Consider the following 144179-nt stretch of genomic DNA (forward strand, 5'->3'; position numbering starts at 1 on the left):
AAAGAAGGGTTACCATTGAGTATCATTGGAATGCAGTGGTTATGGTACTAGACTAGGAGCAGACAGACCTACTGTCCATCCATCCTTATCCATTCTCTAGAGATCTTTGGACCAGTCACTGTCTTTTTCTCTCAGCCTCACTGATTAATTGAGAACTGTGAGAGATTGCTTAGGAGGCCAGTTTGAGTTCCTGAGTAAAAGCTGGGAGATAAATCTAATAAGTGAGAAATGCGTGGACATGTGATGGGCAACCTGTGGCTTCAGGTTTGCAAACAGGGAGCCCCTTTCTTGGTCCTTTTCGAAGTTGCCTTCAACATTCAATGGTTCCATTTTTAAAGGTAGCAGTTCTGCTCCTATGAGTCTGAGGTGCAAAACAACTACAATCTGTAAATCTCCAAGCAGGTTTGCATAGTTCTGAAAGACAAAGAACCATCTGCTGAGCAAATCGCTCAGAAAGAGATAATAATTGCAAAAGGCAGTTTTAGTTGTACATCCTACGAAGATACCTTTAACACCATCAAGCAGCATCTGCCTGTACCAGGAAAGGACTCAATAGGTGGATAACAAAGTCAAATCCAGTCTAAACATCTGGTTGACTCATGACCGCCCATAATAAGTCTGGATAGTGGATGTTACAGTACCTGGAGACAGTAGAATACAGTAGAAGAAAAAGAACTGGGGAAAAAATCACAACACATAAAACCCTGCAAATAGAATTTGTTCTGTACCAGCCTGCTACCGGCCCTGCAGCAAAAGCAGGGACAACCCCTTTACAAACGGCAAGAGGCTGGAATAAAGCCTGCCAAATTTATTCACATAAAACAGAGCAAGACAAGACACCAACCATAAAACACGAGCTAAGAAGCAGGAACAATCCAAGCGGTTGCCTTCAGCAAACCAGCCCTCCCACACATTCCCCTTAAATACAGTTCAGGGCGTGGCCTCTCTGTGCCTCCTTCCAAGGTGCCCCATTGCCTTCCTCTGTTTACTCGTGACTGACTGCCTCCTGCATCGGGCGTCCTTGAACAGGGCCAGCTGTGGGTCATCTTCATCCACGCTGTCAGGCTCACACAGCTGGGTCTGCATCATGACCAGATGAGAGGGGCCTTGCTGGGGGCTCTCATCAAGCTGTCCAATCCCCTCAGCAAGCTCTTCAACACCCCCCTCCTCCTCCTCTGAGTCGTCCGACCCAACTCCCGAACCCACAGGCTGACCCTGAATCACAACAGAAGTAGAATGACTGTAGCAAAAGAAAGCAAAAAGTAGTACCGATTGTAACAGGTGCCTTAGATGCAATTCCAAAACTTGTGGGGAACTAATTTAACCTGTCAGCATTAACAAAATCACTATCAGTCAATTGCAAAAGGCAGCTTTACTTGGAATGGCTTCTATCCTGGGATAATGGTCTTTAAAGCCCTACATGGCTTAGGTCCGGAGTACCTTAGGGAACACCTGCTGCCGGCATCAACTTCCCTCCGCCCTGTGCGTTCCCACAGAGAGGGTCTCCTCAGTGTGCCACTGGTCAGAGAATGTCGATTGGTGGCCCCCAGGGGGAGATCCTTCTCTGTGGGCGCCCCGGAGCTATGGAATCAGTTACCGGTTGAGCTCCGGACGGCGCCCGACCTTCGCTCCTTTTGCCGCGAGCTAAAAACATACTTTTTTGAACAAGCTGGCCTGGCCTGATGGGGGACTGGGGGGGGGTTGTTATTGTTATTTTATTGGGGTTTTAAGATGTATTTTTAGTATATGGGCATGTATTTAATTATTTTTCAACTTTTGTAATCCTGTATTTTTATTCTTGCCCTGTTCACCGCCCTGAGTCCTTCGGGAGAAGGGCAGTATAGAAATATTATTAAATTAAATTAAATTAAATTAATATTTGTTGTTTTGTTTTGATAGCTGTTCTTTCTCTTATGCAGGGGTGACAAACTGCCAGTCCACAGGCCGATTGCATCGTGCGAAGGCCGGGCCCACCCCAGCTCTGGCAATGTAAAAAAAGTTGCGATACATCGTGACACATCACATGATGCGGTGAGTTTGACACCCATGCTCTTATGTAAGAAGAAATCTAAGGAAGATCTTAAATCTTACACAAGTTTAAATAAAAAGTGTCATCGCCCACATTTTACAGATAATATATTATGGATGCATGCCTACCAAAAAATTATTGTTATGGAAAGTTGAAAGATAGCTCAGATTTGACATACCCTATTGTCCCCCATTGATGAACAAGAGGGAAGAAATCAAATATGGCTCTAAGTTCTTTGCTTGTTAATAGAAGGGTTGAAATGCTATCAGAATAGAATTTTATGTTTGAGCAGAAAGTCGCAGTCTAAGTTGACTAAAAAATAATTAATAATGGAGGAGCCAAATATGCCCAGAAACAAGAGGATTTACAAGCTTTGAGAGGGTAAATGAGGAATCCTCCCCACTGTTTTATGACGGCCAACAACTACAGTATTAACAAAGAGTGCCACTTGGAGGTGCCACGTCATATGGTTATAGAAAAGTGGGTGTGGGGATTATAAAACCTATCTCTTTTAGATTGTGTTCTTTTAAAAAAAAACCAATCCAAAGTTTTCTTTTTATCATTTTAATGATTGATGTAGCCATTGATTATGTACCATCAAGTTGGTGTTGACTCTTAGTGACCTCATAAACACACATTATCCAAGACAATTTGTTCCTTCAGATTTTCTAAGGTATACTCATCACTGCTAAATTGAGTCTATTGATTGCTGCTTGTCACGGTCTTCTTTCTTCCATTTTTCCCAGCACTGTGGACTTTTCAAAGATGCCAGGTTTTAGAATAAAAGGACCAAAATTTGATCATTTGAGTCTGATCATTTGTGCTTGGAATAAGAACTTTGAATTGATTTGTTCTAGGATTCAGTTTTTGCTTTCTTGGCTATCCTAATTATTCTCAAGAATTTCTCCAACATCAAATTCCAAAATGTCAATACTCTTTCTAGTCTGCTTTTTCAAAACCCATGATTGTGGCATAGTTACCTCATTTTTCAGGTTAAAAATAAATAAATACAGGATTCTGTATCCATCCCCCCAAAACACTACAGCTGAGTTCACTAAAAATGCTACAATAAAAGTACACAACCTGAAGAATCCCCTAATATCTGAAAGAGGCTATCAGAATTCTCAAGAGTTGTTACTGGTTTGCAATATTTAATGAATCACATTAATTATTTTTAGTGTTCTTAGTGCTTTAAGTAGGCCAGGTCAGGAAACAGACTTCTCAGGGATTCCATCAATGCTACTCTATTTATTTGGAAACCTGTCCAAATTTCTGGTCACATTTTATATTAAGCAAAATTAAAGCAGGGAAATTTTAAATTTCTTTCTCATGTTTCCTTCAGTCTCTGGACTATGTAATCACCATAGTGAAGTCCATCCTTAAAAGCTCACTCCTTTCATCCCCAAGGTCAGCTCTAAATTCTTTCATAAGTGTTAATTAAGTATAAGTCAGAATGAAATGAAATGTAGTTCTTCTTCTGATTCCATACATTGCTTTTTGAGATAATAAAATTTGCTTATGCTAATCCAAGATAAAATGTGAGCCTCAGCTTAATTCATAATTAGGTCTTTTTGCATGAGGGTATAAGCACAATGAAGGAATCCCCTCAGGCCATTTTTGTCTGCAGCATTCTAAAGTATCAAATCACACATTAGAAATAGCGATGGTTCCAGTTCTGTTCCACTAATTTTCAAAGATTCCCCTTTTACATCACAGCATCATAGAATAGAAGCATCCACAGAGGTTGTTAATGATGACACAATGGCAAATGCGACCAGGCATTAAAAAGAGGTGGGGCTTCAGTGGCCTAACTGCACCTGCCATTTTGATATTATTGAACAAATAATATTGATATTAACATTAACATTAACAATTGATATTAAAAACCATCTCATCCAACCAGATCTTACATTAAATGTACAGTAAATAATAGCCCTGACGAGAGTCCCTTTTCTTTATGAGGTTCATGGGACTTGTGTAAGGTGTCAGACTTTCTCTCACAGTTATAAAAGAAGCTTCACATCATCCTTATTTCTCAGAAAATTGGTAAAACCTACTATTTTATGTGGCCTATGGCTTCACTTGGGTTGTCATCTGTGTATCTGCTTGTGTACTTTATTTTACATTGTGCTGGTATCTTTTAATATTATTAATATTTTGTTTTTTATACTATGGTATAAAGCCAAGAGTTGTGTGATTGGGGCAATTAACAAAAACGGTAAATAGATAATGGTATGAAATCATGATTTAATCAATTCTTTCATCACTACTCACAACACAAACCTCTTGAGATTGCAGTTTAGGTATATGACTTATTACAGAAATCAGAGCAATGTATCAAAGCAGAGCATTGGACTAAATCTGGGAAAATGGGATTCAATTCCCTGTTGAATTATGAAAGCCAGAAGCACCTTGGGCTAATCTGTTTATTTCAGCCTAGCCCACCTTATTTGGATAACCATGATAGTAAAAGAGATGATCATCTAGTCTCATTTTGGAGAAAAGGATATGCCAATAGGAATTTCAATGGGAAAATAGATTGCAGTACATTTAAAGCACAAAACTAAATTAGATTATTTTTTCCCCCATTATCTTGTGCTGGATGTATTTTTAAATGTACATACTAGCATTCCATCTGACAAGAATAGGCTCTGAATTTGCATTACCAAGAGTTGTACTTTTTACTTTATTGATTTGAAAGCTAATAGACATACAGTAATAAAAATTCTAAAAACAATGTTCCAATAACAACTTTTGTATTTAGCAAGGTAAGCAAATTGAGGAGATTGGCCTATTATGAAATGCAAAAAGGATAGCTTTTCCCCACATTGAACAATTAATAACTATTTTGGTATACTCCAACACTTCCCTTCTTGTACTGTATATGACAATTTTTCCATTAAACAGAGTGGAGTTTTCATTTCAGAGGTCTAGTGATGATGCTTCTGGTTTGTGTTGCTGCAAGCAACTATCATGAATTAATCAGCTATCTTAGTTTAAGTAAATGTAGACCTTGTATAGACAAGTATAATGAAAGATGGCACACATTTATATTGAATATGCAGCTTTGGGAAAAAATAGTTTTATATTAGAAATATATGTGTATTGGAATAATTTTTATTTTTTATTTATTTTATTAGACTTATATACCGCCCTTATATACCGCCTTAGGTATGTATATATAGAATTATAATGTTTGCAATGTAATTACCATGCCCAGAGATCAAACCAACAGCCCATAGAATTATAATATACAGTATAGAGAGAATGTATATCCATCACTATTATCCCCATTTATAAATCCAATGAAGAAAAAATATCCAGGCTTCTCTTGGTTTTCATTATTAAGATATGTTTATTCATTATTCAATTATTTATTAACCATCTTGGTCCCAAGAGATTGAAGATCAGGGTCCCTGAAGCCTGGTCCGTGGCCCATTACAGTGCACAATATTAACAATTTACAATAGTAAAACCAATTCATTTAACTTTATACAAAATTTTTGTGTTTAGGATCTGGGGTCAGAATGTATGGTAGGATGTGTGGATGTGTGTTTATGTGTCTCTCCTCTCCTCTCCAACACAAGCTGGCTTGATAAACTATAGAAGTATGCTAGCTTCTTTAAAGACATGGATTGCAAACCCATGCACAGAATAACCTTTTTAGTTACACTGTATTGAAAATACTTTTCTGTACTGACACCAGTGGTGGGATTCAGCCAGTTCGCACCACTTCGGCAGAACCAGTAGCTAATTTTTTGTTGCTCAGGCCCAGAACAGACTTCCAGAAGCGGCATCCACACAGAGAACAGGTTGTTCACATATTTGAATCCCTCCACTGATTCACACAATGTCCAGACAGAAGTGCAGGTTCCTTTTGAAATAAAGAACATTTGACAGATTCTTCAGCCTGCAAAGGCCTTCTGAAATTAGCTTTCAGCAAGCCATAATCAGATCCCCATTGCTCAGGAGAGCAAGCATTTCCAAAGGAAAAGTCCTGCCATGCTCCCTCTTATGTATTGGGCTTGTGGTATTACACCCCGTGTGTTGCTGGAAGAGCTAATGGCTCTCCAGCAACCCAGACAGGCCGTCTCCGGTCCTGCTATTGGTCAGCCCCAGGCAGCAAGCGTGGGTTCAAACCTATTGGCTGCCACCTAGGGGCTAGGCTATATATTGTGGCTGGGTGCGGCCCAAGCTCCTGTACAGTTCCAGCAAGAATAAAAGAATAAGTTCCCTGTACTCAGTCTTGTGTCATCATTTTTGCTCACCAGAGCCCACAACTTAACACTCCCATCAGAACCTGTGATAGAAGGACTTTAAGCAGGCTCTTTCTGATCCTGAGAAAGACATTATTTATTGTTGTGTTGTAGGTAGGCCCTTCAACTACAGTTGGGAACTTTCTGTTTTTTTCCTTTGGGTATTAAAAAAAAACCCCAACACTTTCCAGCTTACAATTCCAGACAACCCTTGGCCCTAGTAACTTTATCTTAGTGGTTTTTCATCCAAGCATGAATTAGCTCCAAATCTGTGTAGCTTCACAATCCAGATAATGTTGGTTGGCTGTTGTCACCTGTATTCCTTAGTTAAAACAAAAGAAATGTATGAAAAGCTTTCCCATTTCTACATTAGGACAGGAAGTAGAAAGCAAACCATAGCCAAGGATTCTACTAATTGGTATCTCTGGGGCTAAAGGTGGGCAGAAAAATGAGGATGCACTACATAAGTGGGTGAGAAGATTTTCTCAATTTATTTTTAATTGTTATAAGGCATTTTAGGTTATATCTATCCTTCCAAATTTACAATTCTCTGAAAAAAAACAACAACAACCAGTCTGCCATTATTAGCAGCCTGAGGGCTGTAAAGGGGCTTTGGGGGGCTGCCAATTCCAGGTTGGCCAATCCAGGGCAGAGAATCACTAGAAGTGTTGGATTGGGAATTCTCGGAATTGAAGTCCATTCATCTTAAACTTGCCAAGTTTGAAAAGCACTGTTTTAAGAGATCAGAGAATGTTGCCTCAGTTTTTTTTTAACCTGCCAATTTTTTTCCCATCTAGATAGGATGTGGAGTTTACACTGGCAGCTAGCAAATAAATTTTACCACCATTTAAATTTTATGTCCAGGCTTCCCCCTTTGCTTTTCCATAACAATCATTTTTAAGGAGATTATAATAAATAGCACTACTAAGCATTCTGCTTTTGGAAAATGTGTCTCGTCAAAGATTTTCTGCACTTCCTGGTACAAAATCAGTGCTCTGGGGACATCTACTCGCAGACAGCTCTTCCCCAGTTTTAAGCTGGGCTCTTTCATACATTTTCTTGGTTAATTTCACTTTATAGCTTTACATCCCTTTTTACAACGGTGCCTTTGTTGAAGTTACTGTTCCCTCTTACATTTGCTGTTTCCCTTAGGCTGTTCTGATGTCTTATTAGCCCAGGTTTTCATCTTTCCTCCTCCGCCATCTTTTATCTCTCTGAAGATTAAAGCTCATTTTCAAACTTGTTTGATACATGATATGAAAAACACAGGCATTAAAAAAAAGAAACAGGGCAAGAAAGCATCTTTTTTTTTGTTTTTGAAGGAGGCCCTGTATAATCATTCCTGCTTGATTCCAAGACAGAGAAGACAGAGCACACTCTTTAGGTCAGTGGTCCCCAATGTTAAGTTGTGGGCTCTTGGGTACAGGAATGATGACACGAGGCTGAGTACAGGATAACTCATACTTTATTCTTGCTGGAACTGTACTGAAACTTGGGCTGCAACCAGCCACAATATATAGGCTAGCCCCTAGGCAGCAGCCAATGGGTTTGAACCCACTCTTGCTGCCTGGGGATAGCCAATTGCAGGACTGGAGGCAGCCAGTCTGGGTTGCTGGAGAGCCCTTGGCTGCTCCAGCAATGCACGTGGTGTATCACCACAAGCCCAGTACATAACACCCAACCTTTGTGGCTTGGCAGCCTGGCTGGTGAGGGAAAGGGAAAGTGGCCCACACAAATAGTTCCTAATAGGGCTATTGGGGTTCCCTGCTCTAGGGTAATGAAATTCAGACAATTTCAGGGAAGCAAGGATTATCCGTTTAGTGATTACTTTGCTTCAGTAAGGTCCCTGGCGTTCCCAGGTGATTATGGCTGAGGTGAAGCATGATCTAGAATAACATCAGTACTGGAACCAAGTCAGGAGGCCAAAAGCCCTGGATTAGAAGCAGCAAAATGGCACAGAGGTGCTTTCTCGCAGAAGGTAAAAGGTAAAGGTTTCCCTCTCAGTCGTGTCCCATTCTAGGGCATCTCCATTTTTTGGCTGAGGGAGCCAGCTTTGTCCAAAGACAATTTCTGTGGTCATCTGACCAGCATAGCTATATGACAAAGGCACACAGAATGCTGTTACCTCCCCCCCCCAAAGTGGTACCTATTCATCTACTCGTATTTGCCTGCTTTTGAACTGCTAGGTAGGCAGGAGCTGGAGCTTACCCCGCCACACAGAGCTCAGGTCTTGAACCTGGGCTGCCAGCTATCCTACTGACAAGCTTTAAACACTGAGCCATTTTGTAGAAGGCCCCAACTATTTTTTACCTGCTTTGAAGGAGTGCATGGATTCACTCATTTCTTCTTTTCGCAATTCTGTACTGCCAATGAATATTAAAACAAATTCAATCAGTGCAAACAATAGATAAAAAGCGTGGTGTTTAAAATGTAAAATAGCAAAACAATAACCAGTAAAATGGAAAAGAAATAACAAAAGAGAAAGCTAAATCAAGAGGGAAGAAGGAATGGAGTTAGCTACTGCAGCAGCCATCATTTTCCTCCCTCCCGCTATTCTTTTTTCGTCAAACAAAATTCAGCATGGTTTTATTGACATATAAGCCTGATGGATCGATTTCGGCCTTGACCATTGATACCCAACATTCCTGGAAGGTTTCATGCATGCTATAGACTCATTGTGCAGCCTGAGACAAAATACTATGAATATAATTGACACATTCCATATGAAATGTCCTGATATCTCATTTATTGTTCCTACTAAAACATGTTAGTGTATGAGTAATCCTCATTTAATGACTGGTCATTTTACAACTATTTGAAGTTATGACAGCCATAGAACCAGTGCTTTAGAGCCCATAAAGGACCCCGGCCATTGTGAATTGTCATGCCCCCCCCCAAACTTACAGTCACATGATGGCATTTGGGCAGGTCAGCTTTACAGCTGGTCATCATGGTATTCTGTGGTCACAGGACTGCACTTTGCAATGTTGTTTTTTGGTTTCCATCAAAAAAGTGCCCATTCAAATGAATGGGTTTGCTTTACAACCATGGCATTCACTTAATGACCACTGTGAAAAAGGCCAGGAAATTACTTCTGGCAAGTGAATTATGACTGCAGTGACTTGTGACTATAATTCTGGATTCAATTACGGTGGTAAGTCAAGGACTACCTCTAAAATATTCTGGTCAACAATTCTTTCTGTCATCACTGTAATGCTCCTTTTAGCTTAGTGAAATTATTATGGTGCCTCTTGAAATTCTTGATATTTTGCTTAAGGAATCAGTTACAAATTGGCCTCCAGTTGTGCTGTGAGGAAAATGGATGACAAGCAAGAATATCCTCCTTCCCTCAAGATTTGTTTTCAGTCTTTTCAAAACTCTTTTGCTTTTCATTTATGTTTGTCAGAATTCCACCTGAGAATCAGTGTCAACATTTACTTTCAAGAGAGCTTCTGGAGAATTCTAAGAGCAAGACTTAATCATAACCATAGAGGATAAGTAGGATCAGTGGCATTACTTATCTATTTCTCCTTGCACTAAATATTTTGCATTTTATTGTTCCACATCTCACTGTTGATTGATACTTCAGAAGAACTCACTTGATCATAAACAGCAGAAAGCCCAGTAGACAATATGGCATTCACCATGATTCAGTGTAAAAGATATAGCTACATCTCAAAACCTAGCAACATGTTTCTAAAAGCCATTTTTTGACAAGCACTAGAGGGAGGGGAGGGATGAAAATATATAGAAGTAGTTTTTTATTCAGATGTTTCATCTGGTTGTTTATCAAAATACGATGATACTCAAAAGAAAGGACGTCAAATCTGTTTTTGAACAACCTTTCCTGTGAATTAATTTGACTTGTATATTTATGCTCTGCATTCTATGAATGGGAGAAATTCAATCAATCACTTTATGTGCATAAACAAATCAAAACTTACTGACTAAGAGAGAGATCAAAAGAAAGCCATCCTTTGAATCAGGCAGCATCCAAAATGTTTTGATGCAGTTGTTAGCTTTAGTAGTGTCAGTTCACCCCTCCCCCCCAAAAAAAGAAATCATAACAACATAAAAATATGAAAGTATGAATAAAAGAGTATTTGTTGTTGTTAGTTGCAAAGTCGTGTCCGACCTATCGCGACCCTATGGACAACATTCCTCCAGGCCTTCCTGTCCTCTACCATCTTCTGGAGTCCATTTAAGCTCATGCCTACTGCTTCAGTGACTCCATCCAGCCACCTCCTTCTCTGTCGTCCCCTTCTTCTATTGCCCTCAATCTTTCCCAGCATTAGGCTCTTCTCCAGTGAGTCCTTCCTTCTCATTAGGTGGCCAAAGTATTTGACTTTTAGCTTCAGGATCTGGCCTTCTAAAGAGCAGTCAGGGTTGAGCTCCTCTAGAACTGACCGGTTTGATCGCCTTGCAGTCCAAGGGACTCGCAGGAGTCTTCTCCAGCACCATAGTTCAAAGGCTTCAATTCTTTGGTGCTCAGCCTTTCTTATGGTCCAACTTTCACAGCCATACATTGCAACTAGGAAGACCATAGCCTTGACTATACGCACTTTTGTTGACAGGGTGATGTCTCTGCTTTTTAGTGTGCTGTCTAGATTTGCCATGGCTTTCCTCCCCAGGAGCAAGCGTCTTTTAATTTCTTGGCTACAGTCCCCATCTGCAGTGATCTTGGAGCCCAGGAAAATAAAATCTGTCACTACCTCCATTTCTTCCCCATCTATTTGCCAGGAATTAAGAGGGCAAGTTGCCATGATCTTGGTTTTCTTAATGTTTAGTTTCAACCCAGGTTTTGCACTCTCCTTCTTCACTCGCAACAAGAGGCTCTTTAGTTCCTCTTCACTTTCTGCCATTAGAGTGGTATCATCTGCATATCTTAAGTTGTTGATGTTTCTTCCAGCAATCTTAATTCCAACTTTTGATTCATCTAGCCCTGCCTTTCTCATGATGTGCTCTGCATATAAGTTAAATAGGCAAGGCGACAGTACACAGCCTTGCTGGACTCCTTTCCAAATTTTGAACCAATCAGTGGTTCCGTGTCCAGTTCTCACTGTTGCTTCTTGGCCCGCATATAGGTTTCTCAAGAGACAAATAAGATGGTCTGGTACGCCCATCTCTTTAAGGACTTGCCACAGTTTGTTATGATCCACACAATCAAAGGCTTTAGCATAGTCAATGAAGCAGAAGTAGATGTTTTTCTGGAACTCTCTAGCTTTCTCCATGATCCAGTGTATGTTAGCAATTTGATCTGTAGTTCCTCTGCCTCTTCGAAATCCTGCCTGTACTTCTGGTAGTTCTCAATCCACATACTGCTGGAGTCTAGCTTGTAGGATTTTAAGCATAACTTTACTAGCGTGAGAAATGAGTGCAATGGTGCGATAGTTTAAACATTCTTTGGCACTGCCTTTCTTTGGAATTGGAATGTAAACTGATCTTTTCCAATCCTGTGGCCACTGTTGAGTTTTCCAAATTTGCTGGCAAATTGAGTGTAGCACTTTTACTGCATTGTCTTTTAAGATTTTGAATAGCTCAGCTGGAATACTGTCACCTCCACTAGCTTTGTTGTTGCTCAGCTTTTCTAAGGCCCACTTCACTTCCCATTCTAGGATGTCTGGCTCGAGGTCAGTGACCACCTCATTGTGGTTATCAGGGACGTTAAGCTCATTCTTGTATAGTTCTTCTGTGTAATTTTTCCACCTCTTCTTAATCTCTTCTGCCTCTGTTAGGTCCCTGCCATTTTGGTCCTTTATCATGCCCATTTTTGCATTAAACGTTCCCTTCATCTCTCCAATTTCCTTGAAGAGATCTCTGGTCCTCCCTATTCTATTGTTTTCTTCTATTTCTTTGCACTGTTCATTTAAGAAGGCATTCTTTTTTTTATTGAAAAGTTTTAAAATACATTTTATCTTTCACAATCCCCCCTCCCCCCACCCCTACCTATCCCTCCCTACCCCTCCCCCCATTGCCCCCTCCCCCCGACTTCCCAGAGCTAAGTACAAGGTATAAAAACAAAGAACAATCATGAACATCCCTATGCTAACAACAATAAACTCTTAAATCTATCGCTCTCTAGCTCATATAAGATAACTACAAGCAATATTAATATTACATATAAAAAGAAAGAAAACAGAAAAAAGAAAGGAAGACTTATTCAAATGATAAATGAAACTTTTTAGTCCCATATTTGTTCTGGATATAATCAATCCACTTTTTCCACTCCATAATATATCGTTCTTGCGAATGTTCTTTCAAGTAAGCCGAGATCTTTCCCATTTCCGCCAGGTCAGAAACCTTTAGAGTCCAAAGAAGGCATTCTTATCTCTTCTAGCTATTCTCTGGAATTCTGCATTTAATTGGGCATATCTTTCTTTTTCTCCCTTGCCTTTCACTTCCCTCCTTTCCTCAGCTATTTGCAAAGCTTCCTCAGACAGCCAATTTGCTTTCTTGCATTTCTTTTTCTTTGGGATGATTTTGGTTGCTACCTGTTGTGCAATGTTGCGAACCACTGTCCATAGTTCTTCAGGCACTCTGTCTATCAGATCTAATTCCTTAATTTGTCACCTCTACTGTATATTGAACAGGGATATGATTTAATTCATACCTGAGTGGCCTAGCACTTTTCCCTACTTTCTTTAATTTAAGCCTAAACTTTGCAACAAGAAGCTCATGGTCTGAGCCACAGTCAGCTCCTGGTCTTGTTTTTACTGACTGTATAGAGCTTCTCCATCTTTGGCTGCAGAGCATATAGTCAATCTGATTTCTGTGTTGACCGTCTGGTGATGTCCATGTGTAAAGCCGTCTCTTGGGTTGTTGGAAAGGTGTTTGGTATGACCATCATATTCTCTTGACAAAATTCTATCAGCCTGTGCCCTGCTTCATTTTGTACTCCAAGGCCAAACTTGCCTGTTATTCCAGTTATCTTTTGGCTTCCTACTTTAGCATTCCAATCCCCCATTATGATAAGGACATCATTTTTTGGTGTTAGTTCTATAAGGTGCTGTAGGGCTTCATAGAACCGGTTAATTTCATCCTCTTCAGCACCGGTGGTTGGGGCATAGACTTGGACTACTGTGATATTGAATGGTTTGCCTTGGATTCGAACTGAGATCATTCTGTCATTTTGAGGATTGTATCCCAGTATTGCTTTTCCTACTCTTTTATTGACTATGAAGGCTACTCTATTTCTTCTGAGGGATTCTTGCCTGCAGTAGTATACCTGATGGTCATCTGAATTAAATTCACCCATTCCTGTCCATTTTAGTTCGCTGATACCTAAGATGTCGATGTTTAGTCTTGTCATCTCTTGTTTGACCACGTCCAGCTTTCCTCGATTCATGGATCTTACATTCCAGGTTCCTATGGAGAAAAAATCTTTACAGCATCGGACTTTGTAACTCCATAACGCATTCAAAAAGATAGTCTATAAAGTCATAATTGAACTGTAGGCTAAGATGAATCTTTAAACCTCTTTGAAGGCTATTAATAAGCAGATGTTACTTAAAATAGAGCATGGGGGCTTGTGTGGTTCAATCTCTCGGATGGTGATCAGCCCACATTCTAAACCCAACTTCTACTGTTTGACGGGCTGAGTTCCTGTCATTTGCTCCAGTTTCTGCCTACTTAGCAGTTCAAAATAGTCTGTTTTCCCACCAGTGGTACCTAGCTGTATACCTAGTTAGTGGTACCTAGCAAGTAGATAGCTAGGTACCACTGGTAGGAAAATTTACAAGGAAGGACCCCTCAACCAGGAATCCCCCAGACAATGATGGTGTCATGGTTTATCTTTTCAACATGGAGGTGACTTGTTGAGGTGCTTCCAACTTGAATATAGTAGTAGGAGTTAAAATAAAGTTCCATAACTGTGGCCTATCATGTCTGTAGGAATGCGCCTTGAGCCTGCCTTTTTAATTGCTTTGACTTTGGGACATGTGAATATGTTCCCCAGTTCTGAAGCCCAGTCAAAAGAGTCCTTCAAGAATTTCGATTCACTTCCTAGTTCCCATGGAGAGGGAAAGACTACTGAGGTCAGAGTCTACATTACTGCTTTGTGCAGGAATCCAAATTGAATCAAACAGACAAGCAGACAGCTTCAACACATTCAATGAAGGTGAAATGATTACATTATTAATAGGTTCTGCTACTGAATAGCTGTTACCTTTTTACCCGTCAGAGTTAGGAGTAGCCAAATTCTAAAGATCTCAAAAAAGAACATCTTCCAACTTTCATCCATGTTCAATCATATATTAAAGGACTAGCTAGGATTTGTGTTACTTTCCCCCAAGTTGACAATTCTTGTGCAACACGAATTCTTCTTTATGTTTCCACTGGTTACAGCTAAGCAACCATCAAACAACCTTGTACCTGGCATTTTTAGAATGCTTTAGAGAATATAAAATATTGATATCAAACATACCTCTGCACATTTTATTTTACCAAGCCTACATGGTAGGATAGGCTCACTATTCCCCTTACTGCAGGTGGACAACAGTGATGAAATGAAGAGGTGGCTTGCTTAAGACCTAAGTGATTTCATGGCAAAGGTAAAGTTTTAACTGGAGAGGTTACAGCTCAGTTTATAAGCTCCTTTGTAGAAAATAGGGTTTATGGGTAGAAAACATTCCCTTCTTGTGGAGTTTGAGGCATCACAGATTAATTAACAGAGCTGACTTGCTTTGGCAATAGAACAAAACACAACCATTTCCCATTCACTCGCTAAAGCTGTTGGCAGGATTTGTGTGCAGCAATATGGAATGACTCTACAAAATATAATTAAACCCCACTGGCTATTTTTGGCAGCCTTTTCCTCTGTAGAACATACTTATTGATCTCTTGTTAGGAAACAAGGGAGGAGATTCATGGCATTATAAGACTGTTAGCCTGAACAATTCCTTCTTTTCTGTCACACCAAGAAAGCTCTACAACCAATACAGCCACTCCTTGTTTAGTGACTATTCAAAGTTACAACAACACTGAAAAAAGGGACTTATGATCACTTCTCACACTGACGCTGGTTGCAACATCCCCATGGTAACTTGATCAAAATTCAGATGCTTGGCAACTAACCCCTATTTATGACAGTTGCAGTGTCCCTGGGTCATGTGATCACTTTTTGTCACCTTCTGACAAGCAAAGTCAATGGGGAAGCAAGATTCACATAACAATGGTGTAACTAACTTAACAACTGCAGTGATTCACTTAAACAACTGTGGCAAGAAAGGTCGTAAAATGGGCCAAAATTCACTTAACAATTGTCTTGCTTAGCAATGGAAATTTTGGGCTCAGTTGTAGTTGTAGGTCAAGGACTACCTGTATTAAATGTAGCTCTTTTTAAGTGAACAAGAAATTCAGCATCACCACAATGACACCAAATCTTACTGAATAAATATGCCTTCAAATTTTAGAACCAAGAAAGTTACACTGATTAGCTGGAGGCTGTTTTATTCCCCCTCTCTCTAGCTCCTTCTCCTTCCCCAAAGCATCTTATCTGTATTTTTTGAGGATTATTTTATTTATTTTTCCTATTACAATATCAGGTAACTACAATAACATAATTTTAAGTTCCAATACCGGATAAGTATAGAAACTGTAAAAAAATAATAATCTACTATGTAAATAAAAAGACAGGTACATGGGAAAACTTTTCATACAGTATATAAGGAGTACACCAGATTGCAATCTCTTGCTATTAAGGTAAATCATAAACTCCAACCAAGTTTGATCAAACTGTGGTTCCTGCTTGTGAAATCTAATTATGTTAACTGTGATTATTTTTTTTCTTTTGTGGCAAAGGCTTTTCTAATCCACAACTCAGTTGTTATACTGTGATATATTATCTAAAATTTTCCATTGTTGCACAATTATTGTTTTGGCTGTATAAACCCTAAACTTTTTTTTATTGCCTAACTGGAGTAAGGGATGTAAAAGAATGTAGCCAAGGATTTTGTCTGGTACAGGATCAGCACTCTGTCCCCCCTGGAAAAACAATGAAAAGCAGAAGCATATATCTGAAAAGAAAGCACTGTTAAAAAATCAGCACAAAGAGGAATAGTTAGGTTTTTGGAAAAAAACTCATATCGGGGGAAAAAATATGCTAAGAGGCACTAAGCAATGGATAAAAACCAAACTTTATGCGTTCATTTTAAGTAAATATTTTATGCACACTGGATGCAGACTTTCACTTACATGCACATCGGTGGTGTTTCTGCTCTTGCATTAATGATACCTAAGGAATCTGTATTGTTCCCACTGCACAGTTTTGCCTTCTAACTGAAATACAGAATAGGAAACTCCTACTTGTGACAACCACTTTGTAGCAATTCACTTACCTGTCTGCTGTTGATGAAAGTAACACCTCCTTTCTCCTCCTTCTGTTTGAGACTGAAGAAGAGTTTTGGCTGTTTAATGAGTTCTAACGTTCAATGAATGCCCTCTTTATGGCAGTCTTAACCTTCTTCTCAGACTTGCACAGAAGCCTGAACAAAAAAGGAGCTGCTATAATAAAGAAGAAGTGCCGTGCTCAAACTGAGCTGAAGCATTTCTTCAAAATCATTCTGGAAACGCACTTGGGCCTGCTAGCTTGCATGAGCCTGTGAGAAATGGAAATAGGCATAAACAATAGGAGTTGATCATTCTGTGGTAGAATGTAGTCTGGATTCCCAGGATAGATGGGCTGCATTCCAAAGGGCAAAGGGACTGCAAAGTTTGGTCAACGGGAAGAAGGTTAAGACAGTTCCTCTCTAGCAATTCACAGAAGATACCTACAGTAATGGTGGAAGCTTGTTAAAGACATATTCTTCCAGGAAGGAGACATTTTCTGACAAGGAGAACAATTAATCAGTGGAATAGCTTGCCTCCTGGAGTTGTGACATTTCCCTCCCTGGATGCTTTTAAAAAAGAAGACTGGACAATTATTTGACTGGGATGGTATAAGATCTCCTACCTTGAGTAGGGGGTTGGACTAGACCTCTGAGGTCTCTTCCAACAGTATGTTTTTATGTTGCTTTAGTCTGGCAAGATTCTGTCTATAGGTGGAAAACAATAAAGGAATTAAAGGTAAAGGTAAAGGTTCCCCTGCACATGTGTGCTAGTCGTTTCTGACTCTAGGGGCCGGTGCTCATCTTCATTTCAAAGCCGAAGAGCCAGTGCTTGTCCGAGGATGTCTCTGTGGTCATGTGGCCAGCATGACTAGATGCCAAAGGCACACAGAACACTGTTCCCTTCCCAGCGGAGTGGTCCCTATTTTTCTACTTGCATTTTTACGTGCTTTCGAACTGCTAGGTTGTCAGAAGCTGGGATGAGTAACAGGTGCTGACTCTGTTACGCGGCACTCGGGATTCGACCCGCTAAACTGCCGACCTTCTGATCGACAAGCTCAGTGTCCTAACCCACTGAGCCACCGCGTCCCTAATAAAGGAAATACTCAGATGTAATTCTATATGTCATTCTTGGGGCATGACAATTGGTTAGGTTTAGGGGTATCCACAGATTGTAGGGTGAAAAATGTCAAAGGGGAAGCCACAGCCATGCAGTTGAAGCCCTGGCTTTTTTTTTTGTAGGTGGGTCACAGTAGACATAAAAAAAGGGATGAGCGGCTGTGGCTGCCCTCTTGATATCCTTCATTCTTTTGAGGGGAGTGCCTTTGGCCAGTCTGACAATCACCCCTTTATCTTAGCCTGCAACACTTTAGAATTGACTAATATTCAGCTTTTGAAATTTAACCCTTTAGAAGTTCCAGTACTGTTATCTGTATCTGGCTCCATCCAATTAGCTTTAACATGCCAGAGAAAAAATTTGCTGTCTAAAACAAGACTGAGGGCAGAACATTCAGGAGATATAATTAAACATGCTAGCAGCTTCTTTACCAAAGTAAAATGTATTTAATTAGAGCACACACTGCATTATTCAGAGCAATGCTGTTTGTAGCAAGCACAAACCTATGGTTTCTGTGGAAACAGGGTCAGAAAGCTATAGGGAAATGTCAGCTATGGGGAGGGCTCTGGCATGGGGGCTTCACCTTGAGGGTCCCTCAGGTTCATCTTTCTAACAAATCACATTAGAAGTATTCTAATGTGGTAGAAAGGAACAGAAGACCTATTACAAGAAATAAGCACAGCTCTGAGACACAGCTTCCCTTACATTAAAATTTAAGGAAATTTAAGTATTCCTCCCCTTGAGGAATATATCAGATCATCAGTTGGGGTGCTATAAAACAGTGATTTTTAGAACCTGACTTGGTGAAGTCCTGAGATTCCTAAGAGATTATTTCCCCCCCCCAAAAGGAAGACAATTCTATCCCAATTTCTCAGGGCAATTCTATCCCAATTTCTCTGAGTCCTTCGGGAGATAGGGTGGCATATAAGTCCCAATAATAAATAAATAAATAAATAAATAAATAAATAAATAAATAAATAAATAAATAAATAAATAAATAACCCCCCTTTCCCCTTAAAGCAGCAGTAGTAGTTCAGAAACATTTCCTCCTGATCTTCCCATGGAATGGGGTGGAAATCAGGGAGACTGCTGTAGTAATAATAACACCACTAGAAAGTGTATATAAGTAGTATTAACTTCACTGGCAAATGTAAGCACAATAATTGCACGAATATCACACATATTCTTCTTCTTAAGCTAGCTACAGGACTGGAACTTTCTGGTGTTGTTCCAGCCAAGTACTAACCAGGTCTCACCCTGTTTAGCTTTTCAAATTCATTCAATGTTGGCTATGAATTGCCAAAACTGTAGGCTATGTCTACAAAGTCACTACAAGCTAAGATTTCTACCAAGCTTTAGTTTTAAATGAGTGCCTTCAAGTCAGTCTTGACTCCTAATACCTAAGTAGAGAAGGCCCTGAAGTTTTCATTTTTCAGATATGGTTTGCCATTGCTTCCTTCCTAGAGCTGAGAATGACTGTCACAAAATCTTTCATCTCCCTTTCAGCCTCAGGCAGGACTAGAACTCATGTTCTTCCAGCATCTAGCCCCGTGCCTTTAACCACTAAATCAACTGATACTCTATTAAGTGGGTATAGAAGTTCATAATTAACTGATCTTAAATAGAGTGCCACACAGCGTAGTGCAGTGTAGTGGTGAGGGTGAGGGTGATGGACTAAACACAGGAAGACCCAGGTTCAAATCTCCCTCAACCAAAGAAGCTCCATGAATACCTATCCTTGGCTAGTTTCTTTCTTTCTTTCTTTCTTTCTTTCTTTCTTTCTTTCTTTCTTTCTTTCTTTCTTTCTTTCTTTCTTCCTTCCTTCCTTCCTTCCTTCCTTCCTTCCTTCCTTCCTTCTTTCTTTCTTTCTTTCTTTCTTTCTTTCTTTCTTTCTTTCTTTCTTTCTTTCTTTCTGCACAGCTTGTCTTACAGGATTTTTGTTAGCAAGATAAAATGAAGACAGTTATGTAAGTTGCTTTGAGCTTCTGGGGGGGGGAAAGAAGTTTTTAAATCTACTTAATAAATAGTAATAATGAACCGCATTTTCAAAAAACTAGCCTTTCTACAATAGTCAAGAATAATGAGCCGGGACACAGGACCTTCGGTGTTCATGCTGATGAAATATTATGTTTTAATCCATTGTTAATAAAGCAACTATGGAATCAATATGTGTATAATCTGTGCATGTTTTTAAAGAGGTCCATCTGTTCTGAGTCAGCCAGACTTCCCTTCAAGGGATTGTGCATTCAGGATGGATATATTCAACATGATGCTGCTCTGTTCATATTTTTATCCTAATGGTGGTAAGAATTTTGCTTGGACGCAAAGCATCTGTTTGCCTTTACCCAACATATGTTGGGGAGCTCTTGTTAAATCTGCTCTAGAAATAACCTTTCAGGTTTTCCTGTCTCACTTAGAATTGAAAGCTCTCACGGGCTGGTGGTTAAGATGCTACAGAAAACACATTAAAGAATCTCTTGGGATTACATAATGAGCTTCAATTGGCCAAGCACCTCCGAACTGAGACTTTACGGTTGATAGAAAAAATGAAATGAGGAAATGTAAGTCTCTTTTTCTGTAGGCAGGACAAGAAGCAATGGATGGAAACTAATCAGGGAGAAAACCAAACTAGAACCAAGGAAAAATGTCCTCGCAGTGAGAACAATTAATCGTGGAATGACTTGCCTCTAGAAGTTGTGGGTGCTCCAAATGCTGGAGGTTTTCCAGAAGAGATTCAACAACCATTTGCCTGAAATGGTATAGGGCTTCCTGCTTGAGCAGGGGGTTGGACTGGAAGAATAACTCTGTTATTCTGCTATTCCATGAAGATCATTGGGGACTCTTTCCCAGTTGCTTCTTCACACAAAAAATGAGAAATGGTTTAAGAAAATAAATTATTATTTGCTTGTTGTTTCAATCAGTGCTTTTTTGTAAAAAAAACAAAACAAAAAAAACCCTGCCAGAACTCACGCACAGCTCCGGCTCCAGTCAAAAGCTCTTTATGGAATGGGGGTCAGGGGTGGGGGGATAGAAGAAACCGCTTTAGGGAGCTTCCAAGGAGCAGATCATGTGAGCAGCGTCAGCTGATGGACGCCATTGCTGCAGCTTTTGAGAGGGCGCTTGTTCAGAGCTGGCATGTCTTCTGCCACCTCATCCTCCCCCGCCTCTGATAACGCAGAGGCTTCCTCCGGAGCCAGAGTGACCAAGGTGGCAGCTGCGCTGCTGCTTTGGGAGTGCATCTGGTCCCTCAAGAGATTCACTCCAGGAGTCAGTCCTGGTCCCCGGTGGCCAACCCCGGGGTGAGGACAAGTGGTGGTGGTGTGGGGAGCCCCATGAACCAAGGCAGAGAAGAGGGCCTGCTTTCAGGGCCCTGGAAGTGTTTTGGGGTCAAACTTCAATGCCCCTGATTTCCCTGGGCAGTTTCCTTTCACTGAGCCAGAGCTTTACAGGTAGTCCTTGAGTTACGAGTGTAATTGAGCCTGTGTCAAGTTTCCGACGTATGGACTTTTCAAGTGACTCTGAGGCATTGTTTACCTTAAAAAGTCCTTTATTAGCCTAATACACCGGCAAATGCTTGCTCGAAAGAAGCTGGAATCTGAAATCTCCGCCCCTTGCACAATATATTAATACATAATTCTCCACCTTTCTAATTTCGTCATTAATCATATTCTCCAATTAATTTAAAGAATCCGTTTCCCTTCCGTTAGAAGACCACCAAAGCCTTATCTTCTTTAGGGAGAAAAATGGCCTTGAAAAGTGCAATCCTACTCATTCCCTCTCCTAACCTTAAACTAAAACAATACACAAGTCTTAAAGCAATACACAAGTTTAACATATGAAACGGCTACTTCTTCATCTCTTGTCAAGCAATAACATTCGATGTTAGCAGCGTTGACAGCCTGCTCATTCCATTTGTAACTCAAAAACTCACAGAGTGAATTTTGTTCCTTTAATGAGATCACTCTCTGCCTCATTGAAACGCTTGCAGCTTGTTAAGTAAACATGAGGTATCTCAGGGTGGGGAGCCACAGAATTGTTCTGCAGCCATAGATCTGGCTCTGGAGGTCTTTTCCAGGTGTCCGGAGCCCATATTGGGCCACAGGGGGCTATGGACGCATCCCCTGGCCTCAGATCAGAGCAGCAGCAGGAACTGTGCCAGAGAGGAGACAGATCTTTTTTAGGTGAGTCCCGCATGGCAGGAAGGGACGGAGAAGCATGAGAGCATTAAGTGAACGCTTGGGGATTACCTGTACTCTCACTGGCAGCTTAAAAGGAACTGGTTCTTCCGTTCAAAAAAAGGTGCCGGAACACCGTTTGGTGCATTCTATGACAAAAAAAGCACTGGTTTTGATTAGCCTTTCTCATATTTGGCAGTTTAAAGATTCATGGACCTCAACTTCTGGAATTCCCCAGCCAGAATGATGGGAATTGAAGTCCATACATTTGAATGTTGCCAAGGTTAGACTATCCTGAACTTAGAATACTGAGGCAGGAGAGGGATATGGATTTGGATTTAGGAATCCAATATCATGGAGTTAAGTTCTACTTTTATTGTAAAGCTGTAGTAACAGAATCTGAAAGCAATCCCCACTCCCTCCCTCTCTTCCTCCCTCTCTCTCTTTCCACACCAATGGGAGGCACATAGATTTTGAGCTGAGGGAGGAGCTCAGTCAAAAACTCTTTTGAAAGAAATTATTTTCAACTGGTGCCAAAAGAATCATAGTACAAGGCTGGCTGGAGAGGATAAATCCCTGCAATGGTGGGATTCAAATACGTGAGCAAATGGTTCTCTGTGTGGATGCCACTTCCAGAAGTCCATTCTGGGCCTGGGCAACAAAAAAATTAGCTACCGGTTCTGCTGAACTGGTGTGAACTGGCTGAATCAATCCCTGTCTGTTTATCTTGTGATTATTTAACTTATTTGGCCAAGAATCTGAAAACTGAAACTTTACAGGAGACAAAAAACAAAATGGGGAAATTTCTCAGTGACAATCAGCTAGTTTTTCTCATATATATATATATATATATATATATATATATATATATATATATATATATATATATATATATATGTTTAAGTATTTGTCAAGGTTTTTTGAATGGACCTTGCTAATTAACTCTTTCATTCCTGTTTTGGCCCGGCTCAGGGCTTATCCACAGGAACTAGTCAACTTATGACAGCTCATTATTTGTGCAAATTATTCAAATTGCTAATAAAGAATTTGGGAGGCTAAGATGATCATTTCGAACTATTTATGTTCTCATCAGTTAGTCATACCCTTTATCTGAGATTCGAACCCGGGTTCGAATCTCAGATAAAGGGTATGACTAACTGATGAGAACATAAATAGTTCGAAATGATCATCTTAGCCTCCCAAATTCTTTATTAGCAATTTGAATAATTTGCATATATATATATATATATATATTTCAGGTCAACTCTACAACAATATGCATTTTTACTTCATATATACAGTATATCAATTTAACAATTCCTTTTGAGGAATTATGTTATGGAAAGTGCAAGAAAAAGAGGACAAGAAAGGAAAGGGGAAAGGAAAAGGAAAGATGTAGGAGATGACAAGGTTGAGCCTGAGGGAGGAGTCAAATACATCATCAATGTTGAGTCTCTTCATGCTCATAAGAGATCTAGGTTCAGTCCATTTTGAATTCCATTGACTCTTATCAACCACCAATTTGCTTTGACCAATTGTCAGAATCCATTTATATCACATTTCATAAATGTATGGTTAGAATACTGGGCCTATCTTAGGGATTCTGCCATCTCTACGGGGGGGGGGGGAGAGAGAGGATGTTTATTCAGATTGCCATAGGCTGTTTTCAAAGACCAGGAAAACTTTTGATCTGGGGGAAACAGGGGGAGAGAGAGATCTGGTTCGTATCTCCATTTGAAACTGAAAGGAAGAAGAAAATAACAGTAAAACGCAAGAAGTTTTCCCTTTCCCACGAAAGGGCCTGACACCTAAGTAACTGATGTGAGCCTGACCAAATGGACTCGAGGGGGGGGGTTTGAAACGGGAATGCTTTATATAGTATTGAAATGTAACTCAATGTCAGATCCCGTCTTGTATTGCCACAACCGATCTCATCCTAGTAAACTTTTCCTTTTGGACAAACTTGGATCCAGGAGTTCTTATTTCCTAAGATGTGAATTGGGGTGGGTCCTGACAGATTCTTGTAGATTCTTGCAATAAACCTTTATGTTCATTTGAACTGCATGGATTTCTTGATTTCCCTTGCTTGACAAAAGGGAAGGGAATTAGATACATCATATCTCTTCATACCTTGGCCTCCCTGCAAATGTACTTGCTTCTGTCAGCCCCTCTCAGTAGTCTAAACCAGAAAATCAATTCCACGTGAAGGTTTAAACTACTTTTATTCAGATTGGCTATAATAACAAGACCTTGCAAGACTGATATGCTGGACTTCTTCCTCCTTCTTATCATTTAGTGAAATAGGGAGACATCTATTTAAGTCAGTTCAGAATGTTATCTAGTTCAGGGGTGTCAAGCTGCCAGCCCAGCAATGCAAAAAAAGTTGCGATACGTCGCGACACATCACGTGATGCGGCGAGTTTGACACCCGTGATCTAGTTGTTCTAGACTTTAAAAATGCTTCTGTCCCTTTTACCTAGACAATTTTTTTCCTCTACAATTGTTTCTCCACCAAGGCCATTTTTCTACTCTCTACAGTTTTCACCATATCCATATATCACTTGCCCTTTGGAACCAGTTACCTGTAGAGCTTAGGACTGCCCCTGATTTTTGTTCGTTCCGCCAGGACCTGAAGACCTGGCTCTTTGAGCTTTCTGGCCAGGACTGAGAATTTTTAATTTTTAACTTATTGTAATTGGGTTTTTTAATCAGAGTTATAGGGGTTTTAGATTTTCAATCAAGGATAATTTAATCTATTTTAATTGCTATTAACTTTTGTATTGTAATATTGTTTTAATTGCCTTGTGAACCGCCCTGGGTCCTACGGGAGAAGGGCGGTATATAAGTTATAATAATAATAATAATAATAATAATAATAATAATAATAATAATAATAATAATAATAATAATAATAAAAATAAAAAATTCATTTTATTTTATTAAATTTATATACCGCCCTTTCCCGAAGGACTCAGGGCAGTTTACAGGGCATTTAAAACAACCAGTACAAAAGTTAAAAACAAATTAAAAAAAGATTAAATCATCCCTAAAGTTAAAAACCCCAGTTAAAAATTCTCAGCCTGAGATAATAATAATAATAATAATAATAATAATAATAATAATAATAATAATAATAATAATAATAATAACAACACGATTACCTTTCTCCCATTATCTCTGCTAGTTCTACCAGATCTAGCAGGAATGTTTCCTTGCAGATGTTTCATTACCTGATCAAATAACATCATCAGAACTAGAAGCCAGTGGAGTTTGCTCTCTGTTAATGGTCAGTACATTGTCCGATCAGTGTTGCTGAATATCTGTTTTTTTCCCCCCTTGGGTAATTTCTTGATTAGGTTAGTGCTATTTCCTTTCATTCTTTAAACTCCCCACCTCCCATGTTTTGCTTTATAAACTTTACAGAATAAAAGAGTTGGAAGGGAACTTGGAGGTCTTCTAACCCAATGCCCTGCTTGAGCAGGAGACACTATATCATTCCAGACAGGTGGTTGTCCAATCTCTTCTTAAAGGCTCCAGGCACCACAACTTCTTAAGGCAAGGTGTTCCATTAGTTGATTGTTCTCACTGTCAGGAAATTTCTCCTTAGTTCTAGGTTGCTTCTTTCCTTGGTTAGTTTCCATCCACTGCTTCTTGCCCTGTGTTCAGGTGCTTTGGAAAATAAGTTGACCCCTTAGCAGTCCCTTGATTATAGGAACACTGATATCATGTTACCCCTTGTCCTTTTTTTCATTAAACTAGACATACCCAATTCCTTCAACCATTCTTCATAAGTTTTACTTCCAGCCCCCTTATTTGTTGCTCTTTTCTGCACTAATGAACTTCATGAATTCTACCCTACCACATATTTCTCAGTCTTCTTCCTCTTGATCTTCATATATTTGTTTTGTGATTCAGTCCTCACTGATTCTCCCTCAATGTATTAAACCACGTCAACGTATTTCTTTTGCACTGATGCCGCACTTTTGTATTCAGTCCACGTCCATATCCATCATTCTGTAGTTCATCTCTTAAAAAGTAATAATAATAATAATAATGTAAGTTAATCAGAAAACTGTAAAAGACAGAAGATTCATTCTAACTCAACTTTATAAACCAAATTAATTTACTTAATAAAAAAGTATGTGTTTTGTCTGTGTGTGAGAAAAAAACAGTCAGGGACAGAAAAGGTTATTATCGGTTGATGATATTGCACCTCTGCAAAGTTTCAGAACATAAAATCAGAACATCCTGGTCTAGCTGAGTCCCCAAGTTCACCATTCTGCAGCTGTTGTTCAAAGATCGAGAGACTCCAGACCTACCACTGCCCCCTGATGTGTAATTTCAGCCAGATGGTCTGATGACTAACTTGAAAAATGATTAGGTGGGAGAAAAAGGTTCCAAAACAAAACCCTGAGTACCTACACTCCAGAAATGAATACAAAAGTGCTGATGGTTGATACATGTGTACATTTTAAAAAAGAATAGAACAGCCTCTTCTTTCGAAATGTGGACCAATGGTTTGAAGAAACAAGACCCCGAAAGATGAGATAGTGTGGCCATTAGGTCCATGGTAGTCTTAACTAAAGTGCTTCATAAAAGGTTGGGTAATTGAATAGACTGCCCACTTGACTTGAGGAAAACTCTAATGTCTTTATTTGGGAAACAACTGGGAGAAACAATATCTGTACTGATAAGCTGTGTACCGACAGGTAATTGACAGAGATAAGCACTAATTTGGCTTGGAAATGTGATAAAATACAGACTAGAGCGGGGTGTCAAAATCAATTTCATTGAGGGCCACATCAGCATTGCGGTTGCCCTCAGGGGGCTGGGTGGGTATGGCCAGGGTGGGCATGGCCTACTGCGTGGGCGTGGCTAGAGTGCGTATGGCCTACTGGGTGGGCGTGGCCAGCTCTACATCGTTCGCATCAAGGGTGCCTATGGGGGCCTGGGCAGGAGTGGGACAGATCTGAGGGTCTCTGGCAGAATGAGGGTCTCTGGGCCAGGGCCAAGGCAGTAGGGGCCATTCCCTCACTGTTTCCAGGATGGCTTCGCGGGCCACATGAAACCACTTCACGGGCCGGATCTGGCTCCTGGGCCTTGTGTTTGACATGTCTGGTCTAGAGGGAGGGGCTCTTTCTCAGATGATAAAAAGACCCCTAGGTTTTGTAGACTGAAAGAGGGTTAAAATGGCTCCTCCCTAGCGATTCTCAGAGTACATCTGAAATTTTTGTAGATAGTTGCTTTGCTGGTGGTGTTGTCCAGTTTGGTAATGAAACATCTGCAAGAAAATATCCAGGCTGAGAGAGCCCCAAGGACTCCACAAATATTTTTTTTCCCCATGTATAATGCATATCGTTGGACTTTCCTGGTAGGGTCTACCTAGTGGATACTAAGCATTGTTATTACTGGAGTATATTTCTTGTAAACATGCAGTATATCCTTTTGTGTTCAGTTATAAAACCTGCTTCACAAACTCTTGCTCAGTTTAGAGTGCTTCAACCTCCAATAGTCAGTGGGTGATAAATCCGATTTTAGCTTTGCCTTAAGGACTCTGCTTGCAGACACTTTTTTAAAAAAATCCCAGTTCTTGACTACAAACGATATTTTATCTGAAGTCACTTTGAATGCACATTACAATAATTGCCAGCATTTGTCACTTGCAAAAAAAAGCCACTCATTATAATTCGTGGGTTATGTGCACATGAAATGCATTTATATTTCAAGGACTCATGGGAAAGAGGAATCAGCCTTATATCCAGTCAGACCATTGATCCAATTACTCCAGCCTTGTACACTGTTGGAAACACAGTCATAGATTTTTAAGCATAAGAGAGGAAGTCAGGATAATCAAAAATTAATTTGAAATCAAATATTAAAAGTAGAGTGAGTATAAAAGGAAGCCATATCCTGCAATTTTACTACTGTAATCAAGCTTGATTGATTGAATGAATGATTTGTGCTACAAATTTCATTGTTGACTCTCAGCAACTAGACAGATAGATGTCCCAAAGGTGCTTTTTTCAAAAGGCAACTAGACTTTCTTCTATTATTTTTTTTTCCTTTGAAAATGTTTTGCTTCTCATCTAAGGACCTTCTTCACTTCTAACATTCTTTGGGACAACCATGACATGGATGATTGAGAATCTCCATAGACATTTAGACAGATAGATGTTCTCCAGGATGATCTTTCCAATGCTGAAGAATAAAGGGTTGAGCAGAATTCTCTGGCACTGCATGTGAAGCATCTTGTCATTTGTAGACAGTTGCATTCATGCATCTATGAATTTTAATGTTCTAGCCAGGGTGCACTCAAACATCAAAGCACAAAACAGGAAGTTGGATCAACCAATCAGTCCATAGGGTACTCACCTCTGCACAACACACAATTGGGATTTAGGACAGTGGTGGGATTCATCTGGTTCGTACCCCTTTGGGAGAACTGGTAGCTAATTTTTTGTTACCCAGGCCGAGAATGGTCTTCTGGAAGAGGCATCCCCACAGAGAACTGATTGTTCACCTATTTGAATCCCACCACTGATTTAGGATGTGTTTGCACCAGTTCATCTGTGACCATCTGCAACTTACACTTACCTATCAACCCTTTCTCAGTCTAGATATGTGGCAATAGCTACTGACAATTGCAGCAACTCTACATCAGCCATAAAGCTTTTGGCTATAGAACATCCTCTTTGGTTGTCCAGACAACATTCTACTAGTTCAAAATATAGATGAAAAGAAAATGGATATTTGAGAACTTGGTATTGGTCTTATATCAATACATGTAATAACTGCTACCCAAGTTGAAACAATGACAGGAGAAGGTGCATGTGTATATATAAATGAAGCATTAATCTCATGGCATCTCCAGTGCACTCCCCCTCTTTTTCCCCCAAACAAGTTTACTGTTCTGACTTACACCAGTCATGTTCAGTTGCACACACTACATTTGGCTAGATGAGACTAGCATGCAAACATAGCGATGTATAAATAGCAGAAAGAAATATTAAGATTCGGAAAGGAGCTTTGATGGGGTGGGGGTCACTTCGCTCTGAAGAAATCATAGCAATTTTGGTGTTCATTTAAAATGTTTAATTGTTCTGACTGGAATGATAATGTTCTGATTGTGAGTTCCTAAGGATTTGTATGGTTTAATAGGTTTATGTTGTTGGCACTATGCAAATTTAGTAATAAAAATTACATGCACGTTTTAGAAAGCTACAGTATATTGGCTGTTCCTTCCACCCTTGAATACTAACTGCTTTAACTAAGTCTTGGAAGCCTACACTGTACATTTTCATTTGCTTGATTGTCAGTCAACAACCTCTCATTATTCTCAGACATTAGGACTGCGTAGAGCCTAACCTTGTTAGGGACATCCTTCCTTCCCTATGTAGTTCTACAATCCTGGTAGAGACATAATTTTGGCATCGAGTCAGCTTTTCCCTCTCTTGTAGTGAGAAAAATTGCTGTAGTAATTTCCCTAATGAGCAAATCAGGAAACTTAGCCCACAATTTTGACCATATTTGATTTTCAGAAAGATATTGCCTGGCTTTAGCTTTTTCATTTTTATAGACCACGATAGTTTGTCAATGTTTTGTGTTTGGGAATCAAGATAACCATGATAGAGTCTAGATCTATCTTGTACCAGCCTCTTAGTGGCCACTTCTCATATATTAACCCAGGGGAGTCAATTATTTTTTTTTCAGACCACAGGACCATTAATTAAAAGAAATAACTACATTCTCAGACAAAACTTGAGAGCAGGGGTGTCAAGCTGCTGGCTCATGGGCCGGTTGCATCATGTGGAGGCTGCACCCACCCCAGCTCTGGCAATGCAAAAAAAGTCACAATATGAATGAATGAACCTTTATTGTCAAAGTACAACCATGTATACATTGAGATTGGCTGAGCCTCCCTTCGTACCCCAACCCCCCAACTTACAGTGACACAAACCCTCCATCTTATTACACCATGTGAACTAATTGCACAACGCACCAGCCTCACAAGTCAATTATGCATAAAGTTTATAAAATTATATCCCATTCAAAAGCCTAACAGCCCACGGATAAAAGCTGTTTTTCAGCCTGTTGGTACGGCTCGCTATATTCCTATATCTCCTACCCGATGGAGATAGCATGTTCATAGTAATAAACACAACTTTTGATTAATTATCAGCCATAACATTGCTTTCAATTCCTAGCAACCACATATATAGAACTTCTCCATGAACATCTACCCATGTTCTGTTCTTTTAAGTCTTCCAAGGGTGCACTCATTGCCACTGTAACTGTGAGGTAGTATTATATGAGAAGGAATCATTTAGCAATTGTAACATAATGCTTAAATGCATTTAATCTCTTCTGCTGAGCCCAGACCAGTTGTTTGGCCAGCTCATGGTCAATACTTATTTGTTGCACCATCCTCACAGTTCTGTTTCTCCTGGCCTTATACTTTGTTGAAGGAGCTTCCTAGTGCCTCTCTGGAAGCCCCTTTGCAAAGATGCTTATTTTTTTGTGATCCTTAAACTGGCAATCTTTTCATTCTAAACTGGATATAAATCATATGGGCTTTTGTTTTGTTGTAGTGTATTCTATCAATACAGATAGAACTTTAGGAAGAAGAAAAAAACCCACATGATGCAGTTTCCAGATGTGATACAATGAAGTCAGCACTGAGAACTAATAAACACAAACTCTATGTCAACTCTACAAACGAATTTAGCTGAAGTCATTTTCCCTTCGTTTTTGTTTGCCGTAGAATTGGGAGGCGGGATGAGTGTTTTTTAGCTTAGTCAAAACAATAAATTGTTCTGTGGGAACAAAAATGCTGGTTGCATTTTGGCAGGCTAAAGCTTCCGCTAGAAAGCCCAAGCAAGTAGTTAATTGGGGATTGTGATTTATGACACATTACTGGGGTGGGAAGTTCAACTTTGTAACATTGTAACTTTTGGGGGGAAAAAATCAGTCTTGGGTTCACCTTTGATCATGCCGATGCCATGTAGCCAAATAAATATGTTCTTTAAGGAAACATGTTTGCCTTGGAGTTCTTTTTACTGATCTCATCTATTGGAACCATGACACCCTATTTTTATTTTATGAGTTTATCAGATAGATATCCCCAGTGGTGGGATTCAAATATGTGAACAACCGATTCTCTGTGTGGATGCCACTTCCAGAAGACCATTGTGGGCCTGGGCAACAAAAAATTAGCTACTGGTTTTGCCAAAGTGGTGCGAACTGGCTGAATCCCACACTGAATATCCCATTTTCCCTCCAACAGCTCAAAGTAATATTCATAAAATTCCTATCTCCTATTTTTCCCATAAGAACATCCCTGTGGGGTCATTTGAACAGATAGACAATGATTGGGCCCAAATCAATTGAGTTTTCATGGTTTGAAGTAGATTTGAATTCGGCCTCCACGTAAGTCATGTGGAACTTTTTCTTTTGAGTCCCAGTTGGAATATTGATCTCATGGAAGACCTGCATCTGACAAAATAATATTCCCATGTCAAGACTTCCAAATAATCCAAAGAAAAAGGCAGCAGTGGTAGATAACTTGTTTTTTCCACATCTATGGACAGTGATTGATATTTGTATGTGTTATATGTAAGGATGTATATAGCATGTTTTATATGTATGTTGTGTATGTCTGTACTTTTGAGAGCAGGCAATATAATTTCCTTTTTAATGTGTGCCAGTGTGCCCACAGTGAAAAATGACAATAAATGTTATCTTATCTTATCTTAAATGACTGTGAAGGCTCTAGACAGACACATGTGGGATTTCTGAATACAGATTTTCTCTTTGTATTTTGCTTCATAGGTTTCTGCAAGTAATTTAGCTATGTGTTTGAGCGTCTATGATAAGCTAGTTCCTGAATGCAATATAAAGTACTGGAGAATTAAGAGTTATTGATATATCTGGCCTGAAGTATGGCAATGATATATCTTTTGAACTAGATAATGTATTTCCAAATATGATAGCTCCAGAGCCCAAGTGGTTAAGGTCTGGAATAGCACTGGAAAGGCCAGATTCAATCTACTTTAAACCATAAGAACTCACGTGATTTAAAGGCAATTCCTGTTCAACTGACCCCATGGGAATGTTCTTATGTGAAAAATAGGAGATGGGAATTTTATGAAGATTACCTTGAGTTGTTGGAGGGGAAGTAGGATATCTATCCGATAAACTAATAAAATAAAAGTAGGGTTTGTGTTCATTAGTCCCTGTGCTTATTATCCTAATACTTCCTAAAGCTAGTTTTTTGTCTCTTTTCTTTTTGCATGGTGCTACTACATGCCAGTGAGTCGATTAGCATGCAGTTAGGTACTTAAATCCCATTGATCTCAATGGCATTTTAAGTTCATTTAATTTTATCTGGACTGAGGCTATTCCATTCACTCAGTGTATGCCGATCCAATATCTGTGGAAGCATTTGTGTGTATCTCCCCTTACTGAGTGTCTTTTTTTTAGGTAATGGGGTAATTTTAATTAGCCTCTCATCAGTTTAATATTTTTACCTATCCATTTAGATACTGCGTAATAAGCACATCTGTGAATCACTTTGCTCTCCTGCCCCAATACATTCTTATTCAGTGAATGATTGGTTATGTACTATAATAGTCTCTCTGGCAAATTAATGTATTTGCATAAGGATAGTGTTTAAATGCTGTCTCAGACTTCCTCAACTTTTCCATTGTTGCTCCCATTAAATGGACACCTCCATGCCCATTAATAAATTTAAGTTCTGCATAAGAAAGGCCATAAAAACCAAGCAACATGCGGGTGCTCTGATTTTTTGCTCTAAAATAGCTCATTTCCACTAACATATTGACATTCAGAGAGGCATTTGCAAGTCACCTAGTCTTGTTAAGGAACATCTACATATCTGCCAAAGAACTTTGAAGATGCCATTTAAGGAAGCAGTCAGATCCTATGAATAATGGATCCATTCATCACTTTACATTCCAGGTGTACAATCGGCAACCCACCCAGAACATCCCGGGCCCCACTTTATTCCTCCACATGCGAAACACCCGAGTGGTTGATGTATCTCTTATCATATGCTGCCACTCTTCAATAGTTGAGTTTTGTGTGAATTTGCATTTGGCTTTGCCAAATATTTTACATCTGGGAATCAACTGAACAGTGAGCATGCGCTTCACTACAAATGTATGTTCAAATTTAATTGTTGATTAGAATATTTATTTATCAAAATATGTATTTATTAAAAGACAGAATAAAAGTCAGAACAATTAAAATGGTGACTAAAAATGCAAAGCTAAAAGTTATATCATAAAAAAATAAAATAAATCCAAAAACGACTTCTAGAAAAATTGATTTCACCTGCCTCTGGAAGGCCAGGATATAGTGGAAGCTATATATACATTGGGAGTTGCTACAGAGAAATTTCACTGCCTCTTCTCACTGTATGCCTTGGTATGTGGGAACCTTCAGAAGGTCTTCCCTAGTTGTCCAGATGGGATGGGCAGGATCTATTGAGGAAAGGATATCCCTAAGATACTGGAACCTGAGCCATATTGTTTCTATGGGTAGCAACCAAAATTTTGAATTGCACATAGAAATCTACTGGAAATGTAGCCACACCGAAGCAGCTGGATGGTTAGTTTCCTTAAATATCAAATTATAACATCTATCCTATTGTGTTTCTATGATGCCATATATTTATTTTATTTATTTATTTTAATTCCATTTATATCCCGCCCTTCTCCGAAGACTCAGGGTGGCTTACAAGCTTAGCAGTAGCCTTCATTCTATGTATATGCCTGCTTATTAGGGCTTTCACACACACCCCAAGCGGCATTATTACAAAGTCAGCTTAATTGCCCCCAACAATCTGGGTCCTCATTTTACCTACCTCGGAAGGATGGAAGGCTGAGTCAACCTTGAGCCTGGTGGGATGTGAACCTGCACTAATTGCAGGCAGCTGGTGTTACTTAAGGAGGCATTAGCCCACTGCTAATATGTTGGTTTTATCATGCTTTTACCTTAAAATAATATTTTATCTTGCATATTGTATTGCCCAGTGCTTTTTTTGTAAAAGAAAAAGGTGCCGGAACTCACACATGTCATACAACCCGCCTTGCCTACCCTACAAGGTTCCATCCAAAAAAGGTGCCGGAACTCTGTTCTGAGCGTGCTATGAAAAAAAAGCCTTGGTATTGCCCATATACACATACACTTAACTGATGTTTTATTTAAATTTATATTTGTATTTGTATGTATAATGTGTTTTATTAGTGTTACACAGTATATCACAATCATGATTGCTTACCCTCTCTAGATGCCACATGCTAAATAAAATAAATTTATAAAATCTACTGGGACCCAAAAAAGTAGAATCATATTTCATAATCATACTCAGATCACAGTTGTTCCAGTTGTTGTATCCTTCCCACAGAGAGGCAAGATAATGACTGACTTAATTCAACCAGAACAGGGATTACAGAAATGAGCACATTACTCACAGTATGATTTTTATGCAGAGAAGTTTTCTGCATTACAAAAGGGAAGGCTTTGATCTGGTGATGAATCTCACAAAGTTGACTTTTGATAATTTGTCCTTAATGCCAGAGCAAGGGTAAAGCAGGCATTTCTGGAAGGCTGGCAGGTATTACACTATAGGAAACCAATTAGCCTGTAGCATTGCAGAAGTAAAGGCAGATAGAGCTACCACCTTCAATTGGGAGAAGATAGAGTGGGAGAAGATAAGATTGTAAGATATACTGTATATATTTCACTGATCATAAGGAATCTTCATGGAACTTTTGAATGTCAGTTTTGAATCATGACCAATGGTAAGAAGATGATCAGTTACATGACCCAATGTATGTGTACAGATAAGTTATAGGCTCTTCCGTATTTGTGTTTTATGGTGACATACATGGAGTAGGACAAAAAAAATTCAGTATTAAATGTTTCTGTTCATCTTTTGGGCAGTGGGATATTCCTTTACATTCATCATTGTCCCATTTTCCCCCATTTCTCCCTTTTAATGGCCAAGAACTGGCCTTCAGTTCTGCATCTTTCTCAAACAGGAAAAGAGAGTCAAAATCACAGTTTATGACCCCAGGCTGGAAGACTTTGAAAACAAATTAGAATAGCTCATGAAGCCATTCCAACAAGGGTGTTAATGATGGTAGCTAAACAGAAAGTTCAAATTACTAAGGAAAAAGTAGTAGAAGAGAAGAAAGGACACTTTGATGGTCTCCACATAGACTTTCTGGAAGGATTTATTTAGCCCGGGTAGAAAATTAGGATAGACTGTTTACTGTGATCCAAAAAGGTTGGTATGAACTCTGGAATATGATTATGTTGTCCTTTTATCATAAAACAAGGTACTGCTAACTCAAGCATTACTTCCATTTAGACAGGGGAATGACTCCCACGGCTTTAGAAGGCTGATCTGTCAAATGACCCTCAACATGGCACAAGAAATTAAAATTCATTTATAAGCTCCAATAGTTTTGTCAACCAATGGACTATTAATTCATGTAACTGTATCATTAAGAACAGAAGACACCTGTTTTGACCCCAATTACCACTGCTTGGCAGCCTGACGTATGCTTACTTTTTTCAATTTATAGCATGGAATAAAAAGATGTAATTAAGATTGTATTATTTGAACAGAATATAGGACAAACTTGCTTTGGAGAAAATAATGGCTGCCCCTCCAAACACCTTCTTGAAATAATTTTGTCACCTTTCCTAATCTATGATAATTTATTTTTCATATAATCTCCTTTTCATATAATCTTTTGCGATTTTAGGCTTTGGGGCATTTTAAAGGCAAACACGTGCATAGTATATACAATTGTTGTTTTGAAATTTGTTTAAATAAATTTTACTACCTTTGAGCTAGTCGATCAGAAGGTTGGCAGTTTGGCGGGTTGAATCCCGAGTGCCGCGTAGCAGAGTGAGTGCCTGTTACTCGTCCCAGCTTCTGCCAAACTAGCAGTTTGAAAGCATGTAAAAATGCAAGTAGAAAAATAGGGACCACTATGGTGGGAAGGTAACAGCATTCTGTGCTCCTTTGGCGTCTAGTCATGCCGGCCACATGACCATGGAGACGTCCTCGGACAAGCGCTGGCTCTTCGGCTTTGAAACGGAGATGAGCACTGGTCCCTAGAGTCGGAAACGACTAGCACGCATGTTCGGGGGAAACTTTACCTTTACCTTTTTACAGGATGGCTAGACATTAATACAATGGACCTTGTCTGTTTTCTTGAATCTAAAGTAAGACTGGAAACATGGATTAAAAACAATTATTTGACCCTCCAAAATTTACTGTGGTTCATATATTATGTGCAATGATTTCTCCTCATAGTTCAGTCAGTTAGAGAGGCATTTATCTAATTCACTTTGAAATATTATTTGACTGTTTTTGATTATTATTTTTAAAAAAAATATTTTGGATCTTTTTGCCTGTTATGTTTCAGTCAAGGGCATTTTCCTTATTCCCTACAGGTAAAGCTGTAGATGGTGAGGAGAAGCTCCCTTATGTGAGGAGAAATCTGTTCCTATAAAAATTAAGTTTAATCATTTGATTTCATTAGTTAATTTAACATATTGATTGCTAGGGAATCTATTTTGCAATTTCATGCTGCTTTAAGGTATTGAGAAAATCAAATACTCCAAAGTCTTGATGGAGTATAATGTCAGAACCCAGTCATGGTAGTTATACAATTGAGGGGAAAAATAAAGTTTCTTGACTATCATAAAAGATTGTAGTCTTTGGGATTGTTGTTGTTGTTGTTGTTTTCTGATGGTTTTGTACCATCAGAACAAGTCTGATTAAGGTTAGTTTGTTTCTTTGTTTTAGCCAAGATCAGCTAAGGTACAGTATGTCATGTCATAACAAAGACACACAATAGTTATTTGTTTATTTATTAAATTTATATGCTGCCCATTTCACAGTTTGAATTTACTCATATTTTCTCTGTAAGGGGCCATTTTCAGAGTTCAGAGCTGCAAGAAGGAGCTGGGCTGAATTTTGGAATTTTGCCTAGTATTTAGGAGATGTATTTGACTGTAAAATATTGTATTGAGCCTTGAGGAGCTTACAATTTTCCCATGTGAGAAATCATGCGCTAAAATATTGATCAGGGGATGAAAAAAATGAAGAGGACATGCTGAGGGTTGCCCATCTTTAATTCACCATTATATATTACCATATGAAGAACAACACTATTATTTGTTCAGATAAATAATGTGTGAATTGTAAGTGTTCTTTCACTCCCATGCATTGAAAAAGACTCTTTTTGGAGTGGAAAAAGAGATAAGATTTTAAGCTGTAAATAAACAAAGGATGTGGAATTAGAATTGTATTTCAGGTTTCCTCCCCAGAGAAACATTTGAAGTATTGAGAAGAAAGTTTTGACGAAATGGTCAATGGGGTGTTACTGGATATTGCTAGATAATCATCACATTTCAGCAAAGCAAATTATAAAGCTAATATTGAGGTTCTTTATTGGTGAAGAAATGGGCAAGAACTCCTGTTGAGTTCACTCAAGCACAGGCTGAGTAGTTTCCCACAAAATCAGAATATTTGAAGCAGGAGATTAGGAAGAGGAAGCTGGAGGCTACACAAGAAGCAGCCCTAATTAATTAACCCTGACTGTAAATTAAAAGAGGGAATTCTAGTATTCCCTCCTGCATTAATATGCACAAATTCCACACTCCCTGGAGCTTTAACAAATGGATCGGAGATTTTGTGGAAGCATTTATTACATGCGGGAGGTAGTTTTGATTCTGAATAATTGTTTGATCTCTGCACCCAGTCTTTAAATAGCCAAACAAATAGTCTCTCAGGATTTGGTTTGTTTGTTTGCTTGTTTATTATTTATTTATATCCCGTCTCTATTATTTTTACAAACAATTCATGGAGGTGAACATACATAATACACCTTCCTGCTCCAACAACGTGAGGTGAGGTGAGGTGAGGTGAAGTGAGGTATCAAGTCAAGTCCTTATAAAATTATCATTTTTCCCTATGTAGTCTACTCTATATATGCGGAGCTCCAAAAATTTAACATCCTGGCCTAGATGCTGAAGAAAGGATCAGTTCTTCATAGCGCTTCAAATGGCTAATGGCCTGGGGCAGGGGTAAGCAACCTTGGCTCTTTTATGACTCGTGGACTTCAACTCCCAGAATTCCTGAGCCAGCCATGCTGCCTCAGGAATTCTGGGAGTTGAAGACCACGAGTCATAAAAGGGCCAATGTTGCTTACCCCTGGCCTTGGGCAAGCAAGTATTGGAGAGCATAACACCAGAGATATCACTGGAAGGCAAAATCACATGTCGCGTGGGGGAATTCACTGGAGAAAACAATTATGTTGGGAAGAGTTAGCAGTAAAAGGAAAACAGGACACCAAAGAACAGGGTCTATGAGAATTTGCCCTAGCCCACTCACCACAGCCAACTCACCACGGCCAATACTATATAAAATTAAAATATGCTTTTATTTTAAATAATTAAATTTATTTTATTTATTTATTTTAAATAATTAAATTTTGCCAAGAACCAGAAGTAACTCCTGGTTTATGGCATTTATGGCAAAAAATGTTGTAAAATATGGTCACGTGACCACAGGACACCGCAAACTGCAGTAAACATGGGCTGGTTGTTGAGTGTCTGACAGGCAGTCACATGACCATGGCAAGGGTGGCCATTGACATTTCAGGACCAGATTGTATATACTCTGTGGGTAGATCCATCGTAATTCCAAACGGTCGCCAAGTAATTGGTTGTAAGTCGAAGGATACCTATATAGCTAATAACTGCCACCAAAGAGCAATGGTGTGTGTGTGTCAATATAATTTAACCAAAGATTCACACATACCCATGGGAGACTCAAATTATTACAAAAGTACTAAATTCCACTTGTGAATATTTCTCTGAAATCCTTTTCTCCTGTGAAAGAATTTCTCTTTTATTAAACTGGGTAAGAACCAACAGTAGAATTTATCTGCTCATCAGTAACTCTAAAGGTCTTCCTTTAGGCACCGTTCCTGAAGGAAAATAATATTATAGAAAAAGCTTTTCCATGGAACTGTTCCTGCTTTCAGTGGCATGGTTATTACCAACCATTTGTAATTTTCAGTGCGACTGTTATACAATGGCACTTGTGAAATTAATGTTCTAGGCACACAAAATGGCCAGGAACACTGACATCAGCATTTTGTCTCCTAGACAATGTAGAGTGCCCTTTTCACAAGACTTAATTGTGTTATCTCAGAAAGCTTAATTTCAGTATTCCAAGTTTGGAGAGGGGGAATTGAAATCCTTAACTCTAATATGTTCTGCCTATTCCTTGTCATTTCCTGCTGATTGCAATATCAACCTCCCCAAAATATATCAAATATGGCTAGCTATCGAAAGGTTACCCGCTCCTGATTTACAAAATGCTTCTCCTCCTCCTCCCCCCCCTCCTCCTCCTCCTTCTGATCCTACCTTTCTCATTTATGAAGAAATGGACACATGTCCATTGCCTCTTTTTTTTTGAAATGTATGAAATTGAATTCTCATCCAGCATTAACTTAAATGTGTAATTTCTTGTATAACTTTAGTATGCTACAATCATTTATATAGATATCATATCTGGGGTCATAAAATTATTCCCAGCTCAGACAAACCATATCTGAGATCATAGAATTACTCCCAACTCAGACACATAGTATTCTGTGTTTAGGCAACAAAAATGCCTAAAATGTATTTATACAGATTGTGATGGCTTAATGCATACCATATGGGCATTCTGGATTATCTACACAAAGAAAAGGAGTTCAAGCTATTCTCCAAAGCACCTGAAGGCAGGACAAGAAGCAACGGATGGAAACTAATCAAGGAGAGAAGCAACCTAGAGCTAAGGAGAAATTTCCTGACAGTTAGAACAATTAATCAGTGGAACAACCTGCCTCCAGAGGTGGTGAATGCTCCAACACTGGAGGTTTTTAAGAAGAGACTGGACAGCCATTTGCCTGAAATGGGACAGGGTTTTCTGTCTGAAATGGGACAGGGGTTGGACTAGAAGACCTCCAAGGTCCCTTCGAACTCTTATTCTGTTACATTCTGGCACAAGTATAATCTAATAGAAGTCCTTTTAAATCAGGGGTGTTAAACTCACAATGTCACGTGGCGTGTCATGATGTATAGCAGCTTTTTTTCCATTGCCGGCAATAGGGTGGACGCAGTTTCGGCATGACGCATCCGGCCTGTGGGCTGGCAGTTCGACACCCCTGTTTTAAATGGTTGGTTCCTTTATTATTTTAATTATTAACAATTAGGAAGCATAGCTGTTAATAGCTAAAAGATATGAAAAATAAGAGGCCTACATCATTGCAACCACATTAAGGATTTTTTATTTATATAAAGAAAGCTTATAGGAAGGAAACATTGGTGGAAAGAATATTTCCTCAATATGTTTCTCTTTCCTATCCAATGACCAAAGTGTGTGCCATCACCGAGAAGATGCTAGATTGTACTGCATGTTGGGGGAAAAAAAGACTCTTGAAAAGTAATATACTTTTCTTCACTAGTGCTGCAACGCTCCCTGGGAAAGCTCATAAAAACTGATTTGCTGTGTTCAGTTAGGCTGAGGAGAAATGACCCATCGTTCGATTACTTTGCAGGATGGCCAAATATGGCTACAGCAGGAAGAAGAAAAATGTTGCCAAAGAAACATAAAAGCACTGAATCCAATGAATGTGTCTGTATATCTTAAGGTAAAGTTTACTTCACACAAATCAAGAAACTGTCTCAAAAAGGTTATGGAGATTTTCAAAATGGGGTTTTTATTTATTAATTTGAATAATATGCCTGCCCATTTCACCACAGTCATTCTGGGTGGCTAAAAGGTAAGGTAAAGGTAAAGGTAAAGGTTCCCCCACACATGCGTGTTAGTCATTTCCGACTCTAGGGGCCGATGCTCATCTCCGTTTCAAAGCCGAAGTGCCAGTGCTTGTCCGAGGACGTCTCCGTGGTCATGTGGCCAGAATGACTAGACACCAAAGGCGCACAGAATGCTGTTACCTTCCCACTGTAGCGGTCGCTATTTTTCTACTTGCATTTTTACGTGCTTTCGAACTGCTAGGTTGGCAGAAGCTGGGACGAGTAACAGGCGCTCACTCTGTTACGCGGCACTTGGGATTCGACCCGCCAAACTGCCGACCTTCTGATCGACAAGCTCAGCGTCCTAACCCACTGAGCCACCGCGTCCCTTCTTATATGTATAGTTAGGTGTTTTATCAGACTACAGTAGCCCTTGACTTACAACCAAAACTGAGCCCAAAATTTCGGTTACTAAGTGAAACACTTTGTTCCCATTTTACAACCTTTCTAACCCACTGAGCCACCGCATCCCTCCCTAAAAAGTACGTTTAGTTATTAAAAACTAAACATATTTTGAAACAAAGTCTTGTAGCTAGAAGACTTACTTCCATATTCATTTCCCCCCAATCTCTTTTAAGATAATTTTGTCATATCTGTTATATTCTAATACCCACTATTATATAATAATACCCACTATTCTCAACAGATGTGGAATTATTACATCAAGATCCATGTCTCTGGACATCATGGTTGCATAGTAGTATGGGAACTACTTAGTTATGTTGTGTACTTAGTTATGCTGTGTTATGTTGTGTGCTTCTCTATATATCACTAGGTTAAATTTGTTCAGGAATTAAATTTGCATTTATCCCTTATCCAGTTGAGGAAAAAGAAAAGTTTGAGGGGAAGGAGGAGGAGATGGAGGAGTTAAAAACTGTAAAATAAAATTTTCATACTGGTAGTACAGGTAGTCCTTGATTTACAACAGTTCATTTAGTGACATTCAATGTTACAATGGCAGTGAAAAAATGACTTATGACCATTTTTCACACTTATGACTGTTGCAGCATCCCCATGGTCACGTGAATAAAATCCAGACGCTTGGCAACTGGTTCATATTTATGACGGTAGCAGTGTCCAGGGGTCATGTGATTGCCTTTTGTGTCCTTCTGACAAGCAAAGTCAACTGGAAAGGCAGATTCACTTAACAACTGCAGTGATTCACTTAACAACTGTGGCAAGAAAGGTTGTAAACGGGGACAAAACTCACTTAACAAATGTTTCACTTAGCAATGGAAATTTTGGGCTCAATTGTGATTGTACGTTGAGAACTTCCTGTATTAGTTTTCACCACCTCTTGAATTCTGTTGCCCAGGTAAAGAAGAGGTTAGGTTTCATTATCTAAGCTGTACAACACATTTTGATGTAACACTCCTTGTTGCCTTGGTAATATTGTGTTTTGCATGGTCAGTGGAGTAATGAAGCATGACGGAAGCAGTCATACATGCAGAAAAGGACGGGTGTCAAACTCACCGCGTCACATGGCATGGCATGACGTATCATGACTTTTTTCGCATTGCCAGAGTTGGGGTGTGCAACTAGCCCACAGGTCAGCAGTTTGACACCCCTGCAGTAAAGCGACAGACCAGTAAATGAAACAGGACAGACTTCTCCACAAAAGAGAAAAGAAAATAAAGGAGAAGAGAAGAGAAGAGAAGAGAAGAGAAGAGAAGAGAAGAGAAGAGAAGAGAAGAGAAGAGAAGAGAAGAGAAGAGAAGAGAAGAGAAAAGAAAAAAGAAAAGAACACACTGGCTTTTTTAATAAGAGCATTTGGAACTCTTTGCCACTCTATTCAGTAATCTATGAGTGAACAGGGGACATTTAAACATATGACTTGGGCTTTACAGACTTGATTATTATTTCATCACTATGTCAGGCAACAAAATGAAAGATTTGCATAACATATTCTTGTACAGTTTTGAGTAGCTCTTGTGCCCACCAAGAATCAGTGTTGTTGGGCAGCTTAGTTTGGTATGAAATTTCAACCATTAGATGAGCCCTGGAAAGTTTTTAATGAGGCAGCTAGGACTAGATCTCAGGTTTAAGGACCAGACTTCCATAGGTAAGAAGATGGCCCATATGAACATCTAGTGCAGGCATGTCAAACTTGCAACATCACGCACCTTTCCCCCCATTGTTGGCAATGGGGTGGGTGCGGTTTCAGCATGACGCATCTGGCCCGCGGGCCAGGAGTTTGAAATGCCTAATCTGGAGCACAGAGTGAGGTGATGTTGGGGATTTAATAGAATGCAGTACAGGTAGGCTTCAACTTATGAATGCAATTGTGATCAATTGTGCTAAGCAAGGGAGTCATTAAGGGAGTCATGCTGGATTTTATGAACTTTTTTGCCATGGTCTCTTAGTGAATCAGCATGGTTAATAAGTAAATAATGTGGTCATTAAGCAAATTCAGTTTCTCCCATTGACCTTGCTGGCTGGAAGCCAGTAGAAGAGTTGCAAATGACAACCACATGTTCCCAAACACTGCAACCATCATAAATAATTAAAAGTTGACACATGCCCAAATTTTCGTGACACGATGTTGCAGTGGCTGCAAGTGCAAGGACCAGTCATAAATCACTTTTCTCAGCCCTCGGTCTCTAAATGAATGCTCATAAGTCAAGGACTACTTGCACAAATATCATAATCTGACACAATACTACCATTAAGGGTGATACTGCTTGCTAATACACCCTTATAAAAAGTTTATATTGTATGGCGACCTAGACGTGAATATAGTTACTGATGTTCATTTTGCAACTTTTGGTTGAAGTCATATTAGCTCTTACTATGGTTCTCATTCATTGACACTATGCTTGTATTAATACAAAATCTACAAAAGTGGGCAGATTCTTTAAATGGTTAAGCCAGGTTCTAAAAAGTAAGTTTAGAATCAGCAAGGGATGAAGCTACTTAAAATTTTCTGCAATGCATTGAATTGGTTTAAGTAATTTGGAGTATTCAGATGAGACCACCCTCAGACAGCCATCTGCAATGGCAGGGACTCTGCCATGGCTGCCAAGTCAATCATCCTTAAACTGAATGTTTCCCTCCTTCAGCAAATCCTTTCAAATGAGGGACTGACTAGAGAGCTCACTCATTTGAAGCTGGATCTGGATCCTAATCAAGCTTGTCCACAAATGCCTATAAAAATTCTGTCTGAACATTTTGAACCTCTCTCTTTCTCTCTCTGTATGTGTAGATATAGATATTTAAAACTAGAAAGACGGATCATCAAGACTAAAAAAAATATTAAAACTGAGCTTTTGTCAGTGCCTGCTGACATCATCAGAGTGTAAGCCAGGCCTACACTCTGACGATGTCAGCAGGCACTGACGAAAGCTCAGTTTAAATAAAATTTTTAGTCTTGGTGATCTGTATTTCTAGTTTTAAATATAAATATACCCGAGACTCACATTTTCAGGACTATTTTAGAGAGATAGAGACAGAGACAGAGACAGAGACAGAGACAGAGACAGAGACAGAGACAGAGATAGATAGATAGATAGATAGATAGATAGATAGATAGATAGATAGATAGATAGATAGATAGATAGATAGATAGACAGACAGACAGACAGACAGACAGACAGACAGACAGACAGACAGACAGATAGATCTCCTCTTTGTTTCTTGGCCAAGGGAGCTCATGTTGTCCAAAGACAATTTCCAAGGTCATGTAGCCAGCCTGGCTATACGCCAAAGGAACATAGAACATTGTTACCTTCTCATCAAAGTGGTACCTATCTATCTACTTGCATTTGCATGCTTTCAGAGTGCTTGGTGGACAGGAGCTAGGGCAAGTAACGGGAGCTCACTCCGTTGCTCAGAGCTCGAGTCTTGAACCTGGGCAGTCAGTTGTCCAGCTGAGAAGCTCATCATCTTTAACCACTGTAATATATATATTCTCTAATTACAAAGCATGGTCAAATCATTTTGTAACAAAAAAAGAATAGATGATGGCCATACAAGGAAGTAGTTCTTTATATAATGCTTTTTTATATGCAGAAAATGAGTTCAGGGGGTTAGTATCCTTCTTCCTCTCTCCAAACCTGAACCCTACATATCAATACTGCATATTTAAATGAAGATTTTGTAATCAGGGATCTGGCTTCCCACTTCCTGATATTATGAAGAATTCCTCCACTCCTTGCAAAGCAGGAAACACACCCACACACCTGTTTCTTCAATAGGCAGTCATGACTGCTATTAATGACAGAAAGCAACTGTCTCCTGAAAAGGATCCAGACCTTATACAAACATAATGTTGTGCTATTGTTTCAGTGCACCTGATTTCATGTTAAGAAGTCATGAAAAAGACAAAAGGGAAAACTTAATGAGCCGATTAACCAGTTTAAATAACAAGGTGATTATGCTTCATAAGTCCTCCTTATTATGAAAGGTCATTCATAGCATATGAAATCATGCACTGTGGCTGTAACATTTTTCGTAAGCATTAAATTATTATTTCAGATAATTTGACTTAATTATGTTCTAATTAGTTGCATTAGCAGGAACCAAGTAGAAATATGTGGGCCAATAGAGACTTAAAAAATAAAACCTCAGTAGTAGATATGGAAAGTACCTCAATATCTTTTCTAAAGTAGAATTTATGTAGTAATGTTTTACAAGAAAATTCAAAAGATTGGGATACATGTGTTTTTTTCCATAGCAGGAAGTTAATTATGTGAATTTATCCAGATAAATGTCTACTATATCCATGAAGAATAAAAGAAAGAAGTAAAAAAGAGAAGTACCAAAAAAAGTGTGTGCAAAGAAAGATGAATATTTCAAAAAGTATGTTTTCAAGGGCTGTGAATAAAAACAAATCAAGGACAAGAAAAGTCACATTGTGATTAGATGTATCATAATTGGATTACTGAGGGAAAGTCAAGGAGTAATTATCAGAAGATTATTCTAAGGTGATATTAGGAAAGTATTTTCAGGATGGGAAATTCAGGGACAGTATTTGAGAAGGCTAAAAAGTTTGGGCCCAAAAAAGTACATATTATCCTCTCTCCCAAAGATGCTTTTTCAAAAGACAATTGGACTTTCTTTGTTTTTCCTTGAAGACATTTCGCTTTTCATCCAAGAAGCTTCTTCAGTTCTGGCTGAATGGCAGAGAAGAAAAGGATTTATATTCCTTGCAGCCATCTAGACATCAGCACTCTTTCTGAGAGTCGTTGAGGCCACTTGGAGGTTTATCTGTGCCCTCAGGGTCACCTGAATAGTGCAAATGGGTGTGAAACCTTCTTGGAATTGCTGGGAGGACTGCTTTCAGCAGTTCCAAGAAGTCTCCACACCCATTTGCACTATTCAGGTGACCTTGAGGGCACAGACAAACCTCCAAGTGGCCTCAACGACTCTCAGAGTGCAAATGACCAGACAACGTCAAGGAATATAAATCTTTCCATTCTCCACCATTCACCATTCACTCAGAGCTGAAGAAGCTTCTTGGATGAGAAGTGAAATTTATTTTTATTTTATTTTAATTTCATTTATATCCCGCCCTTCTCCGAAGACTCAGGGCGGCTTACAAGCTTAGCAGTAGCCTTCATTCTATTTATATGCCTGCTTATTAGGGCTTTCACACAAACCCCAAGCGGCATTATTACAAAGTCAGCTTAATTGCCCCCAACAATCTGGGTCCTCATTTTACCTACCTCGGAAGGATGGAAGGCTGAGTCAACCTTGAGCCTGGTGGGACTCGAACCTGCACTAATTGCAGGCAGCTGGTGTTACTTAAGGAGGCATTAGCCCACTGCTCCACCAAGGCTCACTTGAAATGACCAAGTCATTTTCCTTGAAATGACTTCAAGGCAAAACAAAGTCCAGTTGCCTTTTGAAAAAGCATCTTGGAGACAACCATGACTGCATGACTGAGAATCTCCATAGACAATTAGTCCTCTCCATGCTCAGTTTGAAAAAAAAAGCTTTTATTAACAGTTTCCAATGTTTTCATTTCCCCCCCTACAATAGATGCTGAAGTGAACATCTGTACAAAATATAGTTTGAAAGAAGTTTAAGAAGAATTCATTGCTCATTTTATGGATATTTGGCATAGCCATGAAGACATTATTTGTATCAAGATGCTGTAATGAATTATGCAAATTATGTAATTATGTAACTGGTATGAATGATGCCAATTACATAATTCATGTCACATGACATATATGATACTATTTGTTCCTCTTGCTCATTTCTTCTGCAAATTTGTTCTGTTTAAAAGAACCCTAATTAAAAATTAGCAAGGAAGAATCCCTCTTTCTCTATCAAAACAGACAGTTCTGCACTTGACACATGGAAATAAAGCTTTTTCAATGTAAGAAAGCTTTTTTATCTTCTGGATTTGCAAATGTCTTGATTTTCTATACATGGAAATGAAAATTGGATGCATTTTTCCAAGAGATTATAGCTGTAAATTTTCCCATCTCGAAAGAATGCTAGGCACACTAAGAGTAAGATCCTTTCACCTCTCAGTTCTTTTAAAGTCAGGGAAGACTGATGCAACTTCCAGAAACTTGGAAAAGTAGACTACATCTGTGATTGCAATGAACATGGTTAACTACAAGCAAACAGACAAACATGAGAATTGTGAATGGCTAAAATGTTTCAGATTTCATGCAGAGGCTGTCCTCTAATATACCATATAATTGAACCTGCATCTTTACTGGAAGTAATTAGGCCTGATTTGCATAAGTGGTTATTTAAGATCTTTCTCTTTGGGAAAATAAATCCAATTGAAATTAATGAGTTTTACAAGATGACTTCTCTCCCACATAGCATACCCGTGGAATGGGCGGTAGAAAGTCAAGAATTGTAATCAAAGAAATCTAAAACAAAGAAAACCCACTGAGTCCTACCAGATGTGTTTTGCTTTCACAAAACAAATAGCTTGGAGTAGACTGTGTGATCTCAGGCTGACCAGAAGACAATAGAAACAGTTTTCTTTATTTGGATTTGAGGCATAAGCTTGGAAAGTGAAAGGGTTTCTTCAGTCAATGCAGGATTTTAGCTTTCCATTGTTATACAAATAAATTAATGCTTCTGATGCACATCAAGATAATGTGTTTTGTTCTTCTTTTCTCTGTTTTAGAAACCCTGCAGCATTCAACCCAAGGTGTCCCTTTGAATCAAGGGACATCTGCCTCATATTTGACCTAGTTTAATCCAATAAATAGTGATTGTCAAGTATTGCTAGGAGATGAGAACATTTATCCCAATAGGTAAGTCATTGAACTGCAGTTGTAACTTGTCAAATAAGTATCTTTAAGCCTTGAACTGATTCCACCCAGTGAGATACACCTTAGATCCTACTAACATCTGCAGAAGAATCCTTCTCTTCTACTATTTGAGCAACAAGTTATTTTTCAGCTGTGATATTTCTTTCATTTTTTATTTGTTTCTTGCTGCCTGGTTTTTCCTGGCCCTAGTTTATGGCTGAGTTGCCAAATATGTCTAGTTTCTGGTTTACCTCAAACATTGACTGTCTTATTCCAGCCATGGTATATATTAGAGCTGAGTTCTGATTCAAGTGGAGTTTAAACTTGGTACAGGACAGAACAATTAAGAAGGGATGGAGGGTGTTGTATGCCTGTTGTGGTTGATTATTCATAGAGTTTTGGAAGGATGCAAGACATGTAAATAGAAGACCATCTATCAAGAAAGGATAGGAGCTGTGGTGGCATAGTGGTTAGAATGCAGCACTGAAGGCTGACTCTGCCCACTGCCAGGAGTTCGATCCTGATGGGCTCAAGGTTGACTCAGGCTTTCATCTTTCTAAGATTGGTAAAAAGAGTAGCCAGATTGTTGGGAGAAATAAGTTGACTCTGTAAAGCACTTAGAGAGCGTTGTAAACACTATTAAGTGATATATAAGGGGCAATTGCACACTCTTGTTGTGAACAATCAACATATTTATTTTTAGCTTATCTTTATTCCAATTCTTATTATAAAGATGTTCAATCATTCTTCACTTAATTTATTTAATGTTCTTCTCCACCCATCCCTTCCTTATGTGTGTGTATGGATGTGCATCTATGCAATATATGTATGTGTATATAGGTATATTCTTCTAGCTTTCATTCTTTTTAAAGACAACAACGTGATCAGTTGAAGTCCGGTGGTCTGTTGCAATCACAGTATTCATTACTTGAGACAGTTACCTTCTTTTACGTGACAATAAGGTCAAACCTGATTTTAAAAAGTATTACAATCCGTATATGTATGTGCAGGTTCTGGTGAATTTCTTTAAAATGATCAGTCTTCTGTTTATGCTGCCACATGGAGAATAAACAGATGATTCACTTATTCGTAAGTTGAAGGCACTTTGAGGCCTGCAGTACGAGGGACTGGTCCCTGAGATGAGCTGATGCAAAGTTCTGCTATGTGTTGGACCAACAGTGGAAAGATGCCAGTAGTAACTACAATTTAGTATTTTGTTCCCCTGACCCAATAACGCCACTCCTGAATTAAATCAGCCAAATTAGAATCTACTTCAATCCATGTAGCTCATTATAATGGACAACCCTGCTTTAACTGTAGGCACTGTTTTAAATTCTGCGAACAAATGTTTCATGTCAAATAAGTGAAAGGTACTTCACATTAATCAGAGAACTAATGGCAGTGTAGTGGTACATGGAGCAACTATAGCAATGTGCAAAAGTGTTTCCTGGATTAAATTTCTTCTCTTTAGAAAGAGCGTAAAATGTATTGTCTGGTTATTTTCAAGTAGAGAAATCTGGTCCATTCTCCCTCACCTTCCCTCTGCAGTGTGCTTCTGGTGACGTTTTTCCCATATATACAAATGCTTCAAAACCTTGCATTATTCCGGCAAGATCTGCATTAAAATAATAATATTTTATTGATCCCTTGATTACTCTATTTACCTTGCTGTTTTCTGTTTTTTTTAATTACAGTGATAGAGAAATTGTCTGAGGTGTTTTATTTTTCAGGCTAAGTAGCGCCAGCTGCTCCAAATGGGAAACATTCAAAAGATGCATGGTTGCTGTTCAATCTGCATGAAGATTGTGGTCCAACACTTTCTTCCTGAACACTTTGAACATGCGTGGCTTCCCCTGTTAGCGAGCTCATTTTAATTAAACTCAGAATGTAATAGCAGAGATATAAATCAAGCATAATTTGAGAGGTATATTTTGACTAGGGATGTGTAAAATCATTTCCACTGATATGCCAACCTTCCCACATGGTGGCGTCACATCCTCAGGACTCTCGTGTATGAAAACAGGCTTCTGGTTTTTGTAGTTTAGATTTGTACCAATGATATAGCACCTCTCTTACACAGACCAGATCCTAAGTTGAGTGTCAGGCATCACTTAATGATAGGAATTAATACTGTATCAGAACCTCTCTTGCAATTTCTCAGATATGTTCTGTGTTTAGGAGAGAGTCTTTGGGGGTGTGTGCGTGTTTACCTTATTCTTGAGGATTTTGAGATGTTCTTTTGGTGGTGTTTTTAAGTTTTACTGTTGAAATTAACAAAGGGTGATGTTGGTAGCCTCGTTGTTTTCCATTACACATCTTTCTATCACTTTCCTGGCTGCCCAAATTGTAAATCTCTATTTGAAAAAAAAAAACAAAAAAAAACCCTCACTAAAAAAGCAAAGGCATCCAAGAATCCGGCAGAGATGCTTGTAGAATGGAAGACTCTACAGCATGTATCTTTCTTGCAGCAAAATAAGGCCATTCACCTTTGAAAAAAACAAATAAAAACCACATTCCTGCCCCTCTAATTCACTACACACAGAGACAAAAAAAAATGTAGGAAACTTTTTCAGGGTAGAACTATATATTTTTCTTGAAACTGTGGAAAGCTTATAAATAAGCTCAGAATGTAGCTTCTGACCTAAATTAGGATCATGCAATTATTTTATTCTCTAATGCCTTGTGGTGGAATGTAGTCTGGATTCCCAAGAGGGAGGGGCTGCATTTTGAAGGACGAAGAAACAGCAAAGTTTAGATAGCTTGGTTGAGAGTTAGAGGGTTAAGATGGCTCCTTCCTAGTAATTCTCAAACCACACCTTTAATGATGCATGTAGCTGCTTTCGTTTGGCAAGATTTTCTACTATAGGTGAGGAACAATCAAGGAAATTGCTTAGAAGTAACTGTGTGTCTTTCTTGGTTTGGGGACCCCAATTTCACTGCTTGGCTAGTGGCAGTGATGTAACAACTTCACGGAAGAAGGTTTTGTTTTGTTTTTTAATTTGGCATTTTGGATTTGGTTTCGTTGTTTTTAGCAAAATAATGAGCGTACTGAAGGCTCAGCACACTTCTTATACTCCTTTTGTTTTAAAAAAAAAAAAGCAAAATCTTTGTCTGTAATTTTAAGCTGATTTTCAGGGCTCCAGAGATTTAATAGTTGGGCTGGGAATAGAAGCTAAATGGTTGTGACTTGGAATACGAATGCATCCTATAATATTGCTGTGCACTGCTTATTATCATTCCCAATGGTGTTGATTAGTTTGTTAATTAGTTAATGAGTAATTACATTTATATGTCTCCACTTGGTTTCTAAAGAATCTTCTGGGCTTATTATTTCATAAATCCCAGTAAAATCAGCATCATAAAATGGCAGACATTAAAAAGGTTCCAAATAGTATGTTTGCTGAATAAGTTTCTTTTATTAATGCTATAGTAAAGATGCTTATACTGAAGAGGTCCTGCTGGTTTTGATATGGATATTTACTGACCTGGATAGCTAAAGTATGCATCCATTGATAAAGATCATCATTGGATGAAAACCAGAGAAATTCTAACTGCCAAATATGGGACTTTTCAGCAATGATTTTCAACTGCAAACCAAATTTCTCAGATGGCTGATCTGGCACTGTAATTATTAAGTTTCAGAGGTAAGCATGTTAATTCCTTTACTCAAAAATACGTGATGTATTTGAGATCCTTTGAGTTTTCATTGTGCTATCTTAACTTGCAATATTATTGATTGTTTTCAGGGCTTGGTTTATTCATTACAGTATGTGTTTCTGTTTCTGCACTGAAGTTTGTTTATGTATGTGTATATAGGCTCCTCAAGGATAGAATAAAATTGGCTCAAAAGTAGGACTAAGTGATATGAATATTGAATAAATTCACATTAAAGGTGTCCTGAGTGAATTTCTGTTGCTTAACCACAATTGCCTGAACTTATACAACACTAATCTATCTCTATATATTGACTTTTCAGGACAATGATCTGCCATATTATGCTTTGTATCAGAATTGTGTCAGAAACATTTCTAGCAGTTTTCTCTCCTACACTCTTTGTCACCTATTCATTTTCTAATCCCCTTTGAGAAGAAAAATTATTTAGTGCTTCAGCTGATATGGAGTTCTTAGCAAAATATAGGGTGGGAAAACTGACTATTCTAATCTTTCAGGGTTTTTTTTCTCCTCTTACTATGCTCAGTAGAAAGCACAAATAGGAGGCCAAGTGGAACTCAGTTAATAGTCAACCCTGTTGTACCAGGGTTCAGACTGTTGTTCCCCATCCAGGCCTCCACAGCCTCCAGGCACCAGGAAAGAACATCCACACATCACTCACTTTGGCAAGGATAAAGATCTATAGGTGAGTATCATCAGCATTCTGATCATATCTCACCCCATGATGATGGATGATGTTATCCAGCACCTTCATGTATATGTTAAACAGAAGCAGAGAAAGTACCAGACCTTGTTGTTGTTGTTAGTTGTGAAGTCACGTCCAATCCATCACAACCCCATGGACAACATTCTTCCAGGCCTTCCTGTCCTCTACCATCTTCTGGAGTCCATTTAAGCTCATGCCTACTGCTTCAGTGACTCCATCCAGCCACCTCATTCTCTGTCATCCCCTTCTTCTATTGCCCTCAATCTTTCCCATCATGAGGCTCTTCTCGGATCTGGCCTTTGAAAGAGCAGTCAGGGTTGATCTCCTCTAGGACTGACCGGTTTGATTGCCTTGCAGTCCAAGGGACTCGCAGGAGTCCTCTCCAGCACCATAGTTCAAAGGCCTCAATTCTTTGGTGCTCAGCCTTTCTTATGGTCCAACTTTCACAGCTATACATTGCAACTGGGAAGACCATAGCCTTGACTATACGCCCTTTTGTTGGCAGGGTGATGTCTCTGCTTTTTAGTGTGCTGTCTACATTTGCCATGGCTTTCCTCCCCAGGAGCAAGCCTCTTTTAATTTCTTGGTGGAATCCTGTGAAACAGAGGCTGAAGGCCAGACTTCTTGCTCCCTAGTAACACTAACTGGGAATGGCCAAAGAGGAAGTAAATCAGAACACTCCCAGCCCCTAAAGCTGCTCGAGGAGGACACCATAGTTAATGGTATCAAAGGCCACCAAGCGGGCAACTTGATCCACCAATTCCAGATCACATAGACACCACTCTGACAAGAACACTAATTCTTGTGACAATTGTATAAAACCGAGCTCTGTGGCCTCATTCTTGACAAGGGTAGAATTATGTCAGTGGTCCCGTCTGGCTCCAGATCTTCCCCAACAGGATGTGGACATACAGATTACATCACAGAAGCTCAAGCATGGACTCTATTCATTTAAATATACAAATATGCAAAACTAGAGCTGATGTTAGAATAAATGGCTTCATTTGGCATCTCTGAGCCATGGTGGTGCAATGATTAGAATGCAGTGTTGCAGGCTAACTCTGCATTCCACTGCAGTAGTTCTATCCTGACCAGAAAATAAAATAATACATAGTCATACTAAGAGCTGTGGTGGTGCAGTGGTTAGAATGCAGTATTGCAGGCTAACTCTGCCCACAGCCAGCAGTTCAATCCTGACCAGCTCAAGGTTGACTCAGCCTTCTATCCTTCTGAGGTTGATAAAATGAGGACCCAGATTGTTCGGGGCAATATTGCTATAAATAGGAGCCATGGTGGCACAATGGTTTATATTGCATGCTGATTCTGCTCACTGCCAGGAGTTCAATCTTGACCTGCTCAATGTTGACTCAACCTTCCATCCTCCTGAGGTCGGTAAAATGAGGACCCAGATTATAGGCTGACTCTGTAAACTGCTTAGAGAGGCTGTAAAGAACTATGAAGCAGTATATAATGGAGTATATAACTACATGGCCTGGGTCCGGGATATCTGAGGGAACACCTGCTGCCGGCATCAAATGCCCTTCGCCCAGTGCGCTCCCACAGGGAGGGTCTGCTCAGGGTCCCGCCGGTAAGAGACTGCCGGCGGGCGACACCCAGGGATAGGGCCTTCTCGGTGGGAGCGCCTGCCCTCTGGAACCAGCTGCCGGTGGAGCTGAGAACTGCCCCCGACCTTCGATCATTCCGCCGGGGCCTGAAGACCTGGCTCTTTGAGCTCTCGGGCCCAGACTGAGGAGGAATTTTTAATTTGGGGTTCTTTTTAATTGACTACAGGGTTAATTTAATATTTTTAATTTGGTTCTTAATTTTTGTATTTTGGATTTTTTAATTTCCTGTAAACCGCCCTGAGTCCTCAGGGAATAGGGCGGTATATAAATATAACTAAATAAATAAAATAAATAAATATAAGTTTAAGTGCTATTGCTATTGCATGAAACTGGGGGTGGAGAAAGGGTTGGATATTGATCAGGGAATTGAGTTTATTTTACATGTAGTTCTTAGCTTACAATCATTCATTTAGTGACCGTTCGAAGTTACAATGGTACTGAAAAAAGTGACTTATGACTGTTTTTCACACCCATGACTTTTACAGCATCCCCTTGGTCGTGTGATCAAAATTCAGATGCTTGGCAGCTAGTTCACATTTATGATGGTTTCAGTGTCCTGAATCTATGTGATCATCTTTTGCTACCTTTTGACAAGCAAAGTCAATGGAAAAGCCAGATTCACTTAACAGCCGTGTTACTAACTCCACCACATAACAACTGTGGCAAGCCGGGTCGTTAAATGGGGCAAAAGTCACTTAATAATTGTCTTGCTTAGAGATGGAAAATTTGGGCTCAATTGTGGTTGTAAGCCAGGGACTCTCCGTACCTTTTAGCTCTACACAATTAATGTAGGTTAGTTTCAATGGAGTATGAATTCCCTCCATCTCCATTTCCTCCTCCTCTAAAATGAAATGTAAACTCCCAAGACTCAACCCATTAAAGGAAATTATGCCAGAAGTGTTTTTTTTTACCTTCATCCCTTTCAATCAACTAAGGATATCTGCATCAGTGTTGAAATAGGAAATTAGTTTTATAGGAGAAGGCTAATGATATGATAATCATCTCTTATGAGTCTGTGACCTTGAGAAGTTATAATAATAGAACTGGCAAACGGCTCCATTATCTATGCTGTGATATTCCTTTTGTTTATATATATATTCACCAAACAAAAACCCTTCCAACTATTTTGCATAGTTTATCTTTTATCCTGATTTTAAAAAATTACACATTCTTTTCCCTACATGAAATTTTATAGTTAATTGCGTATTCCTATTGTTTTCTTCAGCTATTTGAAGTATGGGCAGGATTTTATATAAAATAAAATTGTTTGCATTCCTTAATAAGCCTCCATTTAAATATGCAGTAATATCTTCACATGGCATTTTATGAGTTTGTTTTCATCAGGGACTAATGGCTTAATCCTGTGAGTTGCTAGAGAAGCAGTGAGTCACAAATTTAGGCATTCAAAGCCCTGTAAACTGATGGGAATTATTGGATGGACACTTTGTCTAAATTTCTGCAGCGAAAGGAGATGTCTCAAGACCTATGCAGTAGCACAGCTACCATTAAAGTTGGGATATGAGCCATGGTGGTGCAGTGGTTAGAATGCAGTATTGCAGGCTAACTCACTGCTCACTCCAGGAGTTTGATCCTGTCTGGCTCAAGGTTGACTTAGCCTTCCATCCTTCTGAGGTCAGTAAAATGAGGACCCAGATTGTTGTGGTAATATCTTGACTCTGTATACTGCATAGAAAAGGTTGTAAAGCACTATGAAGCAGTATATAAGTCTAAGTGCCATTGCTGTATAATCAAAGTACAGCAGTCCTCAATTTAAAGCTATAATGGAACCTGCCCATGATGGTTGTAAATCGTGTTGGTTGAAAATTGGGTTGATCACATGACCAACCATCCAATTTTATGACTTTTTTTGGAGTGATGGTTAATCAAATGCCTCAAAAGTAAATGCAGGTTTTTGGTAAAACCATCATAAAATGTTTTCACATGACTGCAGGATGTTGTAAACAGATGTAAATGCAGCCTGGTTGCTGAGCATCCAAATTTTGCTCATGTAAGTGTGGGGGGTGGGTGTGGGTGGGGTGACCATCAGAACTTTGGATTTGGGTCATAAGTAGCCTCTGATTAGGTCCATTAAACTTTGAATGGTCACTAAATGACTTGTTGTAAGTCAAAGACCTGTGCGCGAAGCCACTGAAATTGCATGACATTTGGAGAGATGTTTGCAGAGGAAAAAGGAGATGTATCATTTAAGAGATATGGACAGGAAAGCTTTGGTCAACCCTTGTCAGATGTAAAGAATTAGGACTATATATTAAATTGCAGTTCATAAGATTTATTGCTCAAGCCTATACATGAGATTCTAGTCAACTAAATTGGTTCCAGATAAGGATCAATGGAATTCAAGAGGGGTTGGACTTAGACCATTTGTGGGAACATGACTCTAGGCTGATAACTCATTTAACTCCTCCCCCCCAAGCTCTACCTGGACTTCTCCTACTTCAACCAGATAATACCACTATCTAACCTTAGAAATTTCCCCAAATTTATCTTTTTCTTTCAAATTCATTCCTAAATGTCATCTCTCCTGTGGGAGCTGTATTGGCTGTTGATTTGCTTCTGGGCCATATTCAAGATGTTGGTTGTCACCTTCAAAGCCCTACATGGCTTTGAAAGGCTGTCTTTTCCCAATTAGATCTATCCAACCCACCAGAGTGGAGAGACAGGAAACACTATGGGTCCCTTCTCCTAAGGAGGTCCACCTGAGGCCTTTCTCCATGGTGGCTTTCTTCCTGTGGAACATAAACCTTGTAGAGAGAAGAGATTGGCCCCCATTTTGACACTCTTTCACAAGGGCCTGAAGACATGGTTCTGCCAACAGACCTGGGGAACACAGAATGATATGGATCCCATCAAGTGGCTGGTCTGGTTGTTGTTGCCAGGAGGTGAAGATTTCTTGGGGTTTGGACTGGGGTTTTATCTTTGTAAACTGCCTGGAGTTATCATGAGTTGAGCAGCTAAATGAGTTTTCAAAATAAATAAATGTTCTACCCTACAATAAATTGAAAGGACAAATAAAGAAAAATTTATCTGACTGGTCCAGAGAAGGAGCTGAATGATGAGGCCCCTCTTGTAAATTCACCTTTAATGTTTGTAAGCCTTGAAGAGAGATGGGCAGAAAACAAATCTAATGAACAGAAAACAAATCAAATAAATTAATAAATAAATCTACCACCACCTTAGAGGTCATTCCACTTCATCTAATATTACAACTGGATCTATCATGCAGGGAATTTATGTATGTATTTATTTGTTTATTAAATTTCTTTGGTGCCTGCCACAAGATAAGATGTTGATAATTAAGAGGGTAAATAACAACATTCATATAAAAGAAATCTGAGAGCGTTGATAAGACTGAAAATATTTTTTTTAGAAATGGATGCTTAGAATAGTTTAACTCAGAGTTCATTAAATCAAGCTGTTAGAAAATGTTCTTCTCTATTGACTTTATGCAATGTTTCTGGCTGATTCTTGAATTCAGTAAGCATGGATAATTGATGCATGACTGATTCTCCATTCCCCAATGTTATTTTTTTTAAGTGAACAAACATTATTTCTGTCTCTGTGCCTGTTGTTGGCTAAAGCACACTTATTTTACTATTTTGTGGACAGGTGCAGTACTAGATGCAAATTTACATGGTTTTAAAGAAGGGCTAGACAAATTCAAGGGCAATCAGATTATCAACAGCTACCGAAGATGGTCGTTCAATCACCTCCTGAATCACAAAAAAACATGTTTTAAATTCCAGCTGTCTATGAAGCAACCGAACTATTGTCATTTGTTTATTGTTGCGATAAATTAACCTGTGTTACAGAACCTGATGCAAGACAAAAAGCTGGATGTGCTCTTGCCTTGATCCTTCAGGGGTTTTGTTAGGCTTATTTGTTTGTTTTGTCCTTTTTTGAATATTTTCATATTTTTTTTTAAAAAAAAGAACTACAAGCATGATTGGTCCAGCCACTGTCTTTTTTTTTTGAATAATGCAAACAGTGCACCTCTCGAATAAAATAAAGTGACCTGCTCAAAAAAAATCTGCCAGTTTTAAAAAAAGATATTTTTTTGGTAGACACAGTTGCTATTCACTAGAATCGAATGAGAAAGTTACCAGAATAGCGATTTCCTCAGGGATTGAGTGTCTGTCCCAATTTCAATAGCCTTGGGGGGGGCGAAACGAGGGAAATGGTAATGGATGGTTCAATGTGGCACTGGTTTTCCTGTAAATGTCACTTTTTTTTAAAGTTGGAATTTAAGGAATTTCTGATTTTGTCCTCTGGGAGGCCTAGAAGCAAGGCATGAATTACCATGCCATAAAAGGTAAACTGGTACAATTTTCTGTGCAATTAGACAAGTTTGAGGGATCCAGTTCATTTCAGGAAGACTGCAGAAAAAATATATATGGGTTAGTAGTGGAGAAAATAAATGTAACTGACAAAATGAAGACTATACACATGCACACACAGTCATAAAGACATTCACACAGCGAGAAACAAGTTTCTGCCTAATCTGATCAGACCATCCTGGCCCCAGACAAAGTCCCTTTAATCCCATCAACCAAACAATCAGCCCACAGCACAGACCAAGAGCAGCCCTAACAAGGGAATTCCATCCTGGAGAAACCCCACCTGTTCCAACCTCCATCAGCTAATGACTTCAAAGTTCCATCTCTTTCATCATGGACTTCCTGGGTTTTGCTGCCCAACCAAGAGGCCCATTTTGCCCAACAACTGTAGGAGATGAGTAGACAGATCTGGAAAGGCAGAGTTAAGTGCATCATTTAGTTGACTAGATGAGTGTCAGATGCAAAGCATCCCTAACATAGGTTATGTTGTGCTTCAAGGGTTTGATGTTGAAATCTATGCATGAGAATCTAGTCAACTAAAGTTTAGTGCTAAATTGGCACCAGGTAAGTGTCAACCGAATTCAAGAGGAGTTGGACTTGGACCGTTTGTGGCAATATAAGGACTCTGTGCTGATGATGTGCTTAACTCCACCCTTCAGCTCTGCCTCTTCTACAACAACAGAACTCACACCTGGCAAGGAGTTTACACCGGCAAGGAAATGCCCTACCTATCCCAAATAAGATTCCTACAATTTTGCCTTATCCCTCAACTCCTAAAAAAATATTTGCCTCTTTCTTCTAAAACATCCACCCAACAATAAATGTGGTTCTTCTCCTTAGTGTTTTTTTTTTGCCTTCTTCAGTCTGAATCCATGACAGGCTTAAAGTCTTATTGACTCACTGCAGTGTTGACATTTAAGAAAAAAAAAGCAAACTAAGAGAAATAAAGTGGTGCCACTGCACTTTGCAATGAATAAGGTTCTTCTGCTGTGCTCCTTAATCAGAGTGAATTCATGACAGTGTTAAATTCTTATTTATTCACCATGATGTTAATGTGACACTCCACCTCATCAAGGTAGTGAAAAGTTCATGAAGTAGATCCAGCCTGGTCAGCTACCTTGTCTCAACAAATAGAGCCAGTTAGAGCGCAACAGGATGTCTGTTCCACTCTGTTGTTTGGAAAATCGAGTCACTTCACATGAAACTTTGTGATGCTGAAGCACCTCTTTGATCTTCTGCACAACTTGAACAAAAAATACACATGGAAGCAGTTAAGCCACCACTGCACCAAGGGTCAGGGTTTGTTTTTTTTAAAAAAAAAGAAAGCAAAGAAATAATCAGGTAAAAAGAGTAGTGGAAGACTCTGAGATAACATATAATTAGAAATAGAATCCAAGAACTATTTATAATTGTATTTGAAAGTGTGTTTAATTGAAGCAAGTTTTATTATGTTAAGGTTTATAATTTATTGTTACAAAAGGCTTATTATTTTTATGTTCCGTCTCTGGAGGGTTTTTTTTAAGAAGTATGGGTATGAGGATAAGGGGGAAAGGAAACTGGATGAGAAAGAAAAAAAGGGAACGCTTGCTTAGAGATCATTGAAGGGATAAATTCACCAAGCAAACAGGCTCACCCAAGCAACAATTATCCTTTAAAGCGCATATATATTTTGAAGCAGCTGTAGTTATTTTTATTTTTATTTTTATTTTAATTACATTTATATCCCGCCCTTCTCCGAAGACTCAGGGCGGCTTACAAGCTTAGCTTGAACCTTTTGTTCTGCTTGTGGTTTGCCCCTTTGCTTCATGCACTTTTCAAGAGAGAAGTTTGAACACGAGTGCAATCTTACAGCAAAATGTTTGCTTGCTTGTAAATTATCCAATTTTATGTCAGTAGATTCATTGCAGCTTCCTCCCTAATCAATTGCTGATGAATGTTGACGAAGTCTTATTTTATCATTTATACAGGCTCTGTATAAATAAGCGGAGAAATGAATAAACTGATGGATAAACGTGTGTTCTTGAAACATTTCTACTTTGCAATCTGTTCCCAATACTCTTTCATTAATGTAGTTCCTGTGAAATCCATCATGGTGCATATACTCTGTCAATCTAGCAATCCTCTAGTGATCGGTAATGAAATAGTAAATGAAGTCTGCACATGGCATCTATTTTATATCTCTATATATTTATATATAATAGGCAACATACAAGAATAATGAAAAGATGTCTGGAAGCTAGACAATAGACAAAGAACAAACCGCTTAACAGAAAAGAACTTTTTTTAACTATTTAGGCCCAGGCGGAATATTTTTGTCCCTGGGAATGTATACAAAACAAAACAGAACATGAGCCTTGGTGACTCAGCATCTGCGGCCGCAAGAGTTGTCTTGGGAGTTTCCCGGTACTCCCATGTTACACCTTTGCTCCGCAAGCTGCATTGGTTACCAGTTGTCTTCCGGGTGAGGTTCAAGGTCTTGGTTATGATCTTTAAGTCCTTACATGGCATGGGTCCAGGATACCTCAAGGACCACCTGCTGCCGGCGTCTGCTTCCCTCCGCCCTGTGCGTTCCCACAGAGAGGGCCTCCTCAGGGTGCCTCCGGTCAGGGAATGTTGACTGGTGGCCCCCAGGGGGAGGGCCTTCTCTGTGGGTGCCCCGGCACTATGGAACAAACTGCCGGTTGAGCTCTGGATGGCATCGGACCTCCAATCCTTCCGTCGCGGGTTGAAGACCCACTTGTTTGAGTTAGCTGGTCTGGCCTGAAGGGGAATATGGGTTTTTTAATTGGTTTTATTATTTTACTATTGCTGTATTTTAATTGGGCATGGTTTAATTCTCTTTTAATTTTTGTATAGCTATTTATATATGCCCTGTGAACCACCCTGAGTCCCTAGGGAGAAGGGCGGTATAGAAATCCAATAAATGAAATGAAATGAAATGAATGACTTTGAATCATGTGAAGGGAGGAGGAAATTTCACAAAAGTGCATCAATCTACGAATCAATTTCTTTTTCTTTTTTCATGTGATGCAGCGAGTTTGACACCTCTGGATTTAAGAGGATGGGGATCAAGAGGATAGAGCCATAGTGGCATTAGAATGCTGTATTGGAGGCTAATTCTGCCTCCTGACAGCAGTTTGATCCTGACTAGCCCAAGGTTGACTCAGCCTTCCATCCTTCCGAAGTCGGTAAAATGAGGAGCCAGATTGTTGGGGACAATATGCTGACTTTGTAAACCGCTTAGAGAGGGCTGTAAAACACAGTGAAGCAGTATACAAGTCTAAGTGCTACTGCTATCAAATGCAACTTCTAAAGGAGAGCTGTGTTAATCATCCCAAAGCTCAGTCATTGCAATGTTCTCTACATGGTGCTACTCTTCAAAACCATTTGGAGGTCTTGACTGACTTAGAATGCAGCGGTGCAGACAGTGATAGGCAAGACTCGGTATGCCCACGTGACATTTTCACAAACTACATATTTTGACATCTTTTGTACTGGCCATCTACATTACTACTACCATAGTAACTGGTAGTAAATTTTAACAGATTTTGCAAATATTGATTTAGAAATCACCTTGATGAATATATGACATATACAAGGGTGCAAAGTGGGATATGTTGAGGGGTTTTATTATGTGATTGATTCATTAAAAGTTATAAGCTGCCTGGAGTCATCTAGATGAGAGATTAACAAATTATATACATTTGGTAAACAAACAGATGATTTCCTTTTTTCTGCTTTTTGCTTGCATGTTTTTATAGTTTTTCATGTATTTCTTTTTGTAATTTTTTTTCTATTTTTTTTCTCTAGAACCAATTATTTAACACATTTTTAAATAAATCAGTTTTAAAAATGAGGCTGTCTCATTTTGGAACCTCGTTGGAATGTGCAGGAAAAAGTCATTTTTATAGTTCCATTGCAAATGATGAATTCAGCAGGTCCTAGAGATAAAATAAGGACAATTTCAGTGGGGGACAAGAAAGAAATTGCTGTCGAGGCTTTACTGTGCTCTGGTCTAGAATCTATCAATTGTTTTGGTTTGTAAATATCCTTATCTATAAAAATTGGCCAGAGAAACCATTGAATAAAAAAGCTTTTAGAGGTAAAAAGAATCAATGCTTTAATTTAATTTAGGAATGATAGATATAAACAGCTTGTGTCACTGCTGCGGGGTAATGCATGATACACGGCAAAAGAGTTGTGCTATATCACATCTGGAATAGCAAACCTCTTTTGCCAAGAGTCAAATTTTGGGCTATTGTGCTAATGTACTCAGTGATTGATTAAGCATGCCTGTGATCTTATATCATTACTTGATTACCTTGGCTATTTAGTTGCAGTTCTTGCAGACTTGCTAGCTTATTTTAAATGTTTCAGTAAAGGAAGTAATAGCAAACCTTATTTCTGATTCAAAGCATCTTTTGCTTCTTACACAGAAAGAGATATGAGAACATTCCTTTGGAAATAACATGGACCAAAAGCAAACATTGATTGAGAAAAGACCCCAAAGCAGAAAGCATCATTCTCTCACCAGTTGGTGCTTTTTTTCTATCTTCCTCAGTGGGTTGGAGGAAGATAGACACTTCTTGGTCCTGTGGGTTCTCGTGGCTGAGAATCTAACTGGATCTTTCCAATCGCCTTAAACAGGATACTCCCTGTTTAAGGGAGTTACAAAAAAGATGTTGAAAGGCTGGAAAAAGTGCAGAGAAGAGCAACTAAGATGATTAAAGGCAAAAACATATGAAGAATGGATGCAGGATTTGAGTTTGGCTAGTCTAAAGAAAAGAAAGACTAGGGGGGTGACATGATTCCAGTATTTAAAAGAATAGAATAGAATAGAATAGAATAGAATAGAATAGAATAGAATAGAATAGAATAGAATAGAATAGAATAGAATAGAATAGAATAGAATAGAATAGAATAGAATACAGATTGGAATAGAATAGAATAGAATAGAATAGAATAGAATAGAATAGAATAGAATAGAATAGAATAGAATAGAATAGAATAGAATAGAATAGAATAGAATAGAACAGAACAGAACAGAACAGAACAGAACAGAATACAGATTGGAATAGAATAGAATAGAATAGAATAGAATAGAATAGAATAGAATAGAATAGAATAGAATAGAATAGAATAGAATAGAATAGAATAGAATAGAATAGAATAGAATAGAAAAGAATAGAGATTGGAATAGAATAGAATAGAATAGAATAGAATAGAATAGAATAGAATAGAATAGAATAGAATAGAATAGAATAGAATAGAATAGAAAAGAATAGAGATTGGAATAGAATAGAATAGAATAGAATAGAATAGAATAGAATAGAATAGAATAGAATAGAATAGAATAGAATAGAATAGAACAGAACAGAACAGAATAGAATAGAATAGAATAGAATAGAATAGAATAGAATAGAATAGAATAGAATAGAATAGAATAGAATAGAACAGAATAGAATAGAATAGAAAAGAATAGAGATTGGAATAGAATAGAATAGAATAGAATAGAATAGAATAGAATAGAATAGAATAGAATAGAATAGAATAGAATAGAATAGAATAGAATAGAATAGAATAGAATAGAATAGAATAGAATCAGAGTTGGAAGGGACCTTGGAGGTCTTCTAGTCCAACCCCCCGCTCAAGCAGGAGAACCCACAATTTCTGGAGGCAAGCTGTTCCACTGGTTAATTGTCCTCACTGTTAGGAACTTTCTCCTTAATTCCAGGTTGCTTCTCTCTTTGATCAGTTTCCAATCTTGTTTCTTGTCCTGCCCTCTGGACAATAACTTGACTAACTCTTAGAAATAACCCTTCTTTGTGGCAGACCCTCAAATACTGAAATACTGCTATCATGTCACCCTTATTTCTTTTCATTAGACTAGTCAAACCCAAGTCCTACAGCCATTCTTCATATGTTCTAGTCTCCAGGCCTTGGATCATCTTAGTTTGAGGGGCTGCCACAAAGAAGAGGGGGGTCAACTAATTTTCCAAAGCACCAGAAGGCAAGACAAGAAACAACGAATGGAAACTGACCAAGGAGAGAGGCAACCTGGAATTAAGGAGAAGCTTTCTAACAGCGAGGACAATTAACCAGTGGAACAGCTTGCCTTCAGAAGTTGCGGGTGCTTAATCACGGGAGGTCTTTAAGAAAAGACTGGATAGCCACTTGTCTGAAATGATATGGAGGCTGGACTAGAAGACCTCCAAGGGCCCTTCCAGCTCTATTCTGATTCTGTGTCTAAACTTGCTGACAGTTCAATGAAAAAAGGAAAAGTAACCTGTCTTTTTTTTTAGACCCTTGCTCCCTCCAAATAAAAAGAGACACTTTTTCCTCCTGGAGATCTCAGACATAGTGAAAGACATATTTTTATTACCTTCTCCATTCCAAATCAGAGGGCACAATAGAAACTATTGTAGCTTCTCAGATACAAATAATAAATCATTCTGTTCCCTGTCAAAATGTAGTGGAGCAGAACATAAAGACTTAGCTCCATCCAATGGTCTGCACTAGGATGCTCCTAATTCAGTCTGCGTTTGTGGATCTCTGAATATTCATTCACCATTTCCATATAAACTGGATAAAAGGAATAAATTTAAATTGATTAGGAATAAACCTATGTGTGTGAATTTTTAAGAAAGATGCAATATTTGCTTAATTTATAAACAAGAGAAAATCTGAAGCTGGAAAGTTTTACATGCCATTGATTTTCTTATGCTCAGTTAATGGAAAGATTTAAATCTGATAAGAATTCTGAATGTGAAAATAGCAAGATTGAATCTGATGTGGAGTTGTGTAGAAATGCTGACTATATTTTTGCTAAGATGTACAATAATTCAAAATATTGAAAATGGAAACAGGGTGAGCAAGTTAAAGACGGTGTGATAAAATGGGCAAAAACATTTGGATACAATATGCAGTTGGACCAATTGGTAGATTACGTACAGTAGAAGAAGGGGTTGAAATTTAAATTGAATTATAATTTTAAAGAGAACTTTAATAAAATGATGTATTTCTGATACATGACACTAGCTAGTGTCAGTAGTGCATAGGAAATTTCAAGTATTTCTTGGAAGTGTAACCATACTGAGGGACCATTTTCATCTTTGGTGGTCATCTAATAATGCTTCAAAATAGTGGGACCAAATATGTATTCAGATACAGAAGATTTTAAAGGTGAATGTACAATTGAAACCAGCAGTTTTTCTTTTGGGTTTAATGGATAAACAAATGGGAGCATTTTATCAAACTTTGCTTTCATATATAACAACAGCAAGATTTTTATATGCACAAAGGTGGAAGGATTTATCCACAATGAAAGAATGGATGGTAACGCTGACAGAACCGGCAAAATGGTAACATTGATAGGCTTAATGAAAGATAGAAAAAAATGACTAGTTTTATCTCTACTTGGAAATTACTTTTGGATTTATTTATTTATTTTGCAAGAAACTGAAAGCAAGGAAAAGCCGATTTGGGGATTGGATAATTACAATTATATGAGACTATACTGTAAGTAAAGTAGACAAATTTTAACTCTAGAGTAAGAGTTTGATGTATTTTTCTATGTGTGTAAGTACCAAAGATAATCCTTCTTTTTCTTTCCTGCATTTTCTTTTCTTTGTCTTCCTTCACTTCTAACCTTTCTTTTCTCTACAATTCTTTCTCTTTTCAAATATTTTCTCTTGTCTAGTTATTTATTAATTGCTATTTTTCAAAATCAATGAAGTTAAATATTACTTTCATTTTTGTTGAATTTGATTTTGTTGGTAGGAGAGGTGTGAATGAATGGGGGAAAACATTATCTAGAAATTCTAGAACAAATTTATCTGTATACTTTAAGTTGTTCATTAATGCATAACTATTAATGGCTCAGTGGTTAAAGACACTGAGCTTATCAGGTGGAGAGCTGACAGCCCAGGCTTGAGACCCGAGCTCCATACAACAGGATGAGCTTCCGTTCCTTGCCCACCTAGCAGTTTGAAAGCATGCAAATGCAAGTAGATAAATAGGTACCACTTTAGTGGTAAGGTAACAGTGTTCCAGGTGCCCTTGGCATATAACTATGCTGATCACATGACCACAGCACTGGGTCTCTCGGGCAAGAAATGGAGATGAGCACCATGCCCTAGAGTCGGACACAAATGATGGAATTTGTTATCTTTACCTTAGTAATGAATACATGGTAATGAATATATAGTAATATACCTTCAAGGAGGTCAATTATTAACAATAATTAATTAAAAGAAATGGTCATCCCAGTAACTTGATTATTTAGACTGAACAACCTTAAATAATTACTCTGAGACCTTCAGATGAAAGTATTGTGTTTTACTTCTGGGCTCGTTAAATGTTGGAACACTTGTTTTCCTTGTAGAAGGAAAAGCATAGATTGCATATGTTCAATTTTCTCTCAACATGTTTGAAATTCACCAAATTCCCAGTTCTTAATGCATGATTCTTTTCTCTATATCCTTGAAGAAATGGAGAGGACACACAAACCTTGACCTTTCTTTTTTACAGCAGCAGTGACAACACTGACCTTTTTCAAAGCAACAATACTTCTTATTTACACCAGTTGTTTCTTTTCCCTAAATATGTGGGGAACAAGGCTGCTGGAGTCCTTGTTGTTTCTAACACTGCTATGTTCTGCTGCTCAGATCATATCCAATGATCACATTATTTAATGTGGTTGGTTGGTGAGTTGATTTATATCCCAATTTTTATTCCAGAAGCTTGAGGTGGCTTCTGTTTGATTTTACTTTGTTTTTTCTTCATATAAGCATTTCTTAAGGGTTGGTTAGAGCTGAAAGAGTGACTAACCCAAAGTCACTAACCACTATACATACATTTTCTTTCTTCTTGTTACCAGAGCTTAAGAGTCTTTCTTTCTTTCTTTCTTTCTTTCTTTCTTTCTTTCTTTCTTTCTTTCTTTCTTTCTTTCTTTCTTTCTTTCTTTCTTTCATTCTTTCTTTCCTCCCTCTGTTCCTTCCTCTCTCCTCCTCTCCTCCTCCTCCTCCCTCCCTCCCTCCCCCCCCTCTCTCTCATACACACACACACACACACATTCTGCCTGCCCACTGGTATAGTCTCTCTATATATATAGGTAAGAAACCTCTTGATTTATTAAACCTGAGAGTAGTAAAGAATTTGAGCTTGATGAAAGAAGATGCTAAAAGTGGGATTAGCATTGAGAATACTCTCAATTACTCATGAGTTTTAAGGTTTAGAAATCCAGACACTCCATTATATTGTCCATCTTACACTATTGCCAAAAGCCTGGGCCACAACATGCTTCGTTCACATGCTTAGCATTCTATCCAAATTTTCATTCTCTCCATGAATCGGATATAATCATGTGGCAATTGCACATACTTAATCTTTGGATCTGTCTACCGGACCCACTTTAGATGTTTTTTTAAGCTTTATTTTTACTTTTTATGAGTCTGTTGCAGCTGGTAATCCTAATGGGATTAATTCATAAACAGTGTGCATTTAGGAAACTGAACAACTGAATGTATCAATCTTGATATTGGCTGCTTATTTTAAATATTTTTCCTTAAGTCATGAATGTGATAAATAATACCCTGGAATTAGGTTCCTGTATGTAGACAATACTTTATTTTGAAAGATTACTTTCATTTTTGTTGGAAGAAAACAGGGATTTTTCTATTTTTTCTCATAAACTTTGAAAAATAATTGTGCAAAAAAGCTTTTTAATATTTACGTATGTGTTTTTTTTTTAAAAAAAAACTTGTCTTCTAAAAAGCCCCTGATAATAATGAACAATGAAGAAATTCCTCATATCCTATTCAACTTATTCTTCTTCTTTCAAAGAACTTTGATGACAATCCAAACAGTATCACAACATGCTGTGGTGTGTTGTTGCCGAGACTTAGAGATTAAAAATAAGTAAAAGAAATGGATGAAGAATCTCTTTCAGCTTTATTTTTAATTTTAAAATGGTGTTGTTGCATACATGTTAGAGCATGGGTGTCCAATTTTGGGAACTTTAAGACTTGGGCTTCAGCTCCTAGAATTGAAGTCCACAAGTCTTAAAGTTGCCAAGAGTTGGATACCTCTGCATAATAACATTTCAGAAAGGACCAGAAAGGAAAAAGACTTCTCTACAAGGAAACCGGCACCAAAACAAGTACATTACTCCTTACACAAAGCTAGAAATGATTAGTTGGTCGGCAAATTCATTTTTTAAAATGTCCAACTCTCCATCTGTACTTATGCATTTAATTGAAAGAATGGGGGGGGGGGGGAACTTGCCATAATCCTATCTGTGTGTTCCTCTTGCAGCAGATTGATCTAAAGATGAAATACCTAATTTTGATTTGAGAGGAATACATAATAAAAATATTTTACCTTCCTGGCTGTGGCTTAAATCCATGGGATGTTGAAGCTGTTCAAAGAAAAAAAAAAGTCAGATGAAGATTACAGTATTATGAATCTGCATATGCAATCCTTGGAGGTAGTTTGCTAGAAGTGACTGAATGTACTGTATAATAATATGGAGCACTAATAAAGCTGCCACCATGACAGGTATCTGAATTTTGCAGCTAAACAGAACAGAGGCTACCAGGAAAATAGAAATTATCATCGGAATCAATGGGAGGTCAGCTTGAAAGGCAATGTTAATGGGGAAATAATTTGTAGTTTTAAAACCCAAGTGACCAATTATCATTATCACACCTACACTTCACTAGACATGGAGGTGTTTTTTTTAATGTAACTGTATTGAATTTTTTTTAAAAAAACAAGGATAGAAATAAATGAGCAAGAAGAAAAAAAGATTTGAAAAAAGGAATAGACAAAAGCAAGACAAATGTGCAGAAAGAAAAAAGAAAGAAAAAGTGAAGAGAACAGAAAAAGAATGATTGCAAATTTATTTGGTACAGATATAGATAAGCAATACATTAGACTTTTATTCTAAAGTTAATAATAGTTTACATTGTTTCTATAATACCATATAATTTTAATCAGCAAATCCTAAAGTCAAAATTTCATTTCTTACAGTTTCTTGCAAAAAGTCCAAAAGTGGTTTCCAAATAAAAATCAGATTGGTCAAAGTCTATTCTTGAATCAAAGTTGTTAGACATGGCATCTTTCAAAGTCTCAGTTCTCCCTTTCTATACTTCATTTTAATACTTTTTCTCACATATATTAAAAGATAGGGTTTTTCCATGAGAAAACCAAAACAATCCGCTGTGGACATTTATTTATAAATTATATTTATAACAGAGGAATGCAAATTGACCTACTCGCATTGTTTTTCAATAAACTGAGGCTATCCCATGATTGCACACCATACTGTGAACTGGATCTAGTTTTAAAGATTTATCTAAAATATGTTCTTTGATTTTAGTGGGCGCACTATTATTAAGTCTAAATTTAACTAATGAACACAATTAGAGGGTGACAGTTAAAAACAATGCTTTACGATGGGGAAAATACTGTATCACCAGCTGGGTCAAACTAATGATGGCTGATAAACTTGTTGCTTGCTGTATTTGGAACCAAAATTAATTCTGTGATGAATGAGGAATGAGGAATATGCCAACACTTACCTACTTTTTAATCTCCCTTTTCCCATGACATCCTGGGGAAGCTGCAAACAGTCAATTAAATCAATGCCACATTCTTCTGCTAATTGGAGTCTAAGCTATTTGCTCTTGAGAACTTACATCCCAGGATAAAAGAGGGGAAAAAAGGGAAACATCAATATTTCAATAAAAAAGAGAATAGTTGGAAATTAAAAAAAAAACATGAAGAAAAAAAGTGTGTTGTTTTCTGGCTTATTTGCTGCATCCAGGAAATACAAATGGGAAACTAATGTTGTAAGAAAAATGCATTGTTGATGCAATTATTCCGCATATAATAAGGTTATTTTCCCAACAAAATGGTTAACATGAATAAATCATTCTGTTAGTGGAGCAGAACCTAAGATTTCCACCCCTGTACAGTCTGCTCAGTTGGGATTATGTACAATCTGTGATGTGGTATGTGATCACATTTGTTTACTTATGGTAGGAATTACATTCAGAAAAGCATCAGCAGTACTAAATGAATGTAGGTACGGGCAGGAGAAGATGAAACCCAGAGGACCCAGATTGTTGGGGGCAATAAGCTGACTTTGTAATAATGCCGCTGGGGGGTGGAAGCCCTAATAATAAGCAGGCATATACACAGAATGAAGGCTATTGCTAAGCACATTGATTTGTGCTTTAGATTGTAAACCGCCCTGAGTCTTCGGAGAAGGACGGGGTATAAATGGGATTAAAAAAAAAACAAATGGGAAAAAATTCTTTGGGAGTTCAATACCAAATCTAACTGTATATGCCAGAAGTTCCTCTTTCTCGTGAATGAAGATAAAGACTCTGCATCAGAGGGTGTGGTGGTTCCCCCCCCCCCAACATAGAGAATGTGCTGCTATTTAGAAATCTGGACATTCACTATCTCAGTCATCTTGTTTCCAAATCATAGGAAATAATAATTGAATTTTATTAATCAGGCTATACCTGGATTGATTTGGTTTGACTAGTTTCAAGTCCTGAACTTTAACAAGGATTTAGACTATTTTGGCCAGGTTCAAAGAAGGGCAAGGGAAATTATCAGAACTAGGAATTAAACTCTATGAAGAGAAATTAAAGGAGTAGCTCACCAGTGCCAGAGGTTTAGTTTTCCCAGCTTTCAGACTTGTGCATCCTCAGGGAACTTCTTTATAGCAGAATATGTCTACCTGTGTCTACCTGTTACACATTCTGGTCCTGGTGAGCTACTCAGACTGAACCCTGCAACATTATCCTAGAACATGTATATTTGCCTTCATTTGTGAGAAATTAAAGGAACCAGACATTTTTATATTTGGAAAATAATACATATGAAGAAAATATGATATCCTACAAGGATACTAATCCTTCCATTTTCTCTTGTCATAAAAAAAGAGAACACTAAATAATTTTAGTTTTAGGAATAGAGATTGTGATTGAATAGTCGGGGGAGGGGGGAAACAAACCAGTTTAGCAAAGGAACAAATGATCCAGAGGGAGTAATTGTGGGCAATCCTTAATTAAATGTGTTCAAGCAGAAACAGAGTTGCTCTGTAAGTGATATGGGTGATCTCTAAATCTGATAAGTAAAATAAATTAGATAGCTCTCTGTTGAAAATGATGTAATTCGACACCTGCGCTGAGCAGGTAGTTGAATCCATGTGCATACAAGCAGAAGAAGAGAAGAATGATCATAAAATCAAATTTTAAAAATGAATGGATAGAATAGAGGTAGAAGATATCACTAGCTATGCAAATAAAATCCAAGCTATATTGACCAGATTTCCATTCAGTTTCATCAATCAATTTCATTTAACTTCCGAAGATGAATCAAAAAGCACATAAGTGGTTCAGAATAGATATAGGAGCTTTTTTTTAAAAAAAAAAACCTAAAGAAATCCAATGGCTAGTAAAATGAGGATTGATTGACTGAAATTACTTTTAAGTCATGAAGCATTTTAAATCATTAAATCTTTCACTTTGAAGTGATAGAACCATTGAAGAGCCTATAAAGGACTGAACAAGGCATACCACAAAATATAACCCTCAATATCTCCCTCAAAGATACTAGATGTTTATATATTACTGATAAAGCTTCTTTCTGCAGCTTGATGAAATACTGAATAATTTCTGAAGCTTTCCAAAAGCCCAGATTTGGTTTGGGTGATTTAAGAATGAGGTCCAACTTCACCTTGTCAAATCATAAAATCTTTCCAAAATGGTTGAACTCGAAGGTAATCCAGAGTGACAAGGATTAAGGGGCTTTTTCCTAGAGGGCAAAGAGACAGCAGAGCTTGGAATAGGCAGGAAGAGGGTAAAGGTAGATCCTCCCTAGCAGTTCAGAGAGTATATCTAATAGTTATACAGCTAGCTAGCTCAGGGGCAGGCAACCTCGGCTCTTTTATGACTCATGGACTTCAACTCCCAGAATTCCTGAGTCAGCATAGCTGACTCAGGAATTCTGGGAGTTGAAGTCCATGAGTCATAAAAGAGCCGAGGTTGCCTACCCCTGAGCTAGCTATTTTACTTTGACAAGATTCTGTTTGTAGGCAAACAACAATAAAGAACTACATAGAAGTAACTCCATGTATTGTTCTTAGTCCTTTGGGCCTGACATTAATCTTACCTGACTAAATGTATTTATAAATATATTCTGTGAATTGCTAGGAAGAGTTTATCTTCATCCTCTTCCTGCCTACCGAATATTTTACCATAATGGATCAGGATTTGGCTACATATCAGCTGGCCAGCAAAAGGCAAGAATCAGTATCTCATAAGTCCTTCACTCAACTGATGGAGGGAAATGTTTCCTTTTGTGCAAATGCTATAGCAGTTAATTTTGAAGAATGACTAGGATGACAAAGCCTGCAACAGAACACAATGCATGAGCCTCTGGGAAAAAGAGCTTGTGTTGGTTATTGTCTAGCAGCCATGCCTATTGAGCAAGCTATTGACAAATGCTCCACTTTCATGTACAATATGTTTGCAATATAGTCCACTTGCTTCTGTAAACAACCCAGAAAGGGTGACCTGACAGGTTATTCACTGCTTCAATATTGTCTGCTAATTGGACTAGGAGGAGAAAAGGAGGACATTAATCAGAACTGATTTCAAATTTGGTTCACTTGAGGAAGTGCAAATGGTATCTGCTCCCCAGAGCAAAGATTGATACAGCTTTAAACAGGCAATTTCTCTAATATCCCATGTCTCAGAGGACAAGAAAAGAACTTTAATCAGTTGCAGAAGTGTTTCTCTGTTGAGTTAAGAAGTAAAAAAGTACATAGTTTAATGAAAGACCCAGTGCAAATTATTCAAGGAAATGGCTGCTTCTCCACCATTTTCACTCCAAAGTTTATCTTGAAAGAGCACTCAGTTTGTCACTTGTGTCTCTCTTCTTTTATCTAGATCACTTTATTCTGTCACTTTCATTCAGAGCTTTTCCCCAGCAGCTCTGCAGTTGTCCTTTTGTTGCTAAGATGATCACATTGTTGGACTCTGTAACACTCTCGACTTAATAATAATAAGTTGGAAGGTACCTTGGAGGTCATCTAGTCCAACCCCCTGCTCAGGCAGGAAACCCTATACCATTTCAGGCAAATGGCTGTTCAGTCTCTTCTTAAAAACTTCTAGCGTTGGAGTATTCACAGCTTCTGGAGGCAGGTTGTTCCACTGGTTAATTGTTCTAACTGTCAGGAAGTTTCTCCTTAGTTCTAGGTTGCTTCTCTCCTTGACTAGTTTCCATCCGTTGCTTCTTGTCCTGCATTCAGGTGCTTTGGAGCATAGCCTGGCTCCCTCTTCTTTGTGGCAGCCCCTGAGATATTGGAACACTGCTATCATGTCACCCCTCACCCTTCTGTTCGTTAAACTACACATACCCAATTCCAGCAACCGTTCTGAGACTTGGTCTAACCAGGATCTGAACATATAAGGTTATGGGTACAAAAAAAGGAATGGGAACTCTTCCGCCCTTAAGGTTCAGGCAATCCTCAGCCTGCTTTCAGATGTCCTCAGCTAGCAAAGTCTTTAACATTCTGACAAGGGGACTTTTTTTTTAGTCTGACTTCTTAGACAAGGCAGGGTATAGGGAGGGGAAAAACTTTTTAGGAAGCGTAAAAGAGAGAGAAAAAATGGGGAGGAGAAAAGGTTTTGTTTTTTCCACTTTTTTGTTTAATGCCTCCCATCTTCATAAGAATAAACTAGAGGGTTTACTGTATTTATATCCTATATTAGTTAAAAGTCCCATTTAGTCCAAGGTTCTGGGAAAATCTCCTGGACTGGGAAATTAAAAAAAAACATCCCAGAAACCAATGACAAATTTTTATATAAGTACATTATATGAGCACATCCATGGTCATGATCTGCTTAAAGACATCTTTCCTTAAGACTGATGTTTCTCTGTGCCATATTATACATACATATATATATATATATATATATATATATATATATATATATATATATATATGCATAATTCTTTATTTATTTATTTTAGTCATATTTGTGTAGTGTATATCAGAGGTGATGACCCTTTGAGAGCTGATTGCAATGAAATTTCATTTTAATGTAGGCCGATTAGTGTACATTCAAAGTGACAATAAAGTTGTTATTCTATTCTGTACTCTATTCCCTATGAAAATGGACAAACAACTCCCTCAACAAAATCTGAACTGCAGCAAGCAGGAGGATACAGACAAAATGGAAGAATATAATCCGAAGTAGAAATGTTAAATAACATATAAACCAAGAGCAATAAGCTTAGTATTTTGCCCTTCCGTACCCTGATGTCCTCTGTCTACAATGGAGTACAAAATTTGAAAATTCTTACTTAAGATTATGAGGGCAATAAGATACCTCAGGCAGGGGATCAGGAATTCTTCTGAGGGGAATGTAGCTAAATCAGAAGCTGGGTTAATTTGGTGACTATAGCTAAGGGAAGTCTTAAAACACGTGCGCCTTCCAGCAGCAGATTAAACCAATTCTGTGCAGTAAATGAAATCACAAAAGATGTAGGCTCAAAATCCTCTGAGCTTGGAAGAGGCCGTTAGGAAATAGTGCAGCATAACTTGAAGAATGGCAGATTTGTATTGCTTTTATATTAGGGCCGTGATTGGCACAGAAGTGTTTTCTCTCTCCGAGAACCATCCTCTGTCATAGAGCCATAAAAGAAGCAACAGAGGAGAATGATAACTGAGAGCAGCTAATGAATGTGTCAGTTGCGCTGCAAGGAGACATCTTCATTTATGGAACGGTGGACCGGCTTGTAAAATGAAGGGCCTCTTTGGGAAGAAACCAATTCTATTTAAAAATGCTGAATGACAGTTGTCTTGTAATAAAAGTAGAAAGCTTTGTTAAAAAGAGAGAGAGAGAGAGATGAATGGCTTTCAGTTTAGTCAACCAACTTTGCGGTTGCAAATTCTGAAGACAGCGGCTATTTTCCCCTTTCTACTTCAGAAGTGTAAATCTAAGTGTAAATCTGTAGAAAAGCAGTTTTCATAAAATTATGAAAAGGGGGATTATTTTCTCAGGAACACTGTTCCATAATAACAGTGCTTTATTTCAGGGGCGTCGTACTCAGTGAGGGATATGTCAAAAACATCAAGAAGATGGGCGTGACTGCATAACGGAAGTCCTGTCCATCTTGATATTTTTTATATAGTTTTCCCTCTGCCTCTCTGACATGGATGCATCTCTGTTTTATAGAAGAAAAGACTATGAGAGATGAGACTTTTTAAAAAGTCTTTCTGGAGATATGGTCGCTTTTTTATGTGTTTGGGTTTGGAATTCTTGTGCGAGAAAACAGCCACAAAGTTGGTGTTAGAGGCATTTCTTTTGAAATTCTTTGTAAGAATATTTTCAGTTTGCCTTATCATACTGGGAAAAAGCAGACTTTTTTGTCTCATTTAAGGAAAAAAAAGATTAGGGGTGACACAATAGCAGTGTTCTAAGGGGTTGCCCCAAAGAAGATGGGGTCAACCTATTCTCCAAAGCACCTGAGGGAAGGGAAGAAGAATTGGATGGAATCAATTTAAGGGGAGAAGCACCTTGAACTAAGGAGAAATTTCCTGACAGTGGGAACAATTAATCAGTGGAATGACTTGCCTTCAGAAGTTGTTGGTTGTAGATCACTGGAGGTTTTTAAGAAGAGACTGGACAGCCACTTGTCTGAAATGGTATAGGGTTTCCTTCCTGAGCAGGGGGTTGGACTAGATGACCTCCAAGGTCCTTTCTAACTTTATTATTCTAAATTTTAGCCTGCCATTAACAACAACCATTGTTGAGACTGAAATAACTGTCCTAAACTTCAGACTTCATTGCATTTTCTCTCATTACCTGTTTTCTATAACATCTTGCCTGGTGAAGACTTCTGGAGAACATCTAGACTTGAACATCCCTTGATCCCATTTTGCTTGTCCTCTTTCAGATGTATTACTCTCACAATTTTTGGATTATTTTTTATGTCTATTTGGGCATTTTTTCCCCCTATCTCTTTTTTTTCTAAATTAATCATGATTCACATCTTGAAGTTTACATTAGCAGAGAATTGTGGGTACTTCTAAACTGGTTTTCTTTCATTAGCTTTGGGAAACAGGAAGTTTGTCTTAGATTGTTGATCCAATTAACTCAGCGTTCAATGCAGTGAATGGTGACAACTATCTAAACATCCAAGTAGCAATAAATAAGAAGACCTTCCATAAGATTCCCTGCAGTGGCTCTTTCTGATGTTTGTCTCCCTAGCTAATAATGCCTTCCCACAGCTACCAAGAACAATCTGTAGTGAAAGAAAACTGTTCTCCAGAGAAGACTATCTGCTGTTGCTGATGATCCTGAGAATCCCCTAATAAGCTGCCAAGAATTGCAGGATTCCTGAGAACTTAATTTGGAAATTGCTGTCATAAGGCATGAATAATATATAAGGACTGAAGTGCCCAAGACCAGTTTCATATGCCTGAACAAATGTTTGCATTTTTTTAATGCCAGTGGACAGTTTAAAAATAGAATGTAATTTTTGGATTAAAATTTGGTGGAACGTTCAAAAGATTTTTAAGAGAAAGATAAAGTTTACTCCACAATTATTTTTATTGGGTGTTATTACAGATTGTGATACTAAAGAAACTAACTTAATGTTGAATTTAATAACAGCTGCAAGGTTATTGGTAGGGCAATATTGGAAGAAGGATTGCTTGCCTACTATAGAAGAATGGACGCTTAAAGTGTCAAATTTAGCAGAAATGGCTAAGATTTCTGCTTATTTGAAGGATCATTCACAAGAAAGATACATTTCGGTCTGGAGAAGATGGATAGATTATATTCAGAATAAATATGGGAATAAAAAGTTCCATTTAGCCTATGAGTAAATTTTAGATTGTTATTATTATTAATAGTTTATTATAGTGGATTTTTATTAGTTTTAAGTATATGGTGTTATTACTATTTTTAATATTAGTATGGTTTAATAATTTGGATATTGAATTGTTTAATAATTTGGATTTTAATTTGTTTATGTTTTTTATTATTGTTATGTATACTCTTATTTTGCTTGTATTTATGTTAAAGGGGAGTTAAAGCGCATTATGGACTTGGTTATTTATATAGTTGGTTAATGTTAGTTAGATTATGATTATTATATTTGTAACCCTGTACTCAGCTCTGGGAAGTGGGGAAGGGAGGGGGGGTTTGGGGGGGTTGGTTTTGGGGATTTTTTGTAACTTTTATAAAACTTTTCAATAAAAAAACCCAAATAGAATGTAATTTAATTTATTTTTCATCATGTGGTTCATCCACCAAAGAACCTCAACTGCGATTCATTGAATTTCAATTTCAGAACAGACTGTGAAATAGGTTTATGATTTGTCCAAAGCTACCTTGTAAGTGTTTACACTGGACATAGAGTGGAACCTATATTTTCTCAAACCAACATAAACCTGGTTCAGAAACTATTCTTTATGAGATTAGAATTACATGTGGGAGAATGTCTGTCACATTCCAGGCTCCTATGTACCATGTTTTACTTTCATGCAATGTATTATTCTTTCTATGTGACCAGGTATTTATATATGCCTAGTAAGTGTCCTACTGAGTTTTTCCTCCAATTTTTTCTTTAGAAGCTAAAAAGACTGTTCCTAAAAGAGGACCTGAACTTTCACTAACAGCAAGATCCTCATAAACTCAGGACCTATTAGCTAGTGATCTATATATCTCTCCATAATCTCTTCTCATATGTATATAGGGGGTGTGATGGCTCAGTGGTTAAAAGATGCTGAGCTTGTCAGCTGGAGAGCTGATAGCCCAGGTTTGAGACCCAGGCTCCATGCAATGGGGTAAGCTCCCGTTACTTGCAACAGCTTCTTCCCATCCTTAAAAGCATGCAAATGAGAGTAAATTGCTAGATACCACTTTGGCGGGAAGGTAACAGCATTCTTTCTGCCTTTTGCATATATCCATGCTGGCCACATGACTCTGGAAATTGTCTTCGGACAACTCTGTCTTCCTCAGCCAAGAAACAGAGATGAGCACCATGCCCTAAAGTTTTCCTAGAGGAAAACTTTACCTTTAATATGTATATGTAGAAAACAAATATCTACAGTGCTTTTTTTGTAAAAGAAAAAGGTGCCGGAACTCACACATGTCATACAACCCGCTTTGCCTACCCTACAAGGTTCCATCCAAAAAAGGTGCCGGAACTCCGTTCTGAGCGTTCTATGAGAAAAAAATCCCTGAATATCTATATGAATGAATGAATGAATGAATGAATGAATGAATGAATGAATGAATGAATGAATGAATGGTCTCTGATACAATCTACCTAATATTTTTAAACTGACCTAAGCTTTTTCAGATTAGGGAACGTCTTAAAACATCCTCACCTAGAGATAGACCACCAACTGATGTATTATTTAAGCATCCTTATTTTACTTATCCATACTGGTCTCCCGGATGTATGTCTTTTGTAATGCTCAGTCAGCTAGTTTTAACCCAGTCAGTTCAAATTATTATTTGTGAGCCACTAATTTTCTCGATTTTGATGCTTAAAACTGCCTATGGGTTCAGACAGTCTTCTGATTTAGGCATATTCATTATAATATTGCTCGAAGATCAGATGAGTATTTGGAGTGCCCTCATCACGATAGAAGGGGGCACCATGGCCCAGCAGTTAAAGACACTGAGCTTGTCATCTGGAAAGCTGACAGCCTGGGTTTGAGACCTGAATGCTGCACAACAAGGTGAGCTCCTATCCTTGCCTCAGCTCCTGCCCACCTAGTAGTTTGAAAGCATACAAATGAGAGTAGATAAATGGGTACCACTTTGTGGGGAATTAGCAGTATTCCATGCGCCTTTGGCATTATAGCCATGCTGGCCACGTGACCATGGAAAATTTCTTCGGACAATGCTGGCTGCCTTGTTCAAGTAATGGAGATGGACAAGGGAAACTAGTGTCATAATAGATACTAGTGATTGATATGCAAATCAACTTTTTTTTCTCTAAGATGCTTGCAATAACATAAAGTGTGTGAGTTTGACTTCTAATAGTCTTTCCTGACTAATTTTTTTTCTACATGAATGACATTATCTACCAGTACTCCTTTTTATTACTCCCAATAAACCATTGAAAGCTCTTTTCTGTTTTACTGGACATTGTTTTGTTCTGCAAGAGTTTGTTCTAACAGTTACAAATGACTGGGCAGTGAAATAAATGGGTAAAGTTGAAAAATCATTTTCCCCCCTCTCCATATCTAACATTCCCAAATTGTTCATAATATTTCATTATAGGAAAACATGCTGTGATTTTACATTATGTCTTTTGATCTGAAGCATAAATTTGGCTTCCTGTGAGAATGTGTCACCATACCTTTTGAGTAAGTGGTGTTAAAGCCGGTAATATAGGAACTGGCTATTAGGATATTAAGTAACTGGTAAAAAAAAAGTGGAAAGGGGAAAATGAATGGTGAAAGAAAGAAACTAAGAAAGCATAAAGATAAGTTTGGAGTATTATACATTAGGGCTCCAAATTCTACTCTAGGGCAAGTATTAGAGGACACAGAACATTGGAACAATATGAAAAGAAAGAGGAATGTATTTAGGATAAATCAGACAAGCAATTATTCCTTAACTGATTAATTAATATCATTTGCTTATGAGTACAAAAAGGGAATAGGGACGCGGTGGCTCAGTGGGTTAGGATGCTGAGCTTGTCGATTAGAAGGTCGGCAGTTTGGCAGGTCGAATCCCGAGTGCTGCATAGCAGAGTGAGCACCTGTTACTCGTCCCAGCTTCTGCCAACCTAGCAGTTCGAAAGCACGTAAAAATGCAAGTAGAAAAATAGGGACCACTACGGTGGGAAGGTAACAGCGTTCTGTGCGCCTTTGGCGTCTAGTCATGCCAACCACATGACCACAGAGACGTCCTCGGACAAGCGCTGGCTCTTCGGCTTTGAAACGGAGATGAGCACCGGCCCCTAGAGTCGGAAACGACTAGCACGCATGTGCGGGGAAACCTTTACCTTTACCTTTACAAAAAGGGAAAAAGCACCCCACCAACTTAGTTTGGGCCCCACTCCCCCCAGCCATACACAGGGAGTCCTTGACGTACAACAGTTCATTTAGAGACTAGGGGATTCCAACTTACAACGGCACTGAAAAAAGTGACTTATGACCATTTTTCACACTTGCAACCATTGCAGCATCCTCATGGTCATGTGTGATCAAAATTCAAACTCTTGGCAACTCATACTTATGAGGGTTGCAATGTCCTGGAGTCATGTGGTTGCCTTTTGTGACCTTCTGAAAAGCAAACCAGATTCACTTAACAACCGTGTTACTAACTTAACAAATGCAGTGATTCACTTAACAACTGTGGCAAGAAGGATGGTAAAATGGGGCAAAACTCACTTAACAAATGTCTCACATATCAACAGAAATGTTGGAATCGATTGTGGCCATAGATCGAGGACTATTTATATAGTAAACTTAGATCATGTATGGAAAACTCAAAGGACAACACAGGTACCCCACATTTTGAGTATCCTGAAGGTCTTTCCAGACTGCTAAAACTTTCAGTGAGACTTGAAAGGCTTAATATGCATATTGAAGTAAATACAGCAGTTTTCCCAAGGCTAAAAAGTTGTGCCCACTGCAGGGTCTCTATCTGTCACTTCAGGTCCCTCCTGCCAGCCTTGGAGGGAGAATTTCTTTTCAAAATGCAGATAATAAATAGCATGCAGACCCTCTGTTGAATGATGGCACTGTATGTTGTAGTTTTTCCTGACAGTTACTACAATTAATCAGTGGGATGACTTTGCCTCCAGAAGTTGTGAATGCTCCAACACTGGAAGTTTTTAAGAAGAGATTGGAAAGCCATTTGTCTGAAATGGTATAGGGTTTCCTGCCTGAGCAGGGGGTTGGACTAGATGACCTCCAAGGTCCCTTCCCACTGTTATTGTTTCAGACAAATGGCTGTGCAATCTCTTTTTAGAAACTTCCAGTGTTGGAGCATTCACAACTTCTGGAGGAAAATTTCCTTTGGCCATGAAAACTGGGAAAGGACAATTTCAGGAAAAATTAAAGGGATCAGAGCTTTAGACTGTCTATTCACCATGTCTCTTTTTCCAGAATGAGTTTATCTAAGAAATAGCTGGCTTTAAAAAAGCAGAGAAATAAACCCCACAGGATTCCCCAAGGTGTGCGTGTGTATGCGTGATGGACACTTAATGCATTTGAGAACTGAGTCCTCTGGCAGATTAAAATGAGAATTGTTATGCTAGAAGAACTTTTTTCAACACACTAAGATTCCCTCTAAGTCTTGGAAACACAAAAGAGGAAAGATTAATGCACCGAAATCTGTACCTGATGATTGAATGAACCCAGTGGGCTGAGACACTGTCCCACAGTCACCCAGCCATCTTTCCTCTCAATAACATTTATGCATAAGAAATCAACGTTGTTATGGCCTAAATGTGATGCAAATGAAAATAAACTTTACTTCTCTAGACTGTTGCCAATAAAACTGTATGAATCTATGAAGACATCCTAGGCTGAGTATGACTCCACACAAGGTAGTCCTTGACTTACAACCATTTGTTTAATGACCAGTTCAAATTGCAACGACACTTAAAAAAATGACGTATGATCATTTTTCACACGACTGTTGTAGCATCTTCATGGCCATGTGATCAAAATTTGGGGGCTTGGCCACTGGCACACATTTATGATGGTTGCAGTGTCCTGGGATCACCCTATGTGAACTTCTGACAAGCAAAGTCAACCGGGAAGCCAGTTTCATTTAACAATCATGTCACTAACTTAACAACTGCAGTGATTCATTTAACAGCTTGGGCAAATCTCACTTAACAACTGTCTCACTTAGCAGTGGGGATTTTGGACTCAATTCTGCTTGTAAACGCATATTGTTTTTTTTCTTAAATAAATAAATAAATATATATATAAAAACTGATATTAAATGGAACTTTTGCACCAAAATGTTACACTTCCAATTAGACCTTTTAAACATTTGGATCTTTTACTTCCAGTGATATTTAATTTAATGTGAAAAAAGGACATTCCCTAAATGTGAAGTTGGTCACCTTGTGAAATGAGTAATAGGAGATAGTCCTTAACATTTAAATATCTTATCTAGTGGCGAGTAAACTGTTTGCTTGGAGGAGTACCTTCCCGCCAAAGAGCTGCATGCCATCCCTGCAACAAATCAAATCCTTCCAGACTCAACAATCGATTATTCCTTAAACTTATCCATTCCTTGCCCCAAACTAAGAGGGCAGCCTGATAGTAAAGTTCCCAGTTCGGTAGGCCAAGGCCCCCTCTTTCCTTAATTTCTTGCATCATTTTTTTCCCAATCCTGGGCCGTTTCCCCTGCCATACGAATCTAGAAACTATCCCCTCTAACTCTTTTAAGAATTTCAGCGAAAGTTTAACTGGTGCTGTCTGGAAAACAAAATTCCATTTCGGCAAAACATAAGATTTCACCGTGGCTACCCTTCCTAATAATGACAACTGTATCCTACCCCATTTTCCCAGGTCCATTTTTGTTTGTATCAGTAATTTAGAATAGTTATCCTCCCTAATACTTGAACATCTTCCCGTCAACCAGATTCCTAAATATTTCACCTTCTTCACAATTTTAAACCTTGTAGTGTCCTCTAGCATCTGTTTACTACTATTTGAAAGATTTTTCGTCAATATATTTGTCTTATCTTTATTTACTTGTAGACCTGCCACGTTTCCAAATTCCTCAATCCTTTTTAGTAATTCCATGCTGGATTCCAGAGGGTTTTCCAAAACAAAGACCATATCATCTGCAAACACCTGCAATTTATAAATTTGGTCTCTTATCTGAAGCCCAGTAATCTCCTTATCTTTCCTTATTATTCTCAATAGGGGTTCTAAGGTTAGAATAAATAAAAGTGGGGAGAGTGGATAACCCTGCCTAGTGCCCTTACACATATCAAATTTGTCAGTTAAATTCCCATTTATCAACAGTCTTGCTTCCTGCTTGGTATAGATTGCTTTGATCACATTACGGAATTTAGCCCCAAACTCCATATGTTCCAGCTGACACATTAGGAAATCCCAATTAACCCTATCGAATGCTTTTAGAGCATCGATAAATATTAAAGCTAATTGTTTATCTGGTCGGCTTTCATAATACTCCAGAACATTTAATATAATTCTGAGATTATCTTTTATTTGTCTAGTGGGAAGGAACCCATTCTGGTCTTTATGTATGAATTGGTTTAAGTAAATTTTTAATCTATCCGCAATTATTGTCGCAAATATTTTATAATCTGAATTAAGAAGGGATATTGGCCTATAATTTTTAATATGCTTTGAAGGGAAGTCATCCTTAGGAATCAAACTAATATTTGCCTCCAACCAAGTTTGCGGGACTACAGTCTCATCCAGAATTTCATTAAATAGATCTTTCATATGTTTTCCCAATGCTTCCACTAATACCTTATACAATTCTGCAGGAATTCCGTCAGTGCCTGGGTTTTTTGACATTTCTGTTGTTGGGGTTTTTTTGACATTTCTGTTGTCTGACCGCTTTTTCTATTTCTGCTATTGTTATCTCCTGATCTAAGGCCTCTTTCTCATTAGGAAGTAACTTAGGAAGGTCTGACTCCGTCAGGTATTGTTTAATCCTCTCCTCAGGAACCTTTTCTTCCTGATATAATTCTGTAAAAAACTCAATCGCTATCTTTTCTATCCCTTCTTTATCCCCTATCAGTGTCCCCCTCTTATCCTCTAACTGATCAATTCTTCTACTTTCTTTCTCTTTCCTTATTCTATAGCTAAGCCATCTCCCTGGTTTATTGGCATATTCAAAATAGCTCTGCCTTGCCACCCTAATTTGACGTGCTATTTTCTCTTGGTCCACAAGGTTGAGTTTATGCCTCCAAAAATCCACCTGCTCCTTCCCATACACTTTCTGTGGGTTTACCTGGAGAGCCTTCTTTGCCTTAGTAAGTTGCTCAGCAATTTCCCTCCTACTTTCCTCCTCCTTCCTACGTTTAACTGCCATCTGTTTTATTATCAAGCCTCTCAAATAAGCTTTAGCCATATCCCAAACTATTCGTAGGGGCATCCCATCCGTCCTATTTTCTAAAAAAAACAGACTTATCTCTTGTTTAATTTTTTGTACAAAAACCGTATCCTTCAGGATCTCCAGGCTCATCATCCATCTACTCCTCACTCTACTCCCTCTTATCAATGTAATAGCCACCGGGTTGTGGTCTGCCCATTCGTTCATCAAAATCATGGCATCTTTTGCATAAGGTATCAGCCTATCCAACAACCATACCATATCCAACCTAGACCATGAGTTATGCCTGGGGGAGTAGTAGGTATAACGTTGAGAGGCTGGGTTAATCACATACCATATATCCCTAAGGCCAAATTCTTCACACATATCCCTAAATACTTTGGGTAAGACCCTCCTATCTTTCCCTTTTTTCTTCTTCAAATCAACCCTCCCTGTTTTGTAATCCTTAGCCCTATCTACCACCACATTAAAGTCCCCCAAGAGACACATCTGCTCATACTCCAGGTCTAATATTTTCCGATATATTTTCTGGAAAAAGTCTCCCTGATTATTATTAGGTGCATATACTGATTCAGAATTGGGATAAGCTAAGGGCTAAGTATTATGCGCAAATTCCGTGTTGGTTATCAACCTTGGAAGTCTTGACCCATCCGACCCTACTCAAGAAGGGAAGAAGACCAACTTACAAAGAACTTTTAGATAGCGGGGGAGAACTCAAAACACGACAAGATCTGGCTCAGCAAGGGTTTCAACTGGAGTGGTGGGCCTACCTGCAGATCCAGTCAAGGTATAAGAAGGATAAGGAAGGAAGGGGTATCTATCTGAATCTGCAGGAATTAGATAAGATTCTGCTGGGTCTGGAGAAAGGGATGATATCTAAGTGCTATAAATTGCTGCTAACTAGGGTAGTAGGGGAGGAGGTGGTAAAAGATGTGATGATTGTCTGGGGGAAGAATTTTGGTTATGCACTTCCACTTGAGAAATGGGAAGAGATTTGGTGGACTGGTGGTTTCCACGTCATATAAGGAGAACATATACAAAATGCTTTATAGATGGCATCTCCCTCCGGCCAGACTTTCCAAAATGTTCCCCGGATTGTCGGCCGATTGTTGGAAGTGTGGTAAAGGGATTGGCACATACTATCACTTATGGTGGAAATGTCCGGAAGTGGTTAGATATTGGATGAGGATCCAAAAATGGATAGAGGAAATCACAGGGTGTTTAGTTGATCTTAAACCAGAGATGTATCTGCTTGGCTCCAGGCCTGGAAATATTAAGAAGGATATATGGTATTTGGTTTTACATATCTTAACGGCAGCAAGGATGGGGTATGCTCAATTTTGGAAGGCAAATCATACCCCGCCGGATGAAGTTACAATTAGGAGTATACTTGATTGTGCAGAAGCAGACACATTGACCAAGAAGTTGAAGAGACACCAGCATTTCTATCATGGAATAAATGGTATATTTGGATGGATAAAAGATTAAAGAAATGAGGGTGGCTTGGAGGTTGGTCAAAAATGAAGTGATATAGTCTTTGTTAATGAATAAGCTTTGGAGTTGGATGGTTATAAGAGACTTAATGAGTGGAATATAATTGTTAGTTTAGAAGTAGATATAATGTAAATTTTTTGAAATGGTTTTCAATTTTTTGATTTCTTCGTTTTTTGTATATTGTAAATGTTTTTTTTTGTCTTTGTTGGTGTATGGTGTGTTTTTAACATGAAATGTAAATAAAGATTAAAAAAAACATTTAAATATCGTACTGTGTGTATTTAAAGTCCTACTGATTTGTCTGTCTAGAAAAAAGGTTGAGAATGTTCTTTTAATCACTAACTGTGGAAAATGCCAACTTTTCTCAAAATTCTGCCTACAGCAGAAGAACAAGTGTAAGGATTTTATTTCAGGTTGGGTTTATTTGTCTGTCCTCTATCAGACTCTTGAAATACAGCACAGTGTATTGGCAGTTTTCCATGTTACAATGCTTGTGTCAATATACTCACCCAAAAAAGCTTAATAGTAGGGCACCAAAAATATATTTGAACAATTCCTCTGGGTTTCTCACTACAGGTGTAGCCACCTAATTAGTGCTGTTGAAAGGTATATTTTAAGTTTAGAAACCTGTCGTTTGCAGGGTTCATTTTAGTCTGTTTGTCAACGCTGCTAACATTGGAAGTTCTTGCACTGACAACAGATGGAGATGTAGCCATTTTCTTCTTTTTACTTTTAGAGTTCAATGATGCTGGGGAGGGAGGGAATGTGCATGAGAGTCCAGCTAGATATAATAACACTGAACCTAGCATGAGAACGAAGGTTGTTGAAATAAGAGATGATAAAGAATTGGCAGGCTGAAGAGCTGGAGGGAAAGTCTGCATTTCAAACTAATTGGAGAATGTGATTTATGACCGTTAACTGGAGGAAGGAATTGTGCTTTGATACTATGTGCTCAGGGGAGGGAAATTCAGTTTTTGGCTTTGATTATGTTAGTGCCAATGTTATGCTACTCGAATAAAGCTTCTTTAAGGTAAACAATGCCTTGAAGTTCTTGAAGAGTTCTATCGATCGGAACCAAGACACTGCTCACATCAAAAGTGGATGGCTTCCATCTTTTCATATACTTGAAGATACTAGTTGTTATCCTTTTCCTGAGCCCCTGCTTTAGTTTGAGGTGCATGTTTGCATAGCTGTAAAATAGGATGCTTGTCTCTCTTTCAAAGTACCAGTCCTAGTACATTTTTTTTATTTAGAAAATGTCTATAGCCTTAACTTTACTTATGAGTTCAAAATACTACCGTATATCTCCCACAGATTCCAATGGAATATTTGCAGTCTGATTCAAACTGATAAAATTGTCATATAAAATTTGTTCACCAAGTTTATGGCTTGTAGCATAGTCATGTAGCATTTGGTTCTATCACAAAGAGAACATCTCACCGCTTCAAGGTGGTTGGGAGCTTCTTTATGACTACAAGTTGCTTCAAGGAAGCATTGGACTCATGTTCCCAGATGCTGTGTACAGCATAACCCCTCTCAGTTGTACAGAATCTCATAGATCATAATAGAAAATCCGCCTCTCACAAACTTGTATTGTGACAACATAATACAAGTATTAAAAGTTGAGCTAATATTGCAAAACATGTTTCATCCTTTTAGCAACATTGTGTTAGAAGCAGACAAGTTTGCTTGGAAGAACTACCGGTATTACAAGGGACAGCTTCAGTTGACAATATTGGTTCATGCAGTCCCCTAATTCAGTGACACCTAACTAACTAATGAATTAACCAGAGCAGAGAAATTCAGAAGCCAAGATTCAGCTAAACCCATTTTTGTTGTTTGAGAGTCATTGTGTGACTCAGACTCTGGATAATTGCATCTTATTTTCACTATACTTAATCAATGTAATTTGTAATGCTGAAATTCCAAATAAAACAGGACATTTTCCATTTCTGGTATAAGCTGCTATGTAGTGTTCTGCAAACTATTAACAGCTGAATGCTCCATCCTTATTAATATGAGAAATTGTGATCATCTGTTCTTCTGTGACCATTTATCTCTTCCCTTCCCCTATGACCAGTTGCTCATCAGAGGCAAACCCATCTCCATTAGTCATTCCACTCAAGAAGTCACAAAAATAGATTGGCGGAGCTGCTGCTCATTTGATGCAATGCAAAACAAACTTTCATAGAAAAAGATCAATGTTTCATGCATGGCTCATTGGGCCTAATCATGGTTCTTTATACATTTCTCCTAGTAAAGTATACCATAAGGTGTTAAAAAAAATTCTGAAATACAGAATGTGGTACAACAGATTTGTCTGTTTTATAATATAAATATTTCCTTTTAGGTAGATGAATGCAGCTGAAGACTACTGACATAGTGTATGTGCATGTATTTACACACACAGAGACTCTTCATAACACAAATACAAAATAATATACAGTATGTAGACATTAATTGCCTCCATATAGCCTCTGACATTGTATGACTTTTTCCCGATACTGTAACATTAAGGCAGAGGTCCCAAACCTTTTGGGCACCAGGGACTGGTTCTTTGGAGAAAGGTTTTTCTGCAGACCAGAGAGTGCATGGTTTTGTGTGCTGCCTGCATCATGCAGATGGGACTTTGCTTGTTTGTGCAGACCAGTTGCTGGCATGCTGCAGCCCAGTACTGGTCCACAGACCAGGGGTTGGGGACCCCTGCATTAAGGCATTTGCTAGGATCTACAGATCAGTTAAGATCTGGTACATATTGACAGATTGTTTAGGATTTAGGACAACTCTTTGTGGCCAACTTGCCATGGCCAGCTTGCCACAGTCAACTCACTGTGGCCAACTCACCACTAGACAATTCACCACAGCCAACTCACCGTGGAACAACTTGACAGAGGACAAGAGTTACACTAATATCGAAGAAATGGTAGAATAAAATCATTAAAGAAAATATGCCAAAGGAGGGATAAAATGAAATGTGAATGCCTAAAATTAAAATATTTTTAAAATTATTTTAAATGATTAAATTGAAATGTTGAATTGTCCCACAGTGAGTTGTCCCATGGCTAGCTGGCCATGGTAAGTTGGCCATGGTGAGATTACCATGGCAAATAGGCAGCGGCAAGTTGGCCACAGCGAGTTGGCCGAGGCAAGTTGTCCCATTCTGCATTATTTATGTGCCATCAAGACCATAACAGCTACATATACAGATCTCCTCAGTGATGTTCTGCGTAATCTGTTGTAACAAAGTCCATCCCCTTGTTGCCCATTGTCGTCTTTTTCTCTTTCCTTTTACCTTTCCTAGGATTATAGACTATTCAAGAAATGGTGCATATTAACATCACTATATTTATTCATTTATTTCAATTTGAGCACCACCCAAATCCATATTGATATTGGACAATTCACAAAATAGCAAAATAAGGTTTGAAAAACACAATAGATAATGAAGAAGAAGGGGGAGCCACCCAAAGAATACAGAAACACATATAAAAAAAACACAGCCAATGAAGAATGCCTTTGATATGCAAATCAGCAATCATTTAACAGGAGAGTGTCCCATACTTAATGTTTAAAAGATCAATTATTCTTATCGTCAAACTCTAAATATACATTTTGGAGACATGTGGCTTTGGCTGCGCAACCTTTCGCAATGGTTTCCAGATTAGATGTTCTATTGCATAGTTTTTGAGTAAAGAATGATAATTCTGGTACCTATCAAAAATATTGCTCAGATCAAAAACTGCACAGAAAAGATACATGTTTCTGGGAATATTATGTATTTAAACTTTATATACTAAGAAAAGTCTACACAAAAAAGTTGTATATTTTGGAAAGATGCATTAAAAAGCTGGTACTTGGAAAAGGTGCAGAAATCAAACAACCTATTGTGCATCAAAATGAAAGAATATAAACATGCATATGGATTAAACTTTCTTTCTTTTTCCTTGAAGACATTTCGCTTCTCATCCAAAAAGCGTCTTCAGTTCTCATTCTCCACCAATCAATCAGAAGTGAAGAAGCTTCTTGGATGAGAAGTGAAACATCTTCAAGGGAAAAAAAAAACAAAGAAAGTCCAGTTGCCTTTTGAGAAAGCACCTTTGGGACATGGAATAGAGTTGTTGCTACTTCTGCTACTGTTGTTATTTCCATTTTTGCCACTTCATCATCTTCTCGCATGCTCGATTATGATTGTTTAGAGGAAGGATATTGGATTTTAAGCTTGCTTCACACATGTCTGATTTAATCACAGGATAATGCAATTGCTAACCAGCATTGCCGAAAGCATATACTCAGGTTTGTTTGACTGCAGACCCTTTTTGTGATTAAAATGAAATGTCACAAGCTAATATCTTCCAATTTGATCACCCAGAACTACTTTAATTATAGCATTAATACCCCAGTAAAGCTCATTTTAAACAGGAAGACTCTTCCACATGACCTGTGTTAACTGCTTTAAAACTAGAAATAATATCTTGGCATCTGAACTTCTGTGCTGAATGAATAATGCATTGCAAACTAATTTTGTAAGAATCAATTCCATCAAAGTCAACTTTAGTGTTTAATTCATGGGAATCAATTCTCCCCAGTCAGATTCTTCTGATGTGGCAACTTTCCCTGATATTTGAAGGTGGGTCAACAGAACAACCCTCTGATTTATCTTTGGACCCAAGGGCAGCAACATAGCAGCAGACACCTTTTTTTGTATTTGCCAGCCTCTTTGACTCCACTGACTTTTTTTTTAAAAAAAGAGATCTTTCCATATGATAGAAAATTAAGTGGAAACTGGCATGTTGCAAAGTCAAGTACTGGCATCTATTTTATTTCAAATATGCTTCTGACACTCACATGGGCCTGGTAAATATTATTAAACAAACATCAAGTGAGAAATAAGCCAATCAGCCTGTGCGTGCTGTAGTTCTCTTTCTGATTAATGGGTGCTTGAGAACTAGTCCCACCTGTTTTGATAGACATTTTGCCAACATACCTGTGGTGTGCTCCAGATCTGCAAGTTCAGGCTGAAGGCAACCTCTACAGTATATGGGTAGTCATTTGATCTATGGTAATAGAGAAGGTTCCTGCATATTCCATGGACAGCAAAGATGACCAACAAGCAAGTACTGGAACCATAACACCATATATGTCCCTGGGAGGAAAGAAATCACAAAAATGTGCATCACATTTTGGCCATGTTGATGTGGAGGAATTCACTGCAGAAAGCAATTGTGTTGAGAAGAATTAATGGTAAAAGGAAACCAGGCCACCAAAGAAAATGGTGGCTAGACACCATCAAAGCTGACACCAACTAGAGCAGAGGTCTTCAAACTTGGCCCTTTTATGACTTGTGGACTTCAACTCCCAGAATTCCTCAGCCAGCGTGCCTGGCTGAGAAATACTAGGAGCTGAAGTCCACAAGTCATAAAAGGGCCAAGTTTGAAGACCCCTGAACTAGAGCATAGAAAATCTCAAGTAGTACAAGAGTCAGACATGACTGAATGGATAACATCATCATCATATGGGGAGAAAGGAAAAGTTTTATTGCTAGAGTACAGTAGGGTATTATCATAAAGGTAAAGGTAAAGGTAAAGGTTCCCCCGCACATGCGTGCTAGTCGTTTCCGACTCTAGGGGCCGGTGCTCATCTCCGTTTCAAAGCCGAAGAGCCAGCGCTTGTCCGAGGACGTCTCCGTGGTCATGTGGCCGGCATGACTAGACGCCAAAGGCGCACAGAACGCTGTTACCTTCCCACCGTAGTGGTCCCTATTTTTCTACTTGCATTTTTACGTGCTTTCGAACTGCTAGGTTGGCAGAAGCTGGGACGAGTAACAGGCACTCACTCTGCTACGCGGTACTCGGGATTCGACCCGCCAAACTGCCGATCTTCAGATCGACAAGCTCAGCATCCTAACCCACTGAGCCACCGCGTCCCTTAGGGTATTATCATATCAGCTATCAATTCTGTTGCAATACTATAAACATATATCCTAGTCCCCATGGAATTTCTCAAGCATCAGAAAAAGTTATATCCGATACACAATGTATTCATTATTAATATTTAATGTCAGAATACCTCTAATACAAGAGGTATTTGAATTACCAGAACTAAGTTGAAGGGAGAAGGAGAGAAAGATTAGAGTTTGGACATTCTCATTGCCTATGCATCTCACATAATAGGAATATTGAAATATGTTTGAAGAGGGATGTAGAGTAGCATTTCTCATGAAAAAGCTCTACTCTTTTTCTATTATGTGACTGTTGCAAACTATTTAATTCACATCATTTGCGTGTTGAATCATGATAACTCTAAATCCGGAGTTGTCTACTGCAGGAAGGAAAGTAAAACGACAGCCACAAATGTACATTCAAAACCCTATGTTTTAAAATACATACATTAAAAGGGGGCAGATATGTCTTTCTATGCCCACATTTTTTTTGTTTTTCAGGTTTCATTCAGCTTCAGCATGACTTCAAAAGACATTATTTCTGATAAAAAATATTAGTCCTTCCCTTCTGCCAGCTAGAAGAGTAAGTTTCAGAATTTAAGAGAATAAAGAGATTAAAAAATGAGAAATATATTTTAAAAGACCAAATGGATGGGAAGGAGAATGTGTGTCCAACTACCTTTAACACTAATAACTTCAATTTTCTGTAACCTGTATCTTGTCCAGGTCCCCAAATGTAATATTTTTAATGCAGGTTCATCACAGAAGTAATTGCAGAATAATAGCACTGCTATCTATGTATGACATTTTAAAGAGGTCTCTGTAAGGAAATTCTCCTCTTTAGATCAGAAAAGCATCCATGTCTATCAGAAGTCTTTGTACAGCAGCTTTGAAGACATTTTCCACTGGTCTCCACAAATATGTCTAGGATCAGGTGCTATATATCATTGGTACAAGCATGACAAAAATACCTGATATTTATATATGCAGATAATAAACATCTTTGAAACAACTGTGACAAGATTTCTAGAGGGTGCAACTGTTTAAACATATCAAAATGTTTTCAAAGCACTTCTTTGAAATGTCATGCCCTGCCCTAATATTTACTAGACAATTCTTGAATTCAAGTGAAGAACATTTGGAATATCTGAAAGTTCAGTCACTGTGACTGAAAGGAAGGAGTTGGTATGTTCCAACAACTCATTGTCTAACTTGCTCTGACTGATGAAGCTGCTTGGATGAGCAATGAAACACTTAAACCAGAGGTCTTCAAACTTGGCCCTTTGGACTTCAACTCCCAGAATTCCTCAGCCAGCATGCCAGGCTGAGGAATTCTGGGAGTTGATGTCCACAAGTCATAAAAGGGCCACGTTTGAAGACCCCTGACTTAAACCAACAAAAAATAAGTCCCGTTGGCCCGCCTTAACTTTCAGATAACTTTACCTGGATGACTGAGAAGCTTCATCAACATCTGGAATAGTTCCTGTGACAATGTCCAAGGTCACCTTATAACATTAGCTCCCTTATGTCCTCTCACCTCAAACTGTTGGGATAATGGGATCCCTTTTGGATCATAATAATTCTTGGTTAAAGCTATTGCACTGACCAAATGATACTTTGCATACCTATGAACTAAATGACCAACCACAATGAAAAAAATCAAGTTATTTCATTAGAAGGTTTGAGAAAATTCCATAGATAGCTAGGATTTAAGATTTAAGATAACAAATCTTATTTATTAGAAGTTTCTTCCTGGGTGAAATAGTTTGTGCCTTCTACTTTTTGATATTTTGAATCATATTTAATAGGATTTTTGAGCTCCTTTTGGAGGTGATGAAGGAGGTGATAACTGATTTTCTTGATTTTTGTTACACATCCTCCCATCACTTGAGTCTGATAGGTGCATTTGAATTTTCATGATAATGGTGGGGGGGCCACAACAGACATAACCAATGATTTTATCTCAGTGGGCAGGGTAATTTTTTTTCTCAATTGACTTTTAAAGGGGAAAATATTTGTTGAATTTTGTTCACTCTTTAGCACCACTTAATCAATACCTAAGGGAAACATCAGGAATTGTGGTACATGAAGGCATCCATTTTATGTGGCCTGCTATAGCCCTAAAATAGAGATATGAACTGAAAATACATATCCCCTCCAGTGCCTGGCATTTTTGGGGTCCATGAAAAGAATGAAGACATAAATGGAACATTTTTCATTGCTTTTGTATCCACTACATCAGACATGTCAAATTCATGATGCCACATGACATCGCACAACGTACCACAACTTTCCCCCCATTGTTGGCAATGGGGTGGGTGCGGTTTCATCGTGACGCATCTGGCACACGGGCCGGCAGTTTGACATGCCCTGCACTACACTGTATTTCTTCTCTTCTCTTATTCACTGTTGCTATCAATGGGTTAAAGTCAAACATTGTTGGAACACAGGTAAATATTAACAGTAAAAAGACTCTTGAAGGGATTGGGTGGAGAGAAGTGGGTTGCTGAATATAAAATTCACAAAAAGGTTGTGTCCAAATCTGTCTTAGAATAAATCAACTGATTATTCTAGAATTTCAAAAGTTTTGTTTTGTGAGCTTGTGGGAGGCCATATGAGAGCTGAGGAGGAGCTGTCTCTCAGGATGTACCCACCCTGAAGATGCATTAAGACACCGCTTGACACACAGATTCAGATGTTTGTTGTTTACGCAATTTAAGAACAAATGAAGACATTGATTGAAATAGACAATCTGTGTTGAGGGCTTTCTCACAATATTCCTCTCAACACTTTTTTTTAAAAAGAGAACCTTCAAGTAGACAAATGTGTCTACATGACTAAATGCTAAGGTACATAAATATCTCAAACGTGAGCTGAATTTATCTAATGTGAATTTACATTAGAGCCTGGCAACTGTAACTAAGAAAGACTGATGGCAGAGTCAAAAGTTTTTGGTTTACCTTAATGAGCTTACTGGTGCATTTCAAACAATTCACCTGGCAAATCTTTGTTAACACAGGTATTGGAATATTCCACACAGCAAAAATATTGTGGGTTGGAAAGTTTATACCTGCAATTAAGCCTACTTTGTCGGGGTTTTATTTTGCATTATATTTCTTGCCAACAACTACTTGCTGGATGAAAATGAAGTGATTTTTTTATTACAGTTGTCTTGGTTAAGGTGTAAGGGACACGCTGGAGAAGAATATGTCTATCTCAAATGGAATACACAAGATTTGATGAGGAAGGTCTCTGATTCAGTTCCTTGATTTATAAGTAAAACCTGAAAATATTCTGGTCTGAAAACTTGAAAACTTACAGTAAGTTTAGGTAAGTGTAACTGAATTGGGCATTTATGGTCTGATTCAATAAATGCCTCATCTTGTGTTCTTCACCTGTTATTTCAAAGCTCAGATCTTTTTTAAGGGCTTCCATGGATTTTGACTATGTAGTGGAACCAACCTCAAGCAAAATAGGATGAAGACAAGATAATATAAAAGTCCATGATGGATTTTCCTGAGAAGTCACATGACTTACTAAAATGGAATCTGTCATGGCCTCAATAGGCAGATAATTTATGGAGCCTACTCATATCCACATTAGAACATTTCTCAGAAATATTTAGATCAGGGGTCTTCTAACTTGGCCCTTTTATGACTTGTGGACTTCAACTCCCAGAATTCCTCAGCCAGGCATGCTGGCTGAGGAATTCTCATCCAAGCAGCTTCATCAGTCAGAGCAGGTTAGTTAGACAAAGAGTTGTTGGAACATACCAACTCCTTCCTTCCAGTCACAGTGACTGAACTTTCAGAGTTGAAGTCCACAAGTCATAAAAGGGCCAAGTTTGAAGACCCCTGATTTAGATAAATAAAAATGTCTTATTATTTGAGGTGTTCTATATAAAAAATAATAAATTAACATTTATTTATTTATTTATTTATTTATTATTTATTTTTGGGACTTATATGCCGCCCTATCTCCCGAAGGACTCAGGGCAGCTAACAACAATAAAATACAGCGATACAAAAGTTAAAAAGAATTAAATTAACAGCCCCAATAAAATAAATTAAAATTAATAAATTAAAAATTTAAAAACATTTTTTAAAATATGATGTTTTGGTTAAAGTATGTCTGGGAACTAAAAGTCCCATACCCAAGGCTCTATTCAAGGGCATAAGTAGAATTCTCAAGATCACTAGGTAGACTTTTCAGATGGGCTTTCAATGGTTAAAAGAAAAACTGCCTTCCTAATATTTGCCTTGGGAACATTGATTGATCAATTGGTTAAATATGTCATGAAGCTGTTATTTACCATTAGCAGCCACCTTGTGGTGGAATCTGGTGCTAAGTTGCAGGAAAGAGGGAGTCTTTCCCAAGGAGCTAAGAGGCAAACACTTGGTATGTGGATAGACGCCCAAAAGAGATCCTCCCTAAACCTTCATAGGATATATCTGATAGTTATGTAGAATGGTCTTTAGTCTAGCAAGATTCCTGTTTATGGGCAAACAGAAATAAAGAAATGACTTGAGTAGTTCATTGTGTCACTCTTGGTTCCTTGCACCTGACATCCATAGATTGACTGTCTCAAGCTGATCTGTCCTCAGCCTTGCTCTTCAGGTCTTCCATCAGCACACCCATTGTGAGTCCGTCCGCCTTGCTGCTGGTTGTCCTTTTCTACATGAACCACATTTTTATTATAATGAAGCCATGATGTCCCTGTTGTCTCAATGGCAATGATAGCCATTTATGTTATCCCAACAGATTACACTTCTCGGAGAAGTTCCATTCGGAATGAGCTTTTCCATGTTGATGCACCAGCCTAATTAACAATTGAAGCATCTCATAAAAAGTGTTTCTCCTTCCAGCCTGTATGCCATCTGTCTCAGTTAAGCACAACATTGGTATTTCAGTAAGAATACATGAAGGGATTGAAAAGGGGGAAAACTTTAGTCAATTCTAAATGTAAAAATCTTCGTGAAAGGTTAAAAATAGATCCACAAACCCCAGGGGAATTTTTCAAAGGAGAGGAAAAAAAGGAAAAATAAAATAAAAATAGAACCAGTAGATGCACAATATGTGTAGTGCTTGGTGTTCTCTGAGCTTGGCTGTTTTCTTTCAGACATTTCATTAGCCAACTGGGTAACAATTGAAATGCTGCAATGATTTGCAGTAGCTTTTACTGTCAAGGTACATAGGGATGTTGTTTTCTCCTTGGTGGTTACTTGATTGGGTTATTGTTTACTGTTTGACTGTTTGTGTAAATTGGTAGTTCTTTGATTGGTAGTTTCTTGATGTATTGTTTACTGCTCACTTCCATGTCTGCTACTAATCTTGGTGTTAATGGCTGCTTATCTTTATGTTGATTTTTTGGTGAGAAGGTGTTCTGATTTTTGGTTTGTTTCTTTTCTTTTTATCCTTTTATTGTCTTTTTTGAAGGTGTGTAAATGTTGTTCATCTCTATGGGGTTCTTGATGGTGGATTTGTAAAAGGTGAAAAATAGATGCACAAACCCCAGGATTTCCCTAGCATTTTTGGATTTAGCTTGGTCTAGGATGGCTCAGTGGGTTAGGATGCTGAGCCTGTCAATCAGAAGGTCGGCGGTTTGGCGGGTCGAATCCCGAGTGCCGCGTAACAGAGTGAGTGCCTGTTACTCGTCCCAGCTTCTGCCAACCTAGCAGTTCGAAAGCACGTAAAAATGCAAGTAGAAAAATAGGGACCACTATGGTGGGAAGGTAACAGCTTTCCGTGCGCCTTTGGCATCTAGTCATGCCGGCCACATGACCACGGAGACGTCCTCGGACAAGCGCTGGCTCTTCGGCTTTGAAACGGAGATGAGCACCGGCCCCTATAGTCGGAAACGACTAGCACACATGTGCGGGGGAACCTTTACCTTTACCTTAGGATGCTCACAGTTTCCTAGTTGAAACTAGGTTGAGTTAGTCTAGTGTTGTGAAATTAAGGAGTTTTCATCATGTCTTCTGATGAATAGTTGATGTTCCTGGATGTGCTCAGCTACCTTTCTGCCTGTTTGTTCTACATAATGGCTGTTATAGTCCTTACCCTCGCTATTGTAGATGACTTCTCTTTATTCTTCTTTTGGTTTACTAAAGATGTTTTAAAGGCCTCCAATTAGTTTGGGTGCTAGTGTGATGTCATGTGGGATAATCTGTTGGTTGTTTCTGACATGTTTAACCTATAGTAGTTTATGTTTTTCATAGCTTGTATCTGTTGTGCTGTAGTGGGTTGCATGATCAGGAACTTTTTTTAAAAAGTTCCATTTTCCATTTTGTTGGAAAATGTTGTATAGGTGGTATTTTTCCTTTTTCTGCTGTTCTAGGTTAGTACATTTTGTGCTTGTCTGAATAAAGTGCTTTATGTAGTTCCTCTTGTGCCAGGTTGTGTTGTAACTTAGGTAATTCAGCACTTAGTTTAGTGTGGGTGGTTTTATGATATATTTATGTTTCTGATTTGCTGCCATTCCCTCTGCTGATGAGGATATCTAGAAAGGGTTGTAAGATTGATTTCTTGATCACCAAATTGATTCAGTTAAAAATTCTGAATTGGATACTAGAAAGTGAATTCAATTCAGGGGAAAAATGCACACAAAAAAACATTAAATGGCTGCATCACTTTGGAAGCATCTAATTTGATTTCCTAATTCTGTCTGAAGATATCTGGCTTGGAAAGTTGATTTGATTTGGAGATTCCACAAACTTTCTTCAAACTGAATTTCTAAACTGAATCTTTGCATAGTATTACTATGCATCCCCAAAACCATGTTGGAGACAGATGTTTAAATATGCTTGAGATAAACATATATCTTTCACCTGACAATAATAATAATAATAATAATAATAATAATAATAATAATAATAATAATAATAATAATAATAATAATATAAAATACAATATAAAAATAATAAGCAAATAATAAATATTTTTTTAAAAAAAAACAAACTTAAAGGGCAGACTTGATGGACGACCAGGTCTTTTTCTGCCATCAGTTTTCTATTTTTCTATGTCTAGGAATTTCACTGCAGTTGACTCCTATATACAGAGAGGTATGATTAAATTACACAAGTAGTCCTTGACTTACAACAGTTCATTTAGTGGCCATTCAAAGTTACAACGGGATTGGCAAAAGTGACTCGTGACCATTTTTCACACTTATGACCATTGCAGCATCCCCATGGTCACTTGATCAAAACTGAGAAGCTGGGCAACTGACTCATGTTTATCACCGTTGCTGTGTCCCAAGGCCGCATGATCTCCTTTGGCGACTTTCTGACAAGCAAAGTCTACGAGGAAGCCAGATTCACTTAACAATCGTGTTACTAGCTTAACAACTGAAGTGATTCATTTAACAATTGTGGCAAGAAAGGTCATAAAATGGGGCAAAAGTCACTGAACAACTGTCACACGTAGCAACAGAAATATTGGGCTCCATGGGTATCCTGTAATACAGATTAACTCCTGTGTTAGAAATGAATCGAAAGGAAGATTTAAAAAAACACAACCAACTTTGGTTCTCCATTTAGATTATCGCTACAGTATTAGCTACTGCTAAGCTTGTAAGCCACCCTGAGTCTTCGGAGAAGGGCGGGATATAAATGGAATTAAAATAAAAAAAATTAAAATAAATTATCCATCACAGATAAGCAATTTAGGCACAGGTTTGTCCTCTGAACTTGCTGCTTGGCTGGCAGACATTTTGTTAGGCAAATTAGGTAACATCTTCATGGGGGTTTTGGGGGAGAAGTTTCTTGTTTGTTTATATAGGCTATGGGTGGTAGGTTGGCCTTGTGCGCGGCTGTATCGGTATGTGAATCGGTAATTCATTACATATTATTATAAGCACTTACAGAAATATTTAAACAGTTGTTAAGCTAAAGAATATGGGATCGTTCAAATAGTGTTCTTGCCTGCTCCCCAATTCCAGAAAAAAAATGTAGCTACCAAATATTCTTCGTATAATATTCCTTAATTCTGGTCTCAGACATATAGGTCTGAGTGTGTGAATAATCTAAGGGTCCTTTATGAGACACTTTATTGATCAACTTTCTGGAGTCACATCACCCTCTTTCATCAAATTCAGAACCAGACTGCTAACATCCAAATTCCATTTTCTGCCAATGAGCTTCACTACAGTTATACCCGAAATTAAAGGCAAAATCTGTTTAAGGTATGAGAACCTCCAGCCGAGGTATCCAGCTATGTTAAATGCTGAGCTAATGTTGAAATGATACCACTGTAAAAATCTGGCTTCCTTTGTAATATAATGTGTAATGACCTTGGGAAAAGGGCAGAAAATATTGCTGCCTAGGAAACAATCAGATAAGAGAGGAAGGAGTGCCCTGTAGCTTCACAATCAGAGAGAAAAATTTAGGAAGAACTCTCTGCAAATGATCAGATGTCTAATGGTGGCAATGGGAAGTTTGCAAGATTCTACTAATGTAGCCTTACAGTAAAGTAGAATTAGTTCATCTAATCCTGTTTCCTGTCTGGTTTTCCTGGGAGGGCTGGCATCAGTCTTGCAGAGGAGGTAGGGCTGTAGGGAAGGAAGGAAGGAAGGAAAGAAGGAAGGAAGGAAGGAAGGAAGGAAGGAAGGAAGGAAGGAAGGAAGGAAGGAAGGAAGGAAGGAAGGAAGGAAGGAAGGTCTCTAATGCTCCTTGCCAGAGTCTCATAAGAATACACAATGGGGAAGCTGGCAAGAAGTTGGAAGTAATTCCTGCCCCCACTGCTTTTTTGCCCATCATCTTGTTTCGCTGTTTAGTTAAGGAAATATTTCTGAAATGATGATCTAAAAGGGGCACAGGTTGCCCAGCATTCCATGACTTATGACCACTGGTTCATTAAATTCTAAAACAAAGTGGATAAGACTTTTTTTTAAAAAAAAATTCTAGGTAAATTGCTCAACAGCCATAGTTAGCCAAGTAATAGCAGTGTTGTAATTAGAATTATATACAGTATATATCTGAATCCCACCTGGAAACTCACTGCTTTCAAAAAAGAGTGTTGGCTTAGCAAAGGAAAATAATTGCAATGGGGGATTTATTATGAACTGGAGTCTCCCACACTATCAATATTATTGGGTTGTTAGCAACATTTAGGTCATTAAATAAATTTGTGTGTTCCAGAAGTCTCAAAATGAAACTGCAATTAATCAATACAATTCGTTAAATCATATTTGAGACTAATGGTAAACAGAACAATCAAATAAAACCAGTGGAGGATAAAAGGAAATATTGCTCAAAGAACCTTTGAGGCTAATGGCACACAGGGCAAACAAATAAGAATCAGTTAGTAATTAATTTAGTGCATTTTTCAATCAGAGGAGGGCAAGTAAGAAATTCCATTTTAAACAGGGTCATGACGTGAATGGGACAGCAAAAATCAATCTTTCAATTTATCAGTTAATCACTCAAGTATCCATCCATCCATCCATCCATCATTTCATTGACACTGCGCTATACTAAGAATAGATGAGCATAGCAAACTGTATGTTTGAGTTATTATTTTTGACTTTTAACATTGAAACTGCTCTATTTGCATGATTAGAAAAATTAAGTCAGTCTGGGGAATGCATAAACATTTGTTCAAACTTCTTATTGGTACTATTGCTGCCAACAAATTCTAAGTTATGGTTCTTCTTCAAACTAATTCCACCTGGAAATTTGAACAGCAACTTCACTAAAATCAAGATCTAAAAGAAGGCACACATGCACATATATGACCCAGCTTGGCTAAATGAAAACCTATAAAACATCTGTTCCCAGGAAACAGACAGCTACAGAAAGGGTAACCGAAAGTGCATTGAATAGGTAATTCTTAATTATAATTTTCCATTATTCTGTGTGCTGGAAGCTTAATGTAAAATTCCTGAACTGTTGGGGAATGGGAGACCAAATGCTGTTATTGTAAGTATTAGTTCTGCATGCAGAATGTGTGGCATCAGTTACAATGAAATGAAACACTCAGACAGGGAGCAGACAGCCGTAACCACCAGCTTAGGTGCTTTCTTTAATTGTTAGTTCATATGGTCACTTCACTGATTCTTACATTTTCTCCAAGAACAGTAAACACAATTGCACTTATTCAGCTATTATTCCCACTCTGTGAGTGGTAATGGGTCATGTTACCTTCCCACTGAAGTGGTACCTATTTATCTACTTGCATTTACATGCTTTCGAGTAGCTAGGTGGGCAGGAGCTGGGGAAAGTAATGACAGCTCACTCCATCATGCAGAGCTCAGGTCTTGCAGCATCTTTAACCACTGATCCATCACACCCCATCCCTTGGTATTGAATGAACTAAATTAAAAACTATTTTAAAAATTAAAAAGCTGTACCAGATCTCATAGCTCATAGCGCATATGTTTATGGTGCGGTATTTTAGCTCAGTACCAGCATTCAATATCAATACCAGTACTCTGTATTTGTTATTCTAGCAATAAACAGCAGCCTAATCAAATAACTACCAGGGACATTCCCACCAACGTGGTCAAAGCAAGCCACTTGTATGTAACAAAAGAGAAACTTTACTCTCTTCTAGCACTGATGATGTTATCTAGTTGGGTAATGAAATGTCTGAAAGAAAATTACCAAGCTCGGAGTGCAACAAAGAGTCCACAGTTCAACCCTGAGCTACCAATATTATCTTCTGTTGGTATTTTAGCCCAGCTGTTATTTCTTTATGAATGTATGTTTTCATTTATTTAATTATCTATACAATTTATATAGCTGCTGATTGCACATACAGTACATGATTCTGGCGCTGGCCGGCGGGCGCTCTCCGACGGGCCCGGCGCCGCCTCGGGATGGCAGCTCTACGGGGCGCTTTGCCTGCAGCGGAGGCCGCTCCTCGCGCAGCCGCCCAGCCCGGAAGAGGAGGAAATGGCCGGGCTGACCCAGCAGATAGAGGTAGAGAAAAGCTTGTATTCAGACCACGAACTCAGAGGTTTCACCGAGGATGAGCTGCTGTGTCAAAGGAATAAAGAAAAATACGATACTCCTGAGAAGATTGTCCTGGTCCAAGATATTGAAGACGCATGGGAACAGAAATTTCAGAAGTTTAAACCTGCCCCACGGATAACAGAGGCTGACCAAAACAATGACCGGACCTCTTTGAACAGGAAGTTGGACCAGAATTTGCTGCTGCTGGTTAAGCAGAAATTTGGAGAGGAAGATATATGGCTGCTGCCCCAGACAGAATGGCAACAAGGAGAGACGTTGCGAAACACAGTAGAACGGGTCTTGGATACCCTTCCAGGAATCCAGATGCAGGCCAAGTTCCTAGGAAATGCACCCTGTGGCTTTTACAAGTTCAAGTTCCCCAAGGCCATCCGCTCTGAGACCAAGACTGGAGGAAAAGTGTTCTTCTTCAAAGCCTTCTTGGAGGGCAGCCCCCAGCTGTCATCCCAGGAGGCAGTGGACTACTTGTGGGTCAGCAAAGGAGAGCTGGGGGACTACTTGAAACCTGCCTATCATTCCCAGGTTTCCCGTTTCTTAGTGGACATCTGAATCCTAGAGCTACTATTCCTCTTCTGCCAGCATCAGTGTGGAAAGTAACAGGAGTCACGTCACTTGGATGGAGGAGATGGCGCCATGTGTGCTTTGTACGTGTAGAGGCCACGTTGGGTCCAGGAGAATAAGGATAATAAAATACATGATTCTGGGCAGCTCAAAGTGTTAAAATTATAAAAAACAAAATGCATCACAATATCCTTAACGCTAAAGTTTGTGGCTCTCCAAAATAGAATGCCAGATATTTTCGTAGTACCTCACTTGCAAAACAGTAAGACTGTACTTCTAAAAATAACCCAGCAGTGATATAAATCCTGAATGAATATGAGATTTGAGCTTGTTTGTGTCCCTCTGGTTTATATGCATGTGAAAGGAAGCTTCTGGAAGATAACAATGTGGTGTCTGGATTATATAGTCTCTATTGAACTGCAGTGAAGCTGCATCTACAGTAGGAGAAAAATTCAGAAATTATATTTCATGGTTTTCCCCGAAGTTTTAAACACATCTCATGTAATTTCATGAAAAGAATTTGTCGCTGAATTTCTTTCTCAAAGTAGAACATTTCAATAAATATGTCAAGGTTGGAATGTGGCATTCAGTTATAGCAATAGCAATAGTGCTTAGACTTACAGTATATATTGCTTCATAGTGCTCTAACAGCACTCTCTTAGTGGTTTACAAAGTCAGCCTACTTGCCCCCAGCAATCTGGGTCCTCATTTTACCAATCTCAGAAGGATGGAAGGCTGAGTCAACCTTGAGCTGGTCAGGATCAAACTCCAAGCTGTGGGCAGTTAGCCTGCAATACTGCATTCTAACTAGTGAGCTGCCAAGGCTTCTATTAGATGCAATTGCTGTGCATTGTTGATAAACTTTTCAACCATCTGCAGCTTCCCTTTCCAGCTATTAGTGAGAAATGGTTTGGTCACTGCAGAAGGGAAACTTTACCCTACTTTCCCAGGAAGTAGAAGAATTTCTTTGTTATGGGTGCTCCATCACTGGAAGAAGATATTGGACAGCCATTTGTCCAGAATAGTATAAGGTCTCCAGCTTGAATTTGGGATTAGACTAGAAGACCTCCAAGGTCCCTTCCAATTCTGTTATACTATTACTGAGGGGATTAGCTATAGATATAATCAAAGTTTAAAGACACCCATTGTAATGTGTGGAATAAACATTTCTTTTAACAATGGATTATTGTTAGTGTATAGACCAGGGGTCAGCAAACTGAAACAGTGAAAGAGCCACTCGGAACTGGTTCCCTCACAAAAGGAAAAACTGGGAGCCGCAAAAAAATATGTGGGCATGTGCATACATGTGCGCATGCGCAGAACAGGGTTTGACTGAAGAGTGGAGCTAAGGCGAGATATGCACCTACCCTGCATATTTGAATTGATTGGTTGAACTTTTTTAGTCCAACTTTTTTTTTTTGACTGCACGTGGCAGAGGACCAGGAGCTGCAAGAGATGGCTGAAAGAGCCGCATGCAGCTCCTGAGCCGCGGGTTGCAGACCTGTGGTATAGAGAGTAGAGGGACACGGTGGCTCAGTGGGTTAGGACGTTGAGCTTGTCAATGAGAAGGTCGGCAGTTTGGTGGGTCGAATCCCGAGTGCCGCATAAAGAAGTGAGCACCTGTTACTCATCCCAGCTTCTGCCAACCTAGCAGTTCGAAAGCACGTAAAAATGCAAGTAGAAAAATAGGGACCACTCCAGTGGGAAGGTAACAGCATTCCGTGCACCTTTGGCATCTAGTCATGCCAGCCACGTGACCACGGACATATCCTTGGACAAGCGCTGGCTCTTTGGCTTTGAAACGGAGATGAGCACCGGCCCCTAGAGTCAGAAACGACTAGCACGCATGTGTGTGGGAACCTTTACCTTACCTTTTTATAGACAGTACACTATAAAGTATTATATAATAGATTTTTTTTCAAATGATGGTGATGTAACATTTGGAAGAAGGAAAGAGAATTACTTATTTACAGTAAATTCTGCAAATCAGTTGGAACACAAAGGGGGAGATCAGAAATTAAATACTTATTTATATTGTTTTAAATGTTTTTTTCTTTTTCTTCCCCCCCCTCTTTTTTAGCATTTATAAATAATAATACAGTGAGAATTTGGCATTAACAAATGTTTATACTTTATTTGTTTTCTCAGAAAAACAACTTGGTGTACCTGGGTATAATTTATCTTTCATGTTATATTAATTGTGTAGCTTAAGCCATTTATTTATCTGTTTATTGATATAATCTCTTCCAGAACTAAAACATTGTTTTAAATGAATAAATAACAACAAACCCCAAAGAAAAGAATTCTTCGTAATTAGCTTCCAAACAACTGAGAGTTCCTAAGGTACTGTACAAGACAAAAACTGGTTAGCCTAGCATGAAATGGAGCATCTAGAGAAATGGAATGCTGAAATAAGAAGATAAAAACTCAGATGCAACACAAAGGAAGGCCTTCAGCATAAAATGGGGAGAAAACAGAATTAAACTTAAAGACTGATACTATTAAATGTTCACAGTAGGGAAGACACATTTCTGCAAAAGCTTCACTCAGAAAAACAGCTGAAGCCAAGCAGGAGTTTTATGCTTGTCAATCACTTTTCTAACCATCTTCCAGCAGGAGTTCGTTGAAAAATATTGCAAAGTTCTATTCTGAGTTTTGCAAGCAAAAACACGTGCTTAAGTTAAGTCCAAGTTCCAGTATATTGAGTTCAGTCTACTTGGAAGCAATTTCCAGAGTTTATGCCAGTCCAAATGCTTTTAAAATGGTAATTAAAATTGACCCTTTAAGCAAAATGTCTTTGTATTTATTGTAGGGACACCCAAGGAGGAACCACAGTTATTTGAATGACAACCCACAGAGAAATAAATAGGAGTTCATCCCAGTTGCGTGTCTTCAGAATACAGTGGTGGTGCTTTGTTAAACATCTGCCTGTAGTTGTAATGGTTTGCATGCAATATATTTTGATGGAAGCTGCCAATTCACATTACTACCATTCATTTAGCGACCAATCAAACGACCATGTGGTTGCCATTTGCGATCATCTCAGGAGTTTTGTAACAAGCAAACTCAATAAGGGAAGCCAGATTCACTGAAGGATAACATGTCTCACATCCACCTTCGCTTAACAAATGGGCCAAAAAAGGTACTAAAAGATATATTGTATATATCCTTGCCATTTCAATGGTGAAAAAAGTAAAGTTCTACACTTAGGCAAGAAAAACCAAATGCACAGGTATAGTATAAGTGATACCTTGCTCAACAGTAGTAACTGTGAGAGGGATCTCGGAGTCCTAGTGGATAATCACTTAAATATGAGCCAGCAGTGTGCTGCAGCTGCCAAAAAAGCCAACACAGTGCTAGGCTGCATTAACAGAGGGATAGATTCAAGATCACGTGAAGTATTAATATCACTTTATGATGCCTTGATAAGGCCACACTTGGAATATTGCATCCAGTTTTGGTCACCACGCTGTAAAAAAGATGTTGAGACTCTAGAAAGAGTACAGAGAAGAGCAACAAAGATGATTAGGGGACTGGAGGCGAAAACATATAAGGAACGGCTGCAGGAATTGGGTATGTCTAGTCCAGGGGTAGGCAACCTCGGCTCTTTTATGACTCAGCTTTGGGTAGATAGGCTTTTGAAATCTGCCATCAGATTTGCAGGCAAAGGAAAGTTCTCTTAATTTCTACAGGACTCCTCTTTAATGTGGACAGATGAACTGTTACCAAAGAGGGACAGAGGAGCTCCTGCATGACATTTGGATGAAACATCAGAAGCCAGAGAAGTTTCAGACCACCAGGAGGATTAGCTACAAAATTAAAGATGTAATATTCACATGGTTTGTTTAGCCAGTAGTGAATGAAGGGCCTGAAAAAAAAAACCTTTCAAAACACACTCTCTCATCATTTTGAACAAAAATGGTACAAAACACTGCAGGAGAAGGTTTACACAAGCATTACTTTCCGTCATGGTTCCAGTGGGTTAGAAACTTTGTATCAGGGATAAAATAAAGATAGTTTGCCTTAAATATAATGTAGAAAAGTTATACTTTCAGCGAGTATACAAGTATTGGGTGAAACTTTCAGCACAGCGATTACACAAGCGCAAGCCGTTTGACAGCTCTCGGCTGTCAAATCTGCCGGCTACCGCGCAAGCGCAACCAGTTTGACAGCTCTGAGCTGTCAACCCGGCTAGACTCCGATTGGCTCCAACAAACAAGTGGGAAACCGGCACAGCCCCGATTGGCTGACGGTCAGTCAGCTATAGTATAAATAGAAACGCTGTTAACCTGTTCTTTGCCTGGTTCCTTAATAAAGGGTTTTTCGATAGCCTGCTGTCCTGCCTGCTTCTTACAATAGAGCAGAAAAGTTATACTTTCAGCGAGTTTACAAGTATTGGGTGAAACTTTCAGCACAGCAAGACACTTGATTGAAATAACTAGCATCCGGTGGGGATTCAAATTACTGAACGTATATTAGTTAGCATTAGGTCAGGCTTGCTGAACTAAAGACTGTTTGCTTGGGTAGTTGCTGGTCTGAAGCTGCCATTACATAGAAAGTAGAGCTTTAGGAGCCCAGCAAGAAATTACAGGCCACTTAATTCTGCATCCATTTTACAGAAATCATCAAAGCTATTTTAGGAATTGGAGGAGGGACTTTGGGAGAGCAAGGTGAAAGCTGAAGAAAGATTAAATAACACAACTTCCACACGGGCAGTCAAAAGAATATTCTGCCCTATCTTAAAGAACCTAATTAGCATTTTCTGGATTGCTGGATTTTCAGTTTTAGAGGAATATACCATTCCAGTCAGTGATGTTTATGCACCATATTCAAGATCCAAATGGAAATGTACATCAACCAATACACAGATCTACTTCAATCAGACTAATATGTATGTCACAAAACACTGAATTCTAGCATGGCACGTACCTGAAGTTTTCCTTGTTTAGTAGAATAATTCTACAATATTATCCATGTTAGATGTAATGTACGTGGGAATGATCTTGGGAGATGGAGCAGGGAGATGTTGCCTAGGATAGATCAGACGAGGGGTGGACTAGCCCATGGCTGCATAAAGGGCAGAAAAAGAAACTCAGAAAGAAACCTCACTCACTTAATAGGCAGTAAAAGAAACAGTGGGTGATTTGTACTTTCAATCTTAAAGATTCTGTTAATGTAACCATACAATAAAGAAGAATTAGCTGATCTGGTTGTGTTTCCTGTCTGGTCTACCTGGGAAGGTTGATAAGAGATGATCCCATTCCTCAAGATCAGATAAAAACACCTCCATAGCTACACATCGAATCCTAAAGTCAGAAAGAGGTCATTAATCCTATCAATGCCAAACATCCTGCTCCGTGCACGAATCTGAATTAAAGCATCTCATGCTTTAGAAGGTTAACATCTTTACCGAGGTACAGTGAAGTTGAATAAAGGAGAAAATGTCACAATATTTCACATTTTCCCACTGCAATTTAAAACATATTTCATCTAATTTGAATAAAACAGCATACTTTCTTCCTTAAAGGAAAGAAAATGTTGGTTAAAATGTTCAGGGTAAATTGTGGTGTTCTTGCCTTTTAGAATAGAATAGAGCTGGAAGGGACCTTGGAGGTCTTCCAGTCCAGCCCCCTGCTCAGGCAGGAGGACCTATACCATCTCAGACAAGTGACTGTCTAGCCTATTCTTAAAAATCTCCAGTGATGGAGCACCCACGATTTCTGGGGGCAAGCTATTTCACTGGTTAATTGTTCTCAATGTCAGGAAGGTGTCTCCTTAATTCCAGGTTGCTTCTGTCTTTGATCAGTTTCCAACCATTGTTTCTTATCCTGCTCACTGATGGTTTGGTGAATAATGTGACCCCATCTTCTTTGGGAGAACGTTGTCCATGGGGTTGCGATGGGTCGGACGCAACTTCGCAGCTAACAACAACATCTTCTTTGTAGCAGCCCCTCAAATACTGGAACACTGCTATCATGTCTCCCCTATTTCTTCTTTTCTTTAAACTAGCCAAACCCAAGTCCTACAGTCGTTCTTCGTATGCTTTAGTCTCCAGGCCTTTGGCTGCAGTATTCCAGGTGTGGTCTAACTAGGGTTTTATAAAGCGGTACTAATACTTTGCGTGATCTTGATTCTATGTCTCTGTTTATACAACCCAGGATTGTATTAGCTTTTTTGGCTGCTGCTGCACACTGCTGGTTCATGGCTAAGTGATCGTCCACTAGGATTCCAAGGTCCCAATCTCTACTTGTATCTTTGATTTTTCCTACCTAAATGTAAAACTTTGCTTTTCTCCACACTGAAACTCATTTTGTTGGATAGGGCCCATTGTTCAAGATTGTCAAGATCTTTTTGGATCCTGAGTTTGTCTTCTGGGATGTTGGCTATTTCTACCAATTTGGTGTCATGTGCAAATTTGATGAGTTCCCCTTCAATTCCCTCATCTATGTCACTGATTAAGATATTGAAGAGTACTGGGTTTAAGATGGAACCTTGTGCTTACTTCTCTCCATGTGGATGTAGTACCATTGAGGACTACTCATTGAGTTATTTTGCCAGCCAGCTACAGATCCATCTGGTGGTGAAGTTGTCTATTCCACCTTTTTCTAGCTTATCAAGGAGTAGTGGACTACTTTATCAAATGCCTTACTGAAATCTAAGTATACTATGTCCACAGCATTTCACTGGTCTACTAGTTTAGTCACTTTATCGAAGAATGAAATAAGATTGGTTTGGCAGGATCTGTTTTTAACAAACCCATGCTGGCTACTAGTTATAACTTTGCTTCTAGTTGTTCGCAGATCTGTTTTTTGATTATCTTTTCTAGGATCTTCCCAGGTATTGATGTTAAACTGATTGGTCTGTAGTTTCTTGGGCCCATTTTTTTTCACCTTTCTTGAAGATGGGAAGCACATCAGCCCTTTTCCAATCCTCAGGTACTTCCCCGGTGCTCCAGGATTTGTGTAACATGTGGTGTAATGGTTCTAGGATAACATCTGCCAGCTCTTTTTCCGAGTACACTTTTCCCTGTTTTCATGAGGTGCAGCCCATCCCTTGCCAAGAATCTTTTACGTAGGAAATGCAGTCCATGATCTGGGAAACCAAAGTTTTCTAGGCAACACCAATCCTTGAGCCAGTGGTTTATGTCTAAAATTCTTTTTTCCCCTCAGTGGGTGTTGGCCTTTTGTTGGGAGTACTGATGAGAACACTACTTGTGCTCCTAACTTCTTAATTTTATTGCCTAGTTGTTTGTAATATCTCACTATTGTACTTAGATTCTTTGTTGTGTCATTCATCCCAATGTGCAGGAGAAGGAAGGGGTAGTAATCTGTGGGCCTCATTATTTTGGTTAGGTTCTCAGCCACATCTTTGATTTTTGCTCCAGGGAGACAACATACCTCCTTGGATTATATGTCCAGTCTGCAGATGGATGATTCTGTTCCTTTAAGTATAGAATCTCCTATTACCAACACTCATCTTCCTTTTTGGGGGGTTGCAGTTGGGGGTTCTTTTCTGTTTATCTCAGGTGTGTTTATTGATGTGACTTTTTAAGGGATATTTGAAGTTTCTTTGCTAGGTATCTGCAGGTTTCATTTAAGGGGAGAAATTGATTGCTCAGTTTTAATGGGGTTGCTTCTGGTTAGGTTGGATTGGGCAGAAGGAGTTTGTTAGTTGCATGCTGCTCCTTTCTTTTAGTATTGTGTTTCCTTCTATGCGTGACATACCTCCATTTGTCTTCCTACAAGGGTTTATCAGTAGGGTCAAATCCTCTGGGAGTTATTTGTTCATTATTTGGTTTGGTTTGGGTGGAGCTTTCTTTTGTACATTGGGGTTTGGCTAGAGTTGCCTTTAAGTTTCTTACTTTTTCCTGTAGTAATTTCTAATGCATGTATAGTTTGAGTGTTCTTTGGACATAAGCGCGTACATGGGACATGTGTTGCCTACCACAATAGCATCAGTCACATGTTCCATGAGTTTGTTGTTTGAAAATCCCTCTTTTTGGTTGGTGGATGTGCTTTGCTGTTAGCCTTGTTTCTAGCTTCTCTGTTCTAGGCAATTATGCCTATTTTTTCTATCCTTTTTTCTGCCTATTTGTGCTTGTTTTTATGCCTTGTTATTTTGGTATAGATAAAAATATACAGCAGCATGCTGTTTGGTTTTAAGAGAAAAAAAATTGCAGTTTATATTGAAGTTAAAAGTTAATGTTAGGATAGGGCTAAAAGATGTTAAAAGATTTAAAAGACGTTCAGTGCTAGTAGATGCATAGCTTTCAAATATGACAATGTTTTAGTCTTTAGAGAATAGTTGTTCCAAGTCAATGAATATGAAATTCAAAATGGCTGCCATGCTCAATAAGGATAAAGACAAATAACAACAACAACACAACATTGGAAGGGACCTTGGAGATCATCTAGTCCAACCCCCTGCTCAGGCAGGAAACCCTTGCCTATACTATTTCAGACAAAGTTTTAGGTTTGCCTGAAATAGACACGTTTTCCTATAAATTTGAATTCTTAATATGGAATTCTTAATATGTGTGTACCAAAGTACATCTTCACAGTTTTCCTCAACATCCTCCACCTGATTTGTTTTGTGACTTGCCCTGTTATCGATTGATTCATTGATTGATTTGATTTGATTAGCCACCAATCTCAAGCTATGACTTTGGGCAGCTTACAATTCCAAAAGTGCAAAAACAATAAAATGCATTTTTAAAACAATAAAAACATCCAAAATAAATATACACAGCAGCTGAGATACTTGGCCAGTTAATAGTAAAGCCATTGTTTCCAAGCCTGGGATCACAGCTAGGTTTTTACAGCTTACAAAAAGACCAGTAGGGCTGAGGTCATTCTGATCTCCAAGGAGAGAATTTTCTACAGAGCAGGGGCTACAGCAGAAAAGGCCCATCTTTTAGTTCCTGACCCCCAACTCTCTTTACATGCCCAGTCTGCTCGATCAAATATCTGTGTGGCAGCCATCTTGAATTTCATATCCACTCAAAGAGCTCTCAAAATTTCAAATATGTCCAATGGTCCCAAAATGTTAGTGAAACTGCCCCCAACTGTATATACAATATTTGTAAAAAACTTTGGGCAAATAATATTTTAGGCATTAGCAGCCTATGGAGGACCCAGATTGTTGGGGGCAATAAGCTGACTTTGTAATAATGCCGCTTGGGGGCCCCCGAAAGCCCTAATAAGCAGGCATGTACATAGAATGAAGGCTACTGCTAAGCACATTGATTTGTGCTTTAGATTGTAAGCCGCCCTGAGTCTTCGGAGAAGGGCAGGATATAAATGGGATTAAAATAAAAAAAATAAAAAATATGTAAATCAGACATGTCAAACTCGTGACATCCCGTGATGTCGCGCAACGTATCGGTGCTTTTTCTCCATTCCTGGCAATGGGATGGGTGGGGTTTCTTGTGACGCATCCAGCCCGTGGGCTGGCAGTTTGACACCCCTGATGTAAATGATGTCTTTGTTCAAGATCCATTTTAACAGGTCATTTCACTTTGAAAGGAAATCTGTAATAGATTTCTTCAACATCTGCAGTAAAACCTATTCACAATGCATTTTAGCTGAAGAATGGCCAAATGTTTCAATGAAATATTATGGAATAAATATATCTACTTTGGTGGACTGGTGCCCAAAACGTGCAAGAATAGCTCTGAGGAAAATGGGATGTGCACAGAATAAAAAAAGGGGGGGGGAAATCAAACCCTTCTCTAATCACATGAAATATACTTGATGTTCTCTTTTATTTTACATTGCATCAGTGGTGATCTTCAGTTTATTTTTTTTCTGCTTCAATTGGTAGAGAAAAGAACAGATTTATCCAAACCCTGTGATATGCAAAAGGCATGTGCAGTACTTTTATAGTGTCAAAAAATAGGGACTTTCTTCTCCCCATTTTTTCTTAAAATATATTACATTGGATTCTAGAACTGTGGGTTGTTATTGTTGTTGTTTTTTAAAAAAAAACATAAGTAAAAATAAGAGCTCTTGCATCAAGAACCAAAGGAATCTCATAATGATATTCTGGGGCAGGGGTAGGCAACCTTGGCTCTTTTATGACTCGTGGACTTCAACTCCCAGAATTCCTGAGCCAGCATGGCTCAGCTTGGAAACCTCTCCTTTTTCCCTCAGCATGGCTGACTCAGGAATTCTGGAAGTTGAAGTCCACGAGTCATAAAAGAGCCAAGGTTCCCCTGTTCTAGGGGAAATAGAAAGCCCTACAATGGAGAAAAAAATAACATTGTGGTACTCTAATCCCCGTGTAGTAACAAAGGCTTTGAAAAGGAAAATGACACAATCTCAGCAGCATATGCTAGAGGCAATCTCCATCAGAACAATTCAAGACCCTCCTAGGTGGAATATGCAAAAGATATTTAAGAAAAGGATAAAGTTTTCTCCGCAATTGTTTTTATTGGGTATTTTTACAGATACTACTGTTATAGATACAAAGTTGATGTTGAATTTAATTACGGCAGCGAGACTTTTAGTAGCACAATATTGGAAGAACTGCCGACTATAGAAGAGTGGACTTTGAAAGTTTCTAACTTGGCGGAAATGGCAAAGATTTCAGCATATTTGAAAGATCAATCGCAACAGAGATACATTGTGGAATGGAGAAGATGGATTGAATATATTCAGAATAAATATGGGACTAAAAAGTATTTAGCATTTGAATAAGTAGGGGATTTTTATGACGTATAAGTAGTTAGTAGTTATTTTATTAATATTTTGACTATGGAGAGTTAAAGTGTGATAGAATTTAATCTTTTATTATTGTTGATAGCTTATTTTAGATTATGCTTGTTTGTATTATTATACCCTGTATTCAGCTCTGGGAAGTCGGGGAGGGGGGAGGGGAGGGGAGGGTTGGGGGGTTGGGGAGAGGGGAGGGGGAGGAGGGGGTTTTCTATATTCAAAAATGTATTGTAAAACTTTTCAATAAAAAAAAGACCCTGCTAGGGAAGAAATGACCTCTCCTGCTAGTTACAGTACATCTACTGTAGAGAACTGAAATCATTTGAATAGTTTTACATGTAAAAAAAAAGATGCATGGATGGCATAGAGGGCTGGAATAACTGAATAGATACAGTAGCATTAGTGTGTATTGAAATGAACCTTGCAGGATTTAAAGGTAGAGAAACTGTAGGTCAATCAGGTTGGAGATGAGACCGTCAATTTGAAGCTAAGTTATGTATCCTGCCAGTTGTTTTGGAATTGGTCAGCATGAAGTGAACATTGGATGGAAAAACAGGAGGGCTAAAGTTCATTTCAGGGGTTACCTCTACTAATTTGTATATCACGCAAGAAAATTATGTTGGCTGGCCCTGCTTATAGTATATCATCCCCTATTTAGGGGTAGGCAACCTTGGCTCTTTTATGACTCGTGGACTTCAACTCCCAGAATTCCTGAGCCAGCCATGCTGGCTCAGGAATTCTGGGAGTTGAAGTCCACGAGTCATAAAAGAGCCAAGGTTGCCTACCCCTCACGATTCCAATTTTGTCATAATGAACTCTAAGTTCCCAAGTGGCACTCTAATTTTGCTCCCTTGGAAACCATTTCTTGATCTGCTGAACAGCTTCATTTACAGTATATATTACTTCAAGAGAAGCCATTTTTGAAGAAAATCATTGGTTCAATGGGTCTAATATGCCTACTCCTATATCCTGCTCAAGTACTTCAATTTGAACACAACATCTGAAGAGGAGTTGGATAGCTGCTTCAAAATAAAAAAAACCCACTCTGGACTTGAAGATGAAGTTAGATAAGCATTGTGATCTTTACTGAGGTAAAAGGTTTTATTAATAAATAAAATTTCTACAGAAATATAGCAAAAAAAATAAAGGCTCTAACCAAATTGTATTAGTTCTGGAGAATAACATTGTGGCCCACAAATTGAAAGAGGTCATTCTACAGATCAACACTAAAGAATAGAATAGAATAGAATAGAATAGAATAGAATAGAATAGAATAGAATAGAATAGAATAGAATAGAATAGAATAGAATAGAAAGGGATCTTTGAGGTCTTCTAGTCCAGCTCCTTGTTCAAGCAGGAGAACCTATACCATATCAGACAAGTGACTGTCTAGCCCCTCAGTCTGGGCCAGACAGCTCAAAAAGCCAAGATTTCAAATCCCTGCGAAATGAGCGAAGGTCGGGGGCAGTCCTAAGCTCCGTGGGAAGATGGTTCCAAAGGGCCGGCGCGCCCACAGAGAACGCCCTTCCCCTGGGGATAACCCGCCGGCATTCCTTGACTGGTGGTACCCTAAGAAGGCCCTCCCTGTGGGAGCGCACGGGACGATGGGAAGTTGATGTCAGCAGCAGGTGTTTATGAAGATATTGAAGAGTACTGGACCTAAGATAGAGCCTTGTGGTACCCTACTGCTTACTTCACTCCATGTGGATGTAGTACCATTGAGGACTACTCATTGAGTATGGTTTGTCAGCCAGCTACAAATCCATTACCAAGCAGTAGATTGTGGTCTACTTTGTCAAATGCCTTACTGAAATCTAAGTATACTATGTCCACAGCATTTTGCTGGTCTACTAATTTGGTCACTTTATCAAAGAATGAAATAAGATTGGTTTGGCATGATCTGTTTTTAACAAAATAATGCTGGCTACCAGTTATAACATATAATTGAATGCAGAATTCCAGAGAATAGCTAGAAGAGATAAGAATGCCTTCTTAAATGAACAGTGCAAAGAAATAGAAGAAAACAATAGAATAGGGAGGACCAGAGATCTTTTCAAGAAAATTGGAGAAATGAAGGGAACGTTCAATGCAAAAATGGGCATGATAAAGGACCAAAATGGCAGGGACCTAACAGAGGCAGAAGAGATTAAGAAGAGATGGCAAAATTACACAGAAGAACTATACAAGAATGAGCTTAACGTCCCTGATAATCACAATGAGGTGGTCACTGACCTCGAGCCAGACATCCTAGAATGTGAAGTGAAGTGGGCCTTAGAAAAGCTGAGCAACAACAAAGCTAGTGGAGGTGACAGTATTCCAGCTGAGCTATTCAAAATCTTAAAAGACGATGCAGTAAAAATGCTACACTCAATTTGCCAGCAAATTTGGAAAACTCAACAGTGGCCACAGGATTGGAAAAGATCAGTTTACATTCCAATTCCAAAGAAAGGCAGTGCCAAAGAATGTTCAAACTATCGCACCATTGCACTCATTTCTCATGCTAGTAAAGTTATGCTTAAAATACTACAAGCTAGACTCCAGCAGTATGTGGATCGAGAACTACCAGAAGTACAGGCAGGATTTCGAAGAGGCAGAGGAACTAGAGATCAAATTGCCAACATACGCTGGATCATGGAGAAAGCTAGGGAGTTCCAGAAAAACATCTACTTCTGCTTCATTGACTATGCTAAAGCCTTTGATTGTGTGGATCATAACAAACTGTGGCAAGTTCTTAAAGAGATGGGAGTACCAGAACATCTTATTTGTCTCTTGAGAAACCTATATGCGGGCCAAGAAGCAACAGTGAGAACTGGACACGGAACCACTGATTGGTTCCAAATTGGGAAAGGTGTCCGGCAAGGCTGTATACTGTCGCCTTGCCTATTTAACTTATATGCAGAGCACATCATGAGAAAGGCAGGGCTAGAGGAGTCAAAAATTGGAATTAAGATTGCTGGAAGAAATATCAACAACCTAAGATATGCAGATGATACCACTCTAATGGCAGAAAGTGAAGAGGAACTGAAGAGTCTCTTGTTGCGAGTGAAGAAGGAGAGTGCAAAAGTTGGGTTGAAACTAAACATTAAGAAAACCAAGATCATGGCATCCGGCCCTCTCAATTCCTGGCAAATAGATGGGGAAGAAATGGAGGTAGTGACAGATTTTATTTTCCTGGGCTCCAAGATCACTGCAGATGGGGACTGTAGTCAAGAAATTAAAAGACGCTTGCTCCTGGGGAGGAAAGCCATGGCAAATCTAGACAGCACACTAAAAAGCAGAGACATCACCCTGTCAACAAAAGTGCGTATAGTCAAGGCTATGGTCTTCCCAGTTGCAATGTATGGCAGTGAAAGTTGGACCATAAGAAAGGCTGAGAGCCAAAGAATTGAGGCCTTTGAACTCTGGTGCTGGAGAAGACTCCTGCGAGTCCCTTGGACTGCAAGGCGATCAAACCGGTCAGTCCTAGAGGAGATCAACCCTGACTGCTCTTTAGAAGGCCAGATCCTGAAGCTAAAACTCAAATACTTTGGCCACCTAATGAGGAGAAAGGACTCACTGGAGAAGAGCCTAATGCTGGGAAAGATTGAGGGCAAGAGAAGAAGGGGACGACAGAGAATGAGGTGGCTGGATGGAGTCACTGAAGCAGTAGGCGTGAGCTTAAATGGACTCCAGAAGATGGTAGAGGACAGGAAAGCCTGGAGGAACATTGTCCATAGGGTCGCGATGGGTCGGACACGACTTCGCAACTAACAACAACAACAACAACCAGTTATAACTTTGTTTGCTTCTGTGAAGTACTAATACCACTATCACATGAAGTACTAATTCTACTTTACAATGCCTTGGTAATGCCACACCTAGAATACTGCATCCAGTTTTGGTTACCACGATGTAAAAAAGATGTTGAGACTCTAGAAAGGGTACAGAAAAGAGCAACAAAGATGATTGGAGGACTGGAGGCTAAAACATATAGGGAATGGTTGCTGGAATTGGGTATGTGTAGTTTAATGAAGAGAAGGGTGAGGGGTGACATGATAGCAGTATTCCAATATCTCGGACTGCCACAAAGAAGAGGGAGTCAAGCTATTCTCCAAAGCTCCTGAAAGCAGGACAAGAAGCAATGGGTAGAAACTAGTCAAAGAGAGAAGCAACCTAGAACTAAGGAGAAACTTCCTGACAGTTAGAACAATTAACCAGTGGAACAACCTGCCTCCAGAAGCTGTGAATGCTCCAAGACTGGAAGTTTTTAAGAAGAGACTGGACAGCCATTTGCCTGAAATGGTATAGGGTTTCCTGCCTTAGCAGGGGGTTGGACTAGATGACCTCCAAGGTCCCTTCCAACAACAACTTCTTCTTCTTCTTCTTCTTCTTCTTCTTCTTCTTCTTCTTCTTCTTCTTCTTCTTCTTCTTCTTCTTCTTCTTCTTCTTCTTCTTCTTCTTCTTCTTCTTCTTCTTCTTCTTCTTCTTTCTGTTTTTTATTATGTTTTCCAGGATCTTCCCAGGTATATCTTTGCAATTTCTTTAATCTAATGGGTTAGCGAAATACTTAGGATTGCACAAAACCGATATACAGATCATGAAGCTTAGTAGAACATAGCAAAACAGTGAGATAAGGCTGGATATAGGAAATTCTGCAGGGTCCAACCTGGGTTGGTCACCAAGACTAGAGGTTTAATTTTATAAGCTTTTGGACTTGTGCTGGAGCCCATCCTCATGTAAGAGAATGTAAGAGAGAACTTCTCTGAGGATGGGCTACAGCACAAGTCCAAAAATCAGAAGACTAAACCTCTAGTCCTAGTGACCAGCCCAGATTGGATCCTGCAACATTATCCTGGGACACATATATTTGCCTTCTCCCTTGTACTCTCTCCTTATTTATTCAATCTATGCACTGAATATATCAAAGGAGGAAATGTGTTACAATGAGAACATGGTAAGTTACCAATGAACACTTTAACAATGATATTGAAATGCCATGACATGTCCATATCTACAAAGTTCAGAATTGTGCATGTAGCAAATACACACACAAAATTCCACACTTGAATTCCCAGTGTGCAAAAAAAAATGTTTAGTGTGCAGAACTGATAACTACCATTTGGGAAATCAGGAATGGTTTCTATTGTGCATAGACTCCAAAGAGAAAATCAGAGAAAGGGTCAATTTAAACACAATCCTTCATTTTACATACATCCACAGAACAATTATGAAATGCAGAATTGTGTGTGCAAGCACTACATCAAAAAGCATTCAACATGAACAGAGAGCATCAGAGACAAATGTTATATTAGACCATTATGGAGTTTGGCTCACATTGTACTTGACACTGAAAATACCCACAATAAGTCTGCCTGTCAAACTAGAGTCTCCCAAAAATATAACAGCATGCCAAAATAAACACATTCAATCACTAAGGTTGTGCCATTTTTCTGCCTCTTTTTCTCTCACTGGTAAAAGTTAGTTGCACAAAACGTGTTCAGTTGCTAAGTCATGTTTGACTATTTATGACCCCACAGACCATAGCATGCCAGGCCCCTCTGTCCTCCACTGTCTCCTGGAGTTTGCCCAAATTCACATTTATTGCATCAACGACACTATCTAATCATCTCATTCTCTGCCACCCACTTCTCCTCTTTGCTTTCAATCTTTCCCAACATTAGGGTCCTTTCCATTGAGTCCTCTCTTCTCATTTGATGGCCAAAGTATTTGAGCTTCAGCTTCAGTATCTGTCCTTCTAAAGAACAACCCTAAAGGGTTGATTGCCTTTAGGATTGACTGATTTAATCTCCTTGAAGTCCAAGGGATTCTCAAAACTACCTCACCCAATTTCAGGATTTATCCAGGATTCTCTAAAGCAGTGGCCCCCAACCTTTTGGTCACCAGAGGCCGATTCTGTGGAGAGAGGTTTTTTTTTTTTTTCAAGACTGGAGGGGTTGTGGATTTGGGTGCTGCTTCGCTTGTTTGTGCGGCTCGGTTTCTGGCATTCTGCAGACTGGTGCCAGTCCACGGACCTGAGGTTGGGGACCCCTGCTCTAAAGTATCCAAAGGCCAACAATAAATACTTCTGGAATCCCTTTAATTCAAATATTCTCTGGCAAACTGACTCTTCTTTTCTAGTGCTTGCTTCAGAAACAATTGTAGGACTCTGAGATTGTCGATCAGAAGGTCGGCAGATTGGCGGGTCGAATCTTGAGTGCCGCCTAGCAGAGTGAGCACCTGTTACTCGTCCCAGCTTCTGCCAACCTAGCAGTTCCAAAGCACGTAAAAATGCAAGTAGAAAAATAGGGACCACTACGGTGGGAAGGTAACAGCGTTCTGTGCGCCTTTGTCGACTAGTCATGCTAGCCACATGACCATGGAGACATCCTCGGACAAGCGCTGGCTCTTCGGCTTTGAAACGGAGATGATCACCGGCCCCTAGAGTTGGAAACGACTAGCACGCATGTGCGGGGGAACCTTTACCTTTACCTTTAATTCCAACTCATTCTGTGCCAAAATGTATGTTGCATTTTTAGACCCAGGAAAGGGGCTCTTGTTTCTCTATGTTATTCTTAGGGAGCTTGGAAAGTTGCTTTAAATGTTTCTTAGGGGTTCTTTTATATTTAATTTTTGCTAGATTGCCCTGCTTCTCTGATGTATTTGTATGTATGTATGTATGTATGTATGTATGTATGCATATGTATATATGTAAATTATATTATTAAGTATATTTTACATTATCCAGAAGCTCCCTTATCTGGGTGTGTTGACTTCATGGGAAGATGAAGGTGCTTTCTGGAGGAAGGGGACTAGGAACAAGTGGGGGGGGAATCCATAGATCATCCTACCAGCAATACCCTTTTCTGAAAGTTTGTACGTTGAATTAGATGTCTCCCTTAGAATGCCTTGTTGGACATTCAGCCAATTTCCTTTCTTGTGACCTGCTCGCCTTGAGGGTTACAGATGGCTCCTTTCTCCTCTGATTGCCTTGCACATGCTCAAAAATTCCATTATTGCAGATGGCCCTAAAGTCTTTCCTATCTACCCTCTTCCTTTGTACATATGATAAATATTTACTCAATTTCATCAATTCTCAGGAAGAACATAGGGATAGACAATTTTTGACCTGTCACAAAAGGATTAAAAGATCCATCTTAGTAATCTGCTTTTTTCTCCTCTGCTCCCAATTGGCAGAAGCTTTCCTTATATGAAAGAAATCGGTGGTTGAAGAAAAGCTGGATTCTTTTTATGTATGAATGCTTTTTCAGGATTTGAATGAACCCAGATTTTAAAAATGTCTCCAACACATTGTGTTATCTGAGAAAGAAGAAATTTCAGTTAACATTTGCAAGAAGAGGAACAATGTACTACCCTCCTCAGTCATGCATGATACATTATTTTTTTAAAAAAATATTACTATCTACTTTACATAGTACTATCTACTATGTTTACTACTGTACATTTTTAAAAATGATTAACGTGGTTCCTTGATTTTATTATTATATCATACTTGCTATACATTTTTCCATTCTACAAGTTCCTTTGGATAGTGGCTGGGCTATAAATATAACAACAAAAGCAAACTAAAGTTCCAGTTTATCATACTTTATCATACTTGCTATGCATTTTTCCATTCTACAAGTTCCTCTGGATAGTGGCTGGGCTATAAATATAACAAAAAGACAACAAACATCAGGTAGAAATCAAACTAAATTTCCAGTTTATCAACAAAAACTTTGGAGTTAGATCCATCACCATAGTTACTTATTAGACCTACCAGAATTAATCAGATTTTCTTTTCTGATAGCATATGGGGAATCTGATAGAATGCTTGAATCAGTCACTATCTGGTCTGCAGCTCTGTCAAATTTATATGAAATTGACTGATGTCAGCCCTAGGAAGAAGAAGGCAATGGTAAAACTTTTCAGAAAATGTTGCCAAGAAAACTGCAGGGACTCATCCAGGCAGCCATCAGGAATCAAGCCTAAAAATCACTCATTCAGATTAACTAATTTTGATTATCTGAGCAAGCTAAACGACTTTAGCCAGTCACTTCCTCATCTCTCTCTCTCTCTCTAAATATATATCATATTACATGTATGTATACATCTACAGGTAGTCCTCAACTTACATCCATAACTGTGTCCAAAATTACAGCTTTTAAGTGAGTTTGGGGCCTTTTACATCCTTTCTTGCCACAGTTGGAGGGACTGATGGATGGATACAAATTGTTCAAAAGAAACAGGTCTACAAAAAGAGGAAGGGGAATTGCACTATATGTAAGGAACTAGACGTAAAGCCAAACTGGACTTAATCCTTACTAATAGGGAAGAAGTGATAGAGGGAATTGAAATTGTCAGAATCTTGGGTGAAAGTGACCATGTCATACTAGAATTTAATATAATGCAAATACTACCAATAGAAAACAATCCAAGCAGTGTCTTAAACTTCGAAAGAGCTGACTTTAACAAACTGAGAGAGAACCTAGGAAAGATCCCATGGATGAAAATCCTAAATGGGAAAACAACCCAAGAAGCGTGGGAAACTCTGAAAAATGTGATCATAAAAGCCCAGACCAGCACAATACAACTGAAAAAGAAAAACAGGAAATTCAAGAAGAAACCAGCATGGCTGCACAAAGAACTCTCTGACAAACTGAAAGACAAAAAGGACAAATACAAAAAAGGAAAAAGGAAATGGAAAAAGGGGCACATAACTAAGGCTGATTATCAGCAGACAGCCAGAACATGCAAAGATGAAGTCAGGAAAGCAAAGGCTCAGAACGAACAAGGACTTGCAACAGAAATCCTAGAATAGATAATAAAAAACAGATCTGTGAACAACTAGAAGCAAACAAAGTTATAACTTGTAGCCAGCATGGGTTTGTTAAAAACAGATCATGCCAAACCAATCCTATTTCATTCTTCAATAAAGTGACTAAACTAGTAGACCAGTGAAATGCTGCGGACATAGTATACTTTAGATTTCAATAAGGCATTTGATAAAGTAGTCCACTACTCCTTGATAAGCTAGAAAAAGGTGGACTAAGCTAGAAAAAGGTGGAATAGACAACATCACCACCAGATGGAGCTGTAGCTGGCTGGCAAACCGTATTCAGCGAGTAGTCCTCAATGGCACCACATCTACATGGAGAGAAGTAAGCAGTGGGGTACCACAAGGTTCCGTCTTAGCCCCAGTACTCTTCAATATCTTCTTCAATGACTTAGATGCAGAAATTGAAGGGGAACTCATCAAATTTGCAGATGACACCAAATTGGTAGAGTAGCCAACATCCCAGAAGACGAACTCAGGATCCAAAAAGATCTTGACAAACTTGAACAATGGACCCTATCCAACAAAATGAGTTTCAGTGTGGAGAAAAGCAAAGTTTTACATTTAGGTAAGTACAGATTGGGTGAGACCTGGCTCAAAAACTCAAAGATCCGCTCCTTCCGGCGCGATCTCAAAACCTACCTTTTTGAACAAGCTGGCCTGGCCTGATGGGATGGGGTTGGGTTTTTAAATCTGTTTTAACTTTTTTAATGTGTACTAATTTATTCATGGGCATTGTTGTTTAATCGCTTTTAATTTTTGTATCTTGTTTTTTAATATGTATTGCCCTGTTCACCGCCCTGAGTCCTTCGGGAGAAGGGCGGTATACAAATTAAATTAATAAAATAAAATAATAAATAAATAAATAATAAAAACAGTAACTGTGAGAGGGAGCTTGGAGTCCTAGTGGATGATCACTTAACCATAAGCCAGCAATGTGCAGCAGCAACCAAAAAAGCTAATACAATCTTGGGTTGTATAAACAGAGGCATAGAATCAAGATCACATGAAGTATTAGTACTGCTTTATAAAACCCTAGTAAGAACACGCCTGGAATAGCACAGCCAATTTTGGTCACCATTTCACAAAAAAGATTTTGAGAGATTGGAAAAGGTCAAGAGAAGAGCAACTAAGATGATCAATGGCTTGGAGACTAAAACATATGAAGAACGGCTGTGGAATATGGGTTTGGCTAGTCTAAAGAAAATAAGAAATGGGGTGACATGATAGGAGCACTCCAGCATTTGAGGGGCTACCACAAAGAAGAGGGGGTCACGTTATTCACCAAAGCACCAGAGGGCAGGATGAGAAACAATGGTTGGAAACTGATCAAAGACAGAAGCAACCTGGAATTAAAGAGAAATTTCCTGACACTGAGGACAATTAACCAGTGGAACAGCTTGCCTCCAGAAATCATGGACGCTCCATTGCTGGAAATTTTTAATAAGAGACTAGACATTCACTTCTCTGAGATGGTATAGGTTCTGCTGCTTGAGCAGGCGGCTGGACTAGAAGACCTCCAAGGTTCTGTTCTATTCTATTCTATTCTATTCTATTCTATTCTATTCTATTCTATTCTATTCTATTCTATTCTATTCTATTCTATTCTATTCTATTCTATTCTATTCTATTCTATTCTGCTTTGAAATCACCTTAGTGCAAACAAAGCACTTCACTTTGAAAATACTTTTTTCCCCATTTTTAGATTCTACAGATCATCCCAAAGCTGTTCCTGGTTCTCTCTCTCTCTACATGTCTACTTTCATAGCTACTTTGTTTTGTGAGGGGCCCTGTGAAAGACCTAATTTGAACATTTATAATGTTGTAAGGAAAAAGTCCGGTTCACTCTCTACAGCCGGGAACATAAAGTTGGTGCGATGGATGAAATGAGAAGATGGGAAAGTGAGCTGCTTGGAAAGGAGGTTTCTTTATTTTAGAAACCAGAAACAGTGTTCGTTTGTGGCAGTGGTGGGATTCAAATATGTGAACAACTGGTTCTCTGTAGAAGGTGTTGAATAGAAGGTGTTGAAGCCACAGGAACCTTGGGAGGAAGCGATCATACAATATTGGAATTCAACACTATGGAAGCACAAGCAATAGAGTACAGCCAAACTAGAGTCTTGGACTTTAAGAGAGCTAATTTCAATAAACTTAGAGAGAGCTTGGGAGGGATTCCATGGATGAGAATCCTCAAGGGAAAAACAACTCAAGAAGCTTGGGAAATTTTGAAAAGTGAGATAATAAAAGCCCAGTCTAGCACAATACCAACAAAGAGGAAAAATACGGTAACAGCTCTCAAAAGAAACCAACATGGCTGCATAAAGAACTCTCTGATAAATTGAAAAGTAAAAAGGACAAGTGTAGAAAGTGGAAAGAGGGGCACATAACTAAGTCAGAATATCAGCAAATAGCATGAGCCTGCAAAGACGAAGTGAGGAACGCTAAGGCTCAAAATGAACTAAGGCTTGCGACCAAGGTCAAAAATAACACAAAAAAGCTTCTTTCAACATGTAAAAAACAAGAAAAAAGTGAAGGAAATGATTGGTCCATTAGTGGGTGAAAGTGGCAAGAAGGTGACAAACAACAGGGAGAAAGCAGAACTATTTAACTGGTTTTTTGCATCTCTCTTTACACAAAGAGAAAAAACAGACCAACCTATCAAAAATAGTGCCATAAAAAACAGAATAGAAACACAAGTTAAGATAGGCAAGAAAATGGTAAGTGAGCACCTGTTCAGCCTAGACGAGTTCAAATCACCAGGACCAGATGGATTACACCCCAAGGTTCTCAAGGAACTGGCAGATGTGATCTCAGAACCACTGAACTATATTTTTCAAAGATCCTGGAGCACTGGGGAACTACCAGAGGACTGGAAGAGAGTTGATGTAGTTCCCATCTTCAAAAAAGGGAAAAAAATAGATCCAGGAAACTACAGACCTATCAGCCTGACCTCAATACCTGGGAAGATTCTGGAAAAGATAATCAAACAACAAATCAGCGAGCACCTAGATGCAAACAAAGCAATTACTAAAAGCCAACATGGGTTTGTCAAAAACAGATCATGCCAGACAAATCTTACTGCATTCTTTGACCAAGTGACAAAATTAGTGGATCAGAGGAATACTGTGGATATAATTTACTTGGACTTCAGTAAGGCATTTGATAAAGTAGATCACAACCTACTACTTGATAAGATAGAAAAATGTGGGTTAGACAGCACCACCACCAGATGGATTCTTAGCTGGCTGATCGGCCATACTCAGCATGTGGTCCTCAGTGGAACCGCATCTACATGGAGGGAAGTGTGTAGTGGGGTGACTCAGGGCTTTGTTCTGGGCCCAGTGCTCTTCAACATCTTCATCAATGATTTGGAAAAGGAGATAGATGGGGAACTCATCAAATTTGCAGATGACACCAAGCTGGCAGGAATAGCCAATACTCCAGAAGATAGGCTTAAGATACAGGAGGATCTGGACAGACTTGAACACTGGGCGCTATCTAACAAAATGAAATTCAATGGTGAAATAAGTAAGGTTCAACATTTAGGCAAGAAAAACCAAATGTACAGGTATAGTATAGGGGGTATCTTGCTCAATAGTAGTAACTGTTAGAGGGATCTCGGAGTCCTAGTGGACAATCACTTAAATATGAGCCAGCAGTGTGCTGCAGCTGCCAAAAAAGCCAATACAGCACTAGGCTGCATTAACAGAGGTATAGAATCAAGAACACATGAAGTATTAATACCATTTTACAATGCCTTGGTAAGGCCACACTTAGAATACTGCATCCAGTTTTTGTCACCACGATGTAAAAAAAAAATGTTGAGACTTTGGAAAGAGTACAGAGAAGAGCAATAAAGATTATTAGAGGTCTGGAGGCTAAAACATATAAGTAACGGCTGCTGGAATTACGTTCAGTATGTGTAGTTTAATAAAGAGAAGGACTAAGTGTGACATGATAGCAGTGTTCCAATATATCAGGGGCTGCCACAAAGAAGAGGGAGTCAAGCTATTCTCCAAAGCACCCAAAGGCAGGACAAGAAGTAACAGATGGAAACTAATCAAGGAGAGAAGCAACCTAGAACTAAGGAGAAACTTCCTGACAGTTAGAAACCAGTAGAACAACCTGCCTGCAGAAGCTGTGAATGCTCCAACATTGGAAGTTTTTAAGAAGGGACTGGACAGCCATTTGTCTGAAATGGTATAGGGTTTCCTGCCTGAGCAGGGGGTTGGACTAGATGACCTCCAAGGTCCCTTCCATCTTTACTTTTATGATTATGATTATGTGGATGCTGCTTCTGGAAGTCCATTCTCGGCCTAGGCAACAAAAAATTAGCTACTGATTCTGCCGAAGTGGCTGAATCCCACCACTGGGTTGTGGGTTAGCTGGTAACTTGGTCTGGTGAGCGGACAGACTTTTATATTATTTGGGGTCTGTGTGATTGAGATTTCTGAGCTTGTTGGGCAATAGTTTCAAGTATGTGTCTTTGGTTATTCTAATCTTGGTGGCTTAGTTTCTACTATGGCTGGGTAGGGGAATGCAGACTTTAGGTGTCTTCTGTCTCTCTGCTTTTTAATCTGATCAATTCCAGCCTTCTGTGAAGGCTGTAGCTGAAAGTCTTTTATTTATTTATTTATTTTTAAATTTTAATTCCATTTATATCCCGCCCTTCTCCGAAGACTCAGGGCAGCTTACAAGCTTAGCAGTAGCCTTCATTCTATGTATATGCCTGCTTATTAGAGCTTTCACACACACCCCAAGCGGCATTATTACAAAGTCAGCTTAATTGCCCCCAACAATCTGGGTCCTCATTTTACCTACCTCGGAAGGATGGAAGGCTGAGTCAACAGTTTGTGAAACTGAATATCCATTCGCAGGGTCTGGATGCTGAAGTGGTTTTACTTCAGGGAAGCCTTTTCTCTTCCAGGGGTGGGGAGGCATTACTGTGCTAATAGGGGAAGCTTTCTTATATTAAAAGTGGGGGGGGGTTTCCATACAATATATACTTGCAGACAATGGGGGATTATTTTCAAAGCAGCTGCATAAGCTTTGCAAAAGATGAGGCTGCTTTAATGCATTGAGGAGTGCTGCTTTGCTCAGTCTAATGTTTGAAGAAATATCTCTTTCAAAGGATTTGTACCACAGGAGCACCCAATCCTGAAAATTGATGAAATAAGTTTGGCAACATATCAGATGCCCCAAATAATGTTTTCTGGAGGTGGTCATTTCTGAGACAAGGGAGGAATGAAATTAAATCAAGTAAAATAGCTGCAGAGGTGCTACAAAATAAAAGTCTGTCCTCCCCCCCTTCCCCATCTAACAGTGGGCAGAGATAAGAAAAATGCTTTGGGCAACTTAAATGAAATTAATGAAAACAAAATGAGGTAAATTATACCTCGTTTCTCTGTTATTTATTCTGTTTTTTTTAGCTCTTGAGCTCCATACGCAAAAAGTATTGGAAATTTCAGTCTGAATCAAACTTCATCCAGTTTGGAGAGAAAATGGAAGGCCCAACCCAAGATATTCAAATGTAGTTTTATTTTCAACTGTTCCAGCTCCATTTCCCACATACTCAATAAAATACAATAACTTGAGAAACAATAATATTTGGGATGAAGTAATTTGTTAAATGTCAGGAAGAAGATCCAATAAATAAATAAATACATAAAGATCAGAGTGAACTTCTGATTGCTTGAGCATATGGACACTTCTAAGGAAAAGATGAGAAGGGTCTTGAGAAATTATCTAGGCTTTTTTCCCCCTCAGAAAGCCCTGTGAATCTTAGTACTCACACTGTGGAAGGTGATAAAACATGAAAAGTAATTAGTTAGTGACAATATGGACCTGAAATGTTATTAAAACCTCACAATTAAAATGAAGAATTCCCTCTGCGAGAAAAATAAATGTGAATCTAAGAGAAAGCTGGTAAGCAGTGTTGACACAGCTTTAATATCAAGCAAAAGGAGAGCAATTATTTCATACCTTTAATGCAGATCTGAAGGAATTCCAAAGGAGAAGGGAGTCAATGGCCAATTAATCGACATCAGGGCATTTTCTCATATGGAAAAATAAAAGATACACAAGTGTGATGAAATTCCCCAAATAAAGCAGTGGGTTTGGAGTTTATACATAAACCAGTAGGATCAATACTCAATTCTCCTTCTCCTTTCTCCTTCTTCTCGTCCTCCTCCTCCTCTTCCTCCTGTTTCTCCTCCTCCTCCTCCTACTCCTCCTCCTTCCCCTTCCTCCTCCCCCTCCCCCTCTTCTCCAAGAGTGTCCATATGCCTTGCCTTTCACAACCTGCTAAATTCTGCTCCTAGCTCTGTAAAAAATTGCTTACCCATGAATACATCTATGTCTTAGCAACATTTAATCTGTCCTTGGAGCAATCCTCCCCAATCTGAAGATTTGTGAATTCTGGGAGTTATCTATACCTAAAATACCTGAAGGTTGCTGGGGTTGAAGTTCCCCCATTTCTCACTCCTAAAGCAGCTTCATATGCTATAATCTATGAAACCCCCCCCCCAAAGGGGGGGATTTATGAAAGTGAGAGTTAGGAAGGAAAAGAACTGCTGGATATCTAACAGGCTGCAAAATCAAGCTTGTTCCATAAAGTGCAATTTTAGATGTCATTGATTATTTAAGTAATGAAAGATGCCAAGCAACATGTACCTAAGCAATTATTCTACACCCTGGGTAGTTTTTGTCAAATCTGACACCTATGGTAAAAACCACTCATTTCACCCCCAGGAACAGAAAATTCAGAAAAACTGGACAAAAGTTGAAGCAAGTTAGAAATAATAAGAGAAAGATGACTGTCTGCACCTTCATTCACTGACAGTGATTGACATGGATTTGACATGACTGACTGGCAAGCACAGCAGAAAGCCTCATTTGTGTCAAATTCTCAGGATCCCCACATAATTGAAAAGGCAGCTTGCTTCATCCCCCCCCCCCAAAAAAATCACCTCTAAACGTTTGCTTTTTGGTACAAATCAATCTGCCATCTATCTTTGATTTACGAAAAAGTGCAATACTTGTATATTTGTTGTATATTTGTCAGAAGGAAAAAGTAGTGTAGAAAAAATATGATTGTTTTTCAATATTTGTTCACTAAAGGTCAGGAGGCACTCAGACCAATTCTTAACCCACAGGAAAATACCAGGTCAGTGCATACAATATATGGAGATACTGTATGCCTTCTTCTTTTTTCTTATTTATTTACACTGTGCAACTAGAGAGCTTATAGCTGTTAATTTTATCTGGGTCTCATACAAGATGTTTGAAAATCTTCCCCTTAGGAGATTTATATCTTTTTTTTTCTTGTAAGTTATTATATTTGTTACTGACCACTAAGAAACACCCATTCATATTTGGATTGGAACTTATCAGGCAATTTATCGGGAACTTATCAATCCTGTGTTTGTTAACTGTTACTCACAGGTTTCTCAGTCTACAAGGCATTTTGACACAGTGGTACACGGAATGCTCCTTCTTCTTGGTTTAGGTTGGGCTGAAGCAATGTCTGAAAGAAAATAACCACATTCAGAGAGCACCAAGGATTCCAAAGACTAGAACTCAGTATGTCAGTTCCTAGTCTAGCATCTTAACACCACATCAAATCAGCTTTCAATCAATCAATCAATCAATCAATCAATCAATCAATGTCTTCCACATGGGTTTGTCAAATAATTTTGGGGGTGTATCTGTTGAACCTTCAGTATTAAATTAGTTAAATTCATGAGACTGAATGACAATTGTAAGGGAAATTTAAAAAAAAAAATCCCAGGATATATTTTTTTTCAATTGCACTCTTTCTGTACTTAATACCAGAAATGTTCCATTTACAAACAGCAAAACAAGTATCAGACTTCTCAGTGAAAAATTGGTTCAAGGGTTGCCAATGAATTAAAAAGTGCTATAACAAATCACCATGCCATTTAATTCTATGCAAAAAAAAACCTAAACTTTTTTTTCACATTGATAAATAGCTCACTTGCTATTTTTAATCTTCTTGAATAATTGTTCTATTTCAGGTTCATTTACTTTTGTTCTTTTTAGACTTCCAGAATATGTGCATTTAACAGAGTTTGTCCTGTGAAAACAATCTATTAATGTCTTTAAAAACCAAACGTAAAGCAATAGAAAGTTCAGCAAAGTCTACTTGAAATTGCTACTTGGAAGTGTGTTCGAAAATTAGTTAATCTCCTTAAATACCCAGTTATCTGACATTTCCTTAGAAGAAATCAAATCAGTGTCCTGGCACTTTCATTAGACAAGCATGTTCAATTCAGAGGTACAATTGCTGAATTGTACAACCTGGGTTTTTTTAGACACAAAGCAGGGGAGGTTGAATGAGCTGCCTCCTTTGAGTGAAAAGGGTTCAGAGGAAAGTAGAATATGATTGTATTACAGATTATTTCTCAGCTGACATGACAAAACCAACATTCCACAGCCTAGTGCAGGGGTCAACAACCTGAAACAGTGAAAGAGCCACTCAGAACCGGTTCCCTCACAAAAGGAAAAACTAGGAGCCGCAAAAAAATGTGTGTGCATGTGCGTACATGCGTGCATGCGCAGAACAGGGTTTGACTGAAGAGTGGAGTCAAGGCAAGATATGCACCTACCCTGCATATTTGAATTGATTGCTTGAACCTTTTTAGTCCCACTTTTTTTTTTTTTGGACTACACATAGCAAAGGACTGGGAGCCGCAGGAGACGGCTGAAAGAGTCGCATGCGGCTCTGGAGCCGCGGGTTGCAGACCTGTGGCCTAGTGAGACATTCAGTAGAATCAAATACAGGTAATCCTTGACCTACAACTGCAACTGAGCCCCAAATTTCTGTTGCTAATTAAGACAATTGTTAAGTGAATTTTGGCCCATTTTATGACCTTTCTTGCCACAATTGTTAAATGGATCACTGCAGTTGTTAGGTCAGCAAAACAGTTGTTAAGCGAAACTGGCTTTCCCATTGACTTTGCCTGTCAGAAGGTGGCAAAAGTTGACCGCAAGATCCTGGGACACTGCAACCATCGTAAATATGAGTCAGTTGCCGAGCATCTGAATTTTGACCAGGTGACCTTGGGGAATTCTGCAATGGTCATAGGTGTGAGAAATGGTCATGAGTCACATTTTTTCAGTGGTGTTGTAAGTGGGGATGGTCACTAAATGAATTGTTGTAAATCAAGGATTATCTGTAATGGCAAGGTTGGCCTTGCTTCATGCAAGAGACCAGAACCCTTAATGCAGGTGAACGTCTTTTTTTTTTTTGCTAAAGATGCTCAGTGCTAGAGTTAATCTGTTTTATTATTCATTTGTCAGGGCAGAATTCCAGGTTAACATGTCCCATCTTTCTCTCCATTTTCATTTTAAAAACAAATTAGAGAAAATCATGGCTATTCCCTTCTTCTAGGCAGAAGAGGGCACCAATACTAAAGGCAGCTCCCCTATCGTCCCCTGTCCCCAGTACTTCATAATTAAAAAAAAAGACACCTAAACCATCAATTTTCTTGAAAAAGGGAGCGTTGTTGCAACCATCTAAAGATGACGATCATTCTGGGGGGAAAAATAGAAATGTTTGAGCAAACTTACAGTGTTGGAAGAATGAGAACAGGAAAACGATTAGAGAGAAGCAATATGTGATTCTTTTTACTGCTCGCTTAAATTGGTTGGAGGAATGTTTGCATTTCTAAATATAAGTGAAAAAATTGAATCTCTGCTGGAAGGCTGAAGACAGAGAAAACTGCTCTGTATCTGAACTTGAGGAGCTGCATTCTTTGTAAGCACAGCCCTTTAGGGTTATGGTCTGCAGAGGTACATTTTTCCAAAAATCAAGGAGGTTTTGTTTTTTGGACATCTCCTTTTAGAACATGCCCATCAAGGCTTTTTCAAAAGACTTGATTCAAACATCAGATATTAAACAGTCAATATTAGAGCAAGACTGAAAGCTGAGAAAGAAATCTGCAGATTGCAATGTGCATCCTCAGAACAACAACGACAAGGAGATTCCAAAGCTCCTAGGCAGAATATTGTAGATAAAAAGAATTTGTTTTCTGTGTTAGCCTAACTCTCTCAAGAGTTTGTGAGTGTGGTCTGTTCTTGCCTCATCAATGGATGGAGGAATATATTGTTTTGAGAATAGGTGGCACAATCATTGTTTACTCTTCCTGATTTTGTTTCCCTGGGTAGGACAAACAACCTGCCTCCTAGTTTGTTTTACTCTTAATTTTTGCAATCTGCATTTATATTTATAATTGTGGATATTTGTATATTTACTCTTACTGTAAGCTGCCTAGAGTTGCCTTGAACCACAAGATGGGCAGTGAATAAATTTGATAATAAAGCAAAAGTAGTACCAATGGTAATAGGTGCAAACCCAAACCATTGCATTGACAAAATCACCATCAGTCAATTGCAAAAAGGCAGCTTTACTTGGAATGGCTTAATCCTGCAATGATACCTTTAACGCCATCAAACATCCACATATGCCTGTCCCAGGTTTTCATCAAAAAATGTAAAATAGGAACATGTGATCATAGGACATTGGAAAAGGAAGTAAATGCAGGTTCTTGCCAAATTTTCAACATGCAGACAAACAACCATGAGAGGGGGTTGAACTTCACAACTGAGTTGTAGGTATCTTGGGGGGTTAGGAATGGGAATCTGTTGTATCTTTAAAAAATTGCTAAGTCAAGGACTATTTACTGTATAGCTTATTGTGAATCTCTTGTCTTTGGGAGCTTTTCCTACCATAGAAAACTTGTTGGGTGAACCTGATTTATCTTTATAGGTTGATGGAGAGAGGTGTTAGATTGTGCTGAAGGTCATTTGGATGCCTTCTCTGTGCTACCTATGGTAATAAAGGTACAGAATTGAGAAGTGGAGCTGATTTAGTCAGGAATCCATTCATAAAAATGTTGTCTTTTCCCCCCATAATCATTTAAACCTGGGCCCTCATTTCCATTTAGTACAGAATTTGTATCTAATTGAAATGTAGTTTTCACATGCCAATAATTGTGTTAGAGGGTAATGTCAAAAACGTGGCAACAACAAGGAGGTGGATCTAAGGGCAAGTCAATATTAATACATTTATCAGGCAAAACACTTTTGTTAAAGTCTTCACCCAGTGTAATAATGTTAATCAGGAAACACTGATTAAGAAGATCAATACAATGTGTGTTTGACTAATGAGATTCATGTTTTGATAAAGACAGTCTTCTGATCTTGACTTTCTCATAAGGCAATCTATTTGCTTCCAATAAGCCAGAAGGAGGATTCCTTCTGCATACTAAATTGAACTGAACTTGAAATAAGTAAATAAATATGTAGAAAAGGTTTGTTTCCCTGAATTATAGGGCTGGAAAATGCAAGTATTTCAATGAGATTACTTGAAGATGGAAGCGGTTTAGCATTTCTGTCTGTTGTACAAAGCTGTATGCTATCAATGATTGTTTCTATAATAATTAAGTTCATAACTATTACTACTACTCCTTCCATTTTATTTATTTTTGGGTTAGAGTTTGTATCCTATGCATGTATTGATTAACACAAAGTAATGTTTTACCAAGAAAGTATATCACATGTGGTCAAACAAGGAACACGGATTAGTTTGCTTATGTCAGACAGCATTTCACTGTAGACACTTTGACATGTACTATCAATACTGTATTGACAATTTTCAGTAGTTTTCAATCTTTTGTCTTTCAGGAGAGATTTCCTGTTACAAGAAGCTATCACACAAAAGAATTTACATCTATTTCAAAATATAAATCTTAGGGGGGGAAAGCAATAGTATTCTATTTTAGACTAGGGTATGGTGCAGATATAGGCAGATATCAGCCTAATTGCAGCCAATTCTTATTAAAATGCAAACAGAAGCTCCATTTTTCATTTTCAAGGTCTCTGGAGGACATAGTTAAGAAATTTCCTCATTACAATTCAGTCTGATCTGGTTCTAGATTTAAGTCTCCTCCAGGGAATTTCTAGCTTCTGCTGGAAACCAAAGAAATTGTATGTTTTGTAATGGATGGTTTTAAGTGACCCATTTCAATTGTCTATATTGATGTTAGCATAGCATCATTTTGGGACATTAAAAGGAGTCATAGTCAACTGATCCCTGGAAGAAAAAAGCCTGCAAAATCCTTTCTCTTTCCCTTTATAGACTTAATCAAATTTGTACAAAAGTGTCTGAGGTCCAGAGCACTTCATTAGGCAAATCTTATGTTTTTTACAGAAGAAGGGAGATATTTGAAAACATCAGGTTGGGTGTTCCCAATTATGAGTTTCATGCTTCACATCAGTTCCCATATAGGGCCAGTCAATTAAATGCAGGCAGGATCAAATTCAGGTGTTCTAAATGTTGTTCTAAATCAGGGGTCTTCAAACTTGACCCTTTTATGACTTGTGGACTTCAACTCCTAGAATTCCTCAGCCAGGCATGCTAGTTGAGGAATCCTGGGAGTTGAAGTCCACAAGTCATAAAAGGGCCAAGTTTGAAGACCCATGTTCTAAATGAATCACACTAAATTCTAAGGAAATGGCAGTTTCCTTGTTCTAACAACCTAGAGAGCATGGTCAAGAGATTCTAATTGTATCAGCCATGAATGATTGCAAGCCTACAGAAACTATATCCACCAGGACAGGTAGACAGAGTATGTCACAGATACCATCAATTAGGGATATACATCTGGTAAGACCATCCAAAAGGGCCTTCTTGGTGTGGCCCCTTCTCTATGGAACATCCTCATCCTGAGGTACACTTGTCCCCCACCCTGTTACTTTTCCAAAAGGCCTAAAACATGTTTTTTTTCCCAATGGATTCCCAAACTTGATAAAGTGGCTGATTTGATTGTGTTGTCATTGCCATGGGGGAAGAGGAATAGTAGGATTTTTATGGGCTTTATAAACTGGATATTTAAATGTTTTAAACTGCCTAGATTCACCTATGTGTGAGTTGAGTGGTTATGTAAATTTGTTTAATCAATAAAAATAAATAAATTTACCAAAATCCTTAAATTATAAAGGCCACTGTGGCCTAGTGGTTAAGACATTGGCCTTGTTGAATGGAAGATTTGGCAATTCAAGACCCAAGCACTGGGGACAGGGTGAGCTCCCATTCCTATCTCAGCTCCTGCCAACCTAGCAGTTTGAAAGCATACAAATGATAGTAGATAAGCAGGTATAACTTTGGTGGGAAGGTAACATGTACCAGCTACATGGTCATGGAAGCATCATCAGAAAACACTGGCTTCCCTTGACTAAGAAACAGAGAAGAGTGCCACCCCCCTAGAGTCAGATATGACTGGACATGGAAAACTTTTACCTTTTAAAATCCTTAAATAAACAAAGCCAGATAATAATTTTGGCTTTATTCTAGATTTGCAGTTGAATTGTGTATCCATACCTAGTGATTAGTGGGGATTATATCTTCCAGGTGTGGAGTCCTAGATTATGAATCTTTAAAAGAGTAGCTATCTTGCACTTTTTTTCAGTTTGCAAGGATTGGGGTACAAGTCAGGAAGAGAAACTAGGGGGCTTTGAATTCGAATCATCCTTTAGGCATGGAAGCTGGCATGGTAACTTTGGGCCAGTCCCTGTCTGCCAGTCCAACCCATCACACAAGGCTATTATTGTGTGGATAATAAGGGGAGGGAGCAATTTATATTCTGCCCTGTGCTGAAATATTTTTTCTCCACACATATTGCAATCCGACATTATTAGCAATACTGGAAGATGTTCAACAGCATTGCAGAGAGAGATTTTGACCTTGTGACCTTTCCCCATGTTTTTATATTTTGACAATGGCCTTGCAAAATGGTGTTGTGTTTAAAGATTAAAATAATCAATTCCTTTGCAGGAGTATTAACACCTGAATCTAACACGATATGTGTGAAATTTCAGTATGCATGTATTTAAGCTTGAGATGACAAAACAAAAAAAAAACTGGGATCACATTGCTGAATATAAGGTGCTGGGGGAAAAAGGTAACAAGCCCCAATTATGCTTGAATTAATGACCTAAAAGCATTCAGTAAATTAGCTTTCCAAATTTATCCTCTGTTCCCTTAGGTGGTCACGCAGAAAGGCAGACTAACATAGGTTGAGGGAAAAAGGAAGCTTTTAACAAGCAAAGGCGTTTCAGAATTATTTTAACACGTTCTTTCTGGGCTAATGTACTTTTTGCCCTCTCCACAGGATATGTGTCATTTTTGGCACAGCATCCAGCATAATACAAAACAAAATTCTATCGCTAGGTTTCAGCAGGCCTTGACAAAGTGTTGTCACTAGTCTATTTGGCATCCTAATGGCAAAAATGAGCATAAAAATGGGACACAGAGACTGTTCTTGTGAATTTCTCCAAATAACTTAGTGAAGTCCAAGGCACTCCCTGATCAGATAGAATCAGCCAATATGAGCTATGTGAATTAAGCCTAGTCAATTCTTGAGCCAGCAAAAACATGTTGAAATTCCCACTGCACATATCACCATCCATCTTTTGAATTATTTTTTTTAAAAATACATTTTATAGTGAGGGTGCATCCGGTTTCTTACACATTGGTTGCACATATGGCTATATTCACATATGGAGAGAATGTATAGCTGAATGTACAGCTAAAATATAGCCTATACTTTTTATACATACATACATACACACACACACACTCACATATATATATATATATATATATATATATATAGAGAGAGAGAGAGAGAGAGAGAGAGAGAGAGAGAGAGAGAGAGAGAGAGAGAGAGAGAGAGAGAGAGAGAGAGAGAGAGAGAGAGAGAGAGAGAGAGCCTGTGGCCTAGGGGTTAAAACAACTGCTTAAAATGCAGTTGGCCCAGGGTATGGCTGACTGATGAGAACAAATAAGTTTGAAATGATCATATCGGTCTCCCTTTATTCTTTGTTAGCAAGCACCACCCCCAAAAATTACACAAATATGAGCTGCCACTGCTGTGGCTACTGCCTGTAGATGGCCTTGGGCTAGGCTGAAACAGGGAATAAGATTTGTCCCATGTCTGGGACTAAGCAAGTGTATTCTGAATGCTTAACAAACATTTAACATATATATATATATATATATGGCTGCCTATCTAATGAGTGCTATTCTAGAAAAGAAAAAGTCAAGTCAGATCCCTAAAAATCTATTTTAATATCTCGAACTTTCCCATACCAAAATTCCATTAGTCCCTCAATCAAAAGTAGCTGTTTGGAGTAGGATGTCTGTGGAGATTCTCTGTCATCCTGGTCATGGTTTGTTCTGTTCCAGCCTACGACTGACCCTGTTTGAATGTCAGGGACAACCCCTTTTTATAGTCAACAGGCTGGAAAAAACCCAACCAAATTTATTTACAAAGAGTTCAAACAAAAGTTAAATGAAAAGTTCCAGAGTTAAACCAAAAGTTCAAACAAGAGTTAAACAAGAATAACAGACCAGGACTCTTGCAGATGATCTTCAAATGCTTGCCTTCAGCAACCAGCACCTCCTACACCTTCCCCTTTTATTAGCAGTCCCAAGGCGTGGCTTCTCATTGCCTTCTCCCAAATTGCCTCATTGCCTTCCTCTGTTCTTGTCTGCTAGATTGCCTCCTGCTCCTAGCGTCCCTGAACAAAGCCATTTGTGGATCATCTTCTTCCAATCCCTTGTGCTCACATGGCTGAGTCTGATGAAGAACAAGATGGAAGGGGCCAGGCTGAGAGCCTGCAGTCCATCAGAACCTTCGTCTGACACCATAGGCTCTCCAAACCCCTCCTCCTCCTCCTCTTCAGAATCATCTGACTCAGCTGCCGGAACCACAGGCTGATGCTGAATCACAACATGGTTGTCCTAAAGGTGCTTTTCCAAAAGGCACCTGGACTTTGTTTTTCCTTGAAAATGTTTCATTTCTTTCTCATTGTCTTCATTTCTGAATGAATGGTTATGAATGGAAGTATTTATATTCCTTGCAGCCACCTGGTTGTTAGCACTCTTTCTGAGAGTTGTTGAGGCCACTTGAAGGTTTATCTGTCTCAGGGTCATCTGAATAGTGCAAATGGGTGTTGAACCTCCTTGGACTGTGTTGTAAATAGGGTTTGGAGTAGGGTTCTCTCACTTGAGATAAGATTTATCAAGCTTAGAAAGATAGGTTTAGAAGAACTTGAGCAACTGAATTATTACTGATATAAAACTAATGCAAACCTTCAACTATCTTGGCATGGAAATTACACCATTTCTCATTAATGTCTTTTCTGTGATATGGTTAGGAGTTGGAGCTCTTTGTGGCTAATGGAAATTAAAAAACATGTATTTCTCTATTTACTATTTCCTGAATCTTTGTCTGGAAACTAACTCCTATACCCAGGATGGCTAAGCTGTTGGACTGGAAGCACACACATTTGATCACCATGAGTAAAAACAGACCCAGAGGTCACATTTCAATATCAAATGTCCTGGAAGAATGTATTAATTGCAGAAATTATAAAAATGAAATTATCTTATGAGTTGAACCATGTATCATATTGATCAGATGACAAGAGAGAAGGGACAAAATGGAGGGATGCTAAGTCATCTTCATATTAATATACAGGCCTTGGGGGGGCGTGGAAGGATTTTTAGCTGCAGCCCTCATTTTTGGAATACTGTCCCCTCTGAAATAAAGCACACAGTCCTTGTCACAATTTAGATAGATACTTGCCAAAAACATTCCTATTCACTTTCCCATCAGGAGATTAATGATAGTGCTTCTTTTCAGTTTATGATTACCATCAGTCCTTTGTTTATTGTCTCTTGGTTTAGTGGATTTGGATAAATAAACATTTTGTTTGGGTTTCAATCCCATTTCATGTGTAACATCAGTTAATCTCTGACTATCAGATCAAGTTTTTATTGTAAAGGATTACAGCTAGTCTTACAAACATTGGTTTAATGATCATTCAGAGCTACAATGGTGCTGAAAAAGTGACTTACAACCAGTCCCCACACTTATCAACATCACAGCATCATCCATGGTCACATGATCAAAAATTCAGGTGCTTGGCAACCAGCATATTTTACAACAGTTGCAGCATCCCATGTGATTACCACTTGCAACCTTCCCAACTAGCTTCCAACAAGCAAAGTCAATGGGGGGAAACCAGATTTGCTTTATAGTCACATAATTCACTTAACAATTATTTTTTTATTTAATAACCATGGCAAAAAAGGTCATAAATTGAGGCACAACTCACATAACAAGAGCCTTGGTTAGCAATGAATATTCTGGCCCCAATTGTTAAGTCAAGGACTACCTGTATATAGATGACTTATATTGGTGCAAATAATGACATCTGTTCTCCTCCTACGGTCCTTGCTGTATTATCATTTGTGTGAGAAAGTTTATATTATTGCTTTTTATTTTATTTAAACTTATTTCTTAAGGCAGCATCTTAGACGTATTTGAAATACATACCTATTGTATTTGCTGTTCCAGAGGTCCCCAAGGACCCCCATATTTTTGCAAGGTAAAATATATCCTGTGGTGTTCAGCTTCTGAAACCACATTGGGATCAATGATGTCCTTCACGGATGCTATAATGTTTACATTCTTTCAACATGCTGATCCAAAACTACCCTTGTAGTCAGTCAGTTAATAAATATTACAGTCAAAGACCAATATAATTAAAAATACCCAAGGAGCATCCAGTTAAAAATTCTAGAATAAAATAATAAATAACAAATCTGTTAAAATAACAATTTGGTATCCAATTTGTCAGTTGCACATGAACAAAAATACAGCCTAAGCTCTGATATAATATTAATCCTTAAATTGTGAAGGCCTATAGTCATTAGATATTAAAATGCAACAAGGTGATAATAGGAAAAAATTTGCTGCATTAATTGTGTAAAATACATGGATTAATCATCAGAGTCTGATGAATTTTTAGTGCTTCTGTGCAGAATTTAGCTACTTGTACTGTGACTACAATCAGTTCGTCTTTAAACAGCCACTGAAGATAAATGGTGTCAGAATGGCCAGAAAAAACTATCTTTGAAGGGAGTGGCTTCACATTTTACATGATACTTGCTTTTGCTGCCAAAATGTGAGTAAAATGTAAAACACTTGAGGGCCTTGTACAGAGACCCATAGCTCACAAATTATGAATTAGGCACTACATCAGGAAGACCAAGATGTAGCAATCTAATGAATCTTATGGGGAGGAAACCAGAAGCAGAGTTCTGATATTGCAAATGTTCTGAAACGCTTCAACTCAGTTGACTGAGATATCTGTTTATGGAATAAGTTGCCAATGGACTCACACTTTCACTTTTGGCTGCTTACCTTATCTTACCTTTGGCAATCACCCCACAGTCCCTCACAGTCCCAAGCTGCCCTCAACCATCACTGTTTTAAGCTGTCAGAGGAATTATTGGATATGAATGCAAATCATCAATATGTCTAAACCTGGTTTAGTGTGCCTGGCTGAGGAATTCTGGGAGCTGAAGTCCACAAGTCATAAAAGGGCCAGGTTTGAAGACCCCTGTTCTAAACAATTGTTGAAGACCAGAGGGCAGGAATGAAAATCATCACATCAATGACTACCATGTAGCTAGACTGAGCTGGTTGAGCTTTGATTATTCTGATAGTCTGGTGAATGGCTTGCAGTGTTCAACACTGCATCTATTTTTGTTTTTCAGTACTAAAAGCTAGGTGAATAAATGCCAGAGGTCCCTCCTATAGTTCAACTTTCTCCCAACGTGTTGGTAACTAAGTGTGCAAGCCAAAGTCTGTATTGTGTAATCAGCTGAATAGCTTCCTTTTTTATTTACATTTGTGGAATATTGCCATTAGTCACATCACAGGGACCTGATCTCAAGATTTAAGAAACATAATAAATAAAATTGTTTGTGAATTTGTATATTCATGGGAAATTGATTTATTACCAAGGAGAATGCAGAACCATTTTGCTTTGCTTGCCCATCTGTGAAAAACAAATATTGCATGTGCTAATTTTACATTGTTATCTGTCATTAGTAAGATTTTCAATTAAGCTGTAACACTATAAAAGAGAGGGTTTTTTTTAAAAAAAGGTTTTACTGAGATAAAGTAGAATATTTGTTTATTTTAAGGGCATTGTTTTGATAGTAAGGCCATTCCAGTAATGGCATGAATTTTTATCCAATGTTTTCCTGAGAGTTCGGTAATGTTTGTTTAGTGTTATAAATCTTAAATATGCCTACCTCCCTTCCTTCCACCTTCTTTTAGGTTTTTTTTTCTTCTTCCAATTTGGTCTAGTGCAGACATGACAAACTCACGACATCATGTGATGTCACGCAACGTATTGGGACGATTTTGCCATCGCTGGCAATGGGGTGGGCGTGGCTTCCACATGATGCATCGGGCCCACAGGCCGGCAGTTTGATACCCTTGGTCTAGTGGTTAAGGCATCAGGCTGGAAACCAGGAAACTGTGAGTAGTAGTTCCACCTTAAACATGAAAAACCAGCTGGGTGAATTTAAACCACTTACTCTCTTTTAGCCCAATTCATCTCACAGGGTTATTGTTATGGGGAAAAATAGGAAGAGGTATTAGGCATGTTCTCCACCTTGAGCTATTTTAAAGAAAATAATAAAAATGGGCTATAAATAAAATAAATGAATAAAATTAATGATCATCTTCCTCCTTTCTCCCCAGAGCATTTAATTGTACTGAGAGATAGTGAGTGGCCCAAGGTTATCCAGTCACACGTGACTGAGGATGGTTCTGCATCTTGGTCTTTGTCCAACATTTTAGCCATAATACCACATTTGTTCTCTTTATCTTAATCTAAAAAAATGGCATTCTCCTGGGATTTGAAGCATATCATCCTTCTCCTCTGGTTGTTCCACTGGTTAGTTGTTCTAACTGTCAGGAAGTTTCTCCTTAGTTCTAGGTTGCTTCTCTCCTTGAGTAGTTTCCATCCATTGCTTCTTGTCCTACTTTTAGGTGCTTTGGAGAATAGCTTGACTCCCTCTTCTTTGTGGCAGCCCCTGAGATATTGGAACACTGCTATCATGTCACCCCTAGTCCTTCTTTTCATTAAACTAGACATACCCAATTTCTGCAACTGTTCTTCATATATTTTAGCCTCCAGTCTCATAATCATCTTTGTTGCTCTTCTCTGTACTCTTTCTAGAGTCTTAACATCTTTTTTTACATCGTGGTGACCAAAACTGGATGCAGTATTCCAAGTGTGGCCTTACCAAAGCATTGTAAAACGGTATTAGTACTTCACGTGATCTTGATTCTATCCCTCTGTTAATGCAGCCTTACACTGTGATGGCTTTTTTGGCAGCTGCAGCACACTGCTGGCTCATATTGAAGTGATTGTTCACTAGGACTCCAAGATCTCTCTCACAGGTTTTTTTAGAAAGAGTGAATTTTTTTTTAGAAAGAATGAATCTCAGGGTTTAATTCAAGTGTGAGAAGTCAGAGAGGATGCAGATACTGGAGACATGATAAAGCAATGAAGGACACACAACACACTTTTCTTCTAACCTTATCTTCAGATGGGCAAGAACACAGCTCTGCACCAATCAGACTCCATTCATCGCACCAAAGAAGATCTGATCAGAAAAATGAAGGAGAGACTATTTCTGTGTACAGCCCTAATTTTCTTTTCACTCACCAAAAATAATTGGATTAATGCAATTGGATTAAAGAAAAGATTTTCTACTTTAATGCAAAGATGAAATGAGGAAAAAAAAACCACTCCAAAAGAATTAGATTTAACCCTTGTCAGGTACTGAGATGATTTAAAATTTTATCTTGCAGGGATGAAACAAACAATAAAAGATAAGTGAGTTAGTGTTTAAGCTAGAGGTATCTACAGAGAAAGTTCAAAACATACAATATGATAGAATGGAAGCGCAATCAAAGCCTTGGCTCTTTGTACATGGATGAAGACACATGTACAAAAGAGGACATTGACTGTGCATCCATGTCCCCACCTACCTAGCTGAATATATGTATTTAAAAAATAACCAAAGGGTAATTCTATTTTTTTCTATTCTGGAAAAATTCCATTATATAACATTTTATACCTTAATCTTCTCTCTCTCTCTCTCTTTAGGTAATTTTTATAGCAAACTAACTTACCTTTTAGTCCAGGGATTTAGGGGTGGGTGGGGTTCCGCTAGAAAATATAGTTTTTATAAAATCACTCTGTGATTTTTTCAATTGA

At 38.6% G+C, this 144179-nt stretch overlaps 1 protein-coding gene across 1 annotated transcript; it reads left to right on the plus strand.

Moving 5' to 3' along the window:
* Window positions 1-20859: 20859 nt before the first annotated feature.
* On the plus strand, window positions 20860-103601 carry LOC310640320 (large ribosomal subunit protein mL46-like; the record flags this gene model as incomplete). Its single annotated transcript, XM_083362535.1, has 4 exons — window positions 20860-21023; window positions 97381-97433; window positions 98971-99005; window positions 102684-103601. The coding sequence occupies 4 exons, from the start codon at window positions 20860-20862 to the stop codon at window positions 103461-103463; spliced, it is 1032 nt and encodes a 343-aa protein (XP_083218661.1). The 3' UTR covers window positions 103464-103601.
* Between the last annotated feature and the right edge of the window lie 40578 nt (window positions 103602-144179).

Source organism: Vipera ursinii (genome assembly GCF_947247035.1).
Source record: "Vipera ursinii genome assembly, chromosome: 4".
NCBI lineage: Eukaryota > Metazoa > Chordata > Lepidosauria > Squamata > Viperidae > Vipera > Vipera ursinii.